At 41.0% G+C, this 144,179-nt stretch overlaps 2 protein-coding genes and 1 pseudogene across 2 annotated transcripts; 2 read left to right on the forward strand and 1 right to left on the reverse strand.

Annotated features, from left to right (window-relative positions):
• LOC102190105 lies at nucleotides 6,779–99,755 on the reverse strand (annotated as a pseudogene).
• Nucleotides 33,698–38,881, forward strand: LOC102177051 (tripartite motif-containing protein 64-like). The gene is made up of 6 exons (XM_005701423.2): nucleotides 33,698–34,108; nucleotides 34,606–34,701; nucleotides 35,367–35,610; nucleotides 36,411–36,420; nucleotides 37,704–37,801; nucleotides 38,382–38,881. The coding sequence occupies exons 1-6, from the start codon at nucleotides 33,698–33,700 to the stop codon at nucleotides 38,879–38,881; spliced, it is 1,359 nt and encodes a 452-aa protein (XP_005701480.2).
• Nucleotides 127,320–133,215, forward strand: LOC102190382 (tripartite motif-containing protein 64-like). Its single transcript, XM_018042867.1, has 5 exons — nucleotides 127,320–127,730; nucleotides 128,229–128,324; nucleotides 128,918–129,161; nucleotides 131,592–131,705; nucleotides 132,731–133,215. The coding sequence occupies exons 1-5, from the start codon at nucleotides 127,320–127,322 to the stop codon at nucleotides 133,213–133,215; spliced, it is 1,350 nt and encodes a 449-aa protein (XP_017898356.1).

Genomic DNA, 144,179 nt, shown 5'->3' on the forward strand with positions numbered 1-144,179 from the left:
ACTTAGCAGCAGCAGCAGCAGAGAAAATATTAATAAATACATTTAAGATGATAAGATCTTGACTCTAGTACAAGAAACTACATGTTACTCCTTGAGTAGAAAATAAACACCACATCACTGAATTCTACCTATTTTCTCACTTTGACTCAGTGGAAATTGTCCCTTATTAAAACACTGCTCAAATATAATCGAGATCAATAGGGAGGGGTCCTATGGCTGATTCATGTTGATGTTTACAGAAAACAACACAATTCTGTGAAGCAATTATCGTTCAATTAAAAAATAAACTTTAAAAATATATATAATTGAGAATTATGGGTACTACTTATAAAACTACTTTACCATGTGTTTTTATGTTTGCTGCTAAAGGGAAGTAAACTTCTGCTTATCTCTTTTGGAAATATAGAGTAGGTTATACTGCAAATTTATATTTCCATAGTTCTTCAGCAGAATTCTAAGTGAATTATATTAACCACAGAGTATGATCATTCATCTTTAACTTTTCTATCGTAGAAGGGAATATTTCAAAGGCATCCATTTTTTGAGACCTATATCACAGAATATTATTGATCAAATCAAATATTATGGGCAGTACTCAAATCTTTTCATAATCTTTGATACACACACACACACTTCACAGTCATACACATACACACTCATGTACACCAATAAAATACTGTAGAGAAGAACATTTCATTCTCTCTCACCCAGATGCTCTGCTGTCCTCGGTGCTATTAATAATACTGAGAAAATGAGATTTTGAAAAACAAAGAAAAATTAATAGTTGGGTATAATATTCAGTGATGGGTTAATATTTGTGGAGTGTGAATCTTTTCCTTCCCAGCAAATAATTTCTTTCTTTCTATGATTACCTTTAATTCCTGGGAGAAAATATTTGCTCTATCTTTGCATTTGGATCTGTTATAAATTAGTCTCATTGTTAGTATTTTTGATATTTAAATTTTAAGGACCAGCCTTGGTGCACTGGACACGGAAGACAGTGGATGTCAGAACTGCTGACTATCAGGAGAACTCTCCAGGCTCTGCTGGTCCTTTGCTGTTTGTTTCACTTTATGCCACAGCAAACCCCGCAAGACAGGACACAGTGCAGACATGTACTTGTTCCTTCAGCTACCCAGATATTAAAGGGAATCATTCTGCTTCTTAAGAAATAGAAATATTTGCCTCAAAATGCTCTCGGTAGACAGTGTCCAAAGTGCAGTGACCTCCCTAAAGTTTCTGCTAAATCTGTGGGACTCATCTCTTCTTGGACAGGAAAAGCTTCCCAAATGAATAGTTACTTCAGGTTCTGCAGTTTATTCTAGACATAACTTAGCTACAGCTGCTCAGAGTTGTAGCTCAGTCCCAACATGGTCCTTGGCTTTGCTCTGTTCAAATGCCCCCTCTGCCCTTTCCACACACACACACACACACAAAAAGCCAAAGAAAGAGAAATGTTTGCCTCATAATGCTCTGGGCAGACAATGTCCCAAGTGCCATGTATCCCTAGTGTTTTTGCTAAGTCTGATTCATCTTTTGTTGGACAGGAAAAGCCTGTCCAACTTACAGAATTACTTCAGGTTGTGGAGTTTTTCCTATCCCTAGTTAAGCTCTAGCTGTAGCTCAGCCCCTCCATGCTCCTTGGATTTCCTGTCTTTAATGCCCCCTCTGCCCTTTCCACCAACACCATTTCCCACTCTTTCTATTTCTGGGCAGTTGCTGTTGTCCTTATATCACAGATACTCAGATTCATGACTTAGAGAAACACAGTCTGGACTTTTACACACTGAGGACAATTCCACAGGAGCTATTAAACATCTTTTTTTCTGTATGAATAACTGACTGATTCTCAAATTCTATAAACAAGTCTAGTTTCCTTTTTAATGAATTTATGATATTGTGTGCTTTTTGTAAATAGATTTATAGTTTGTATACTTCTTTATCTGTGTAAATTAGAATTTAAAAAAACAATAAACATACCGTGTAAAAAAATGTAAGTTATGCTACAGAAAAACACTGAGTCAAAGATAGAATATAAAGGCTTCTGCTCTCCACATAGAACACTCAGAGCCGTAAGTCTGCGACCACTGGGGCCCAGTGAAAGCAGAGGGCTGCCCTCAAGACCCTCCGACCCCAGAGGACTGGAGACAGCTAGTCCCAGACGTGACTCAGGTTCAAGGTCATCACCTAGAAATGGCCCTTTTGGCATCCGAGGGAGCTGCTGCTGTGCTGTTCTGGCCTCTCTGGCCAGAGCCACCTTCTTCCAGAGACACCAGTCTTCTCTGAGAAGAGCGAGTCTCCAGGACAGCCTGCTCTGGAGGAGGCACTCAGCTCCGAGCCGGCAGAGGTCAGTAGGCTCTGCCCGCACCCGCGCGGGTCCCCGCCGAATCAGGAGCCTGTGGCCATGCTGGAGACCGCGGGTCCCAGGGGCTCCGCGCGGGAGGCCTAGGATCCTATGTGCCAGACTCCGCGGGGTTCCGGGAAGATCCTGGCTCTGCCCGGGTCAGCAGTGCCCAGGCTAAGTAGGGTGTTCGGAGGCCGTGACCCACCTGTGCAGAGCAGCCCCCAGTGTCACCCTCCTGGGTCACCGGCGGCTCCAACGAGCTCCCAGAATCTTCTGCTCAGCAACACCTTGAAGTGCCGCCGAGTCCTGGCCGTCCCTTTGGACGCTGTCTCAGGAGAGCGACCATCGGAAAAGGCAGGTTTGCAGGCACCACGTGCGGGTCTCGGTGGGAGTCAGTGCGGAAACCAGGGCGCAGGAGCAGGAAGCCTGAGAGGATTGTGGGGAGTTGGGGTCGGGCCTCCTCCTGAGCTCTCTGAAGCAGCTCTGAGGAACCTCAACCCTGAGGGCTCCCCGCCTCTGCAGACCTGCTCCTCTCCCCAGGCGAGGCCACAAGGGGGCTGCTTTGCTGAGGCTCCTTGTCTCCAGCCCTGCAGGGCAGAGAGGCCTGAGGACCTCTTTCTGCTCTCCCTCCCATTGCGGTGGCCTTGGAATTCTGGGCTGTAGGACTTCAAACTGTGGAGCTAAAGCCTTTATATACTATTTTTGATTCAATATTTTTCTGTAGCAACACTTACATTTTTTGCTAGATGTTTATTTTTTAACAGAAAAAATCAGTAATGGTGATTTCAAAACATCACACTTGTATCATCCTCTGAAAGGCTCACATTATGAACGGTAATTTTCTGACTGAGAATGTTATCCAAGGGAGAAAGAGAAAAACCAGGTCAGTTAATGGCATTTCCATGTCCTCAGAGAGAAAGTCTCTCTATTCAATGAGTTAGTTCATTTTCCCTTCTCTAAGGAAAGACAGAGCACAAACCCCAGAGAGTTCAGACTGACTTCTCTAGGATGAACAAAAGTTATTAGTATCACTACCACGTATAGAATCACCTCCAATCACATAGAGAGTAAAACAAAAGCAAGAGAGGTATATTATAAACTGTGAAGTCTGATTTAATGTCAGCCTCTTGATACTTTCGGGCTTCCCAGGAGGCTCAGTGGCAAAATATATATATATTATAATATATATATATATCCCTGCCAGTGTAGCTGACACAGGAGATAGGGTTTGATCTCTGGGTCAGGAAGATCCCCTGGAAAAGGAAATGGCAACCTCCTCCAGTATTCTTACCTGGGAAATCCCATGGACAGAGGAGCCTGGCAGGCTATAGTCCATGGAGTCACAGAGTCAGACACAACTGAGCACTCACAAGCTCTGTTATCTTGATACTTTATTTCAGGACTCATACAAAACGTTATTTTTATCTTTAGTAGAAAGTTTTTCTTGTGTCCCTTTTGTTAAACGCATGGCACCTGTAGATGGCACTTTGCTATCACGTGGATACTTACTGAGGGGATTTTCTCTACCTATTACATTTTCAAGGGTCCAAAAATTTGATAGCACTTCATCAATGAATACAGGAAACTTCAAAAAGGATGTTCCAGATAACCATGTTCACATAACTCTTGCTTTTCAGTTACTTGATATTGATCAAATATTTAGATTCCATATATGATCCTTACAACTATTTGACCTAAGACAATTTTAATCTTTTTTGTCAATTCTTCCTGATTTTACAAATAATAAATATTCTTTGTGTAATGAATAGTATATTCAGTTATAATACAGAGAAAAATAAAAACCAGCAATGGCACCTTTGGGAATATAAAATCTTACCATACTATGTTTTCAAAATATAAATTATACCCAATTTAAACTTTCCTCTTTTTCTCAGACATTATTTCAATTTTCAACTCATTGGACTTCATTCCCTTCCCCTATTCCATGTCAGGTAAGGCAAAGTTTGCTGCATTTTAGAGAACAAGCAGGCTTGCTGTGATGGAACAAGTTGAGTCACTGCTACTCCTAGAAGGAAAATCACAGTCCCTTTTCTCACTTGTGGGCTTCCCAGGTGGCGCTAATGGTAAAAGAACCTGCCAATGAAGGACACATAAGAGATGAGGGTTCAATCCCTTGGTTGGGAAGATCCTAACCTCCTAAAGGAGGATATGGCAATCCACTCCAGTATTCTTGCCTAGAGAATCCCACAGACAGAGGAGTCTGGTGGGCTACAGTCCCTGGGTTTTGCAGAGTCTGACTCAGCTGAAGAGACTTAGCACTCACGCATTCTCACTTGTTGCTGGTGAGATTACTGGTTGCTGCAATTAGGGCTATCATATAGTTTGTGAAATGAAGATATGAAATTCAATCCTGGGGAGTTCAGTTATTTCCAAACAACAAATTCTGGCTATCTTGGCCAGAGCAGTATGTGTATTTTGGGGAAGCTTGAGTAACCAGGTTGAAAAAAGGAAAGTGAGGGATTCATATTACCAAATGAATGCAGGCAAATTCAGAAAGGCAAGTAAATCTAGTGGGTGATAGGTCTAGATGGGTAGGTGCTATTAAAACTATAATATAGTTCATTAAATGGAGGTGTGAAATTCATACTTGGATAGTTTATTCCAAAACAAAAGCTTCATGAATTACAAAGGTAAATTCATGGTGAGACTTTTATCAGAGTTTGGATCGTGGCAATTGGATCAAGTAGGTTTCAAACATTTGAATTCAATCATTGGCATCCTGATATGAGTTTTATTACTATTATTTTTATTAGTGTGTATTTTCTGTGGAGATAGTAAGCTACTTTTGTTTCTGACAGTGAAGTTTTAATTAATTGCTAATTTCAAATGTTCCAGGGAAAATAATGACCAAAACATAGCAATAGGTCTCATAAACAGAAATTATGACTGCTCCCATTTGGTCTGGCTCAATTCTTCTTCTCATGAAGATAGACCTGTAGATCTTGGATTGCAAAAGATTCCTCAAGGTCTCTTGCTGTTCTGCCTCCAATTTCTAGTCATATGTTAGGAAACTCAGACACTCTACAGAGCTCATGTCCATCAGGAATTTATAACACTAGTTGCTAATGTAACTTTTCCTTCTTCCTGCTGCATACATTGTGTTGGATAATAAAAGAGTCACTCGTCATGTCCCTGTGTTTGAAGATCTGAGACGTGTTCAGGCTGGTCCTGATGGTCCTGGGGTCAACTACACTCCACCAAGATCTAAATATTTTCTTGCCTGGGGAGCTGAGTCATTCACTTCCGGTCAGTACTACTGGGAGATGGATGTGGCAGGCTGTTGCAACTGGGCCATTGGATTTTGTAATCATTCTTGGACAAGAGACAGTGACATGGTTCTTGACGCAGAGGGAATTTTCCTACTTCTTTGTATCAGAGAGAACAATCAATGCAATTTCTTTACCGCCTCCCCACTATCACTTCAATGTGTCAGAAAGACTCTAGGCCATGTTGGGGTGTTCCTGGATTATGACGGTGGTGTCATGAACTTTGTGAATGTGGGCCATAGTTCTCTCATTTGTAGTTTCCTCTCCTGCTCCTTCTCTTCTCCTCTCAAACCTTTTCTATGCTCTATACCCATGATCAAGGGCACTTTAGAAATTTGAAAACAGGTATCAGAAATGTCAACAAGTGGCATCACTAATTTGTGTCTGTATGATTTTCTGTAATTTCACCTTCGGTTATGAAATGTATTGATTTATTTTTAAAGGATTGATACGTTAACTGTATAAATTTGTATAAATATTTAAATAAAAATGATATATCCTGGATACTGTACTTATTCATACTGTACAGTATCTATCCATTGTACAATGTCTATAAGACATTCTGGAGAAGGTGATGGCACCCCACTCTAGTACTTTTGCCTGGAATATCCTATGGATGGAGGAGCCTGGTGGGCTGCAGTCCATGGGGTCACGAAGAGTCGAACACAATTGAGTGACTTCACTTTCACTTTTCACTTTCATGCATTGGAGAAGGAAATGGAAACCCACTCCAGTGTTCTTGGCTAGAGAATCTCAGGGACGGGGGAGCCTGGTGGGCTGCCGTCTACGGGGTCACACAGAGTCAGACACCACTGAAGTGACTTACCAGCAGCAGCAGCAGAAGACATTGAATCATGTGGTTTAAATGCAGTGATCTTTATGGTATATAACTTTTAGTTTAATAGAATTGTTACTTAAAAAGTAAGAAAGGCAAAGATTATATTCTATTAAATACTCCATAAAAAACTTTTATTAAAAGAAAATTAATAAATTAATGCATAGAGCATGGTTATGCCATTTTGTAAACATACAATCATTATGTTACATTAAGTAACAATGTGCAGGTATCCTGTGGCCTCACATGAGGTTAAGGACAGCAATATCCCCAGAGAAGTAGTTTCAATAAATGGTCCCAGAAATGGGCAATTCATGGAGACCTAAGGCAAAGGAAAAGCTTCAGAGGGGAGGAGAAGGGGGAAGGAAGGAAATTATATATGAGGGAACTCCTGAAAACGTCATAGAAGCTCACAGCTCCATTGTCATAATCCAGAAACACACCAATCCTACCCAGAGGCCTTTTCACATACTGAATTGAGGGTCAAGCATTGGTGAAGAGACTATAATGATCATTCACATTCATAGAAAAGAAAAGAAATATTTCTTCAGAATCAATGCTGTTAGTGGTATCACTTGTCAAGATGTTTTTACAGACCCCCGGATTCCAGCTGGAGGAGTGCATCACATCCGCCTCCCAGTAATGCCTGCCAGACGTGAAGGCCCAAGCTCCCCAGGCCATGAAACTCTCCCCATCCCAGGGCTGTCTGGACATGCCATGGTCATTATCTCCAAACATCAGACTTGTATTATCCTCAGAAAGGCTCACATTATGAAGGGTCATTTTCTGGCTCAGAACGTTATCCACTGCAGAGAGAACAAAATTCAGGTTAGCAACTGGGATTTCCATGTCATGAGAGAGAGAATCTCTCTACTCAATCAATTCTTTCATTTTCCTTCCTCCAAGGAAACAAAAAAACAAAGAGCAGATGAAGTTCAGACTGGTTTCTGTGAAGAATAATTATTAGTAGTATCTACAGCATATCCACACCCTAAAATCAACTAGCAAAAGAAAAAAGAAAAGACATATATGGAGAACTATGTGAAATCTGATTTAATGTCATTCTCCTGATACTTTGCCTCAGGACTAACCTAAATATTATTTTTTTCTTTTGTTTAGAAATCATTTCTTATTTCCTTTGTGTTTAATACCCTGAAACATGTGGATGACATGTTACTAGCATATAGACATTTATTGCGGTATATTCTGTACCAATTATTTTCAAAGGTCCAAAGTTTGATGAAAAGGCATAAATGAATACTTTGGGAGCTTCTGAAAGTATGTTCTGGCTAACCATGTTCACATATCCTTCAGTTGTTTTGAGATTGATCCAGTAGCAATACAATTATTCTAGCTAATCTTGTCGATTTTTCCTGATAATAAATATTATTTGACAATGCAGTTTTTTTATAAATGCAGTTATAAAATAGAGCACATTAGAACCCAGCAAGGACATATTTAACATTCAAGAGTAAAATAACTGAGTAAAGAAAATATTGATTGATATTTTGATTGATCGATATTCACAAAACTAAATTCTATTTCTTTATAACCACATGAGCAACCTGGTTGCTCTCTTCTTGCTCTGCTTATGACATATATATGTCTGGCTTTAAATTGTCAGTAAATTATAGGTTGCAAAGTTCAACTGCAATCTTATGAACATAGGCAGCAATATGTAGCAACTTTGTAAACTTATGTACTAACTTGATGTCAGAAAATGTAAAATAACAGAAGAAAGTTCCTTCCTAGGAAGCTCTCATGAAATGCAGTCCTGATCACAACAGGGCTGACCCTCACCTCTGAAGCTGTTCAGCGTGTCTAGAATTCCAGTGACAGGCCAGCAAGTGAGCTCTGGGTTCACTGACTGAGGGTTCTGAATCTCTACCAAGTCAGTCCTGTAACAAATGACATTGATACATGTCAAGACCAAAGGCTAATCATATGAACATTAAAAAAAAAAGATTTTATTCTAGGATATGTTTTCAGAATTCTATTTTTTGGTCAACTGCATATGTATTATATTTTACACACTTACATATAAAAGTGTTACTATATTCTTTTCTAAATGTAAGCTATATCAAATTGTAACTTCCTCATTCTTCCAAGACATGATTTCAGTTTGCAAATCATTGAACTTCATTCCCTTCCTCTATTCCATCTCAGATAATGCAAAGATCCTGGGCAGTTTACAGAGACCAGAAAATTCAGGAAATTCCTTTGAGACTTGAGATAGCAAGTAGTCATCAAGGATACATTCTATTAATACAAGGAAGAGTTCACTAAGTGAGACAGCTTTGCTCTCGTCAGCTCAGCAAGGGACTCCAATTCAAGCCTGGCTTCTCTGGTCCTGGAAACCTAATATCCCAGAGAACACCAGGAAGCCCTCCCTCTGAGGTCCTGCCTACAGGAGGACTTGCAATGATGGAGCAGGCTGAGTCACTGCTACTGCTCGGAACAAAATCACAGCCCTTTTTCCCATTCTTAGGGAATCTCCTCCTTTACTCTCTTATTCATCTTCCAACTCACTATGCCAGGTGCTTCCTTTTTGATAGCTTAGAAAATTCCCTTCACTAAAGTTTGTGAGCTTCCCAGACGGTGCTAGTGGTAAAGAACCCCCCTGCCAATGCAGGAGACCTGAAACACGGGTTTGGTCCCTGGTGTCACTGGGTCTTAGTTGTGGCACATGGGCTCCAGAGCAGGCAAGGTCAGCAGCTGCAGCATGCAGCTTTAGTTGCTCTGGGGCAAGTGGGATCCTATTTCCCTGACCAAACATTGAACTTGCCTTCACCTGCAGTGCAGGGCAGATTCTTAACCACTGAACCACCAGAGACATCCTAAAATAAAATTATACAGTAGATATTTTAAACCTCAATTGAATTTTTTATGAATCTATAAATCAATTTCCTCTCTTTTGTTGACATCATCCCTAGCATTTTATGTCTATTATGTTATATATTTATCTTTTATACTACTATGTTTCCACTATCCAATGCAGTATGCAGAATATAAGTATTAGGTGGATCAATGAAAAATGCCTGAACTAAAGAATTCATATAAACAAGTATTATTCCGCTATTGATAAAGTTTTCTAAAATGTAGCTAAACGAATAGACTGAGCTCAACACTTCACATTTAGTAAGGAAAGTAAATGGGCTTCACTGAATAACAAAGTAATTAGAAGAGACCATTTGAGCATAGGTTAGAAAATGCTGTTCAGTGGTGTAATCCTATCTCCTTTTGTAATGATATGGTGGAAAGAGTGCCCTTAGAAGTCACTGGGATCCAAATAGAACTGCCATACGACCCAGCAATCCCACTGCTGGGCATATACACGGAGGAAACCAGAATTGAAAGAGGCACGTGTACCCCGATGTTCATTGCAGCACTGTTTACAGTAGCCAGGACATGGAAGGAACCTAGATGTCCATCGACAGATGAATGGATGAGAAAGCTGTGGTACATATACACAATGGAATATTACTCAGCTATTAAAAAGAATGCATTTGAATCAGTTATAATGAGGTGGATGAAACTGGAGCTTATTATACAGTGTGAAGTAAGTCAGAAAGAAAAACACCAATACAGTATATTAAGGCATATATATGGAATTTAGAAAGATGGTAATGATGACCCTATATGTGAGACAGCAAAAGATACACAGATGTAAAGAACAGACTTTTGGACTCTGTGGGAGAAGGCAAGGGTGGGATGATTTGAGAGAATAACATTGAATCATGTATATTATCATATGTGAAATAGATTGCCAGTCCAAGTTTGATGCATGAGACAGGGCACTCAGGGCTGGTGCACTGGGATGACCCTTATGGATGGGATGGGGAGAGAAGTGGGAGGGGGGTTCAGGAGGGGGGTTCAGGATGGGGGACACATGTACACCCATGGCTGTTATTGTAAGGCAAAAACCACCACAATGTTATAAAGTCATTAGCCTCCAATTAAAATAAATCAATTAATTAAAAAAAAAGAAGTCACTGGAATCTAAAAAGCAGGAAACCATATCTGAATACCATATGTTTGGAAATGTAATAAAAATATACAGTTCTATATTGCTGACCGTAAAATATTCCTTCCTTGCATAGTAGTCTCTAAATATGATGGAGTAATGGTGAAGAAGTTGTCAAATGAATGTTCTGTTTCGTAACACCAACTAATCATATTCCCACTTCCAATAATCTATTGCCAATCCTGACCCAGTTCTAAGCTCCTCTCCCATAAAGCTAATCACACCTTGGTGATTAATATACCCTGAGGCTATCAATTTTTGAATTTTTTGTAAGTGAAATCACATATCATATACTCTTCTTTGTGTAGTTTCTTTTCTTTAAAATTATGTTGGTGAGATTCATACACTTGGTTGCATGCAGCATTTTTATTATTTTGTTTCATAATAGTTCATTCTATGAATATACCACAGTTGACTCTCTCTACTACTGAAGAACATGTTCATTTGCAATTGGGTGAGCATAAATACTGCTATCATGAAGACGTTATACATATCTTTTTATTGAAAGAGAAGTGATACCCGGTGTGTAACTAGGAGTGAAATAGTTGACTCGTAAAGCATATACTTAACATTTTTCCAAAGAGACTACATCAACTTTCATACTTTTAAGTAATCAGTGATTTCTTTGTTTCCTCTATTTTTTTGATAACACATGTCATTATCTGTCTTAATTTTTTGGTCATTTCATGTTTTTTGTGGTTTTATTAATTTTAAAAAATTTAAAAAATAACTTTATTTTTTGGCTTTGCTGGGTCTGTGTTGCTTCTGGGTCTTCCTTGCCGCAGGGCGCTTTTCTCTAATTGTGGTGGGGGGACAACTCTCAAATTGCAGTGCAGGGGCTTCTCATTTCTGTGGATCCTCTTGTTGTGGAGCATGGTCTCAAGGGCATGTGGGCTTCAGTAGTTGCAGCTCATGGGCTCTAGAGTGGGGGCTCAATAGTTGTTGCAAAAGGGCTTAGTTGCTCCACAGTATATGGAATCTTCCTGGATCAGGGAGCAAACGTTGTCTCTTGCATTGACAGACAGAAGTGGTTTTAGCTTGAAATGACCTGATGACAATTTCAGTGGAACAACTTTTCATAGGTTTATCAGACATGTGGATACCCCTTTTTGGTGAAACTCTTCCTCAAATCATCCTTCCTTGCATTTTTCTACCAAGTTGACTTTTTTTTTTCATTGACTTTTGGCTCTCTTTCTGTCTCCTTTATAGAGTCATTTATTGGATGGAGATGTGGCAAATGTCTACTCTCATTATTGCTTTGCATTTTCAATGGTGTCTTGATACAAAGGATTATGAATCTTAATGCATTCCAATTTATTTCTTTGTTTAGTGACTTGAGAAAATTTAGGAAAACTAGTAAGGAAAATTTTCTCTGAAAATATAAACTCCTATACTTTTCCGAGAACTTCATTTTTCTTTATTATTCTTTATTATTTTTTTTAATTCTTTTTACACAGTAATAATTGCAGGGAAGTGGAACTATTTTATGCCATGATATAAACTTTAAGATTTGTTTTTGTCTACATTTATAACCATTTACAACTCTCTTTTCCTCCTGTAACTTGCAAATTTTTAGATAACATTGATATAGAACAAATATTTACTCATATTGTTTGACACTACAAAGAAAATACAATACCAGTGATCAAAATTACCCTCAAAATGGATTGTTAAACTTGAGCTTGATGGTGAAGTAGGATGTAATTGGGAGAAAATAAAAAGAAAAACTTCCAGAAAACATAAATTTGTTTGGGAAGAAAAAATATGCCTTTTTTTGGTATTGGATATTAATCTGCATTAAACCATCAATGATTTTTTTAACTTATTTGTAGTTGAGAAATTAATATGAGAAGCACTGTGTATATTCTCTACCTTTATAGCATATGATCTTTCATAATTAATACATACATTTCAAATACATATCATTTACATTAACACTATACTTAATATTAAACTGTTTTCACTACATTAGAGAGAACCTAAAGGTAATCAGATATCATCTATTTGATTCATTCAAGAGTGCACAGGTGAAGGGGTTTCTCAGATTTGAGCAATCTCCTGACAGTCACCCTTACTCCTGAATTTGTTCCAGGTCAAATACGACTATAGCAGAAGAAAGGTCTGAGAGTTGGAGAAAAGAGTGAGAGGGTTGCTATGTATAAGGGATCTTTGGGCAACGTTAGCAAAGCTCACACTGCTGCTTTATAATCCATGAATGCTTCACTGAGGGAAATAGATCTTGTCACCTTTGAATTAAAGTGGGAGTGTTGGAAAAGGATTACAATGAATGTTCTCCTTAACACCAGGAAGGAGGAATCCACTCTTTTAACCTATCATGTCCGCTTCCAGGAGACTGCCCTGAACTCCTGATCCAGAATGTTCATGAACTGACATTTGTTCTGTGTCCTTAGCTTTGAACGTGTCATCCTAACCTGGAGGTACCAGAGGTGACACTGGAGCTGTTATGTGACTGACACCATGTGATTGTGAGAGTTATGAAGGTTTGGTTTACAGACCACAAATGAATCAACTTTTAGTAAAATATCACATTGATTCTATACTATAAAATATTGTTCTCATCATCATTTTGTTAGTGCTTAATTTGCTCTTAGCCATAATTACTTAACAAAATAAAAGAATTTAAATATGTTACAAATGATTTTCAAGCTAGAAACATAATTTTGGAAAATGATTGAAGGTGATGGTAGAGGGAAGATATTGATGTCTATATTAAATAAAATAGAAGTGAGCAGTCCTTATATAATTAGATGTGCTCTTTGTGGTTGATTGGACTTCCCTGGTGGCTCAGCTGGTAAAGAATCCGCCTGCAAAGCAGGAGACCTGGATTCGATCCCTGGGTCAGGAAGATCCCCTGAAGAAGGGAATGGCAACCCACTCCAGTATCTTTGCCTGGGAAATCCCATGGACAGAGGAGCCTGGCGGGCTACAGTCCATGGGATCACAGAGCCAGGCATGGCTGAGTGACGAACACTTCCACTTTTGTTGTTGTTTAGTCACTAAGCTGAGTCCAATTCTTTGTGACCCTATGGACTGTAGCCTGCCAGGCTCCTTTGTTCATGGGATTTCCCAGGCAAGCATCCACTGGAATGGGTTGCCATTTCTTTCTCCAGGTGATCTTCCCTACCCAGGGATTAAACTCCCAACTCCTGCATTGGCAGGTGGAATCTTTACCACTGAGCCACCAAGGAAGAAGATGTGCCCTACAGATATTTAAAAAATGCAAATTAGGACCATGAGGAATATCTTCTGTTTAGAGATGTGGGTTAGTGAATTACAATGTGATTCATAGGGATGCTGAGGTCATTTGAAGGAGCCATGCAAAACACACTTAGCATCACAACACACAGAGGGTGACTGATACAGGAGCCAAGATGAAGAAGTGAAAGCAATAATAAGAATGAGGCGGGAGAGGCAGAACAGTCAGTCACAGAAGTTAATGGGCCAGGACAGTGTACAGACTCCAGGTGCGCATCCTAGTCCTTCCCTTCCCTGGCTGTGAGCCAGTGTTCCCAATTTCTCTGTCCTGTCTCCCTGAAACTCTCACTGCCAGTTCCCAGAAAAATGACAGCTACCTTAATCCAGGGGCAGAAAATAAATCCCTGTTTGTATTTTTCCTTTCTGGATCAATAGGAGGAGACATCTGGTACCCTTACCCTGGAGACTGAAGCTATCCGTTACTATCCTTCTTAGTGTTAGCATGGGGTTTGAAAATGTCTAATCTGAGTGTTATATACAATATATAACCTACCACAGGGAATTGTTAAGTTTGATGACTCTGACAGGAGTAGACACGGTAGATCACTGGAAATACTTGTGGTCACAGACATATCTGGGTCCTTCGTATCACATATTCAACAGAAAAGTATTAAAGCCTAGTAAGAACTGGGTGTATGGTCCACAATAAGGAATAAGAAACCCTGGGCCCCCATGGAAGGGGACTAACACCCCAAAAAGATGTCCTTTTCATTAGAGGGGACTGGAATGCAAAAGTAGGAAGTCAAGAAACACCTGGAGTAACAGGCAAATTTGGCCTTGGAATGCAGAAAGAAGCAGGGCAAAGACTGAGTTTTGCCAAGAAAATGCACTGGTCATAGCAAACACCCTCTTCCAAAAACACAAGAGAAGACTCTACACATGGACATCAACAGATGGTCAACAACAAAATCAGATTGATTATATTCTTTGCAGCCAACGATGGAGAAGCTCTATACAGTCAACAAAAACAAGACCAGGAGCTGACTGTGGCTCAGAACATGAACTTCTTATTGCCAAATTCAGACTCAAATTGAAGAAAGCAGGGAAAACCGCTAGACCATTCAGGTATGACCTAAATCAAATCCCTTATGATTATACAGTGGAAGTGAGAAATAGATTTAAGGGCCTAGATCTGATAGATAGAGTGCCTGATGAACTATGGACTGAGGTTCGTGACATTGTACAGGAAACAGGGATCAAGACAATCCCCATGGAAAAGAAATGCAAAAAAGCAAAATGGCTGTCTGGGGAGGGCTTACAAATAGCTGTGAGAAGAAGAGAGGCAAAAAGCAAAGGAGAAAAGGAAAGATATAAGCATCTGAATGCAGACTTCCAGAGAATAGCAAGAAGAGATAAGAAAGCCTTCTTCAGTGATCAATGCAAAGAAATAGAGGAAAACAACAGAATGGGAAAGACTAGAGATCTCTTCAAGAAAATTAGAGATACCAAGGGAACATTTCATGCAATGATGGGCTCGATAAAGGACAGAAGTGGTCTAGACCTAACAGAAGCAGAAGATATTAAGAAGAGGTGGCAAGAATACACAGAAGAACTGTACAAAAAAATCTTCACGACCAAGATAATCACGATGGTGTGATCACTCACCTCGAGCCAGAATTCCTGGAATGTGAAGTCAAGTGGGCCTTGGAAAACATCGCTATGAACAAAGCTAGTGGAGGTGATGGAATTCCAGTAGAGCGATTTCAAATCCTGAAAGATGATACTGTCTAAGTGCTGCACTCAATATGCCAGCTAATTTGGAAAACTCAGCAGTGGCCACAGGACTGGAAAAGGTCAGTGTTCATTCCAATTCCAAAGGCAATGCCAAAGAATGCTCAAACTACCGCACAATTGCACTCATCTCACATGCTAGTAAAGTAATGCTCAAAATTCTCCAAGCCAGGCTTCAGCAATACGTGAACCATGAACTTCCTGATATTTAAGCTGGCTTTAGAAAAGGCAGAGGAACCAGAGATCAAATTGCCAACATCTGCTGGATCATGGAAAAAGCAAGAGAGTTCCAGAAAAACATCTATTTCTGCTTTAGTGACTATGCCAAAGCCTTTGAGTGCGTGGATCACAATAAACTGTGGAAAATTCTGAAAGAGATGGGAATACCAGACAACCTGACTTTCCTCTTGAGAAATCTATATGCAGGTCAGGAAGCAACAATTAGTACTGGAAATGAAACAACAGACTGGTTCCAAATAGGAAAAGGAGTACATCAAGGCTGTATATTGTCACCCTGCTTATTTAACTTATATGCAGAGTACATCATGAGAAACGCTGGACTGGGAGAAACACAAGCTGCAATCAAGATTGCGGGAGAAATATTAATAACCTCAGATATGCAGATGACACCACCCTTATGGCAGAAAATGAAGAGGAACTAAAAAGTCTCTTGATGAAAGTGAAAGTGGAGAGTGAAAAAGTTGGCCCAAAGATCAACATTCAGAAAACAAAGATCATGGCATCCGGTCCCATCACTCCATGGGAAATAGATGGCGAAACAGTGGAAACAGTGTCAGACTTTATTTTTTGGGCTCTAAAATCATTGCAGATGGTGACTGCAGCCATGAAATTAAAAGACGCTTACTCCTTGGAAGAAAAGTTATGATCAACCTAGATAGCATATTCATAAGCAGAGACATTACTCTGCTGACTAAGGTCCGTCTAGTCAAGGCTATGGTTTTTCCATTGGTCATGTATGGATGTGAGAGTTGGACTGTGAAGAAGGCTGAGCACCTAGGAATTGATGCTTTTGAACTGTGGTGTTGGAGAAGACTCTTGAGAGTCCCTTGGACTGCACGGAGATCCAATCAGTCCATTCTGAAGGAGATCAGCCCTGGGATTTCTTTGGAAGGAATGATGCTGAAGCTGAAACTCCAGTATTGTGGCCACCTCAAGCGAAGAGTTGACTCATTGGAAAAGACTCTGATGCTGGGAGGGATTGGGGGCAGGAGGAGAAGGGGATGACAGAGGAAAAGATGGCTGGATGGCATCATGGACTCGATGGACATGAGTTTGAGTGAACTCCAGGAGTTGGTGATGGACAGGGATCCCTGGTGTGCTGCGATTCATGGGGTCGCAAAGAGTTGGACACGACTGAGCGACCAAACTGAACTGAATATATATATTTATATATGCATTTTTTTTCTGTAATGATTTCTTAGAATAATTTGTTATTGCCAAGCCAGGACAAAGTGACTTATGGATGGTTCCTTAGAGGGAGTGACCTCAGGGACTGGAGACGGTGTGTGAAAGAGAGGAATATGAAACGCTACAGAACTGACCTTCAGGAACAGCTGGAGGTAGCCCCGCACATGGCAAAGAAGTATCTAAGGAGACGGGGCTGTGGGTCTGCAGGTTTCTGGGGCCGAGGAGCAGAGAAGGCCTCTCAGAGCCACATTCTCCCAAGATGGGAGGGCAAGGTGCAATCCTCACAGAGGTCTGGCCCGAGGACTCTGCTAGGAACTCTAGAGCCACTTCATGAACAATAAGTACCAAGTCCTATTATATTTTGAAAAGTACTTTCTTTCCTCTGGACACTTCCTAAATATGAAGTGGAAAACTTGCTCTTTTGATGGTATATGGTTGGGAAGATCCCCTGGAGGAGAGTATGGCATCTCACTCCAGTATCCTTGCCTGGAGAATCCTGTGGACAGAAGAGATTGGTGGGCTACAGTCCATGGGTCACAAAGATTCAGACACAACTGAGTGACTAAGCACACATGCTGTTAGTTTCCCTGGATTTTTATTTTCTACTTCTTTGTATCAGAGAGAATGATCAGTGCAGTTTCTTTACAGCCTCCCCACTATCACCTCAATATGTCAGAAAGACTCTAGGCCATGTGGGGCTGTTTCTGGTTTATGATGGTGGTGTCCTGAGATTTGTGAATGTGGCCAGATTGCCCTCATTTGTAGTTTTCTCTCCTGCTTCTTCTCTTCTCCTCTCAAACCTTTTCTGTGCTCTGGATACCCGTGATCAAGGGCACTTAAGAAATTTGAAAATAGGTATCAGAAATGTCGATAACTGGCATCACTAGTTTGTGTCTGTATGATTTTCTATAATTTCACCTTCCTTTATGAAATGCATTGATTTATGTTTTAAAGGGTGGATAAGTTGGCTTAAAGGTCAACATTCAGAAAACAAAGATCATGGCACCCAGTCCCATCACTTCATGGGAAATAGATGGGGAAACAGTGGAAACTGTGTCAAACTTTATGTTTTGGGCTCCAAAATCACTGCAGATGGTGACTGCAGCCATCAAATTAAGACACTCCTTGGAAGAAAATTTATGACCAACCTAGATAGCATATTCAAAAACAGAGACATTACTTTGCCAACTAAGGTCCATCTAGTAGAGGCTATGGTTTTTCCAGTAGTCATGTATGAATGTGAGAATTGGACCATGAAGAAGGCTGAGCACCGAAGAACTGATGCTTTTGAACTGTGGTGTTGGAGAAGACACTTGAGAACCCCTTGGACTGCAAGGAGATCCAACCAGTCCATTCTGAAGGAGATCAGCCCTGGGATTTTTTGGAAGGAATGATACTAAAGCTGAAACTCCAGTACTTTGGCCACTTCATGCAAAGAGTTGACTCATTGGAAAAGACTCTGATGCTGGGAGGGATTGGGGGCAGGAGGAGAAGGGGATGACAGAGGATGAGATGGCTGGATGGCATCACTGACTCGATGAACATGAATCTGAGTGAACTCCGGATGATGGTGATGGATAGAGACGCGTGGCATGCTGTGATTCATGGGGTCGCAGAGTCGGACACGACTGAGCGACTGAACTGACTGACTGATGTTAACTGTATAAACTTGTATAAATTTTTGAATAAAAATGATATATCTTGGATACTGTATGCTCATTACTCTACATCTTGTCTGCTCCTTTGATTTCTAAGGTAACCTGATGTCAAAAAACACCTTGCTCTGTTTACCCAGCTTAGTGGGATAAGGCAGAATTGAAGTTCTCTTTACCCTGCTGTACATATTACTTCATCAAGTCTCAGTTTGAAAATCTCTTTTTCATGATGTTATTTATAAAGCTTCTGAACTAGATGACAGCATCTTGTTGGGTTGACTCAGAGCATCTTACATATTTCTTTGTAAAATTCGCAACCTAATATTGGTCATCCCATCTAGTTTCCCCTCTGTTAGAAGGTTTGTGTCTGTAACATGTACAGATAAATCCTAAATAAGTAACATAAACCTACCTTCTTGAAATAAATCTGTTTTAAAAAGTTAATAGGTGTACAACCTCAAAACAAAAAGATGTTTCACTAATATTAAAATGCTTATTATTTGTGCAGTTCAGTCTCTCATTCGTGTCTGACTCTTTGCGATCCCGTGAACCGCATGCCAGGCCTCCCTGTCCATCACCAACTGCGGAGTCTAGCCAAACCCATGTCCATTGAGTAAGTGATGCCATCCAACTATCTCATCCTCTGTCATCCCCTTCTCCTCCTTCCCTCAATCTTTCCCAGCATCAGGGTCTTTTCAAATGTTTTCTGCATCAGGTGGCCGAGTATTGGAGTTTCAGCTTCAGCATCAGTCCTTCCAATGAACACCCAGGACTGATTTCCTTTAGGATGGACTGGCTGGATCTCCTTCCAGTCCATGGGACTCTCAAGAATCTTCTCCAACACCACAGTTCAAAAGCATCAGTTCTTTGATGCTAAGCTTTCTTTATAGTCCAACTCTCACATCCATACATGACTACTGGAAAAACCATAGCCTTGACTAGATGGGCCTGTGTTGACAAAGTAATGTCTCTGCTTTTTAATATGCTATCTAGGTTGGTCATAACTTTCCTTCCAAGGAGTAAGCATCTTTTAATTTCATGGTTGCAATCACCATCTGTAGTGATTTTGGAGCCGAGAAAAATAAAGTCTGACACTGTTTCCACTATGTTCCCCATCTATCTGCCATTAAGTGATGGGACCAGATGCCATGATCTTAGTTATCTGAATGTTGAGCTTTAAGCCAACTTTTTAACTCACCTCTTTCACTTTCATCAAGAGGCTCTTTAGTTCCTCTTCACTTTCTGCCATAAGGGTGGTGTCATCGGCATATCTGAGGTTATTGATATTTCTCCCAGCAATCTTGATTCCAGCTTGTGCTTCCTCCAGCCCAGCATTTCTCATGATGTACTCTGCATAGAAGTTAAATAAGCAGGGTGACAATATACAGCCTTGATGTACTCCTTTTCCTATTGGAACCAGTCTGTTGTTCCATGTCCACTTCTAACTGTTGCCTCCTGACCTGCATACAGGTTTCTCAAGAGACTGGTCAGGTGGTCTGGTATTCCCATCTCCTTCAGAATTTTCCACAGTTTTTTGTGATCCACTCAGTCAAAGGCTTTGGCATAATCAATAAAGCAGAAATGGATGTTTTTCTGGAACTCTCTTGCTTTTTCCATGATCCAACAGATGTTGGCAATTTGATCTCTGGTTCCTCTACTTTTTCTAAAACCAGCTTGAACATTCAGAAGTTCATGGTTCACATATTGCTGAAGCCTAACTTGAAGAATTTTGAGCATTACTTTTACTAGCATGTGAGATGAGGGCAATTGTGGGGCAGGCCTGGTGTGCTGCAGTCCATGGGGTTGAAAAGAGTTGGGCACAATGAGCGACTGAACTGAACTGATGCTGAAGTTGAAGCTCCAATACTTTGGCCATCTCATGCAAAGAGTCAACTCTGGAAAAGACCCTGATGCTGGGAAAGATTGAAGGCAAAAGGGGAATGAAGCAGGAGAGAACGAGATGGTTAGATAGCATCACTGACTCAACGGACATGAATTTGAGCAAATTCTGGGAGATAGTGGAGGACAGAGCAGCCTGGTGTGCTACAGTCCATGGGGTTGCCAAGAATTGGACACAACTTAGTGAATGAACAACAACAACATGTCATGGACAGTCTGGTAATCAGGCAGTTAACTTCTTCTGTCAAGTGGGAATTTTAGTTTCTACAAAACTGCTCAAAGCATATGGCTCAGAATATTGTTTATAGTCTTTGAAGAGGAACTAAAGGCCCTTGACTTTGCTTAATGACTAAACTATTATTATTTCATCTTGTTTCATTGTTTTTCCTGTTTCTAGATTTTCTCACTTCTTTGATTAAATTTATTTTTTGACTAAAGTTTCTCTAGAGACAAAAGGTGGGCTAAGGACATTGGAGGCAGAAGGAGAAAGGAGCCTAGGGTCCTGCTCTGTTTCAGTAGCAGATGAGAGAGGCTAGTACCTCTTAGAGTCAGGCCAGTGGAAGCAGACAAGAAAAAAATTAGAAAGATACTCTAAGAATGATGCAAATTTATCTGGTGTTTGTGCATGAAAAAAGGTTTGATGAAACATTTTCAGGTGAATATGACTTCATGACTTCATTCATAAACACTATGATGAAACATAAAGAGAAGCTCTTTTTAATTTTTTTAATTTCTTTATTTTGATTGGAGGCTAATGACTTTACAATATTGTAGTGGTGAATGAGTCAGTGCTGCTCTCCATGTACCAGTCTGTGAACCCAGAATTCAATCCAAGAGCCATCACTGGACTGAGGGACAGGCTCAACCATTTCCAAGATAATGTAGCCCATTGGCGGAACCACACATCCCTGTCCTTCGGGCATGGTTTTGCATTGGCAATCTTAACCACTGTGTTCCGTTCAGTTCAGTCACTCTGATGCGCTTCCCTGGTAGCTCAAATGGTAAAGAATCTGCCTGCAATTCTGGAGACCTGGGTTCGATTCCTGGGTTGGGAAGATCCCCTGGAGGAGAGCATGGCAACCCACTCCACTATTCTTGCCTGGAGAATCCACATGGATAGAGGAGCTTGGCAGGCTACAGTCCCATGGGGTCTCAAAGAGTGGGACACAACTGATCGACTTAGCACAACAAACAGTAACTTGGATAAGGTTCTTCACATTTAAAAAGATTTCCCCTAAACATTTCTCAGTAATTAAATTTGTTACAATGAACAGTACAATTGATATGCGAATAAAAATAACTAGTATGCATAGCAATTTTTATGAACAAGAAAATAATACAAGTTGGTGACTGAAGGAAAACTATGTAGAGCCAGACCTGGAGGACAACTGGAAGAGGGGGAAACCAGACCTCCTACGTGACAGGGAGTGAAAGGCAGAAAATCACTAGAAGGGAATCTCTTCTAAGGAGATGCCTTTAAGTTTTACTTTTCAGGGTAAATTTTTCCAACTGCCATCTCATAATAATCCTGACAATGTGATCACCAGTTATATTGGTCTAAGAATAGTCACTTTCTCCCCCAACCCAAAGACGCAGTGGAGGTAACTCATATTACTAAGGACTTGCAGCGATGCACTTGCAGTCAGGACCTTCCTTGTGGCCTGAAAAGTAACCAGAGAGAAGTAGCCATGATCCCCCTTCCCCTTTATAATCTCAGAGTTTTTAGGAATTGTCTAGTGGGGTTAGATACCATTTCTTCAGCAGATATGCTGGTAGTGCCTGAATCTGATATTTTTTCCAGTCAGAACTGTCCAGGAAGTCTTTGTCTGTTTTTTGGTTTTTACTGTTTGTTTTTTTTTTAATCTAGGAAAATTCTACATGGAGTCACTGTATTATGTCAAAGACAACTGCCACTTTAGAACTGAGTTTTACTGGATTCTTCTCTTGTTTTCACAGTGCTAAGTTTCCTAAAATAACAAACTCACCAACTCCGATCACAGGCTGTTTGACAATGTGAGAAGTTGAAGGTGTAGACGTGACCATCAAGATGCATCTTTGCATCTGAAAGGTCTAACTATTTTGCTGTGGGAGCTACCAAGGGGAAAGCTGTCTAGAAAACATCACTGGGTGCAGAACGTAGTGGGTTCCTGGGACTGAGGTCCAGGTGTGGCACACAGACATTCAGTTTCTTACAGTGTCAAGGATGGCATTCTTCATATTCTTTGAACCATCCTTCACATGTTTTCTCCTTACACAGAGAAACTTCTGGGCAGGATTGGTGTGTTCCTTGATACTGAAGGTAGAGGTTTCACTTTCTCCAGTGTTGCCAAGTGTCCCCTTATACTCAGCTCAGTCATCCAGTTTCTGTGTCAGGCCTTATTTTTAAACTGGACACAGACTTTGAGGAATAAAACAGGGAACAATGCAATTAAAAGCCATGCTACTAAATAAATCTCTTTCTCTATATCATTTTCTTGAGAAATTCTATGTGAAATACTATAGGATGTTTTTGTTGGCTTATTTTTGTGAATATAAGATTCTGATAGGCAGCACAGTACAGTGCAGTTACAGAGGGTGATGGTCCTTCCCTGGCTGGAGTGGTCTCAGACCCCTCTGATCCTGTGTCCTATCCCATCCCTTGAATCAGGAGTGCAGGGAGTGGGCATGGAGAATGGAATTACAGGACCAGAGGTTCAGCAGGCTTGCACAGTGAGGCATAGCCAAAAATTAGGTAGAATATCAACTGAAATGTGGGGGAAATACTGGGAGCAGCTTTAGCAAAGGAGTCAGAGCCCTGGGTGTGGTGGGCGGGAAAGGGAGGGCAGAGATTCCAATCAGTCTTTCCCAGTATTCCTGGTCTCACCAGATACACACACACACACACACACACACACACACACGCACACAAATATACATACACATGCACACGCACACAGATCCCACTTGTGGATTCTTCTCCTGGTTGCACCGGAATCATGGAACGATGTGGTCCAGAATTTCTGCAGAGTTTATGCTTCTTAGGCCAAGGGAACCACAGAAAATTCTTGTAACCTATCTTGTGGCCAGAACTCTCAGCCTTGTCATCTGCCATTTGTCTGGTATCTAAGGACCCCACAGCCCAAACCGGAAGTCAGAGTACGTGGGATTTATTGAAAAGCTGCTGGGAGGATGACTGGAGTCAGCATGGCTGTCAGCAGCATTTGCAGATACTATGTAAATTATCAACTAAAAAGGATGGTAATCTGTATTGTTCTATTGTTATTATTTAGGTCTTGTAGAATAAAGCTGGGCTTCTCACATAGCTCAGTTGGTAAAGAACCCACCTGCAGTGCAAGAGACTACAGTTCAATTCCTGGGTCAGGAAGATTGGATGGAGAAAGGATAGGCTGCCCACTCCAGCATTCTCGGGCTTCCCTTGTGGCTCAGCTGGTAAAGTTAACCATTTTTTCTAGATACAGAATGAATGTTAACACTTTAGCTTTTACTCGGCATAAAAATTTAACTCCCTCAAGATGGCTTTGAATTTACCTATGAGAAAATTGACATTTGGTTGCTAACACGAGTTAATTCTGCATCCAGTGTGAGGGTTGTTGTTTAAAGAAAGAAATAACGAACAAAAATATATCACTGGATATATAAATATATATCACAGTGTTTATTTGTTATATTTTAAAATACAAAACATTTTGTTTCATTTACCTTTCTATTTTCTTCAGAAAATATGTAGCTACATGTTTAAGTCCATCTATGGAAAGACATTGAGTGACTCAAGGTTAAGTGTCATCATGTAGATCCTGGGCAGGTGAAGATCAAGTTCAACAGAAAGGTAGGCACCGTTCCTGGTCCCCCAGCCAGGTACCTGAGAGACCCTGGTTCCAACAATTCCAGCTCTAGGCTCAGTGGTAATGAAGAATGTCACCTCTCCTGGAGAAAAGCATGGAGAGGCCCACTTCTCTGAAGCCCCCTGGACAGAACACGGTAACAAGTAAGAGGAGCCAGAGGACTAGGGGTGCAGCTCTTTCAGCTGCAGGGTCTCAGACACCTGCTTCCAGGGCCTGGTGGCAGGAGAGACTTCCCTTTCCCCAAGGACTGGATCTCAAGGGGGTCTGAGGAAAAGCCTTCTGCTCCATTAGCTCTGGAAAATCCCCAGGAGTAGCCAAGGCCCAGGGACCAGGAGGAAGTTTAGGGATTAAAAATCGTGGTTCTCCAGGAGCTCAAAAATATCCCCAGGGTGGAGAAATCCCTGTGGTACCGAGGAATCCTGGCAGCTTCTGAAGGGACTGAACCCAGGAGGGAGGTGATCTCCTGTCTGCCCAAGGCCAATCTGCCCACAGTGGTGCTGGGCCCCAGTAGACTCGGCCCTGGACTCAAGGGGTGGCTGCCCACTGGGACCTTCCTTCAGGGCAGGAAGGAACCCTGCAGGCCTTTGAGGGGCTGACACCGGACTCTGTGTTCTCGTCCCTGCCTCCATGGACCCTGAATCTCTGACAATCCAATGTGGTTTTGTCCAGAGAGGGAGATTTTCCCTGAGGCCCCAACCTGGTTCGTGTACCTGGCACATCTGGTAAAGCAGGGGTGAGGCTCTGCTCAGCCCAGAGTCCCCCCTGGAGGATGTGCAGAAGGGGGCAGTGGGCTGCAGGGGTCCCGTAGCTACTCTTTACATTGAGTCTATGCCCCTCACCTCCAGGGCCTGCACTCCCAGGGGAACTGGGGAGCTCCACCCCTGGAGAGAGGAGGCAGAAGAACTAGGAAGGGCTCCAGGACTGAGAGGTCAAGAACTCCTGCCCTTCTCAAGAGAGAAGCTGCAGACAAGGAAAGGGAGACTGAGAAGCCTGAGAGGTGAGCCCCTGAACCCTGCTTTCCTCCTGCTGCTGCCCCGCACCTGTCCTTCCACAGTGAAGGGGTCAGAAGTGCAGGCTGGGCAGGTTCTGAGAAGGAAGGTCTAATGACGTAGAGCAGCTGGCTCTGGCAGCCAAAGAGGCAGAAATATCTCTGGGGCTGAGTTGCTAGATCCTTGGATTCAGTTCTATTTCTAGAGGAAAAGGACGAAGCTGACTGGCAGTGTGAGCAGTGCCTCACACTCTTCTCCATGAGTTTTTTCAATCAGAAGATATGTTTAGATTTGCCAGGAGAAAAGAAATCCACTTAACATTTTGTGGGTATGAATGAACTGTAAGCCAGTCACTTTACAAACACTAAATCTAATCTTAAATTAGATCTTAAACTACTGGAGTTTTATTCCCAGTTCCTGAATGGATAGGTGAGGCAATAAATGTAGATTTATTATTTTAACCAATGCCTTCTTCTTCCTTTAGAAAATTCAGAATTTAAGCCTATATTCATTTAGCATTTATAGTTTTTAAAAAAGGAGCTTTTTATTTTGTACTGTAGTACCAGTCCATCCTAAGGGAGATCAGTCCTGGGTGTTCACTGGAAGGACTGATATTGAAACTGAAACTCCAATACTCTGGCCACCTGATGCAAAGAACTGACTCATTTGAAAAGACCCTGGTGCTGGGAAAGTTCGAGGGCAGGAGAAGGGGACGACAGAGGATGAGATGGTTAGATGGCATCACCGACTCAATGGACATGGGTTTGAGTGGACTCCGGGAGTTGGTGATGGACAGGGAGGCCTGGCATGTTGAGGTTAATGGGGTCGCAAAGAGTCAGACACGACTGAACAACTAATCTGAACTGAGCAACTAATTTACAATTTTGGAGTAAACGTACAATGTAGTGAACAATGTACAGTGGTTCCTTGATGGTCTGGTGGTTAATAGTCGCCCTGCCAAGCCGGGGACAGGGTTCCGTTCCTGCTCTGGGAATATCCCACATGCCTCGGAGCAACTAAGCTCATGTGCCACAACTGCTGAGCCAGCACTCCAGAGCCTGTGCGCTGAAATAAGAGGAGTCACTGTAGTGAGAAGCCCAAGCACCACAGCAAAGAATAGCCCCCATTCATTGCAACTAGAGAAAGCAGGTTCACAGCAATGAAGCCAAAATAAATAAACCTTTAGGAAAAATAAAAATGCTGTGATAGTTTCAGGTGAAAAGCAAAAGGACTCAGCCATGCATATATATGCATCCATTCTCCTCCAAACCTCCCTCCCATTCAGTCAGCCACATAACAATTAAGCAGAGTTCCATGTGCTATATAGTAGGTGCCCAACCTGTATATTTATAAAGAACAAAGTATTTCACTAAGGCATCAAAGAGTAAGATGAACCCTCAAAACTCTACTCTTTCCATATATATTAACACAACTTCATGCGGTAAAGAAATTGCCTGCCAATGCAGGATACCTCAGTTTTGATCCCTGGACTGGGAAGATCCCTTGGAGGAGGAAATGGCAACCTACTGTACTCCTACCTGGAAAATCCCATGGACAGAAGAGCCAGACAAGCTGTAGTCCATGGGGTCGCAAAGACTCAGACATGACTCAGCATGCACTCATGCACTTGTGTGATACTAATTTTCCATGAGAACCAAAAATGAAGCTAGCCAAGGATATTTAGAAAAGTTTAATGAGATGGCACTAGCTTTAAACACATTTTAAAATAAACTAAAGTTACAAAAGCAGTCCCACAATGGTACATGAATTCCCAAATAGTTTAGTAATCTCTGCACTAAGATACTTACCCAGATCATGGGCAAATGCATAGCATAGTACAAATAAATCAAATGTATGGCAAAAAGCATGATTCTCTCACAACCAGGAGCATACGAAATGGATTGGAACAGAAACCAGAGATATTTAAACGTAGCCAAGAAAATTAGTGCCACTGAGTCATAGGAGGCTAGTTTTAAGGAAGAGCTAATGCAGATCAAGGAGTTTTAAATTTTTAATTTCTAATGATTGAGATAAGAAAATCTCATTGACAGCTAAAAGTACAAAAATACATATAGAATTGTTACTGTGCACATGCCCATCTCCGTTCCAAAGATAAGGAAGGGCCAACTCCTCACTTCAGAGAGAAGGAAGAAAGATGTCAGAAGCTTGACAGTGTTGCTAAAGGAAACTTCTCTACATCCAGTCAATCATATCTTCCCCTCCGCAGTTCACTGCAGGAGTCCTGAGGGACAAGATCACTCACAGAGAAGCAAGGAGTCACAGACTCCTGGGACCTCCGTCACACCTATGGCAGGCAGAGAATCCAATGGAGGGAAGAGCCTGGTGGACTTCAGTCCAGAGGGTGGTAAAGAGTCAGACATGACTGAAGCAACTGAGCACGCACGCACATTTACTGCATACAAGTTAAATAACTGTACTCCTTTCCCAATTTGGAACTAGTCTGCTGTTCCATGTCTGGTTCTAACTCTTCCTTCTTGATTCGCATAGCAGGTGTTTCAGGAGACAAGTAAGGTGGTCTCATACTCCAGGCTCATTAAGAATTGTCCACGATTTGTTGTGATCCACACACTCAAAGCTTTAGTGTAGTCAGTGAAGCGCAAGTGGATGTTTTTCTAGAATTCCTTTGCTTTCTCCATGATCCAACAAATGTTGGCAATTGGATATCGGGTTCCTCTGCCTCTTTGAAATCTAGCTTGTACCTCTGGGAGTTCTTGGTCCATGTACTGCTGAAATCTAGCATGAAGGATTTTGAGCATAAACTTGCTAGCATGTAAAATGAGGGCAATTATAGGATAGTTTGAACCTTCTTTACCATTGCCCTTCATTGGAATGAAAAGTGACCTTTCCCAGTCCTGTGGCCTCTACTGAGCTTTCCAAACTTGATGAAATATGGAGTGCAACAGTTTAATGGCACTGTCTTTTAGAAATTAAATAGCTCAGCTGGAATTCCGTCACCTCCACTAGTTTGTTGTGATGCTTTCTAAAACCAACTTTACCTCATATTCCAGGATCTTTGGCTCTAGGTTAGTGACCACACCATCGTGGCTATCCAGGTCATTAAGAACCTTCTTATATAGTTCTTCTGTGTATTCTTGTCATGTCTTCTTAATCCCTTCTGCTTCTGTTCAGTCCTTAATGTTTGTGTTTATCATACCTACTCTTGCATGAAACAGTCCTTGATATCTCCAATTTTTGGAAGAGATTTCTAGTCTTTCCATTCCATTGCTTACCTCTATTTTTTGCATTGTTCATTTAAGAAGGCTGTCTTATTTCTCCTTGCTAGTCTCTGGAACTCTGTGTTCAGTTGAACATATCTTTCCTTTTCACCCTTGCTTTGATTTTTCTTCTTTCCTCAGCTATTTGTTAAACCTCCTCAGACAACCACTTTGCTTTCTGGCATTTACTTTTTCTTTGGGATGATTTTGGCCACGGCCTCCTGTGCTATGTTACTAACTTTCCTCCATGGTTCTTCAGGCATCCCATCTGTCAAATCTAATACATTGAGTCTACTCAGGACTTTCAGTGTATGATCATAAGGGATTTGATTTAGCTCACACCTGAAGGTCCTAGAGGTTTTCCCCACTTTCTTCAATTTAAGCCTGATTTTTGCAATAAGAACTCATGATCTGAGCAACAGTCAACTCTAGGTCTTATTTTTACTGACTGCTGTATACAGATTCTCCACCTTTGGTTGCAAAAAAATAATAATAATAATCAATTTGATTGTGGTATTGATCAAAATGCACTCTACGCATGGTGATGTCCACACCTAGAGTCATCTCTTGCGTCTTTGGCAAGGGTGTTTGCTATGACCAGTTTAGTCTCTTGACAAGACTCTGTTAGCCTTTGCCCTGCTTCATTTCATACTGCAAGGCCAAACTTGACTGATAGTGCAGGTTTCTTTTGACTTCATACGTTTGCAATCCAATATCTTATGATTAAAAAGACATCTTTCTTTTAATGTCAGTTCTAGAAGATGCTGTAAGTCTTCATAGAATTGGTCAGCTGCAGTTTCTTTCACATCAGTGGTTGGAGCACAGACTTGGATTTCTGCAGTGTTGAATTGTTTGCCTTGGAAAAAAAAACTGAAATAATATTGTCATTTTTGTGATTGCACACAAGTACTAAAGGAAATTAAGAGCCTCTTGATGAAAGTGAAATAGGAGAGTGAAAAAGCTGGCTTAAAACTCAACATGCAAAAAATTAAGATCATGGCATCTGGTCCCATCACTTAATGGCAGATAGATGGGGGAACAATGGAAACACGGAAAGACTTTATTTTGCAGGGCTCCAAAATCACTGCAGATGGTGACTGCAGCCATGAAATTAAAGAACACTGGCTCCTTGGAAGAAAAGTTATGGCTACCCTAGACAGCATATTAAAAAGCAGAGATATTACTTTGCCAACAAAGATCTGTCTAGTCAAAGCTATGGATTTTCCAGTAGTCATGTATGGATGTGAGAGTTGGACCATAAAGAAAGATGAGTGCCAAAGAATTGATGCTTTTGAACGATGGTGTTGCAGAGGATTCTTGAGAGCCCCTTGGACTGCAAGGAAATCCTACCAGTCCATTCTAAAGGAAATCAGTCCTGAATATTCCTTGGAAGGACTGATGCTGAAACTGAAACTCCAATACTTGGCCACCTGATGCAAAGAAATGATTCATTGGAAAAGACTCTGATGCTGGGAAAGATTGAAGGCAAGAAGAGAAGGGGAGGACAGAAGATGAGCTGTTTGGATGGCATCATTGACTCGATGGATATGAGTTTGAGCAAGTTCCAAGAGTTGGTGATGGACAGGAAGCATAGCATGCTGCCGTCCATGGGGTGGACTAACAAAGAGTTAGACATGACTGAGCCACTGAACTGAACTGCATTTCAGACTCTTGTTGACCATGAGAGCTACTCCATTTCTTCTAAGGGATTCTTGCCCAAAGTAATAGATACACTGGTCATCTGAAATTAGAACTATGATGCAGTTCATTAAATGGAGACATTCACATCTGGAGAGTTTATTTATTGTCCAAACAGCAACTTCATGGATTACAACTATAAATTCAAAATGTGACTTTTTAGCAGAGATTGGATTGTGACACTTGTATTAAGCAGGTTTCAAAGGACTTCAGTCATTGGCATCTGAAAATGTTTTCAACTCTGGGAAAATCTAATCATGTGCACCTATATCTTTTCACAGGGCTGATAACACTATCACTTGGAAGAGATGGGCGTGGTCTTCAAAGACTATATAAAGCTTCTCTTGAAGACCCACACTCACTTTTCTCCAGAGTCCAGAGCTGTCAGGACTGGAGTTGGCTGCATTGTGGAGACTTTGGGAAGTCTCTGCCAGGCAGAGGTGAACCCTTAAAGCTGAACTGAATCGTGCAGAGTTACTTACAGCATAGGAGTAGAACATTTCATCAACTGTACCCAGTGGTGAGTTCTAATCAAAGTCAATGAAATTCTGCTATGTTCACTTAGGAATGAAACTTTAATGGTGATTATGGACAGAAATGTATTTTTTTTCCTATGAGTAATATCTGTATGTATGCAATGCATCAAATATTTATTCCTTCTGAGATTTGCAAAAAAAGTAATGTCTTTCATCCATATGACGTCAAATAATTTCATTATAAAATGTGGGTAAAAATAGAGAATTAGTAAATATTGTTAAGAAGATTAAAAGAGTTAATCCATGTAAAAGGAGTTAATCTAATGGCAAGCTGATTCTTTATCATGGAGCCACCATGGAAGCTCATTTAGTTCTATTATTTTAATGCTATCATGATTCCCAGTGTCATTAGCATAAAAGTGATCTTATTCGTAAAGAATTCTTGGTCAGTTTCTAGCCCACTCTACACATGGCTTCTTTATACTTTCTTCCTGTTCATCAGCTATCTCCTCATTTGATGCACATATTTATAAATACGTATTTATAAAACACATAGTTCATAGTTCAGTCACTCAGTCGTGTCCGACTCTTTGCAACCCCATGAATCGCAGCATGCAATGCCTCCCTATTCATCACCAACTCCTGGAGTTCACTCAGACTCACGTCCATCTAGTCCGCGATGCCATCCAGCCATCTCATCCTCTGTCATCCCCTTCTCCTCATGCCCCCAATCCCTTCCAGCATCAGAGTCTTTTCCAATGAGTCAACTCTTTGCATGAGGTGGCCAAAGTACTGGAGTTTCAGTTTTAGCATCATTCCTTCCAAAGAAATCCCAGGGCTGATCTCCTTCAGAATGGACTGGTTGGATCTCCTTGCAGTCCAAGGGACTCTCAAGAGTCTTCTCCAACACCACAGTTCAAGAGCATCAATTCTTAGGCACTCAGCTTTATTCACAGTCCAATTCTCACATCCATACATGACCACAGGAAAAATCATAGCCTTGACTAGACAGACCTTAGTCGGCAAAGTAATGTCTCTGCTTTGGAATATGCTATCTAGATTGGTCATAACTTTTCTTCCAAGGAGTAAGCGTCTTTTAATTTCATGGCTGCAGTCACCATCTGCAGTGATTTTGGAGCCCCCCAAAATAAAGTTTGACACTGTTTCCACTGTTTCCCCATCTATTTACCATGAAGTGATGGGACCGGATGCCATGATCTTCGTTTTCTGAATGTTGAGCTTTAAGCCAACTTTTTCGCTCTCCTCTTTCACTTTCATCAGAGGCTTTTTAGCTCCTCTTCACTTTCTGCCATAAGGGTGGTGTCATAGTACTCCTAAAATATTCAACATAATGAATACATTTGATAGTCTTTACACAGATGAATATGAGTTAAATGGTTAAATTAATCAGAAAACCTTCTTGAAATGGTCACATTTGCTATCATTTTAAAGACATCACTTTGCAGTCCATAAATGAAAAGTGTTGAAAATAGATCCAATCAACCAATAGGGGCTCCAAAGAAATGGAATGGGCAAACAGGAAAACATCAAAAAACAAAAAATCTGATGTTGCTTCCATTAACCAGATATTTGGAATTTCCAGTGTAAAGCAGAAATCCTTGTGTATATTCAAACTTATTTCTGTGATTATAGTAAACAATGAATAGTCAAATTGGTTCAGACAGTAAAGTGTCTGCCTTCAATTCAGGAGACCCGGGTTCAATCTCTGGGCTGACACGATCTCCTGGAGAAGGAAATGGCAACCCACTCCAGTATTCTTGCCTGGGAAATCCCATGGACAGAGGAGCCTGGTAGGCTACAGTCTGTGGGGTTGCATAGAGTTGAGCACAACTGAGTGACTTCACTTTCACTTTCTTTAGTGAACAATTGATTCTTTTTTACAGATTACTGTTATAGTGGGAACATTCACCAGTTCAAAATATGAACTAGCAATGACATAGTTATTTTTTTTCTTTTTGTCTTGAAAGGAATAGTTTTGTTAATTTAAGTTGTAAGTAAACACTGACAAATTAACAGTTTCAGAATGTCAAAGTTAAAGAAAACATTAATTATATTAAGTTTAAAGTATTCATAAACAACTTTCTTTGGCTTTAGAAAAGCATATATGTCACTTCAAAGGCAGAAGGCACAGAGGACATTAATGAAGAGACAAAGTGTGCGTTAGTGTGGGTTGTAAGTAGGGGAAAATGGAGAGAGAGAGACAAATTAAGATTATATATATGCTCTTGTATCAATCAGCTGACAAAAGTTACTCTGGAGTCATCCTAATATTTATCCTCAGGTTAATAAACAAACAAAAAATAGTTGCAAGTGACTCTCTTATCTAATTTCATCCTTTTTATTATAGCAAGAATACAACCTGTCTGTGGTCACCATTTCCTGGTTTGTACTGTGTTTCTGCTTAGTCATTCAGTCATGTCCAACTCTTCACAACCCCATGGACTGTAGCCCATCAGGCTCCACTGTCCATGGGCATTCCCAGGCAAGAGTACTGGGACTGGTTGCCATTCCTTTCTCCAGGGGATCTTCCCAACCCAGGCCTCCAACCCACATTTCCTATTTCTCCTAAATTATAGGCAGATTCTTTACCACTGAGCCATTGAGGAAGTCTAGGTGCAATAATGGTAAAGAACCCACCTGGCAATCCAGGTCACTTAAGAGGCATGGGTTCAATCCATGGTAGCAAACATCCCCTGGAGGCGGGCACAGCAACCTACTCCAGTATTCTTGCCTTGAGAATCCCATGAACAGAGCCTGGTGGGCTACAGCCCATACAGTCACAAAGAGTTGGACACGACTGAGCGACGAAGCATGTAGGTTTGTGTTGGGGTTTAGCAAATATGGAAATTAGACAGAGTTCAAGACAGGACTATGCCAAAGGCTTTGTTTTCCCTGATCAAGGCAGAAGAAAGACTTTCTCTTACCATTTCTATTTCTATCTTTAATTTTCAGAAACATGGATTCAGACACACTGGAAGCCTTCCAGAGGGAACTCACCTGCTCCATCTGCATGAACTGCTTCCTGGACCCCGTCACCATAGACTGTGGGCACAGCTTCTGCCGTCCCTGTCTGAGCCTTTGCTGGGAGGAAGACTGGATTCCAAAGAGCTGCCCTGAGTGCAGGGGAATATCAGCAAAGACCCAGTTCACAACCAATATTGTCCTCAAGAGGCTGGCTTCCCTTGCCAGACAGGCCAGAGCTGACCACGACCACAGCTCTGAGGAGCAGATCTGCGTGACACACCAGGAAGCCAAAGGCCTCTTCTGTGAGGCTGACCAGACCCTGCTCTGTGGGCCCTGCTCTGAACGCCCCGAGCACGCAGCTCACAGCCACAGGCCAATACCCAGGGCTGCTGAGGAGACCCGGGTAGGTAACGCCTCTCGAGCAGTTTGGGATCTAGAGGCTCCTAAGTCAGAGAGGAAGATGAGGATGCGATGATGGTGATGGGGGTGGAGATAGTGGAGTTGGGAGTTCTGAATGTGGATCCTCACATATAATGTGTCCTTTCAGTGTTGTTGCCCAATTGTCCACACGTGTGGAAATGCAGCATCCTGGGGCGGGTGGCAGCACCAGGGACAGAGGCTTCTGATGGGAGCTTGAGGCTTTCCTAATCAAGCTATATAAGTATGTGAGTCTCAGTTTCTTAGGGATTGGATTTCATGATCTGTAACATTCCCCCAGTTCTGTAGCATGCACCTTTGTCACTATCATCTTGGTGTTAGATTCAGATTAATGCGGGAAAATATGACCACAGTATTCTAGCTCAAGTTTTCTGTGTAACCAACAAGCGCCTTTGTTCAGGAATAAGGGGATGAAATTTACAGTGTCATCTTCTGTGTCTAAATCCCCTGGGTACTTTGTAGGAGAAACTTCTAAAGAGAATGGGCTCTTTATGGAAAATCAGAGAAGAAATGCAAACTATTCTGAACCAGGAAGCTAAAAAAACTAGGTCATTTAAGGTAAGAATAAAAACGCTCCTATTTATTTCTATAGATAATGATATAATTCCAGCTTTTAGGCCTATTTACATTCCCATTAAAGAATATTGATCTCTTCCCTTGAAAAAGCATGGTTTCAAATGACCTATCAGTAATCACAATTGGAACAGGCCAATACATGCTAGCTAGTTCAAGGAATACTAGTACACGGGAAAACCTTGGCATGAAAAGTGTTCCTAGGCCAAATTTTGAGGATTTGAATAAAACTCAGAAATGAAGTATAAGACAACACTGCACTGTTACTCTGTAGTAGAGGAGAGGAGTATAGAAGTACCTAGATGGAAAAGAGAGCAACTTTTAAAACTATACAAAATGGAGTTTACCCCATTAAATATATTTAGAAAAATAAGGGCAAGGAACAAGAGAAAAACATGATCCAAATTAAAGAGGAAATAATTGATAGAGTAAGAACCCTGAAGAATCCTTCTTAGGGGAGAGCTTGGAACCCCTCAGATGTCTTGATTCAAACAGGGCCAGAGACTAGGAACTCAGAGAAACCATGGATAGGAAGATACTTGAGGCCAACAGTTTGTCAAGAACATTCTTGATGACATCAAGGAAATAATATTTGAAGTTTTCTTTTGAATGTGAGCATAAGCAATACTTTGAGTCCACTATCCCCACAGGACTATGTGGCCTTAAGGAAGGAGATGATTACAGCTGAATATCAGAGGATACCTCTGTCGCTCCGGGAGGAGGAGCAACTGCATCTGCAGGCCCTGGAGCGAGAAGCCAAGGAGATTTGTGAACAACTCGAGTACAGTGTGTTCAGAATGACTCAGTACAGAGCAAGTCTGAAAGAAATGTACAGAGAGCTGACTGGGATGTGCTGCAAGCCGGACGGGGAGCTGCTCCAGGTGAGAAAGGAGGGCCCGTCCTCAGAGAGAGAAACACTCTTTTAGATGAGTTGCTGTGACACTGGAATGTTCCCTGCTTAAACTCACTCTCAGCTGAGGGATGGTGCTCCTTGACGCCCGTTATTGTATTAGTCCAGTCCCCTGGTTCAACATATTCTGGTAATTTTTGGAAGATTTCTGTCCATGTCTTAGCTAAGGACTATATTTTTTCAGTGTGATCAGGAGTACTATCCAGACAGATGATCTAAAATCAGCAGAATTCTGTGACCAGCGGAAAGTTAACTTTCAGGGGGTAAATCTCAGTATGTGTTCCCCTAAACCTTTGTCACTCCCCGTTATCCCAAATTTTCCACAGACACTGACGCTTCACCTGTTCTCTAGGCAAGGTTGTTACAACCAGTCATCATTTTCACTCTGTAGTTAAATACGGTGCCCCGTTTTCGCTATTGCTTTGTTAAAAGGTAAGCTCTGTCCTTGAGAACAGCAGTGGCAGAGGGTGACACTGGAATCCTAGATGCTGCTGTATCATTACGCAGACCCTTCTGACCTCCTTCCTTCCATAATGTGCCCTGAGGAAGCCCCCCATGTTTTAGCTTAGGCTATGTTATTAGGATGCCTGCTGAGTATTCCTTAGAAGATAATTTAAAAAACAATATCTTATTGAACAAAGAATAGAGAAGAAGATGCAAAACGACAGAAGTCTCATGATTAACATGATCTTTGTTTTTCTTTGCAGGTCTTGGCAAATGTATTGGAAATGTGAGTATACACTAAATTTTCATTTCTGGAAAAGTTGTTACCTTTTTGATGAAGTAGATGCACGGTACCATGGGAGATTGTTTTCAAGTCCCTAAATTCTGGGATACAGGATTCTTTATACAAAATGCCTTAGTATTTGCAGTTAACTTAAAAGCATATTGCCATACACTTTGTCATCTCTAGATGACTTATAACAACTAACACATGCAATGTAAATTAAATGCATTGTAAATAGTTCCCTGGTATGTGGCATTTTCAAGTTTTACTTTCTGGAATTTTTTTCTGAATATTTTCCATTCAGAACCAGGACTAAGGATGGGGGAATGGATAGGCTGGGAATCCGAGGTTGACATATATACACAGCTGCATTTAAAATATATTTAAAATAGTTGGTCCAAGAAGTACCTCCCATGAAATAAATAAATGTATAAATAAACAAGTACATAAATAACAGAATTTATAAATCGAATCCATGTGTAAATCCATAGGTGCAGCACCCTCATATACAGATGACCAATATTGTCTTTTCGGCTGTTTTCTATTTTATTTCAAAAGAATTTCAGTCCTTGGCCTCAGAAGTTTCCTTTTCATTTGGCTGAAATACAATATACCTGAAAACATTCTGACATTCTGGGCTTTATTTTACCCACTCACCCCATCCTTTCCAACCTCATCACGTTGAACTTAGTGAAGGGATTTTCTAAGATATCACAGAGGAGGCACCTATGCTAAAGAGTTGGAAAGTGGAAAAGCCAAAGAGGCAAATTCCCAAAGAATGAGAAAAGAACTGTCCTTTTGTTTTGAGGAGTAGCAGTGACTCAGCTTGTTCCATCATTGCAAGGTCCCTTATAGGCAGAACCTCAGAGGGTGTGACTTTCTGCTCCCCACTGAGAATGTAGACTTTTTGGACCAAAATAACCAGGTTGGAATTGGAGTCCCTTGCTTCGCTGACAAGAGCAAACAGGTCTGGCTCTCTTCCTTGTAGACACTGAATGTATCCTTGATGACTACTTACTGACTGAAGTCTCAAAGGCTTAGCCCAAATTTTCTGTCTGTAAAATGCCCAGTATCTTTGCATTAGCTGATATGGAATAGAGGAAGGGAATGAGGTTCAATGAGTTGAAAACTAGAATAATATCTGATGGGGAAGTTGAAATTTGATATAATTTATATTTAGGAAAAAAATCTGGTAATTTCTTTATATTCCAAACTGTGTAGAATATATTGTATATGCAATTAACCAAAAACAGAATTCTAACAAAATTTCCTGGGTTAAAAACTGCTTTTTTTGTAATGGTCATGTGATTAGCCTTTGGCCTTGACTTGTATCTATGTCATTTGTTACAGGACTGACTTGGCAGAGACGCAGAAGCCTCAGCCAGTGAACCCAGAGCTCACTTGCTGGCCTGTCACTGGAATCCTAGACACACTGAACAGCTTCAGAGGTGAGGGTCAGCCCTATGGTGATCAGGACTACACTTCATTAGAGCTTCCTGGGAAGGAGCCTCCTTTTAATGTTATTTTCTTTTTATCTGAAATGATGATATTATATGACTCTCCCAAGTTGTTGCATCTTTTCTGCCTGTATATTTGGATTGCAAAGATCAAGACTGCACTTTCCAACCTATAGTTTAATGAAAATGAAAAGTCATTTACATATATTTAGTTACATCTGACATAGACCAAAAGAGAGCAATCACGTTGCTCATATGGTTTTAAAGAAATAGAATATTCAGTTTTCAGAGTGATCATCAAGAGACTGAGATTAAATCAAGACTTCATACAGTTCATGATATATCTGTCTTCTTTTTTGATATGATTTAAGGTGTTTCTATATGCCATATATAGTAGTAACTTTTCCTTTTTGTAGAAGAGCAATCTGAACTCACTGTGCTGTCTTTGTTTTGGGTTTCCTTGGAGGAGGGAAAATGAAAAAAAAATCTTAGTGGGTAGGGAACCTCTGCCTTCTGCCTCTCAGAGACATGGAAATCCCACTTGCTAACCTGATTTCTGCTCTTTCTGCAGTGGATAACATTCTGAGTCAGACAATGACCATTCACCACATGAGCCTTTCTGAGGATGGTGATGATGCAAGTTTGATGTTCAGAGATGAGCACCACGGAGCATGCAGACAGCCTCAGATTGTGGAGAGTGTCATGTCCTGGGGCTCTCGGGCCTTCACCTCCGGGAGGCATTACTGGGAGCTGGACGTGACGTACTCCTCCAGCTGGATTCTGGGCATCTGCAAAGATATCTTGATAACTGATACTAATATCAGTATTTATTCTGAAGAAGCATGTGTTCTGTTTTCCAAGAAGGTGAAAAATCATTATAGTCTCTTCACCAATGCCCCACCCTACATTCAGTATGTGAAAAGGCCTCTGGGGAGGATTGGGATGTTTCTGGATTATGACAATGGAATTGTGAGCTTCTATGATGTTTGCAGAGGATCCCTCATATACAGTTTCCTTTCTTCCCCCTTTTCCTTCCCTCTGAAGCCTTTCCTTTGTCTTAGGTCTCCATGATTTGTCAAATTCTGTGACCATTATTTTTACCTCCTCTGAGGTAATTATTCTGCAAAACCTCATGTGAGGCCACAGGATAATAATCCCTGACTATCTCTGAGCACACTATAATTTAATGAAGCATAGTGACTGTATGTTTGTATAAAATGGCATGACCATGCTGAATGTATAAGTTTGTTAATTAAATTTTCTTCTAATAAAAATTTATTATGGAGTATTTCATAAAATATAATCAATTGCTTTTCTTTTTTAAATAATAGTTCTATTAACATAAAAGTTACATACCATAACGATTACGCCATTAAAAGTACATAATTCAGTGTTTTTTTTTAGTAATATACAAAAATTTGTGAAACAAGAACTGTCTAATTTCAGAACATATCCATCACTCCAAAAAGAAATCAATGCACATATTTACTCCCCATATCCCTTCCCCGTCTTGTTAGCCCCTTAATCCAGTTTTATTTTTCATGAATTTTTCTATTATATAGCTTCAATTAAATGGGTTCACACAATTTATGACTTTTTATATCTGGTTACTTTCACTTAATGCTTTCAAGGCTCATCTATATTGTAAGCAATGTGCTTTACTTGCATAAATGAACCAGACTGGGGTGCAGGAATGAAGTGGTATACTTATTTATATCAGGTTAGTAAACAAAAGGAATGGTGCTTAGTGTATAGTTCAAATCATGGTGGAACTTGTGATATCCACTCAGTGGGGGCTTCTTGGGCTTTCCAAGGAATTATATAAATCTTTTGACCTAGCAACATTACCTCTAGCATTCTTTCCAATAGAAATTATTACAAACAAGGATACATGGACCAAAGACTGTATTACATAGCATTTTCAATAACTAAATCAGTAAATAGAAAATCAATCAGAGTTTCTGAAATATGGGATATCATTGAACAAAATATCTTACATATTAAACTATGTAAGTGACAATAGTTTGCACTTAGTCTCTGACCTTTTGTGTATTTTTTAACTAGTTAATATTCTAAAACAGTTGACTCCATATTACAGCAAAAAATACTGAAAAACAAGTCACCATACTGAATGTTATAAGGTTAAAAATAGAAATCCACTGAAATCAGTCAAGTTCGCAAACAGTAATCTTAGTGGACAAAATTTTAATTTCTTTCTCTTGCATTCAGAAATGTGTATGATCAGATATGATCAATTTATTGAGTTCTAGACTATCTACCTAGTACACTTACTCAGTGAGGTCTTCACAATAAACTTATAATAGAACAAGGAGGTATTTTTATATTTGTAAATTCTTTGGCATACAAACTCACAATGACTTTGTGACATGCCAACTTGGCAGGGCTACATGACAGAGGGGAAGTGAAGGCAGCAGCCAGGTTGAAACATGCCCACAGGGTCACCCGATCTATGATTATTCACACAAGCACTAAAGTAATCCAAGGGCTATCATGAAGGGAGTTTGCAGACATAAGTCTCTCATCCTGATTCTAAACTAGAGAGCTTACACTAATTTATCTTCCTAGCTGCTGTCTGAGCAGCTGACATTTTTAAAGTATATTTTTAATCAGAGGGTGTGTGTGTATATATATATATATATATATATATATATATATATATATATCTCCCCTCTCCCTTAAGCCTCATTCCCACCTGCCCCACAGCAGGGGCAGACTTTTCATTGAACATTCACTTACAGGCCTAATGTCATCCTCTTCTGAGAACTCTGGGATAACACTGTCACCAAACTCTTCCACTGAGGAGATCCAGAGTACCCGTGTGTTCCAAAGAGGAAACTGTATACTTGGGTCTGGTGCCCTGATTTTTGTGACTGCTGCAATTTGTAAATACAGAAAAACAGAGAAATAATATAAAGTTGCCTTTATGTTAGCATTCTTAAAAACACTTTATGACTAATTTGGAACACAAAATATTATTGTAGAAATTAACCTATACTGCCATACTTCACTTACCAAAGAAAGGTGCTAGGGAAATTGGTTAAGAATTGGAAAATAATGACCTGGGGATGCTTATAACAATTGTGGGCCCCCCTAAGACAGTGGTTGTGCTTTTGCAATTCAAGATCATTTTCATTTTTTTAAAACTTTTAATTTTGCATTAGAGTATAGCTGATTAACAAACAATGTCGTGATAGTCTCCAGTGAACAGCAAAAGGACTCAGCCATACATATACATGTATCCGTTGTCCCACAAACCCTCTTCCCATCCAGGCTGCCGCATATCATTGAGCAAGGTTCCATGTACTATATAGTAGGTCCTTGTTGGTTATCCATTTTAAATAGAGCAGTGTATACCTGTCCATCCCAAACTCCCAGACTTTCCCTCTTCCTCCCATTCTTCCCCCAACATCCATAAGTTCATTCTCTAAGTCTATGAATCTTCAAGATCATTTTTAAATGCACATTCATAAACATTTAGGAGCATCAACACCTTGCCTGCATGCATGCTCAGTCATTTCAGTTGTGTCCGACTCTTTGTGACCCTATGGGCTGTAGCCCTCCAAACTCCTCAGTCCATGGAATTTTCCTGGCAAGTATACTGGAGTGAGTTGCCATTTCCCTCTCCAGTGGATCTTCCTAACACAGGGGCCAAATCCATGTCTCCTGTGTGCCCTCCATTGCAGGTGGATTCTCTACCACTGAGCCACCTGGGAAGCCATCAGCTCCTTAAAATACGTATAAATAGTACAGATGTCTTGAAAGAGGTAAAAGCACGATCCTGATTCCCACTCTTCTCAAAAATTCTGCCCTCTCCAGCTGACTGTCCAATGGGAAATATATCAGGACAGAAAGGTGAGGATATGTGTTATTTCTTCAAAATATGTCTTTGTCCTAATTTTCCCACTGTGGTCACTAATGTTTCTGTTTTGTTCCAGAGCAACCTTTTAATGTCATTGGCCTGAAGGTGTGTCTGAGCTGGGGCCTTCCTCTACTGTCCTGCATGAGCTGGGTGGGGAGTACCAGGCAGAAACCCCTGTGCTGTTGTTGCTGGGGGGCACTGGAGTGCTCGATCTGGAGTGTGAGGGTGAGGAGCAAGAGATGTTTCCATTCTGCAGTAGTGAACACAGGAGTTCTTACATTACAGTGTTTCTTTAAAATGTGAAAATCAATGAATTGATAAAATAAAGCTCCTCCTGCATGACAGAACATATTTGAACGAACCTCAAGAAACAGATTTCCAAGTTTTCCAAGACATTAGCTAAACTCTCTAAGTGATGAAATAATCTTTCCAACTTTTTTGGTAAGTTAAAAATAAAAATGATTAATATTCAGAAAGTCGAATATTATTATATTTCAGGGTGGGTTTGTAGTACAGTCAGTGATTCTTGATGAGCAGATGTTTGCAGAGACATGTATGTAGATAAGCCAAGGTGTTAAAGCAATCTTATCTTGTTTCAGGGAATCTCATCATCCATATTAACCCCACTTGAAGACTGATGAAATTCAATCATTTGGAACAAATGGGTGGGGTTTAGAGATTCATTATAAGGAGACTCCAGGAGCCAAAGTTTTCTTCAGTACTGAGAGGGAGTGTTTGGAGCTCACCTGGATCTTGAGACTTTAGTAAGCTATCATGACCACATTGGAACTCTTGATCCCTAAGCCAACTTTACATTATTCTCCAGGATGAACGGTTTCTACATCTGCTTAGGCGAGTACACAGTTCATCACAGAGCAGCTCCTGGGACTCTCTTGAGGAAGGAGGGAAAAAAAAACCACAAAATTTATTGATTTTAACAGAAAGCTGAGGTTGTTTCATTGAAGTAACTGTGTGAGTCAACTTAGTACAATTATTGTATTTCTATATTGTCTGAATGGCATACACGTCGGAATTAATGGTGACTAATTTTAGTTCTCTAATTTCATTCGCCTTAGTTATTCCTATGCATTACAAGGACCCAGAAAGTGGTATAGATCCTAAAAATAATTTTTAGAGCTATTTATCTCCATGTGTAATATCTACAATGGTCTACTTTAAAAATGGAGTATGCCTGTATACACAGGAGAGATAATATTGTCCACTATTGTATTCTATTGAACTATGTAAGGAATGCAATAGTTTGAGGAAAAAATATTATTTTAAAGTGAAATAAATCATTTCTCTTCAGAAACGTGAGTTTTTATGGCTGAAATTTTAAAGAAACTAGGAAGTAATTTAGCCGGCAGAAAAGTGACACTTGAGATGTCTGAGGAATTTCTGTACTTAACTAGTACAGACACAAGGATCCAATATTTTAGCAAAGTCAATTTTAAAGAGTATGATTTATTTTTTGGTGCTGATTATCACCATTACATGCAAACTGCATCTTACTACAAGATGAAAGGAGTGTCTGACAGTAATTTTAAAGACTTGGAAGATGTAACCCTATGGTTTCATTTTTGGTTTGATTAGTGAGTATGATACTGATTAAACAGGAAGGGAAAGGCAGCCAATCAGTATATGTTACAATTCATGAAGGGCTTCCCTGGTGGCTCAGAGGTTAAGGATCCGCCTGTGCTGGGGTTCAGCCCCGGTTGATCCAGGGTAATTCGCAGTGAGGACGGAGTCAGAGTCCTAGGAAAGAACTTATTTAATTACAGATAAAAAGAGATTAGAAAAGAATAGTGTAGTAGGAAAATTTAGTGGAGAAAAAGAGGCTGAATAACTTGGTTTACATGGAAAACCAATAAAACTCCAAGACAAGGAATTTGCACCATCTACGTAGGCCACCAGTGCCTACTTCAATAGCGTAGGGTGCCCCGCCTTGGGCTCCCTCTCGCATGGGTCTTAGAAGCCAGGGCAAGTAAGTATATATGGTGAGCCTCCATGCTCCAGATGGGAGTTCAGCCAGAAAAGAAGAGAATAAGAAAAGACCACATGGGGGAAACCAGTCTTTCCAGGAACTGGTCTGATTTCTTTATTTTTCAGGTTCGCTTATATACTTTTTGTTATACATAGGGATGAATACAGAGTCACACGGGTCAGCAGACCTGAACTTTATCAAAATCAGGTGCTTCATATAAAAGGTCTTAGGGGTTTTACATCATCTTCTGGCCAGGGGGCCTACTAACATTTTATGACCCTTTCTTTCTGATAACAGTCAGTCAACCAGAAAACTTATTTTTTTCCAGGGGTGATTTTTTCTTAAACCAGGCACCACCCTCCGAAGGTACCAGATAAAGTTGCATTCCTATAGGGTGAGGGTGTAGTGGGTTACAATTAAGAAAGGAATTTACTTAGCCTAAGGTTTAACATGATTAATCTTAAAGGTTAATACTTATTTCTCCTATATGCTAGTTATATATTCAGTAACATGTATAACGGCGGGGGATTTAGCAGCAAACATTGGCCCAATAAATGAAAAACCCTTCACCAATATAATTCCTAGTCAACCCACTATACTAATAATTTCTAACTTCCCAAAAGAATCTGTCTTTGGAAAGTTTTAAAACATTTTGTGCCTCTCACAGTTGGGAGGCTGTGAATAACCACATGTGGCTGGACGAACCTATTCAGGCAGGCTAGATAACCTTCAGAGGAGTTTGTAAGTTGAAGCACTCTAGTCACTCCCAGGAATTTTTATTAACTGGAGCTGTAGGCTAACTCCTTCTCCGAGAGAGGTGGTGGGGGATAGCCCCCCATAAAGTCAGAGGTATAGGTGAGAGCATAAGGCAGTAAAGTAGGCAGACACTGGTTTTGGGGGGTAGATGCTCGGGAACAGGGGGTTTCCTGAGGCTCGATCCCGCCTTTGCGTATGCAGCGCCTCCTTCCTCATGACCTTTGCCATTGTCGGAGTTCCTCACACTGGCTCCCTGCATGCCTCCAACACAGGAGACCTGGGTTCAATCCCTAGTTCGGGTAGATTCCTTGGAGGAAGGTACAGCCATCCGCTGAAGTATTCTTGTCTGGAGAATCCTGGTGGGCTACAGTCCACAGGGACCCAAAGAGTCAGACACAATTGAAGCAACTGAGCATGCATGCACCCACAATTAAATACAGTGAGTTTATGTCAATACTTTCTGTTACATAGGATCCTATTTGACAAAATTTAGTTTCATCTTCATTAACTCTGAATGTATTCAGAAAGTGTTTTGGAGAGGAAAAAAAGTGATTGTGGATGTGAATTTAGATTGAGATAAAACAAAGGACATCCAATCACAGGAATACTGACAATCACAGGAAATAATAAAATACAAGCTTAGTCAAGTATTGTGTGCTAAATCAATGACTGGCACGGAGTATTGTGATTGATTGTTTAGGGCAATCGAGACCCATAACAAGAGCTGTAAATTACATCTAACTCCTAAAGCTCATGCTACTTAGAGGAAAATAAGACCTCAACAAAATTGAAGTTCTCCTCTAGGTAGAGGAAAAGGGGGCAGGAAGTAGATACTGTTTGTTTGGTGGTCGAGAAAATTTCCTGCAGCTCTTGAGAGATCTCTTTGTGTCTCAGTTTTCCATTTGTGTCAAAGCAAACTCCAGTCTCTTCTGTTCCCAACAGAGTTCCTCAGTTGAGTCATCCTCCAAGTCTAATTTGCTTGTTCCTTTGTGTCTTGGGGAAAGAGGAATAAACTCCTGATATTCTTCCCTCAGGAAAATGGACTCAGAAATCCAAGAAGCCTTCCAGAAGGAGCTCACCTGCCTCGTCTGCCTGAATTTCCTTCTAGACCCAGTCACCATAGTCTGTGGGCACAGCTTCTGTAGGTCCTGTCTTTGTCTTTTCTGGGAACAAGCTGAAGTCCCTGCCAGCTGTCCAGGTGTGGACAATGATCAGAACAGACAAACCTCAAAACCAGTGTTCTTCTGAAGACTCTGGTGTCCACTGTCAGAAAAGCCAATCTCAGGCAATTCCTGAAGTATGAGGAACATCTGTGTGGGACCCAGAAGCAGACAAAGATGATCTTCTGTGAAGCCAACAAGAGCTTGCTCTGTTTGGTTTGCTCTCAAGGTCAGGAGCACAAGATTCACAGACATTGTCCCGCAGAAGAGGCTGCTGAGGAATCCTGAGTGAGCAATGCCCCTGAGAGCACTTAGGAAGCTTGGGGGTGGTATACCTAAGAGACTAAAAGATATGATGATCATGATGATGACTGAAACTTCTCTTTACTGAGTGCCAGAACAAATCTAGTTAGCAGTGATACAGTTGTGAAGAAAATGCCATAGCGCACCTGCCTTTATGGAACTTGTATCCACTGGCTTGCTTATGAAGTCAATTTGTTGTAAAGTCATGTCTGACTTTGTGACTTCATGGACTGCAGCCCACCAGGCTCTTCAGTCCATGGCATTTCCTAGGCAAGAATACTGGAGTGGGTTGCCATTTCCTTCTCCAGGGGATCTTCCTGACCCAGGGGTTGAACCCACATCTCCTGCATTGGCATTTGGATTCCTTACTGCTGAGAAACCAGGAAGCCCCCGTGATTATTTGGATGACACATTATTATGCTCAACACTCTGTAAAGCCTTCATTTTGAGAAAAGTCTTTGACTCCAAAATCTACAAGCATAAAAAGTCTTTTTCATTGGGTCCTGGTTTCCTAACCCTGGACAAAGAAGGAAGATTCAGTACATGGTAATTAACAGGGGACAAACATCACTAGAATCAAACTCTGATACAAGATCCCACAGTATCTGAAAGTTAGCTATCTTCAAAAAAAAACCTTGTTCCTTTCCCTAAAATGATGATTCCCTGGGTGTGGTTCTGTTGTGTGGAATCTCCTGAAATTGTGAAATTAGTGAGGAAGAACAGGGAAATGAGGTGATCTGTTATGGCCTTGCTAATCTTCCTCCAGTTTCTGTATCTGACATTCCCTAGTACATGCCCTTGTTTGGGGTCTGAAACCTCAGTATTTTCTGGCACTAAAAGTCAATTATTTTACAGGAGAAGCTGGCAAACCAAATGAGATCTTTATGGGAAAAGATACACGATGTTGAAAGAAATCTCAAAAAATATGGTGAAGGAACTGACACTTGGGTGGTAAATAGGAGAATGCATTTCTCTTTGAAAAAGATCGAGGCAGACATGCTGGAAACTTGTCCCTTAATAGTTTGAGGTGAAATAATCATGTGCTAAAAAATTCAGAGAATGGGTTGAACACTATTTAGAATAATATTCCATGTACCATTTCAACCTACATTTCCAAGCCTCCTGGGCTTTTTGGAATCTAATGGATCAGGAACTACAGCAAAAGATCCACGAGAAGAATGCGGCACAAGGGCTGAGATGGGGGCACTTGATGGGACGAGGACGACTCCACACCAGGGATTCAGGATCTCAGGGGAAACTTCCCAGGCTTAAGACCAGTTCTCATTCTGAAGATCAAGGGGGCATTTAAAAATTCATGGGTTATTTCAGGCACAGATGTCTGTATAAGTCATACATTCTAGAAAGTAAGGGACATATTATTGAGAAACACAGGTGTTTTCAAACTGATTAGTACCTGAGCTCAGGTGGATACAAAGGAAATTGAACAGTAATTTAAGAGGTGTGAGTATCATGGTGAAGAGTAACAGCTCATTATCTAGAGAGTAAGCAGAAAATGTGACATGTTAAAGAAAAACCTCAGGAGGGAAAGGAATAAAGAGACACAGATAAAGAGTGAGAGATTGAATTCAATACTGGGAAGGAATATGCAATGGAATGAGAATGAAAGACCTTCTAAACATTGCGGGTAGGAGCCTGTGACCTTACAGAACCTGTTTGTAGAGAAAAGGAATGAAAGAAATGACTGGGAGGATGAGCATCTGTTTGAGGGCAGTAGATGAAAATCTGAAGATCGTTCCTTAGGATACCCACCCTGAGGATAAAATGGAGCATAGCTACTCAGAGAGAAGTCAGGCTATGGTGTTTGGGAGGTTTGAGATGAGACATCAGTTTACTTCCTAACGTTGAAATCAGGATCCTGCACATGATGCATGAATCACCCATAGATTTCAATTGCTTACATGGGTCTTTCAGATTTGATAGGAGGCATATGAAAGAAATGACCCATGAAAAGATTTTCTCCAGATGTGTCAGAAACATGTATGAAATGGATGGAAGTTATTTGAGAAAAGGGTGGGTTTGAATCTTGACCTAGTCAAAAACCATGAAAAATAAGTGAAGGAAAGAGGAATAAGTTTGATTTCTGAGAAGAAGGAAGACATGAGTTTAAGATGAGTGTAGCTTCTTGGGAGACAGAATGAGTCAGCACAAACTAAATGCTGTTGAAACCCCTCTCCCACCAGTTTTACGTGAATGGATACGAAGACATGATTAGGAAAACCTATCAGATGGTAACTCCAATTATTCAGGAGGGAGAAAATTACTAAAAAGGGTTTATTACAAAAGAAGGCCAAAAGATTTGTAAGCCAACCAGAAAAAAACAAAAGGAACTGAGTGGAAAGAAGATGGGAGCTCGTATACACCCGTAGTGGATTCATGTCAATGTATGACAAAACCAATACAGTATTGTAAAGTAAAATAAAGCAAAAATAAAATTTAAAAAAAAGCAACAACAACAAAAATAAAAAAGAAGATAGATCTCGAAGTAATATACAAAGAATTCAAGAAAATGTCCTATAAACCAAATGTGGAGCTGCTCCAGGTAAGGATCGAGGACTGAAAAACGTATTATCTGAAGCTTACACCTTTGATGCCCATTAGATGGTACCAGGGGTCTATTTTTTCATCTCCTGCATCCTAAGGTGGGAGTCTCTCCTAGTGGGAAATATAATAGAGAAAGTGAAACTCATGTAAATCATGATTGAGCAACCTTTGCAGAATTGTGATGATGGCGACTCCTCAGGGAATATTCCCTTCTCAAAATCTCCTTTTGTAATTTTATTGTGTAAAAACCAGAAAGGAACAACTTTTGTACTGCCATTCAATGTTTTGATCTCCAGTTGGGCAATGGGAGAAATTTTAGATATATTCATAAATTTTCACCTCCTGTTGGAATATTCCAGGTCTGAGTTGCCTTTAGTTTGGGGCATATTAAACTTTTAGGACAAGCCCTAGGAAACATGAATTTACAGAGAGCTGAGGGTTGTCCAATCACTACCCTTGTGCTTTTTCTCTCTTCTTCTCCCTTGAAATTTCTTAATTTATCAAGAATTTGGATTCTCTCAACAAGCTGTGCTAATTTCCTTTGGGGAGAAAAAAGACAATAGGTGTCCTGACTGTTTTCTCATGGTGATGATAAGAACTTTTCTAGTGTTTTCCCCAACCCAAATACTGGTTGGCTATTTATGAAGAAGGCTAGTCTTATGTTTCCTTATTTTATTTTTGACAGGAATTGGGAGACAAACTGAAATGGTAAATCTGATCTTGCGATGCTGCTGATGGCACTGTGAGGGCTGTGTAAGAGATCAAGCTGCATTTAACAAAGGGAACACATAATGTGCCAGACAATACTGCATTGCTTGTGTGTATATGGATCTATGTGGCTTCCCAGGTGGCGCTAGTGGTAAAGAACCCTCCTGCCAATGCAGAAGACACAAGAGATGCAGGTTCGATTTCTGAGTTGGGAAGATCCCCTGGAGCAAGGCATGGCAACCCACTCCAGTATTCTTGCCTGGAGAATCCCATGGACAGAGAAACCTGGAGGGCTACAGTCCATAGGGTCACACAGAATTGGACACAACTTAAAACGCACATATCTGTGTCTGTTTTGTTGAATAGGATTTCCTGTTACACTTGAATCGAAGTAATTAATAGCATATTTTGCTCCTGTGGCTGAGGGAGGTATGTGTTGCCATGCCCAATGCAAACTTTTCCAAAAGTCCAGTTTTTACTAATTTAAATTCCAAGATCATAAACATGTTGAAGCTCAAGGACTAGTATTTCCAGGCTTTAGGTGAGAAAGATAAGTACCTCTGGGAAATGGAGCTGAAAACGGATCATGAGAAATATGAGAAAAAAATTTTCCTAAGAATAGCCTGATCCTATACCATGCTTGTGGAGAAAAGGATTTAGATGAAGAATGTTGAGCTGAAAGATGCTGTCTTATTGTAAAGGCTTTGTTTATGAAGCCCTGGGCAGCAGAAGGATGAACCGCATCTTCCTCTTACAGGAGTGAGTCAGCACAGCTGCACGTGCCTCAGCCTCTGCTCCCAGAACTCCCTGCGCGCCCCGTGGCCGGGCTGATGCACTGGCCCAGCCGCTTCTGGGGTGAGCGCCACCCCAGCGGTGTGTCTGCCCTGCAGGGCCCTCAGTGTTGGTTGCTGTAGACAGTCTTTCCCTTTTCATCTCTCAGCTTGTGCGGAGCAGCCCGCAAACAGGCGCGCACAGACATGTGCGGTCACAGAGCCACCAAAACCCTCTGCAGAACACACACAGGCTGGTGCAGGCACTGCTGCGATTCATGCCTCATCAATTACTTATAGATTTGAATAGTCTGTATAATGAAGAAATGGACATACTCCAAAATGGATCCTGGATCCCTAGAAATATCATCACCTACCATGTCGGTTGTTCACTGAAACCTGGTTATTAATCGAGGATATTCCAGTTTGAGTTTAAGTGAATTTACATAGAGAAAGTTTCTTAGCAATTGAATGTATGATATGTTTTCACATTGATATAACCTGAAAAAACATATAAGTCTCAAAAAAAAGTATGGAAACCGCAAGGAAGCAAATAGTTGGTGGACGGACCCCACAGAGCTCCATGATAAACCTCAGCCTGGAGGGCGTCTTGTCAGGAAGTGGAAGACTAGACCTTAGGCTGGAACCGCAGATCAAAAGCAGAAAAAAGCCTACAAGGAAATCACTTTTAAGAAGCCATCCTTAGGTTTCCTCAATGTCCATTCGCTAATTTAGCTGAAATGGAAGAATGATCACCAATTCTCTATTCTACTACGTATTTTTTTCCCCCTTGAGCAGGAGTAATGGAGGTGGAGGTAAGATAGATTGTCATGGTCTTGGAGATGATCAATGCTTATTGTCCAGTCTTTTAGATGGAATAAAAAGTACCCAGCCAGAAGCAGACATGACCTCCCTATTGTTTATAATCTCTGAGTTTTTAAGCAGTTTTTTCCATGGTAACTAATGATCTATTTCCTTGGCAGATTTCCTGGCCATGTTTGAATCCAATGTTTTCCAGTTAAAACTATGTTTCTAATAACCTTAAGACTTTTCACCCAGTGAGACCCTAGATAAACCCTCCTCTCTCATAGATCATTTTATTTTAACACTAATTTTGACTGGCATATTCTCTCATCTCTCCACAGTCAACTTTTTATTCAGTAATGAAGTAAGCAGTCAGCACATCAGGCTGTTCGATGATGCAAGAAGTCTGAAGTATGAACATGACAGCCTCCGTGCGTCTTTGGATGGTGGAACATGGAAGTATTTTGCTGCTTGGGGAGCCCAGAGCTCTGTCTCCGGCAAACAGTACTGGGAGATGCTCGTGGACAGCTCTTGGGACTGGGCTATAGGCGTCTGTAAGGATTCCTGGATAAGGAAGGATGCCAGCATACTGGACGAGTCCAACAGGGACAACTTTCTCCTTGTGTGTGTGGGAAGCAGGATGAACATCACCAACTCTGGACCACAGCCCCCACCACGCCTCTGTACATAGAGAGACCTCTGGGCAGGGTTGGGGTGTTCCTTGATTGTGACCATGGGAGTGTAAGTTTTGTGGATGTTGCCAAGCACTCCCACCTTTGGAGTACGGTGATGGCGTGTGCACTTTCCCTGTCAGGCCCTTCATCTGCACTGGCCACAGGTGAAGGGGCTGACTCACGGCCCAGATGGGATACTCAGGACTTCTCTGGCAGGGACTTTGTCCAGTGCTTCAAAAGAATACTTCATTGTCTTTAGGCTCTTTCTGCTGTAATGGACTCTCCTTTTCATATTATAAAGCAGGTGTTAACTGCCAACTTTTCTTGGTTTCTACTATCATCTTGACAGTGAAATCTTCCCTTATAGCTATTTGTCTGGAGTATATGAGATGGTTATTCACCTGCACTGTGAGCTTGCTGGACTCAACAAAATATGACCATGTGCTTCCCATTTCCTGCCCCCCCAGGGCTTAAACAGCATGGAGAGACTTGGTCTCTAATCAGATCCAGGTCAGCCCCCAACCTACTCCTCCTCCCTCGAAAACTACTTGGTCCCACACATCTATTCACACTCTGGGCGAAAACTGATTCACAGGGAAATCTCCACTGACCCTGGAGACTGGGATAAGCATTTCTTTCAAAGAATCCAGAATTAGCAGGTCCTTTTTTTCTACAATAATAAAAATAGTGTTTCATGGGGGGCACTGGACAAATCTTGGCCTGAATAAAAAAATAAATAATTAACTAATAAATAAATAAAACTCCTTATTTGGAAAGGAGTTTTACAGTGAAAGTTAGGGACTAGAGTCTAAAAGCTTAAGTTTTCAAGATTTGAAAGTGGATGTCAAAACCAAATTAGATTACACACATTGAGCTTAAGTGTATTTGTATATTGGAGGCTCTGTTAAGCATAGATGTTGTAAGTATGGGGGTGATTGTGTGCATTGCAATCATATTGGTAGTATGTTACTCTTTTCTATTATTTTAATTTAGAATTATCACCTGGGCATGAAGGATGGGATTGTATGGCAAGGAGCATGTCTGTTCCCATTTTCCAATCATACAATAGAGCATTTCTTTTAATTTAAATATTTTTGCCCCACACTGAATTACATATTCAACCATTGTATTTCTAACACTAAAGATACTTTCTAAATATGTATTGATAAGTGTTTCAATACTGGTTAGTTGACCTTACTCTCTAGCTCATGTTGAAATGTTGCTGAAACCAGTACCCAAGAAACCAAGCACCACACTCGGAGAGTTGGAGAACTCAGATTTATTACACCAGCGGGTGCAGAGTTAACACTCCAAGCTCTGAGCCCCAGACAAAGGGATTACAGAGTTTTTATAGACAGACTGTAGTGGGCAACACTAGCTGCTAATAGGCTAGTTTTAAAGAAGGGTTTCACACGCGGGAAAAATGGTCAACATGGGGAGGGGGATGTCTGACCTGGACAGCCATGATTAAGCAGGATTGCAGGGGCTGGGTGATTGCAAGGAGCAGGACAAGGGTGATTGGGATAAACTCCAGTTCCTAGTATTGAAGTCCCCACTTTCTGAGACTATGTGACCTATGTGATCTAGACTTTGCAAGGGGCAAGCTGAGTTACAGAGGCAGAAGGAGAAGGAGGTCAGGTAAAATTTTAACTTTTCAACTTCAATAAATCTTACTCCATCTTAGTAGCAAGAGTCTCCTATATTACCTGCTATTTGAAATAAAAAGAATCATGTCTTTGGTGCTAATTTTACAATTTCGTATTGAGCAGAGAAGCAAATTATATAATTTGCAGCATGGTTTTCCAAATACATTCAGCATTTCAACCATTTAGAATTCATTTAAGTACAGATATTTCCTCATAGTCATGAGAATGAAAGTGTGTTTTTATATTTACCGCAATACCAAAAGCACCTGCAAGAATCTAGAAGGTTAAAAAAAAAAAGGACTTAATTTTATTTTTTCAATGGCTGTTTCAAGTTATTTCACTTGGAATACACAGAAAAAAAATCCACAAGTGAGTAGTTGTGTTCTATGGTTATGTCTTTTAAAAATGTTTTTTTTTTAAATTTTTATTTCTACTTTATTTTACTTTACAATAATGTGTTGGTTTTGCCATACATATTTACAATTTTCTTTCCTAATTAAAAGCATCAGCTGCAGATACAAGCTGCTAAAAGCATGAGACATTACAAACCCATTAAAAGACAGCTTTCCAAACATGATTCAATGGACACGAGTTTAAGCAAACTCCAGAAGACAGTGAAGGATGGGAAAGCCTGGCATGCTGCAGTCCACGGGGTCGAGTCCGACATCACAGGTGAACAAAACAATAATGCCAAACATATCGGGTTGGCCAAAAAATTCGTTCAAGCTTTTCCACAAGCTGTCGTGAAAAAACCCAAATGAACTTTTTGGCCAACCCAATCCTTATTTAAAAGAAAGAAAAAAAAAAAAACCTTTAAGGAAACAAAAACAATGCAGCGAACAGACTTACCCACTGTGCCAGGCAGCCCTTTCCAATTTCCCCGTCTGTATTCCCAGTACGTTGGACAAGGAGTGCTGACCCCAGAGGGGGGACCTTGGCCTCACTCATGGTAACTGTCAGGACCCAACAAGGGGGGGAGGCAGCTATGGGTCTGTGACGGAGCATGACATCTCCTGGACCGGCACCTCCAGAACTGCAGGCCCTGAGGGCCACCCCAACCAGTCGGAAGAAGTGGGAGGCACGCACAAAATGTCCGACTAGCTTTCAATGGTTCACCTCCTCACAGGAATCTTTCTGCCACTTCCTCACATTCCTGTAAAGTTTTGGAGTTTTATTATCTGTTTTTCCTAAGCACTTAATGCAGGGAACGGCTACCCACTCCAGTATCCTGGCCTGGAGAATTCCATGGGCAGAGGAGCCTGGTGAGCTACAATCCATGGGATTACAAAGAGTCGGACATGACTGAGCAACTTTCATTTCACTTTAGCTGTATGAGACTAGCTGCAACGGCTCCCTGGGGGCTTGCTTGCTGTCTGTCTTAAATTCTTATGATTAAAAAAATGTGAGGCACTGAATTTGGACTCACCAGGTGGTATTTACGACAGCTTTACATAACTGAAAGGTGAAGGGGAGGCTCAAAGTTCACACAAATGCACGCATGCAGGTACACTTGGGTTGGTCTCTGTGAAGCTAGAGTGGAATATTAAATAACAAGTACTGAATTTGGGGCCCCCAGGTGGCTCAGTGGTAAAGAATCCATTTGCCAATGCAGGACACATGGCTTGATCTCTGGATCAGGAAGATCACCTGGAGGAGGAAGCAGCAACCCACTCCAGTATTCTTCCTGAAAAATTCCACAGGAGGGCTACAGTCCATAGGGTCACAAAAAGTTGGACACAACTGAGTGGCTGAGCACACAGGCAACACACTGAATTTCTAACTGTAGACTTAAGAGCTTGTCCCTAACTTTACATGTAACAGATAACAGAAACACCTTAATATCAAGACAGATGTTAAATGTTAAGGTTCTTATTTAAACTGTTCTACATACAAAATGCCCTAGAAGCAAAGGCTTAAATATAGAGAGATAAACATGATGTGGAGCATGTCTGACCTCCTTGTACTGGCTCTGGAAGAAGGAGAAGAGCACACACAGGTAAAAAAGCCACACACTCAGAGGCAGTAGGAGCTGAGAGCAAGGTGTGCTCTGGACTGACCCTCTCCAGTGAACTGTTCAGTTCCCTATAGGTGTCTGTTTCCTTCCTTTATATACCCACTCACCAGGTTGGTGACGATGAAGGCCCACAGCTCCCAGTCATTCAGTTCAGTTCAGTTCAGTTCACTCGCTCAGTCGTGTCCGACTCTTTGTGACCTTATGAATCGCAGCACGGCCAGGCCTCCCTGTCCATCACCAACTCCCGGAGTTCACTCAGATTCATGTGCATCGAGTCGGTGATGTCATCCAGCCATCTCATCTTCTGTCCTCATCATCTCCTCCTGCCCCCAATCCCTCCCAGCATCAGAGTCTTTTCCAATGAGTCAGCTCTTTGCATGAGGTGGCCAAACTATTGGAGTTTCATCCTCAGCATCAGTCCTTCCAGGACTTCCCAAGACTGGTCTCCTTTAGGATGGACTGGTTGGATCTCCCTGAAGACCAAGGGACTTGCAAGAGTCTTCACCAACACCACAGTTCAAAAGCATCCATTCTTTGGTGCTCAGCTTTCTTTACAGTCCAACTCTCACATCCCTACATGACTACTGGAAAAGCCATAGCCTTGACTAGTTGGAAGTTTGTTGGCAAATATCTCTGCTTTTTAATATGCTATCTAGGTTGGTCATAACTTTCCTTTCAAGGAGTAAGCGTCTTTTAATTTCATGGCTGCAATCACCATCTGCAGTGATTTTAGAGCCCAGAAAAATAAAGTCTGACACTATTCCCACCATTTCCTCCTCTATTTGCCATGAAGTGATGGGACCAGATGCCATGATCTTCGTTTTCTGAACGTTGAGCTTTAAGCCAGCTTTTTCCCTCTCCTCTCTCACTTTCATCAAGAGGCTTTTGAGATCCTCTTCACTTTCTGCCATAAGGGTGGTGTCATCTGCATATCTGAGGTTATTGATATTTCTCCCAGCAATCTTGATTGCAGCTTATGTTTCTTCCAGTCCAGCCTTTCTCATGATGCACTCTGCATAGAAGTTAAATAAGCAGGATGACAATATACAGCCTTGACGTACTCCTTTTCCTACTTGGAACCAGTCTGTTGTTCCATGTCCTGTTCTAACTGTTGTTTCCTGACCTGCATATAGGTTTCTCAAGAGGCAGGTCAGGTGGTCTGGTATTCCCATCTCTTTCAGAATTTTCCACAGTTTTTTGTGATCCACACAGTCAAAGGCTTTGGCATAATCAATAAAGCAGAAGTAGATATTTTTCTGGAACTCTCTTGCTTTTTCCATGACCCAGCAGATGTTGGCAATTTGATCTTTGGTTCCTCTGCCTTTCCTAAAACCAGCTTGAACATCTGGAAGTTCATGGTTCACATATTGCTGAAGCTTGGCTTGGAAAATTTTGAGCATTACTTTACTAGGTAAACAGAAACCCAAGTGAGACAGTAGGTGTTGCACGAGGGCATCAGAGGACAGACACACTGAAACCATAATCACAGAAAACTAGCCAATATGATCACATGGACCACAGCCTTGTCTAGCTCAGTGAAACTAAGCCATGCCATGTGGGGCCACACAAGACAGACAGATCGTGGTGGAGAGGTCTGACAGAATGTGGTCCACTGGAGAAGGTAATGGCAAACCACTTCAGTATTCTTGCCTTGAGAACTCCATGAATAGTATGAAAAGGTAAAATGGTATGATCCTGAAAGAGGAACTCCCCAGGTTGGTAGGTGCCCAATATACTACTGGAGATCAGTGGAGAAATAGCTCCAGAAAGAATAAAGGGAAGGAGCCAAAGCAAAAGCAATACCCAGCCATGGATGTGGCTGGTGATAGAAGCGAAGTCCAATGCTGCAAAGAGCAATATTGCATAGGAACCTGGAATGTTAGGTCCATGAATCATGGCAAATAAGTGTTCAGACAGGAGATGGCAAGAGTGAACATCTACATTCTAGGAATCAGTGAACTGAAATGGACTGGAATGGGTGAATTTAACTCAGATGACCATTATATCTACTACTGTGGGCAAGAATCCCTTAGAAGAAATGGAGTAGCCATTATGGTCAACAAAAAAGATTGCAGTACTTGGATGCAATCTCAAAAATGACAGAATGATCTCTGTTCATTTCCAAGGCAAACTATTCAGTATCACAGTGATCCAAGCCTATGCCCCAACCAGTAACACTGAAGAAGCTGAAGCTGAAATGTTCTATGAAGACCTGCAAGACCTTTTAGAACTAACACCCAAAAAAGATATCCTTTTCGTTATAGGGGACTGGAATGCAAAAGTAGAAAGTCAAGAAACACCTGGAGTAACAGGCAAATTAGGCCTTGGAGTACTGAATGAAGCAGGGCAAAGACTAATAGAGTTTTGCCAAGAAAATGCAAACACCCTCTTCCAAAAACACAAGAGAAGACTCTATGCATGGACATCACCAGATGGTCAACACTGAAATCAGATGGATTATATTCTTTACAGCCCAAGATGGAGAAGCTCTATAAGACCAGGAGCTGACTGCGGCTCAGATCATGAACACCTTATTGCCAAATTCATACTTAAATTGAAGAAAGCAGGGAAAACCTCTAGACCATTCAGGTATGACCTAAATCAAATCCCTTATGATTATACAGTGGAAGCGAGAAATAGATTTAACAGACTAGATCTGATAGACAGAGTACCTGATGAACTATGGACAGAGGTTTGTGACATTGTATAGGAGACAGGAATCAAGACTATCCCCGTGGAAAAGAAATGTAAAATAGCAAAATGGCTGTCTGAGGAGGCCTTACAAATAGCTTTGAAAAGAAGAAGAGAAGTGAAAAACAGAGGAGAAAAGGAAAGATATTCCCATTTGAATGCAGAGTTCCAAAGAACAGCAAGGAGAAATGAGAAAGCCTTCCTCAGCAATCAACGCAAAGAAATAGAGGAAAACAACACAATGGAAAAGACTAGAGAAAGACTTTGGGAAAATGGGAAAGACTTCAAGAAAATTAGAGATACCTAGGGAACATTTCAGGCAAAGATGGGCTCGATAAAGGAGAGAAATTATATGGTCCTAACAGAAGCAGAAGATATTAAGAAGTGGCTAGAATACATGGAAGAACTGTACAAAAAAGATCTTCATGACCCAGATAATCACAATGGTGTGATCACTCACCTAGAGCCACACATCCTGGAATGTGAAGTCAAGTGGGCCTTAGAAAACATCACTGAGAACGAATCTAGTGGAGGTGATGGAATATCAGTGGAGCTGTTTCAAATCCTGAAAGATGATGCTGTGCAAGTGCTGCACTCAACATGCCAGCAAATTTGGAAAACTCAGCAGTGGCCACAGGACTGGAAAAGGTCTTTTCATTCCAATCCCAAAGAAAGGCAATGCCAAAGAATGCTCAAACTACCGCACAATTGTACTCACCTCACACGCTAGTAAAGTAATGCTCAAAATTCTCCCAGTCACTGATGAGCCTCAAAGATTTGGTGAACTGGGCTTCAGCGCTGTCCATGCCATTGGCAGAGACACAGGCCAGGCCTGGCAGGGTACGCAGCTGAGCTGTGTGGCTAGGAGGGTGGGAAGGTGGGGGTGGTGTTGCCGACGCAGCCAACAGACCTGGGAGATCTCCTGCAGCCCAGTGGCCCGTATCCTCTGCCCAGCCTGCACGTACAGATGTAGTCATGCACAATTATTTGGAAGGAGGACAGGATGGGCTGCAATAGAGCATTTTAAGCTCCAGTAGCATTTTAAGCATTTTAAACTCCAGCCGCATGAAGACAAGTCTGTGTGCTTCTGTGCCTTCTCTCAGTAGCTGGCTCCCGTGGAATGCATCACAGTCTTCACGTTGACAAGCGCACACGCGTGCTCCTTGGGTAACGGGTGGAAGAGGTCAGCGGGTTTGCTGGATCGGCAGGATCGGCAGGATCTCTCCAGCGCAGTGTGGAGATGGTCTAGATGCACTGCTGTTGCTGCTTCATGCTCTTTACCTGCCTGGCATCAGGAGCACCTACCTGGAGCACCAGAGAGAAGATACACAGAGACTTTCTGAGTGGGGTTCCCTTGAGGATCTTCTACTATCTGTCCATGGAGGGTCAGTGGGTGGACTTCCTGCAACAGCAGCTGCATCCCTTGCTGAGCGGGAACAGTGCTATTTGCATAAATCACTGTTGCCCCTCAAAAGGAGTTCCTGCCTCAGTGATTCTCTTATCTACTTTTTCTCATGTGTCCTTGTGAATACACTGTAACTCATGCTAATGTCTGGGCTGCACACCACATTCCTCAGTTTATTTCTTATCTTTCTAAGTCTTGTTTGCCCCTAGTATCCTAAGCTCACTATCTCTTAAAAAAGCTTCTAGCTATAGTTTCTCTAAAAATTCCTAACTTCTATAAGCTAAGTAAAATACGCTAACTTTACAACATTCCTTAAATCTTTAACTTCTAACTATTTTAATTATTTCTAAGCCCTAAATTCAGTAAACTCCTTTGCCATAAACATTTTCTTCACAAAAGGCTTCAGATAGCAATCCCTCCCATGGCCTCAAGCTGCGGCCTATGTGCTCATCATAGAACACTCTTTTGTAAAAGTTCTTAAACAAATTTCAATGGTTAACTTTATGAATTATTCTCTGAGCACAGCTGCAGAAGGCTTTGTGCCTTCTCATGCTCCTCTCAAGAACAATAAGCACCTTAATATTCCTTTTCAGTCAACTCAGCCGAAGAGAGGAAAAAACAAGTCAGAATTACAAGGCCTACCTCCTTCATCCCGGGTCCATGCCTGCAGAATGAGGAGAGGGGTCTGGAGCCATGCCTCCATTTTGTCAGTAATGCCTAATGTGGCTCCCGACAGGCAACACACTCCAGTATTCTTGCCTGGAGAACTTCATGGAAGAGGAGCCTGGTGGGTTACAGTCCATGGGGTCACAAAGGGTTGGACACCACTGAACAACTCACACTTTCTGAAAAACAAAATGGCGGTTTGGTACAAAATTAAATATCTTGCTACTGTGAAATTCCATAATCATGTTCTTTTATGTTTGCCAAAATCAGGTGAATCCACTTAGAAAAACTGGAGTCCCTTACTTATAGCAGCTTTGCTCATGACTACAAAACTGGAAAGCAACCAAGATGCCTTTAGGTAGATGAACGGATAAAGAAACTCTGGTACATCCAGACCATGGAACAGTATTCACTGCTAAAAGGACATGAGTGAGCAAGCTAGTAAGAGACATGGAATACAGTTGAATGCATATCACTAAGTGAAAGACGTTAATCTGAAAAGGATACATACTTCATGAGTGCAACTATAAGACGTTTAGAAAAAGAAAATATAGAGAGAGTGAAATGATCTTTCATTAACAGCAGTTAAGGTTGGAGGACTGATGAATAGGTGATCACAAAAGATTTCTAGGGCATATAGCAATTTCATATGTTATACAGGTGGGTACCTGTCACTATCAGTTCAGTTCAGTCTCAGTCATGTCTGATTCTTTGTGACCCCATGAACCGCAGTACACCAGGACTCCCTGTCCATCACCAACTTCCGGAGTCCACACAAACCCATGTCCATTGAGTCGGTGATGCCATCCAACCATCTCACCCTCTGTCATCCCTTTCTCCTCCTGCCCCCAATCCTTCCCAGCATCAGAGTCTTTTCCAATGAGTCAACTCTTCCCATGAGGTGGCCAAAGTACTGGAGTTTCAGCTTTAGCATCATTACTTCCAAAGAAATCCCAGGGCTGATCCCCTTTAGGATGGACTGGTTGGATCTCCTTGCAGTCCAAGGTACTCTCAAGAGTCTTCTCCAACACCACAGTTCAAAAGCATCAATTCTTTGGCACTCAGCTTTCTTTACAGTCCAACTGTCACATCCACACATGACCACTGGAAAAACCATAGCCTTGGCTAGACAGACCTTTGTTGGCAAAGTAATGTCTCTGCTTTTAATGTGTTATCTAGGTTAGTCATAACTTTTCTTCCAAGGAGTAAGCGTCTTTTAATTTCATGGCTGCAATCACAATCTGCAGTGATTTTGGAGCCCAGAAAAATAAAGTCTGACACTATTTCCACTGTTTCCCCTTCTATTTCCCATGAAGCGATGCAACCAGATGCCATGATCTTAGTTTTCGGAATGTTGAGCTTTAAACCAACTTTTTCACTCTCCACTTTCACTTTCATCAAAAGGCTTTTGAGTTCCTCTTCACTTTCTGCCATAAGGGTGGTGTCATCTACATATCTGAGGTTATTGATATTTCTTCTGGCAATCTTGATTCCAGCTTGTGCTTCTTCCAGCCCAGCATTTCTCATTATGTACTCTGCATAAAAGTTAAAATGGCAGGGTGACAATATACAGCCTTGACGTACTCCATTTCCTATTTGGAACCAGTCTGTTATTCCATGTCCAGTTCTAGCTGTTGCTTCCTGACCTGCATATAGGTTTCTCAAGAGGCAGGTCAGGTGGTCTGGTATTCCCATCTCTTTCAGAATTTTCCAGTTTATTGTGATCCACACAACATGTCACTATACATCAGTGTAAAATTAGTTGAATCAACAACACCAAGAGTGAACACTAATGTAAAATCATGAACTTTGTGTGACAATGAAGTATCAGTGTAGGTTCCTCAATTGTATTAAATACAGCACTCTGATACATTATGTGACAATGGGGGAAACTGTATGTGTGCTTTTGTTTTGAGGAAGCAGAATATATATAGGAACTCTCTGTACTCTGCTCAGATTTAATGTGAACATAATCTTATTTCAAATAGTAACACTCCACTGGACTCCAGGGAATAGCTATCTTCTTCTTTTTTATTAATTTATTTTTAATTGGAGGATGATTGCTTTACAGATTATATTGGTTTCCTCTGTACAACAATGTGAGTCAGCTATAAGTATATAGAGAAGCATCCAGGGGCCATGGACTGAATGTGCAGTTGAGATGATAGTTGATATGATGCATTTAACAACAGAGGTGCCATTGAAGATGAAGACAAGTGTAACATGTGAATGTAAGGGTCAAAGACTTGAAGGGGTCAATATTTCTTTTCAGATAACATCAATAGACAGGCACTTACTCCTTGGAAGGAAAGTTATGACCTACCTGGATAGCATATCAAAAAGCAGAGACATTACTTGGTCAACAAAGGTCCATCTAGTCAAGGCTATGGTTTTTCCAGTAGTCATGTATGGTTGTGAGAGATAGAAAGCTGAGCACAGAAGAATTGATGCTTTTGAACTGTGGTATTGGAGAAGACTCTTGAGAGTCCCTTGGACTGCACGGAGATCCAACCAGTCCATCCTAAAGGAGATCAGTCCTGGGTGTTCATTGGAAGGACTTGTTGAAGCTGAAACTCCATACTTTGGCCACCTGATGTGAAGAGCTAACTCATTTGAAAAGACCGTGATGCAGGGTAGGATTAGGGGCAGGAGGAGAAGGGGAAGACAGAGTATGAGATGGCTGGATGACATCACCAACTCGATGCACATGAGTTTGGGTTAACTCCAGGAGTTGGTGATGGACAGGTAAGCCTGGCATGCTGTGATTCATGGGGTTGCAAAGAGTCGGACATGACTGAGTGACTGGACTGAACTGAAATACAATTTTTTTTTTTTTGGCTCCAAAATCACTGTGGATGGTGGCAGCAGCCACAAAATTAAAAGAAGTTTGCTCCTTGGAAGAACAGCTATGACAAATCTAGACAGCATATTAAAAAGCAGAGATATCACTTTGTTGACAAAACTTCATATAGTCAAAGCCGTGGTTTTTCCAGTGGACATGTATGGATGTGAGAGTTGGACCATAAAGAAGGCTGAGCACTGAAAAATTGATGCTTTCAAAGTTTAGTGCTGAAGAAGACTCTTGAGAGTCCCTTGGAGAGCAAGGGGATCAAATCAGTCAATCCTAAAGGAAATCAGTCCTGAATATTCATTGGAAGGACTAATGCTGAAGTTTCAATACTCTGGCCACCTGATGGCAACAGCCAACTCATTGGAAAAGACCCTGATGCTCGGAAAGATTGAGGGCAAGAGGAGAAGGGGGCATCAGAGTGTGAGGTGGTTGGATGGCATCACCAACTCAATGGGCATGGGTTTGAGAAAACTCCAGGAGATAGTGCAGGACAGGGAAGCCTGGATTGCTGCAGTCAAGGAGTTCCAGAGAGTCAGACACAACTGGGTAACTGAACAACAACAAAATACAATTGTATGAAATAAGACAGGGACTCTTTGGTTTGGTAGAGATATAAAGACAAAAATATATATTTCATCAGAGACTCATAGATATATGAACAGATAAGTTATCAATAGAAAACTGCCCTTATGGAGAAGTATGAAGGTACTTTAGGAGCTGGCAAGGCAACCACTTCTCTGCATGTGTCTCTTGCACTCATATACAAATTAGGCTTCTTACCACCCTCTCATGGAGCAAGTGGAGAAAAAAATGACGACACACACAGTGTATCTACCCCCCAAAAAAGGTTGTTATGTTCAGCGTTCTATGTTTTTCTATTAAAACTCAGTCCCATTCATCCCTAATAAAATAATTCATTACCTTTAGATTAATCTTTGCTTAAATACAAATTTCCTTTCTGAGAATTCGAATAATTGCCTTTTGTCTTCTCTTTTACATGAACATCTTTGACCTTAATTAAGTGACCTTAATGTAAAGGGACGGAGAAGGCAATGGCAACCTACTCCAGTACTCTTGCCTGGAAAATCCCATGGATGGAGGAGTCTGGTGGGCTGCAGTCCATGGGGTCGCGAAGAGTTGGACAGGACTGAGCAACTTCACTTTCAATTTTCACTTTCATGCATTGGAGAAGGAAATGGCAACCCACTCCAGTATTCTTGCCTGGAGAATCCCAGTGATGGGGGAGCGTGATGGGCTCCCGTCTATGGGTCGCACAGAGTCGGACACGACTGAAGAGACTTAGCAGCAGCAGCAGCAATGTAAAAGGAATCCATTTTTTCACGAGCAGATCAATATATAACCAACCATATCAGATTGACTATACTACCAATGTATGGCTATATTACCATGTATGGATGTGAGAGTTGGAGTATAAAGAAAGTTGGAATATAAAGAAACCTGATTGCCAAAGAATTGATGCTTTTGAACTGTGGTATTGGAGAAGACTCTAGAGAGTCTGTTGGACTGCAAAAAGATCCAACCAGTCCATCGTAAAGGAAATCAGCCCTGAATATTCATTGGAAGGACTGATGCTGAAGCTGAAATTCCAATACTTTGGCCACCTGATGCGAAGAACCGACTCATTGGAAAAGACCACAAATCTGGGAAAGATTGAGGGAGGGAGGAGAAGGGGACGATGGAGGATGAGATGGTTGGATGGCATCACTGATGCGAAGGACATGAATTTGAGTAGGCTCCGGGAGTTGGTGATGGACAGGCAAGCCTGGTGTGCTGTGGTCCATGGGGTCACAGAGAGTTGGACATGACTGAGCAACTGAACTGAACTGATACTACTGAAGTTTTTCACATTTGGAAACATGTAGATTCCAAGTTAAAATGAAAACCAGTGCTGGCCCTTCGCTGGTGGTCCAGTGTCTAAGACTCCGTACTCCCAGTGCAGGGTGTCAGGGTTCAATCCCCCTCAGGGAACTAGATCCCACAGGCCACAGCAAAGTGCTCACATGCCAGGACTAGTAGTTCATGGATGGTGACTAAGTGCTTGCATGCCTCAACTAAGTATCCCACACATCTCCAACTAAGAAGCAGAGCATACAAATAAATAAATGAAATTCAAAAATAAATACTTAAAAATAATAGTGCTGTCTAATATAGTGTGCTTCAAAATAAACTACTGAAATTAATCAAGATTCCCATTTCATATCAGACTGAGTGAAGAATTTCCTTTGCTTTTTTGTATTTGGTGTCACCAATATTATGTTTTGAGAGTCATCATCAGTATCTGGGTTATTATTGGACAATTCAGAGACCTAGCCCCATCATTTCCTGAAGAAATATTACACTTCACATTCAACAACAGTTTCTCAATCAAGTTTTAGGCATCATGCCAAATGTAAAAACTATCGGTATAGGATTTCCCATCCCAAAATTCATATTTTAGTTTTACACCATGGAAATCATAATAGCAGAATCATTCATTTTCATTTACAAATTTCAAACACTGGAAGATGTAATTCTCTAGCTCCACAGTGAGCTGAAAGCAATTACAATTTTTTTATTAACTGGGAGTACTTCATCTGCTTCAGAAATTCTGAAGTTTGCTGAGTGTTAATACATATGTAAAGAAACAAGAATTCCAGTACTCAGGACTCTTTACTCACGGTAAGACTAAAGAATTGTTCTCATCCATTCTGGTAGGAAAATCCATCCTATCAAGTCAGGAGTCCTATGCTGTCTGGATGGGTCAGCACCTGTAACTTTCAGAGTTTCTCAGGGTTCAGACAACTCAGAATATCTCTGAACAGGAAAAACAAAAACAAAAACAAAAACAAAAACATTGCTTTTGAAATGACTGGCTATTAGGATCCTTGAAGTCTCTCCTTTGATTAGGTTACTACAGTTCCCTCAGATAAACCCAATTCAAGCCCTTCCTCATCTCCATTAACATCCACTGCCAAAGTCCTCCAGGGCTGGTTCATTCTCACCATTGATTTTTATAATAAATATCCATTCTGTTCTCATATTGAGTGTCTCACATTCTACTCCAATTCCCTCCATATTTTATCATACTTTAATAAGGTAGTTGAATATGCATCTTTCCATGTTGTGATAGTTTCTGTCACATGATCTAGGATCTACTAACAGGTCATGTTTAGAATAGACTTTTTAATCCCTTCAGTTCTAATCATTTCCTACCACTGTATAGCATACATCAAAATATGAAAAATTATTGAGGATAATTTGAGAACTAGAGAAACAGAGTATCCAAATTCTGTCATCCTAGGTTAATTTAATTCTGATTATATGGTGAGTAAAAATGAGTAATTCATTTTTAAAAATCCATGGGAATTGTTGAAAGCAATTGGATTAAACCTGAGGTGGTCTAGCATGATGTGATTACTTATTAGATCAAAGAATGCTTGATAATATCAGACTTCATGATTTTTTGAAACTGGCTCTACCTATTTTCAAATGTAATTATACATATACTTCCCATCTAATGATTAAGTGACAAACAATAGAATATGACTGGAAAAATGAAATCAATGAAATATTTACTTTTAAAAACAGTGAAAAGATATTGCTTAATATTTAATATATATTTTTACTTATTGGTGCACACAGCCAAAACTGAAATCATGTACAGAAATATATGTGGGAAGTTTTAAAAATCTTGGATATGTTTTTTAAAAATTTCATCTGTCTATATATATTTTTAATATAAATTTATTTATTTTAATTGCAGGCTAATTACTTTACAATATTGTATTGGTTTTGCCATACATCAACATGAATCTGCCACGGGTGTACACGTATTCCCCATCCTGAACCCCCCTCCCACCTCCCTCCCCAGACCATCCCTCTGGGTCATCCCAGTGCACCAGCCCCAAGCATCCAGTATCATGCATCGAACCTGGACTGGCGATTCGTGTCATATATGATATTATACATGTTTCAATGCCATTCTCCCAAACCATCGCACCCTCTCCCTTTCCCACAGAGTCCAAAAGACTGTTCTATACATCTGTGTCTCTTTTGCCTCTATATATTTTATAATATTTTGGTAATGAGAATGAACTGCTCCTGAAAACACCACTATTTTTATTAGAATAACCCATCACATTCATAACCTTCATATAAATATTGTTCAGAGGTCTATAGTTCTAATTAGTTTTAATATGCTATTATAAAAATTAATTAAGGAAATCAATAAATGTTGCATTTTTATGCTTATAATATCAAATTCAGACTGCATTTTAGCAGATTCAGTATTATTGAAAATAAATAACTTCCAATATATTAATGAAGATTATAAATTTCTTTAGAAAGCAAATAAATTAATAATTAACCTATTATTATGAAGTATTAAACATTATTAAACTATTAATTTGGAAAATCTTTAAGAAAGATAATATCCAGTTTTAATGACAGTAAAAATGTATACCCTCACATACTTTGGTATGTTTTTGTGAGTTTAACAAAGGAAGTTTTCATTATATGCATTAAAATTCTTAAAAAAATATGTTTGCCTCCAACCCGATAATCATAGCCCTCGAAAAAAATTTTTAAGGAATTCATTGGACCAAACTAGTCAAATCTGAAATCTTACTTAAACAGTTTCTCTCCCTACTGCATATAACTACCTACAAAGCAAAGTAAAGAAAAAAATAAATAAACACACACACACGAGGTTTTTGTTTCCCCCAGCAAAACAGGAGACCTCAGATTTGAGGGCAATAACTTTTCATTGTGTTAGATGAGGTAATGAGATCAATGTCCCCCTTACCGCCTCCCAAATTCATGTCCGAATCCCAATAGCCAGTACCTCTAAAAATAACCTGTTTTAGAAATAAAGTCTTTGCTGATGTCAGGATGAGACCAGGGTAGAGAGTGGATCCGGAATCTGCTGACTGGTGTCCTGATAAGAGAAAAAAGAAGGATGTTTTAGATGCAGCGAGAAAGGTCATATGAAGAGGCAGAATTTAAGTTAGTTTGCCATAATTTAAGAATTCCAGGAGCCACCAGACACTGAAAGGGACAGACAAATCCCTTTAGAGCCTTTGGAAGGAGTATCCAGGACTGTCAGAGAATACACTGATTTTAAGCCACCCCATGTGGGTTCATGTGCTGTGGGAGCCCTAGGAAACTGATAAACATGGTGACCTCCATGGACAGTGGCTAGCCCTTCATTTTTGCTACCCTCTCTTCTGTGCCTTCAAGTACAGCACTCAGCACCCAAACATGAGGCAGCAGGGCTGTGAGACTCTGGCCTCTAACAGTCATATGAAACGTCTGTGTGTGTATGTGTGTGTGTTAGTCACTCAGTTGTGTCCAACTCTTTGTGGCCCCATGGATTGTAGCCCATCAGCGTCCTCTGTCCATGGGATTCTCCAGGCAAGAATACTGTAGTGGGTTGCCATTTCCTTGTGCAGGGGATCTTCCCGTCCCAGGGATCAAACCCAGGCCTCCTGCATCAAAGGCAAATGCTTTACCCTCTGAACTACTAGGGAAGCCCAACTGCCAATTTAATCATTTAGCTCTATCCTAACTTCTTTCATGCACTGATACCTGTACTATGAAGTTCTTAACCTAGTATGGAAAATATTGGCCTTCCCAGGTGGTGCTAGCAGTGCTAAAGAGCCCACCTGCCAATGCAGATGGTGTCAGGGACTCAGGTTCCATTCCTGGGTCAGGAAGATCCCCTGCAGGAGGGCATGGAAATCCACTCCAGTGTTCTGGCCTGGAGAATCCCATGAGAGAGGAGCCTGGCGGGCTAGGGTCCTGAGGTCCCAAAGAGTCAGAGGAATGAGGCAAATCAGCATGCAGGCATGTGCACAGACAGAATATTAATCAATCTGTCTAAAATGATAAGATCTTGACTCTAGTCCAAGGATGTGCATGTCACTCTTTTTGAGTAACATACAGACACTACAGCACTGAATTCTAGCTCTTCTCCCTTCTCGCCTGACTTTACGGAAATTATGGGTACTACTTATACAATACTTTTCCCTATGTTTTATCATTTCATGCTAAGGGGAAATAAACTTCTGCCTATCCCTTCTGAAACACAGAAGAAGTTTTGGTGTAAATTTATATATCCATCATTTCATCAGCATAATTCAATTGCATATACTATAAATGGATTACAGGAACCACAAAGGAGAATCATTCATCTTTAACATTTTTCTTGCAGATGGAAATATTTAAAAGGCATCATTTTTTGAGACGCACGTCACAAAATATTATTGATTCAATCAAATATTACGGGCAGTAGTTAACCCGTTTCTTATTTTCTTCCGCACACACACACTCAGAGTCATACACATACACACCCATGTACGCCAATAACATATTGTAGAGAAAATCTTTTCATTCAGTCTCATCCAAATACTTCTGCTTTCCTGGGTGCTAATACTAAGAAAGTGAGATTTTTCAAAACAAAGAAAAGTCATTAGTTGGGTGTTACGTTCACCGACGGAATAATTTGTGTGGTGTGTCTCTCTTACTCTTCCTAGCTAATGATTTCTTTCTTTCTGTCAGTACCTTTAATTCTTGGGAGAAAATGTTGGCTGTATGTTGGTCTGTTACAAATTAAAGACCCATTGTTGGTGTTCTTAATATTTAATTTGTAAGGACTGGCCTTAGTTCACAGGACACAGGAGGCACTGGACATGGGAACTGCTGCTTCTCAGGAGGACTCTCCAGGCTCAGCTGTTCCTTTGCTGTCTGTTTCACTTTATGCCACAGGACAGGACCCAGGGCAGACATGCGATCGTTATCCAGATATTAAAGGGAGTCGCTGCTTTCTAAGAAATAGAAATAATTGACTCAGAATGCTCTGGGCAGACGATGTTCCAAGTCCAGTGATCTCCCTGCCATATCTGCTAAATCTGTGGGACTCATCTTTTCTTGGACAAGAAAATTCTCCCAACTTCACAGAATCCATTCAGGTTCTGGAACAGATTCTAGACCTAAGTTAGCCGCAATTATTTTGAGCTTACCTAAATTCAGATAAAAAAGAAATCTTTCTTTAATTTCAGTTATTTAAAAGAACAAAAATGTCTTCTAAGCACATAAAATTAAAAGTATTGGCTATTACAATTTTCATCTTGTCCCTTTACTGCTTTTCCAGAATCTTGGTTCTCACTCCGAGATGGTCCTTGGCTCTCTCCCAAAGTCCCATCTGCTCTTTCCACAAACACAGATTCCCATTCTTTTTTTTTTTTTTTCCATTCTTTTAAGGCCTAAAAACATCTAGGAATATATAAGGTAATGAAGTAAGAATGATTAAACTACTTAATATTATAAATCAATAAGAGAAAAAAATTAATGTTTGTGTCCATGATTACCATTAAAGTTTCATTTTCAACTGAACATAGCACAAATTCATCGTACCTGGATCAGAACTCACCTCAGTACTGTTACAGAAATCTCTGTCTTGTTCAGTAAGTAACTTTGTTAAATTCAGTTCAGGGTTTAGGTGGTCATCTCCTGGTGGCACAAACTTTCCAAAGTCTCCACAGTGCAGTCAATTCCAAACTCTACAGCTCTGGGCTCTGGAGAAGAAAAAGCTTGGCTCCTTGCTGTATGCTTTATATGATCTCCAAAGGTCATGCCCAACTCCTCCAAGCGATAGGGTGATCAACCCTGCAAAAAGGTATAGGTGCACATGATTCAATATTTCAAGAGTTGTAAATGCAGCCAGAGGACAACAATTGAACTCAAACCTTTTGAAACCTGCTTAATCCAACTGTCATAATCCAGTCTAAGGTAAAAAGTCAGAGGTTGACTGCACATTCTTAATTCTTGAATTTGCTGTTTGGAAAATAATTGAACTCTGCAATTATGAATTCATATCTCCATTTATAAAGTTGTATTATAGTCCTGATTACTGTGACACATGACCACTCAATGTTTTTGGTAACCTGTCTGAATTTGCCTGCATTACTTTCTTGATATTTTGTCAGAAAGAGTTCTTCACATTCCATTCTTCAACCTGGAGCAGTCAAGCTCCCCAGTAATACCACTTACTACTCTTGCTTTCTGCTGTTTCATGGATGTTCACAAACTCTTGAGAACTAAAATTCTCTTAAATTTCATGCTTTTCATTCAGTTTTCCAAGAAATTCTTCCCCCTGAGGATTTAATATTTGCTCTTTTGTTGTTCTGTTTTGGTTTTTATTACACACCATTGCTTTCTCTATGTCTATAACTGCACACACAGCATACACAATAGCCGTTAGTGGTTATTCTCTTAGACTTTGGCCTTTTAGTCATTCCCTGCACGTCATCTCATACTTTATCATCCTATTATTCAATATGTATGCATATTTGAAATATTGATATTAGGTTGTGAAGTTAATGATTATGGCATAATCGTACACTACAGGGTAGACTAAAAGAATCAAAGACAATCTGTTAAACAAATGTGATATTGTCTGTGACGTTTGGGCAATTATCTCTTAAGAGCTTCTTTATTTAGACTCTGCTTACATTCTATTCCTGAAAGCATTTTCCAGTTTATCAAAGAGGGCCATGATGCTCTACTCAGGGAAAGATATTAGACAGGAAATTTTATTTAGCCATTTTTAAATATTTTTGAAGTATCATTGATTTACAATGTGTTAGTTTCAGTTGTACAACATAGTGATATATATATATATATGTTTCAGTTGATATATATATATATATCACTATGTATTTCATATATAGTAATGTATATATGTCAATCCCAGTCTCCTAATTAATCCCTCCCCCTTCCTAGCTCTTAAGATATTTTTTAGTAAGTTATCTTTTCCTACATCTGTGACTCTATTTTGTAAATAATTTTATTTGCACCATTTTCTTAGATTCCAATACCATGACTCTGGCCTTTCTTTTTCTGACTTACTTCACTCAGTATGCCAGTCTCCAGGCATGTTGCTGCAAGTGGCATTTTGGATCTTTTTAATGGTGAACTAGTAGTATCTCATTGCATAGATATCTTTTTTATCCATTCATCTGTCCATGGACATTTAGGTTCCTTCCAGGTCTTGACAGTTGTAAACAGCTTGTCAGTGAAGGTTTAGGTTCATGTATCCTTTTGAGCCACACTTTTCTCTGGATATATGCCCAGGAATGGGATTGCTGGATCATATGGTAGCTCTACTTTAGTTTCTTAAGGAATTTTAAGTGTTTTTCACAGTGGCCTTACCAATATATATCCCCCTTAGCAGTGTAGGCAGATTCCCTTTCCTCCATATCCTCTCCAGAATTTACTGCTTGTTGTAACTTTGATGACCACCATTCTGATTGGTACGAGGTTATATCTCATTGTAGTTGTGATCTGTTTTTCTCCTGTAATTATTTGGTGTTGAGAGACTTTTCATGTGCTGCTTGGCTGTTTGTATGTCTTCTTTGAAGAAATGTCTATTTAAGTTATCTGCCTATGTTTTAATTATTGTTTTCATATTGAACCACTTAAGCTCTTTGTAAAGTTTTGGAGACAAATCCCTTGTTGGTTCCATCATTTTCAAATATTTTCTTCCATTCTGTGGGTTTTCTATTTGTTTGGTTTACAGTTTCCTTTTCTGTGGAAAATCTTTTGAGTTTAATTATGTTCCATGTGTTTATTTTCTTTAAATTTCCTTTATTCTAGAAGAAGGGCAATCCACTTCAGGACTACTGCCTGGAAAATCCCATGGACAGAGGAGCCTGGTAGGCTACAGTCCATGCGGTCGCAAAGAGTCGGACACAACTGAGCGACTTCACTTTCACTTTCTTTCTATACAATTTCTGGCAAAGAGAGTTCTGCCTATGTTTTCACCTAAGAGTTTTATAATATCTTACTTTTAGGTCTTTAATACCTTACTTTCAGGTCTTTAATCCATTTCAGTTTATTCATGTGTATCAAACCAGTCAATCCAAAGGGAATAAACCCTGAATATTCATTCAAGGATTGATGCTGAAGATAAAGGTCCAATACTTTGGTCACCTGATGTAAAGAGCCAAATCATTTGAAAACACTTTGATGCTGGGAAAGGTTGAAGGCCAAAGGACAAGACAGCAGAAGAAAAGATAGTTAGATAGCATCACCAACTCAATGGACATGAATATGAACAAACTCTGGGAGATAGCAAACTCTGAAGGAGAGCGGAGCCTGCCACGCTACAGTTTATGGGATAGACCCCATTTAGTGCCTGAAGAACAACAATGTTGTTAAAGAATGTTCTATTTCAGGTTTTCGCATGAAGCTATCCTGTTCTCCCAGAACCATTTTCTGAACAGACTGTCTTTCCTCCCTTGTAAATAAAGGAAGGTACTTTTTCCCTGGTGGCTCAGAGGGTAAAGTGTCTGCCTGCAATACAGGAGACCCAGGTTCGATTCCTGGGTCGGGAAGATCCCCTGGAGAAGGAAATGGCAACCCACTCCAGTATTCTTGCCTGGAGAATCCCAAGAACAGAGGAGCCTGGTGGGCTACAGTCCATGGGGTTGCAAAGAGTTGGACATGACTGAGCAACTTCATTTTCACTTCCACTTTTTAAATAATGGTTTAGGCTAATAAATATTTCTTTGTGTGTGTGTATGTAAGCTAACTGGTTTACTAACATTTTGAGGCCAATATGTCTAATTGAGAACAAGGATCAGCTGGAAAAAAATAAGCTTCACACACTGAAGAATATAAAGGTAAAGATTAAAAGACCTTGATGTCAGTCAAGTTTACACAAGGTGATATGATACCAAGATTTAAGGTACCAAGATTTCAGTTATTATCATTGTTACTACTAAGTCGCTTCAGTTGTGTCCAACTCTGTGCGACCCCATAGATGGCAGCCCACCAGGCTCCCCCGTCCCTGGGATTCTCCAGGCAAGAATACAGGAGTGGTTTGCCATTTCCTTCTCCAATGTATGAAAGTGAAAAGTCAAAGTGAAGTCACTCAGTCGTGTCCAACTCTTAGCGACCTCATGGACTGCAGCCTACCAGGTTCCTCCATCCATGGGATTTTCCAGGCAAGAGTTAGCATTCCCATATTATTATTTATTGCAAAATTAAAAATGTCTACTAAAATGCCTCATTTATTGAGAAACAGACTGCATATTCAGGTTATTTTCTGGGTAGGCAATCATTTGTAGTACACCAAAACTAAGAGAATATTTGTTTTTATACTTTTTATGCTAAATAGCATGTGACCTTGCCATAGATTTGTGGTGTATCAGACTGGCTAGGTAAATTGCAGGGATTTCAGAACACACTAACCACTTCCAGACACACACATCTCTTACAGCTATTCAAGCAAATATTAGACAAGGTGCTGCTGTGAAGGGATTTTGTAGGTGTAAATTCAACTAGGGTGACTATCCAGGTAAATCTGATGTAATCAATAGGCCTTTAAAGGAAGGTTGGAGACTCCTTGAAGAAAATTCCAAACAGGAAGTGAATCTACATGACTCCCATTGCCACAGCAGCCTGTGGATAACACCTTTGTTGTGAACAAGTTAGCTTCCAGCTTGCTTTCAGTCTCACTCCTTGAGTAATTGCTCACTGTTCTTAGACTTGCTCAGCCAGTTTCCACAATCATCACATGAAGCTATTCTTTATAAATGCGAATTCTCTCCCTTGTTTTCTGTTTTTCCTTTTCTAGTGGCCACTGACTGATAGAAATCTGATAGATTGATCATCACTATTTGGGTAAATGTGACCATAAAAAATATAGTCCAGTGACTAACAATCCTTCTCTCACAAATATCAGGATAATCATTCCCCAAATATCCTTCTCCCATATGAGTTTTCTTATGAAAAGACAAATATTTGGTATACCACAAAAAATAGGTGTTATATATATATTGGAATATATATATGTATTAAAATATATATGTTCATTATATATATGTATATAAGGAATTTGTATATGAACGAAACTCAATGGAATCTGAAAATATGCTGGAACTTCTCCGTCTTCCAACAATCCCATTGTGTTATCCAGCTTCCTGCATGTCCCATTCCCAACATCAGCCTGAGCACGGTGTCCAGGAAGTGACAGCACCTTAATGGAAAAATTTAAGAGATTTTTCTCTTGAGTCCCAGATTTTATTTCACTTAGTATCTTCCCATTTTGACTTCCCTGGTGGCTCAGCTGGTAAAGAATCTGCCTGCAATGTGGGAGACATGGAGACCTGAGCTCAATATCTGGGTTGGGAAGATCCCCTGGAGAAGGGAATGGCTGCCCACTCCAGTATTCTGACCTGGAGAATCCCATGGACTATGTTATATAGTCCATGGGGTCGAAAAGTCGGACATGACTGCACGACCTTCACTTTCATCTTCCTATTTTAGCACAAACTCTGCAGAGTTAGAGTGTTGTGAGTGAATGGGATATATTGGGGTTCAATGATTATTGCCTTGGAAGAGCTCAGGAAATTTTAGAACGTTTCTTAAAAAAAGAGTTTACAGTTTGGTATGAAGTGTAGTAAGAAAGAAAAACGTAAATAACCTAGTCAAGAGACCAGGAGAGGGCCCTGTCAAGTCCTGGTAACAGAGTGGAACCCAACTAGAAGAAAGCCTACTTTCCTGACAAGCCAATGAAAACACAAAGAATCTTTCCTTACCATAGCCTTTCCACTTCTTTTTCCTCTCTAAAGGAGAGCTTTTCTTAAACAATAGCAAAATATTATTTTTTGCTATAGCTAATGAGGACGACCTCATGTATGGAGTTTCCAGGAAACCAGTCAGATTCCTTATTAATCCCTTATCATTTGTGTCCAGTATAAAAGAAAGGCCTGGCAGGGACATTGAGGAACTCATCTGAATAGAAGGAATTCTTGGCGGCATCCAAGAAATCAACATCTCTCCTTCAACATCCAGGAATACACCAACCCTGCCTGCTCACAAGTTTTGTATGGAATGAAAAACATTGAATGGGGGCAGCGAGGGGGAGTCAAAAGACTGTGGGCAATGTTCTTTCTCACACGTAAGATATGTGTCTGGATTCAGTGTTCCATCTTTCTTACCTCTGAGTCCTTACCCAGGGCTGAAGCTCGGTCCCAGAAACACACTACATCCTGCTCCCGCTGATGTTGTAGAGGTGAAGGTCTGGGCTCCTCCTGGAGCTACTAGTTAGAGCACTGAGAATTCAGAAATGCATCCTGATGGTCATGTCTACACCAGTAACTTCTCATATTGTCAGATAGCCTGTGAGTGTAGTTGGTTACTTTATTTTAGGAACTTTACACAGTTGAAACCGAGTAAGTGTCCAATAAAAGACAATTTTAAATGTCAAATTGTCTTTGACATAAGAGCTTCTTCCTAGAATCTACCTGGATAAGAAAAGCAGGCTTAGACTCATAGACAGTTTTTGCTGGAAAATGTCAGACTCAAGCCCTACAAGCAAAACTGCAGAAGAAGCTACATCTAACCCCAGAGACCAAACTTGCTAACATTTAGAGATTATCAAGGACAGTTTGTTTGTCTTTTGTTTGGTTTGATTACACACTATTGCCTTTGCTCTGGCTGTTACTGCACACACAATAGCGGATGGCGGTGATTCCCCAAGACTCTGTTCCTTTTAGTCATTTCCTAGATATTGTGCATATTTTTCTTTATTGGCATACACAATCTCATTCTCTCTTTGAAAAAAATTAACATTGAATAATTAATTCAAAATGCACAGTGTTTTGAAGTCATTAAAACACTTCTTACTTTTCATTTTTTTAATAAAGCTAATTTTTTAGAACAGTTAAACTCTACAGCAAAACTGAGCAAAGAAAGGGGATTTTGATATCCCTCCTTCCTCACACGCGCATAGCAACCCCCAACAAGCAAAATCCTGAAGCAAAGTGGAAACTTTGTGGCCTTTCAGTTCAATCCAGTTCAGTTCAGTCACTCAGTCGTGTCCAACTCTTTGCGACCCCATGAATTGCAGCACACCAGGCCTCCCTGTTCATCACCATCTCCCGGAGCTCACTCAGACTCATGTCCATTGAGTCAGTGATGTCATCCAGTCATCTCATCCTCTGTCGTCCCCTTCTCCTCCTGCCCCCAATCCCTCCCAGCATCAGAGTTTCTTCCAATGAGTCAACTCTTCTCATGAGGTGGCCAAAGTACTGGAGTTTCAGCTTTAGCATTATTCCTTCCAAAGAAATCCCAGGGTTGATCTCTTTCAGAGTGGACTGGTTGGATCTCCTTGCAGTCCAAGGGACTCTCAAGAGTCTTCTCCAACACCACAGTACAAAAGCATCGATTCTTTGGCACTCAGCCTTCTTCACAGTCCAATTCTCACATCCATACATGACCACAGGAAAAACCATAGACTTGACTAGATGGACCTTAGTCGGCAAAGTAATGTCTCTGCTTTTGAATATGCTATCTAGGTTGGTCATAACTTTTCTTCCAAGGAGTAAGCGTCTTTTACTTTCATGGCTGCAGTCACCATCTGCAGTAATTCTGGAGCCAAAAAAATAAAGTCTGACACTGTTTCCAGTGTTTCCCCATCTATCTCCCATGAAGTGATAGGACCGGATGCCATGATCTTCGTTTTCTGAAAATTGAGCTTTAGGCCAACTTTTTCGCTCTCCTCTTTCACTTTCATCAAGAGGCTTTTTAGCTTCTCTTCACTTTCTGCCATAAGGGTGGTGTCATCTGCATATCTGAGGTTATTGATATTTCTCCCGGCATCTTTTTTTTTCTCCCAGCATCTTGATTCCAGCTTGTGCTTCTTCCAGCCCAGCATTTCTCATGATGTACTCTGCATAGAAGTTAAATAAGCAGGGTGACAAATACAGCCTTGACGTACTCCTTTTCCTATTTGGAACCAGTCTGTTGTTCCATGTCCAGTTCTAACTGTTGCTTCCTGACTTGCATACAGATTTCTCAAGAGGCAGGTCAGGTGGTCTGGTATTCCCATCTCTTTTAGAATTTTCCACAGCTTATTGTTATCCACACAGTCAAAGGCTTTGGCATAGTCAGTAAAGCAGAAAGAGATGTTTGTAGCCTTTGCAGACTGGCTTTGCTTACTTCAGTTCAGTTCAGTCACTCAGTCCTGCCCGACTCTTTGCGACCCCATGAATCGCAGCACGCCAGGCCTCCCTGTCCATCACCAACTCCTGGAGTTGACCCAAACTCATGTCCGTCGAGTCGGTGATGCCATCCAGCCATCTCATCCTCTGTCGTCCCCTTCTCCTCCTGCCTCCACTCCTTCCCTGCATCAGTCTTTTCCAATGAGTTAAATGTTTGCATGAGGTGGCCAAAATATTGGAGTTTCAGCTTCAGCATCATTCCTTCCAAAGAAGACCCAGGGCTGATCTTCTTTAGAATGGACTGGTTGGATTTGCTTACTTACTTATAAAAAATTAGGCTTCCTTCCTGTCTTCCTGTGGTTTGATAGGTCCTTTCTTTTGAGCACTGAATAACATTCCGTGGTCTGGAGGTGCCATGGTTTACTCAGCCCTGAACATCCCCTGGATCATGGAAAAAGCAAGAGAGTTCCAGAAAAACATCTATTTCTGCTTTATTGATTATGCCAAAGCCTTTGACTGTGTGGATCACAATAAACTGTGGAAAATTCTCAAAGAGATGGGAATACCAGACCACTTGACCTGCCTCGTGAGAAACCTGTATGCAGGTCAGGAGGCAACAGTTAGAACTGGACGTGGAACAACAGACTGGTTCCAAATAGGAAAAGTGTTACGTCAAGGCTGTATATTGTCACCCTGCTTATTTAACTTATATGCAGAGTACATCAGGAGAAACGCTGGGCTGGAAGAGGCACAAGCTGGAATCAAGATTGCAGGGAGAAATATCAATAACCTCAGATATGCAGATGACACCACCCTTATGGCAGAAAGTGAAGAGGAACTAAAAAGTCTCCTGATGAAAGTGAAAGTGGAGAGTGAAAAAGTTGGCTTAAAGCTCAACATTCAGAAAACGAAGATCATGGCATCTGGTCCCATCACTTCATGGGAAATAGATGGGGAAACAGTGGAAATAGTGTCAGACTTTATTATTTTGGGCTCCAAAATCACTGCAGATGGTGACTGCAGCCATGAAATTAAAAGACACTTACTCCTTGGAAGAAAAGTTATGACCAACCTAGCAGAGACATTACTTTGCCAACAAAGGTCCGTCTAGTCAAGGCTGTAGTTTTTCCAGTGGTCATGTATGGATGTGAGAATTGGACAGTGAAGAAGGCTGAGTGCCAAAGAATTGATGCTTTTGAACTGTGGTGTTGGAGAAGACTCTTGAGAGTCCCTTGGACTGCAAGGAGATCCAACCAATCCATTCTGAAAGGGATCAGCCCTGGGATTTCTTTGGAAGGAATGATGCTAAAGCTGAAGCTCCAGTACTTTGGCCACCTCATGCGAAGAGTTGACTCATTGGAAAAGACTCTGATGCTGGGAGGGATGAGGGGCAGGAGGAGAAAGGGACGACCGAGGATGAGATGGCTGGATGGCATCACTGACTGGATGGATGTGAGTCTGAGTAAACTCTGGCATTTGGTGATGGACAGGGAGGCCTGGCGTGCTGCGATTCATGGGGTCACAAAGAGTCGGACACAACTGAGCGACTGAACTGAACTGAACTCACCTAGTGAGAGACGTCTTGGTTGCTCCCATGTTTCCACAATTATGAATAAAGTTGCTACAGATGTCTGTGTACAGGTTTTGGGTAAGCAGACATTTTCTAAGCCCTTGTGCAAATAAGAAAGAGTGAGATTGCTGGACAAACACATGTTTAGATTTGGAAGAACTGCCAAAGTTTATTCCTTAGTGTTGGTGCCATTTTGCATTGCCAACAGCAATAAAGACTTTCTGTTACTCCACGTCTTTGTTGGCATTTGACATGTTTTCTACTCCTTTATATTTTGCATGGCGGTCAGCACTTGTTGGTACCTGTTTATTTGAAGAAATAAATTTAAAAAGCATGATATTCCGAGTTGAAAGCAAACAAATAAGCAGGAAATCGTAGCTGTATTTATCTCAGAGGAAAATGGCCAGTGCTAGGAGCGCACTAGGGCTTCCCAGGAGGCTCAGTAGTAAAGACACGCCGGTAGGACGCGTGGTAGATGCTTGACCAGGGACGACCTGCTGGAGGAGGAAATGGCAGTCCCCTCCGGATTCTTGCGTGGAAGATTCCATGGACAAAGGAGCCCGGCGAGTTGCAGTCGTCCTCGGCGTCCCCTGGAGGAGGAGAAACTGAGCGCAGACAGGAGCCCCGGGCTTCCCTGTCCATGGCCGGCTGCGCCTGGGCTGGGAGGTCCTGCAGCCCCGGGGAGCCTCCCCTCAGGTCGCCCTGGACACAGAAGTCCCCCGCGGCCTCGCTCCGCACACGGGGCCCGCGGCGTCCTTGCCCGCGGAGCCGGAGGTGAGGTCGCGGCCACAAAAGTCCGCGGATCTCCTCTAGAGCTTAGTGGCCCGGCGCGCCCCGTTTCCAGCACAGGGCGGGCAGATCCCGGGCTTCCGACGTGCGAACCGCCTCCCTCCCGCGACAGCATCCCCGGGGACGCAGGCCTCCTCGGCGCCGCCAGGCTCCCGGGGACAGAAGGAGCCCGGGCCCCGTGATGGAGCCGCCGTCAACCATCCAGGGCTCGCTCTGCTCTCCGTCGGCCTCCGCGCCTCCTCACTCCCTGCGCGGCTTCGGCGGGACGGAGCCGCACTCCTCCCGCGGACCGGCCGGGGACCGGCTCCCCGCGCGCCCTCACGTGTCCTCCGGGCTCCGGAGCCGCGCGCCCCGCGCTCCGCCTCGGCGCTCCTCCCGGCGGCGGGCGCGCTCGGCGGGGCGCGGAGAGGAGCCCCCCGCCGCCCCGCGAAGGCTCGGAGCTCAGATCCGCGGCCGCAGAGATTCTGGAGACGCGCCTCTCTCTGAGAAAGAGGAGGCTCCTTCCAGAAAGGATGCGAGAACCAGGGACAGACTAAGCTCACAAGAGCTCTGTCCCCAGCAGTGACACGGAACCAGAGGCGGGGCTGAGGCCGGGGTTTCCAGACCTGCAGGGTCAGAGAGTCCCCAGGGCCGCCCCTGCTCTTGCTCCCGCCCCTAGGGCCGCCGAAATCTGCGCTGTAGGGCTTCAGTCTAGGACCCTGAGGCCTTTGTATACTATCTTTGATTCAATATTTTTCTGTAGCACCGCTTACATTTTTTTTTCTAGATAACGTTTGTATTTTTTATTCCTATTGTTTTTGTTCAAAGCCGAATCCCTTGATATTTTAAAAGATAATACAAAAAATACAGTGAAAACGTTGTTTCTAAATTAAACAGATAAAAATAAATGCAAATTATACTTCTAATTAATGTACAAAAAGCCTACAGTATCACAAATTCATGAAAGAGGAAACTGGAGTTGTTTATAGTAAGAGAGAAATGAATTTACTCATTTTTATATATTCTAAAAATAATAATACTACATAATGAAAAAAAACTCCTGCGGAAATGCCCTCAACTTTTATATAACTCAAATTCATTTAATCCAATTACCGACTGTCATTTTTAAGTCATTTCACGCAAAACTTCTACTTGCCTTTAGCTTTCCATGCACTCTCTCATCAAGTCATGTATAGCAAAGTGCTCTGGAGTTGTTGGTCTGTTAGAGAGACATAAACAGGCCACAACTTCATCCAAACAACTGTTTTCCCATCAATAGAATTCCTGAAACAATCAGCTGATTTAAATTCCCTGTCTTAGATTGTATATTGTAGGTGATACCCAGATTAAATATTTTCAAGCTGTGTGCAAACACGAAAGAGGACAGTAACTAGTAGTTTCAGTCTCCAGAGTAAGTGTTGCCAGATCTCTCCTGCTATCTGCCCCTACACTAAGGTGGTTGTCAGTTTTCTGGGAACTGGCAGTGAGAATTTCAAGGAGACAGGACAGAGAAATTGGGGACACTGGGTCACAGCTGGGGAAGGAAAGGACTGGGACACACATCTGGAGTCTGTACACTTCCCTGGCGCATTAACTTCAACTGTTCCGCCTCTCCTGCCTCATTCTCATTACTACTTTCACTTCATCTTGGCTCCTGTATCAGCTGCCCTTTGCATATTGTTACCCTATATATGCTTTGTATGGCTCTCTCAATGATAACACTTTCTATTACTGATTACACTTACTGTTCAATCTTCAATCTCAAGAATGAAATACTATAAAGTCAAGAACTATAATTTTTAGGTTTGTATACTATGCAATTAGATATGCTTCAGTTCAGTTCAATTGCTCAGTCATGTCCGACTTTTTGCGACCTCATGAATCGCAGCATGCCAGGCCTCCCTGTCCATCACCAACTCCTGGAGTTCACTCAGACCCATGTCCATCAAGTCAGTGATGCCATCCAGCCATCTCATCCTCGGTCGTCCCTTTCTCCTCCTGCCCCTAATCCCTCCCAGCATCAGAGTCTTTTCCAATGAGTCAACTCTTCGCATGAGGTGGCCAAAGTACTGGAGCTTCAGCTTTAGCATCATTCCTTCCAAAGAAATCCCAGGGTTGATCTCCTTCAGAATGGACTAGTTGGATCTCCTTGCAATCTAAGGGACTCTCAAGAGTCTTCTCCAACACCACAGTTCAAAAGCATCAATTCTTTGGCACTCAGCCTTCTTCACAGTCCAACTCTCACATCTATACATGACCACTGTTAAAAACATAGCCTTGACTAGATAGACCTTAGTCAGCAAAGTAATGTCTCTGCTTTTGAATATACTATCTAGGTTGCTCATAACTTTTCTTCCAAGGAGTAAGCGTCTTTTAATTTCATGGCTGCAGTCACAATCTGCAGTGATTTTGGAGCCCCCAAAAATAAAGTCTGACACTGTTTCCACTGTTTCCCCGTCTATCTCCCATCAAGTGATGGGACCGGATGCCATGATCTTCGTTTTCTGAATATTGAGCTTTAAGCCAACTTTTTCACTCTCCTCTTTCACTTTCATCAAGAGGCTTTTTAGTTCCTCTTCACTTTCTGCCATAAGGGTGGTGTCATCTGTATATCTGAGGTTATTGATATTTCTCCCGGCAATCTTGATTCCAGCTTGTGCTTCTTCCAATCCAGCATTTCTCATGATGTACTCTGCATAGAAGTTAAATAAGCAGGGTGACAAGATACAGCCATGACAGACTCTTTTTCCTATTTGGAACCAGTCTTTTTTACCATGTCCAGTTCTAACTGTTGCTTCCTGACGTGCATACAGGTTTCTCAAGAGGCAGATCAGGTGGTCTGGTATTCCCATCTCTTTGAGAATTTTCCACAGTTTATTGTGATCCACACAGTCAAAGGCTTTGGCATAGTCAATAAAGCAGAAATAGATGTTTTTCTGGAACTTTCTTGGTTTTTTTGATGATCCAGCGGATGTTGGCAATATGCTTAGAACAGTAAATGCTGAATGAATTAGAAAATATGTGCTTTAAATTCACAAGAAGAGCCCCACTTGACTGAATATCTAACTATCTATGTTGGGTTATAAGACTTATTAGCACTGAATGGCAAAAAAAAACTTATGAGAAATTCTCCTTATTTTAGGTAAAAAGAATTGTAACTTTTAAAACCAAGTAGGAAAGTAAGTGATAGAAACTGATAAGAAATTTTCCAAACAAATTCAATGTTTTAGTCATCTATTAATAAACGATATACTCTATATTTTATATGAATTGAAAATTTATATAAACCGTAGCCTTGACTAGACGGACCTTGATTTTCTGCCTTTTTTTAAATTTTATTTTTAATTTTTTTTAATGTGTGTTCATGTTCAATATTTATTTAGAGGGAAAACTGGTTTACTAATAGTAAAATTTCACCCTTCCTCCCTCTCTTCCCTTCCATTTTTTTTAATTTTATTTTTTTGTGTTATTATTTTTACTGTACAATGTTGTATTGGTTTTGCCATACCTCAACATGAATCTGCCACAGGTGTACACGTGCTTTGAAACTTGAACCCCCCCCCCCACCTCCCTCCCCATACCATCCCTCTGGGTCATCCAAGTGCACCAGCCCAGAGCATCCTGTATCCTGCATTGAACCTAGACTGGCGATTTGTTTCTTATGATATTATACATGTTTCAATGCCATTCTTCCAAATCATCCCACCCTCACCCTCTCCCAGAGTCCACAAGACTGTTCTATACATCTGTGTCTCTTTTGCTGTCTCACATACAGGGTTATCATTACCATCTTTCTAAAATCCATGTGTTAGTATACTGTATTGGTGTTTTTCTTTCTGGCTTACTTCACTCTGTATAATAGGCTCCAGTTTCATCCACCTCATTAGAACTGATTGAAATGGATTCTTTTTAATGGCTGAGTAATATTCCATTGTGTATATGTACAACAGCTTTCCTATCCATTCATCTGCTGATGGACATCTAGGTTGCTTCCATGACCTGGCTATTATAAAGAGTGCCTGCGATGAACATTGGGGTACACGTGTCTCTTTCATTCTGGTTTCCTCGGTGTGTATGCCCAGCAGTGGGATGGCTGGGGCATAAGGAAGTTCTATTTCCAGTTTTTTAAGGAATCTCCACACTGTTTTCCATAGTGGCTGTACTAGTTTGCATTCCCACCAACAGTGTAAGAGGGTTCCCTTTTCTCCATACCCTCTCCAGCCTTTACTGCTTGTAGACTTTTGGATCGCAGCCATCCTGACTGGCATGAAATGGTACCTCATTGTGGTTTTGATTTGCATTTCTCTGATAATGAGTGATGTTGAGCATCTTTTCATGTGTTTGTTAGCCATCCGTATGTCTTCTTTGGAGAAATGTCTATTTAGTTCTTTGGCCCATTTTTTGATTGGGTCGTTTATTTTTCTGAAATTGAGCTGCATAAGTAGCCTGTATATTTTTGAGATTAGTTGTTTTTCAGTTGCTTCATTTGCTATTATTTTCTCCCATTCAGAAGACTGTCTTTTCACCTTGCTTATGGTTTCCTTTGTTGTGCAGAAGCTTTTAATTTTAATTAGATCCATTTGTTTATTTTTGCTTTTATTTCCAGTATTCTGGGAAGTGGGTGAGAGAGGATGCTGCTGTAACTTATATCAGAGAGTGTTTTGCCTATATTATCCTCTAGGAGTTTTATAGTTTCTGGTCTTACATTTAGATCTTTAATCTATTTTGAGTTTATTTTTGTGTATGGCGTTAGAAAGCGATCTAGTTTCATTCTTTCACAAGTGGTTGACCAGTTTTCCCAGCACCACTTGTTAAAGAGATTGTCTTTTCTCCATTGTATACTCTTGCCTCCTTTGTCAAAGATAAGGTGTCCATAGGTGTGTGGATTTATCTCTGGGCTTTCTATTTTGTTCCATTGATCTATATTTCTGTCTTTGTGCCAGTACCATACTGTCTTGATGACTGTGGCTTTGTAGTAGAGCCTGATGTCAGGCAGGTTGATTCCTCCAGTTCCATTCTTCTTTCTCAAGATTGCGTTGGCTATTTGAGGTTTTTTATATTTCCATACAAATTGTAAAATTATTTGTTCTAGCTCTGTGAAAATATTGTTGGTAGCTTGATACGGATTGCATGGAATCTATAGATTGCTATGGGCAGTATAATCATTTTCACTATATTGATTCTTCTGATCCATGAACACGGTATATTTCTCCATCTATTAGTGTCCTCTTTGATTTCTTTCACCAGTGTCTTATAGTTTTCTATATATAGGTCTTTAGTTTCTTTAGGCAGACATATTCCTAAGTATTTTATTCTTTTCATTGAATGGTGAATGGAATTGTTTCCTTAATTTATTTTTCTACTTTCTCATTATCAGTGTATAGGAATGCAAGGGATTTCTGTGTGTTGATTATATATCCTGCAACTTTACTATATTCATTGGTTAGCTCTAGTAATTTTCTGGTGGAGTCTTTAGGGTTTTCTATGTAGGGGATCATGTGATCTGCAAACAGTGAGAGTTTTACTTCTTTTCCAATTTGGATTCCTTTTATTTCTTTTTCTGCTCTGATTGTGTAGCCAAAACTTCCAAAACTATGTTTAATAGTAGTTGTGAGAGTGGGCACGCTTGTCTTGTTCCTGTTAGGGGAAATGCTTTCAATTTTTCACCATTGAATTGTGGATGTGATAGGTGATAGAAGTAAGATCCAATGCTGTAAAGAGCAATATTGCATAGGAACCTGGAGTCTCAGGTCCATGAATCAAGGCAAATTTGAAGTGGTCAAACAAGAGATGGTAAGGATGAACGTCGACATTCTAGGAATCAGCTAATTAAAATGGACTGGAATGGGTGAATTTAACTCAGATGACCATTATATCTACTACTGTGGGCAGGAATCCCTCAGAAGAAATGGAGTAGCCATCATGGTCAGCAAAAGAGTCCAAAATGCAGTACATGGATGTAATCTCAAAATTGACAGAATGATCTCTGTTCGTCTCCAAGGCAAATGATTCAATATCACAGTTATCTAAGTCTATGCCCCAACCAGTAATGCTGAAGAAACTGAAGTTGAATGGTTTTATGAAGACCTACATGACCTTTTAGAACTAACACCCAAAAAAGATGTCCTTTTCATTATAGGGGACTGGAATGCAAAAATAGGAAGTCAGGAAACACCTGGAGTAACAGGCAAATTTGTCCTTGGAATGTGGAATGAAGCAGGGCAAAGACTAATAGAGTTTTGCCAAGAAAATGCACTGGATACAGCAAACACCCTCTTCCAACAACACAAGAGAAGACTCTACACATAGACCTCACCAGATAGTCAACACCGAAATCAGATTGATTATATTCTTTGCAGCCAAATATGGAGAAGCTCTATACAGTCAACAAAAACAAGACCAGGAGCTGACTGTGGCTCAGATCATGAACTCCTTATTACCAAATTCAGACTTAAATTGAAGAAAGTAGGGAAAACTGCTAGATCATTCAGGTATGACCTAAATCAAACCCCTTATGATTATACAGTGGAAGTGAGAAATAGATTTAAGGGCCTAGATCTGATAGATAGAGTGCCTGATGAACTATGGATTGAGGTTCATGACATTGTACAGGAGACAGGGATCAAGACCATCTCCATGGAAAAGAAATGCAAAAAAGCAAAATGGCTGTCTGAGGAGGCCTTACAAATAGCTGAAAAAAGAAGAGAGGCAAAAAGCAAAGGAGAAAAGGAAAGATATAAGCATTTGAATGCAGAGTTCCAAAGAATAGCAAGAAGAAATAAGAAAGCCTTCTTCAGTGATCAACGCAAAGAAATAGAGGAAAAGAACAGAATGGGAAAGACTAGAGATCTCTTCAAGAAAATTAGAGATACCAAGGGAACATTTCATGCAAAGATGGGCTCAATAAAGAACAGAAATGGTATGGACCTCACAGAAGCAGAAGATATTAAGAAGAGGTGGCAAGAATACACAGAAGAACTGTACAAAAAAGACCTTCACGACCCAGATAATCATGACGATGTGATCTCTAATCTAGAGCCAGACATCTTGGAATGTGAAGTCAAGTGGGCCTTAGAAAGCATCACTGCATACAAAGCTAGTGGAGGTGATGGAATTCCAGTTGAGCTGTTTCAAATCCTGAGAGATGATGTTGTGAAAGTGCTGCACTCAATATGCCAGCAAATTTGGAAAACTCAGCAGTGGCCACAGGACTGGAAAATGTCAGTATTCATTCCAATTCCAAAGAAAGGCAATGCCAAAGACGCTCAAACTACCACACAATAGCACTTATCTCACATGCTAGTAAAGTAATCCTTAAAATTCTCCAAGCCAGGCTTCAGCAATACATGAACCATGAACTCCCTGATGTTCAAGCTGGTTTTAGAAAAGGCAGAGGAACCAGAGATCAAATTGCCAACATCCGCTGGATCATGGAAAAAACAAGAGAGTTCCAGAAAAACATCTATTTCTGCTTTAGTCACTATGCCAAAGCCTTTGACTGTGTGGATCACAGTAAAGTGTGGAAAATTCTCAAAGAGATTGGAATACCAGACCACCTGACCTGCCTCTTGAGAAATCTGTATGCAAGTCAGGAAGCAGCAATTAGAACTGGACATGGAACAGACTGGTTCCAAATAGGAAAAGGAGTACGTCAAGGCTGTATATTGTCACCCTGCTTATTTAACTTCTATGCAGAGTACATCATGAGAAACGCTGGATTGGAAGAAGCACAAGCTGGAATCAAGATTGCCGGGAGAAATATCAGTAACCTCAGATATGCAGATGACACCACCCTTATGGCAGAAAGTGAAGAGGAACTAAAAAGCCTCTTGATGAAAGTGAAAGAGGAGTGAAAAAGTTGGCTTAAAGCTCAACATTCAGAAAATGAAGATCATGGCATCTGGTCCCATCACTTCATGGGAAATAGATGGGGAAACAGTGGAAACAGTGTCAGACTTTATTTTGGGGGGCTCCAATATCACTGCAGATGGTGACTGCAGCCATGAAATTAAAAGACGCTTACTCCTTGGAAGAAAAGTTATGACCAACCTAGATAGCATATTCAAACGCAGAGACATTACTTTGTCAACTAAGGTCCGTCTAGTCGAGGCTATGGTTTTTCCAGTGGTCATGTATGGATGTGAGAGTTGGACTGTGAAGAAAGCTGAGTGCCACAGAATTGATGCTTTTGAACTGTGGTGTTGGAGAAGACTCTTGAGAGTCCCTTGGACTGCAAGGAGATCCAACTAGTCCATTCTGAAGGAGATCAGCCCTGGGATTTCTTTGGAAGGAATGATGCTAAAGCTGAAGCTGCAGTACTTTGGCCACCTTATGCGAAGAGTTGACTCATTGGAAAAGACTCTGATGCTGGGAGGGATTGAGGGCAGGAGGAGAAGGGGACAACAGACGATGAGATGGCTGGATCGCACCATGGACTCGATGGACGCGAATCTGAGTGAACTCCGGGAGTTGGTGATGGACAGGGAGGCCTGGCATGCTGTGATTCATTGGGTCGCAAAGAGTCGGACACAACTGAGCGAGTGAACTGAACTGATGTTTTGTAAGCCTGGAATTTTCATCTTTATCTTTGCTGATAATAACTACAGTATGTTGATTAAAACACCTTTGCTCCATCAGAGCTCTGGTCCCTGTGTCTTTCTTTCTCTTTCTCTCTCTCTCTCTTTCAGACTATTTCTTTGGAGCACAGAGGCCCTCTGAGTTCCTGCCTGGGCTTCTAAGACCCTTTCAAGAAGGTGCTCTGCACCTTCACCCCATCGAGAGGGCTCCTGAGGCCTTGTGACAGAGCAAGCCCTGTGCCAGGGGCTTTATTGGCTTTCTGCGTAAACCAAGGAATATCAGCCTCTTTCTCTCCTTTACTTTCTTATCGTCGACTCTGGACCACCAGGTTCTGGTCCATTAAAGGACCACAACAAACATTAAAGATTAAAAGGCTCAGATATCAGCCTAGATCACATAAGGTGATTTAAGGTACCAAAATTTCAATATTATTAGCATTACCATATTATTATCACTGCAATCAGTAGTGTTTTCTAAATTGTTGCATTTATTGAGAAATAGAGTGTATATTCAGGTCATTCTGTAGGTGGGCAGTTCCGTGTACAAAGCTTAAATTGAATAAGTTTGCATGAGATTTATAATTAATTATGCTTAATGGCATATGATCTTGTAATGGGTTTCTGTTGTTTCAACCTGACTAGGCTGTAATATAAGGATTTAAGGTAATCCACCAGCCACTTTGTGGAACACTCACATCTACTGCAATTATTCAAGCAGATACTAATCTAGGTGATGCTGTGAAGAGGTTTTGAGGATGTAAATCCATGATATAGACTCTAATCTAAGGAGATTATGCAGATGCACTGATTTAATCAACAGGAGGTCTTTAAAAGATGCATAGTAACTCCTGGAACAAAATTCCAGACAATAAGTGGATCAGTATTACTCTCAATGCCTCAGTCTCCTGTGGGCAACAGCTTTGTCCTGAATAACTTGGATTCCAGCCTGCTTGTGTTTACCCTTCCTGAGGAAGCACCCTCCTGTCCTCACACTTTTCTGTAACCATCACAGGAGCAAATTCCCTGTGAACATGAGCTCTGTCTTTCTCTCTCTCTCTCCTATAATTGAACCCTAACTGATACAAACCTGATACACTTATGATAACTATTAGCTTAACTTTAACTATAAATCTTATGTATAGTCCATTGACTGACAACACAACTCAAGTATATTAAGGTAGATGTACCCAAAATTTTCACGGAAAATGGTGATTTTTTATTGCTGCAAATTCTTGGGAATAAAACTTACTTGCATTGCATCTTCTTGGGTCAAGGAAAAAGAGGACCACTCTTACGCCTAATTAAAGACCTTGCCTGGCTTAGTAGGAGATGCCAGTTTGGAAAATTTACATTTAGGAAGAAAATATAAATGCACCTTCTTAGAAGAAATGTATCATCAGTAATTTTCTGCTCTTTACTCCTGACTGCATGTGAGGTGTGGTTTCCGCTGCTTGCTAGTTGCCCTCCAGACTATCATCTATGTATACCTTCAACAATCACCAACTTGCATGATTTTGTTCATAAAATTTGCTTTCTATGCTTATTTTATTTTCATTCATGTATTTTTATGATTTTTCTCATTGCAACAAATTTAATTACCAAGGAGTTTATAAAGGAAACATTTTACAAAGTAAAGCCCCAATCATAATTACCAACTGCAATGTTCTCATCATTGGTCTATGATCTATTCCTTTTCTATGGATTTCTCCTCATGGGCTCCTGTACTGGAACTACAGTGGGGAAATTTTAATGAGAGATGGGCTAGGTGACATTAAGAAAGTTTCCAAAATCTTGGTATCTCGCTTCCTTACTTCCTTAATATAGAAGTAGGCCACTCTCCTACTGGGAGTGAATGGATTGGGGCAGAACCATGTCCGTATGTATATTTAAGCTCTGATCTGCCACTAAAATGTTTCTTTCTGACTTAGAAAAGTAAAAATAGAAAAAAATTCATGTTTCATTTGAATGAGGTACTCCACTTGTTTTCCAGCCAGCTTCTGCATTTATTCTTAGCAGAAATCCTGACTCTTTGTCACTAATACATATCCCACTGATGTATGAATGATATTGGAAATCTGTTTAACATTAAGGCTCTCTCATTATTTGTTCTTTTCTCCCCCTCTAGGTTCCTGGCCTTTTTGTTTGTTTGTTTGTTTTCATGAACAATTGTATCTTTTATAAGTGAAAGTGAAGTCTCTCAGTCGTGTCCAACTCTTTGTGACCCTGTGGACTGTAGCCCACCAGGCTCCTCCATCCCTGGGATTCTCCAGGCAAGAATACTGGAGTGGGTTGCCATTTCCTTCTCCAGGGGATCTTTCCAACCCAGGGATCAAACCCAGGTCTCCCGCATTGCAGGCAGATGCTTTAACTTCTGAGCCACCAGGGAAGCCCTATAAGTTATTGTATCTTTTATATATGAAAAAATTGAGTTTGAATATTAATCTTGTTTTCAGAAGTAATCTTAGTGATTTATTTATTTTATTTTTTGTATACTCTTATTTTTTTTTTACTTTATTGTTTATTAGTGTGTTTCTGGTGAACATTTCTTACATCAGAAATAATGATCATATTTGACTTTTTATACCTAAAGTTTATTTCTTACTGTGTTTTGCCAGTTTTCTAAAAAACACATTAATAGTGATGATGTATTATTGTCTGGATTGTGACCATTAAAGACACTCCAAAGCTTTAAGACAGAATTTGCAACTACTAATATGATTTAAATTTATGTTTAAATTAACATGTTTAAATTATTCTTAAGCATCTATTTATTAACTTATTTAGTTTTAGTTTTTTTAATCTCAGTTGGTAAAAAATCCACTTGCATACAGGAGACCCTGGTTTGATTCCTGGGTTGGGAAAATCCCCTGGGGAAGGGATAAGCTACCCACTACAGTGTTCTTGGGCTTCCCTTGTGTCTCAGCTGGTAAAGAATCTGCCTGCAATGTGGGAAGATCCCCTGGAGAAGGGAAAGGTGACCCAATCCAGTATTCTTGCCTGAGAATACCGTGGACTGTATTCCATGGGTTGCAAAGAGTTGGACACGACTGAGCAACTTTCACTTTCATTTCAGTTCATGATGTGTGCTAGTATGTTCATGGCGTGCTTTCTTTCAACTATCAGTCTGATTTTTCCTCAGACACATTAATATAAGGCAACTGTATTAATTGGTTACTTTCAAAAATACTGTTGTTTTCCAGAAATAACCCACATTTAATGCTCTACTGAGAATATGACAAATTCAGACAGATTCTCTCAACCTTTGTTAGAGTGGAAATTCATATTTATGCAAGGCCCCATGGTATGCAAGATTCATCACATGCTATGTTTTTTCTTTCTTTTTTGATGACCTAGATGTTAATACTGTGTTCATGTAACAGTAACATGACCCACAGGAAAACTTGGAAATTATTCAAAGTCCAAACAATTCTCTAACTCCTTTCTCTAGATTGTTATTTTGTAATACACAGTAAACCACCCATCTGCAGATTTGCTTTTCTTGATTTCAGTTACTCAGGTGGTTAAAACCTTGTTCAGGAAATATTAAATGGAAAATCTCAGAAATCAATAATTCAAATGTATTTTATTGTGAGCCATTCTATGTAGTGCAATGAAATTCCACACCATCCAGCTTTATCCTAACGAAAACATGTATTGTCACTTTGTCCTGCTTATCCCACCCTCATTGACTTAACTTTCTGGGCTATCATATCCATGGTCCTAAAAATCACACTAGGTGTCTTCAAGTAGCCCTTATTTAATAATGGCCCTAAAGTATGGTGATAATAATGGTGGTATTTCAGATATGCCAAAGGGAAGCCATAAGGTCCATCCTTTAGGAGATTCTTTCTGTCTTTGTTTTTTCCCTTATACTAATGTAATAGAAAAAGACATGCAAATTCTGAGTTCTCTAAAAGAAATGCTTTTCCCAGTTTCCAGGGCAATGGCGATTTCCCTGCAAATCAGATTTCATCCTGAGGTTGAATAGATGTACATAGGGCAGAGTAGATTATGAGGAAGCAGGAGAAGTTTGCAGGCTGACGTAGACCTGGTTGGTGACCAGGTCTGCCTATGCTGTACAGGTTCTGGGTTCCTGTATTGAAGTCCAGGAAGTGGGAAGCACATCATCAAATTGTGGTGAATTTAGGAAGCTCATGAAGGAAGTGAAAAACCACAACATATATTCTGGACACATGATAACAAAAGAATTTATTGTCAGCAATATGGAGGACAACCAAGTGAAGTTTGCATTTGACACTATCTTCACATCAAATAACAATAAAGGAAGTTCCATTACAGTAGAAAGAGCCTAAAGATCAGGAAGTCTCCTTGATATGCTGCAGTGGACAAGGGCTCCTTCAAGAGAAGGAGTCCTGAGTATCCCATCTGGGCCATGACTCAGATTCTCACCTGTGGCCAGTGCAGATGAAGGGCCTGACAGGGAAAGTGCACACGCCATCATCGTACCGCCAAAGGAGGGTGCGCTTGGCAACATCCACAAAACTAATACTCCCACTGTCACAATCAAGGAACACCCCAACCCTTTCCAGAGGTCTCTCTATGTACAGAGGTGTGGCGGGGGCAGTGGTCCAAAGTTGGTAATGGTCATCCTGCTTCACACACACAAGGAGAAAGTTATCCCTGTTGGACTCGTCCAGTATGCTGTCATCCTTCCTTATCCAGGAATCCTTACAGACGCCTACAGCCCAATCCCAAGAGCTGTCCACAAGCATCTCCCAGTACTGTTTGCCAGAGGTGAAGCTCTGGTCTCCCCATGAGGCAAAATACTTTGCTGTTCCACCATCCGAAGATGTATGGAGGCTGTCATGTTCATATGTCAGACGTCTTGCATCATCAAACAGCCTGATGTGATGACTGCTTACTTCATTACTGAATAAAAAGTTGACTGTGGAGAGATGAGAGAAAATGCCAGTCAAAACCAATGTTAAAATTCAAATTATCTACCAGAGAAGGTGGTCCACCTGGAGTCTCACTGGAAATATATTGTAAGATAGGAAGGGCAGTTCTGATTGAAAAGTATTGGGTTTAACTATTGCTCACATATCTGCTGAAGAAAGAACTAATTAAAATGGAGATAACTTCCTACAAGTTCAGCAATTATAAGTTAGAGGGAGGTCAAGGTGACTTCTGGCTGGGTATAATATTGTGTATTTATTACATCTAAAAGACTGGACTCCTGGGCATCGATCACCTCCAAGACCATGACAGCATATCTTATCCTCACCTTCACCACCACAGTGCAAGGGAAAAAGCTGCATTGTAGAACGGAAAATTGGTGATCACTCTACAATTACAGATAAGTTAGCAAATGGACACTGAAGAAATACAACCTAAGGATGGCATCTTCAAAGTAGTTTATTTGTAGGGCTTTTCTGTCTTTGATCTGTGGTTCCAAACTGAGGCCTAGTGTTCCACTTCCTGCTAAGTCACCCTCGAGGGTGAGGTTTATCATGGACCTCATTGTGGCCTCATCATCCAACCATTTTCTTACTTGTGATTTCTGCATTTGATTTTTGAGGCTTATGTATTTTATCAAATAATGTGAATGGAAAAATCACTTTATGCTTTCAATTCTTAAGAACTTTTTAAGCAAAAATGTTTTTTTAGGACTTTCCCGGTGGCACAGTGGATAAGATGCTTCCTGAAAATTTAGGGAACATTCCTAACCTGGAAAGATTCCACATGCTGTGGAGCAACTGAACCTGTGGATTATGACTACCGAGCCTGTGCTCTTGAGCCCAGGACCCACCACTACTGAGTCCACATGCTACAATTATTGAAGCTCACTCATCAAGAGTCTCCTGTGCTCTGCAGCAAGAGAAGCCACTGCAATGAGAAGCAACCACAGTAGTGAAGAGTAACCTGGCTCACCCCAGCAAGAGAAACCTGGGCAAAGCAACAAAGACACAGTGTGGCTAAAACTAAAGAAAGAAATATTTTAAAAATAATACACAAAAAAAGAAAAGAAAATGTATTCTTAAAAAATGTTTTAAAACTCTAACTGCACTTAAACTCTGAAATTTATTTATTTATTTTACTTGTGGTTAATTACTTTAATATCCTGTTTTAATTACCAGTTTTCTAGAAGTCAGTGAACAGCTGACATTGTATGTCATGATATTTCTAGGGCTCAAGATGTCATTTTGGGAGCATGTTACTTTTTTCATTATACAAATTTTTATGAAATTTAAAAATATTTGATGAGGCCTGAATCAAATCAGCATCTGCACCAGCCTGCATGTATTCTGTAAGGACTTTAGTGACTCTGTGACCATATATGTCTTCACCTGTCTATTTGCAGGCTGTTTCCCTGCACAAGGTGAACGCTAAGCAGGAAAAGAGTCTCTGTGGACACCATCACTGAAGGACCCTGCAGGGCAGACACACCAATGGGGTGACACTCACCTCGGAAGAGGTTGAGCCAGTCCATCAGTCCAGACATGGGGCGTGCAGGGAGTTCTGGGAGCAGAGGCTGAGGCACGTGCAGCTGTGCTGACTCACTCCTGTAAGAGAAAGATGGGGTTCATCCTTCTGCTGCCCAGGGCTTCTTAAACACAGCCTTTGCTATAAGACAGCATGCTTCAGCTGAACATTCTTCATCTAAATAACTTCTCCACCCTCATAGAATTGAGCTGGTTTTGGAAATTAATTCTCACTCTCCTTCTTGCCCTGATTCCAGCCCATATCTCAGGGGAAATTGCCTCTCTAACCTCAAACTTGGAAAAAAGCAGTCTTTGCACCTCTACGTGCTTGTGATTTTAATATCTAAATCAGAAATTACTGACCTTTAAGAAATTTTTGCACTGAGCTGGATAATACCTCCCTCTGCCACAGCAACAAAAAGGCTAACTTCCTTTTGAGCAAGAAATCATACTCAGCAAAACAGGTGCAGACACACGTACACAAGCGATCTAGCATTATCTAGGCAAGTTAAGTCATTGCTTTGTTAAGTGCTGCTGTATCTCTTTCAGAGCCCCCAGGTGCCCTCATCAGTATCAAAAAGCTTACCGTTTCAGCTTGTCTTCCAATTCCTGGCAAGGAAAAAAAAAAAAAAAAAGACAAGTTAGACCTTATATATAGGCAACCAGGATTTGGCTTGGCAAAACTTCAGTAGAGTCCTAATCACCACCACCAGAAAACAGTCTGAGAAATCTGTTTTCCTTTTCTTTCTGAAAAAAAAAAACAAACCCTCTGAGACAACATATTTTACATGGATAGAATGTGTTCTTGATAAGTTAATAGAATGGAAGATGCAACGGAAAGGACAAGAGTTCTGATGACTCACCCTCTGCTTTCTGCATAATGATCTTTCCTGGGGCTTTTACCCAAAGTGCAGTAAGCTCCAAAGTAATGTCAGATGAAACCTGGTACATCCCAACAGGAATTGGAAATATACATATGCACATATATATGTATATCTATACACATATACATGTATTTGTGTGGTTGTATGTATGTATATACATACACATATGAGCTTTGCCCAAATGTCTCCCATTATTACACATTTGGAGACCAAAAAATGGAATCAGTACATAAGCTGTTCCTTTCTGGCTTTAATAGAAGCAAGTTACACAAGGAGATTTTGAAAAGGGAATATTCCCTGGGGAACATCTAGGATCAAAATACTGTAAAGCTTGCTCAGGCATAATTCTAATGCTGCTAAGTCGCTTCAGTCATGTCCAACTCTGTGCGACCCCATAGATGGTGGCCCATCAGGCTCCACCGTCCCCGGGATTCTTCAGGCAAGAACACTGGAGTGGGTTGCCATTTCCTTCTCCAATGCACGAAAGAGAAAAGTGAAAGTGAAGTTGCTCAGTCATGTCCGGCTCTTAGCCATAGCGACCCCATGGATTGCAGCCTACCAGGCTTCTCTGGAGTGGGGTACCATTGCCTTCTCTGAAATTATTCCTGAGTAAACTATAAATGGAAAATAACTACAATGTACAACACTTTATAATGACTTAAAAGTACTATTTACATTTAGAGTATGTATTTTAAATATTATTAAAACAGAACTTAATATATCAACTTTATTAATTATATGTACATAATTTATACAAAAATGTTAAGGATTTTTTCCCCCATGGTTATAAGGACACCTCTAATCAAATTTTATCTATAATATTTCCAAGTAGGAGAGAATCCCACCTTAGTCACAGAGAGTGAAGAAATATACCATGTCAGGGACGTCAAAGGTGTGAACTTCAAGTAATGTATTTTCAAACACATCCTCAGTTCTTACCTGGAGCAGCTCCACGTCTAGTTTATAGCACATTTGAATGAGCTCCTTGTGTATTTCTCGGAGCTCTCTCTTCTTTCCGATTATTTCCTCTTGCCTTCTTATGAGTTGATCGTATATGTTTTGGCCTTCTTTTATAACACTCTCTACATAGTCATCTTCTTCCTCTGGGAGAAATGGGGGTGCCATCTGATAAGTTCTCCTAATCATGTCTCCATGTCGATACACATAAAACTGTTGAGAAATGAATTTCAACATCATTTAGTTTGCTCTGATTCATGTTCTCTCCCAAGAAGCTACATCCATCCTAAATGCATGCCCTCCCTCATCTCAGAAGCCAAGTTCATTCCTCTTTCCTTCACTTTGTTTTTATTCTTTTTAATTGATCAGAAACCAAACCTACCCTTTCCTCAAACAACTGTCATCTAATTCAGGAGTTCCTGAAACACTTGGAGAAAATCTTTTCATGAATCATTTCTTTCATATGCCTCTTGTTAAATGTGAAAGAGCCCATATAAGCAATTGAAATTTATGGGTGATTCATATGTCATATGCAATATCCTCATTTCAATGCTAATACGTAAGCTTGTGCTTCACCTAATATCTCCTGGCCTTCTCTTAGTGCCATGAAACATCTTTCTAAAAATGATTGCCTGTCCTCGAAGAGTTGTCCAGCCTCAATCATTTCTTTCTAGTGTTCTTTTCTCTATGAATCAGTTTTCTTCCTCCCCATAAGTTCACAGTCTTCTTCCCATATTGTTTGGAAGATCATTTCTCTTCACTCCATTTTACATTCCTCCTGGTATTGAATGATTCACTCTCTCATGGGCCAACTCTTTCTCCTTGTTCCTTTCCCCCTGAGTTGTTTAACATGTCACGTTTTCTCCAACTTGAACCAATATCACCCTCTAGCCAGAGAGCAATCACTCTTCACCAGGATGGGCACACTCCTTAAAGTGCTGTCCGTGTTTGCTTTGTATCACCTGGGCTCATGTACTAATCAGATTGAAGTACTTTGTAGTTCCCAATGACATGATTTTACTTTCTGGAATGTATGACTGACAGATATCTGTGCCTGAAATAACCCCTGGCTTTTTAAACATTTACTTGAACTTCAAAACTGGAATTGATCTTAAACTTGAGAAGCTTTCCATGAGATCCTGAATCACATCTATGTAATCATTCATATCACACCATAAACCTCCACCTTAGAACTTTCTTCTAACGGGTTTTTTGTTTTAGTTATTGATCCATTGGATTCTAAAGAGCTCGAGAGGCATGAAAAAGTTGGTTGAATGGTGCTTAGAAGATTTTTTTCTGACGGTGTTCAACTCACTCTCTGAATTTCACTATACATGTTGATTTCAGCTCACTTTATTAATGGTAAGTTTCTCGCTATCTGCCTTAACCTGTTTTTTCAGAGAAATATGTTCTTCTACTTACCATCCAAGGGTCAGTTCCTCTGCCATGTTTCTTGCGATTTCTTTCAGTTTCTTGAATCTTTTCCCATAAAGATCTTATTTGGTTTGCCAACTTTTCCTGTAAAAGAGTTATCAATTTCAGTACAAGAAAAGCAAATACACTGGAGTTTCAGAGCCCAAAGATTGGGGTGTACCAATGATTATTAGACAAAGGCCCTAGAGAGAGACACTAATAGACCAGGACAGGTCATCAGGTGTCCCTATTTTTCCTCACTCATGATCTCTTGTATGAAATTCTACACTAAAAATCCACACACCATTAGGTAATTATCTGCCTGAGGTATGACTAATTTTCATCTGCTGTGGCAACTTATATCAAAATTTGGATATAGGTACGTTTATCTTCTGTAAAATCCAATGTACTATATCTTCCTTCTTGTCCAGGATTAGAAAACCTGTATTCAATGAAAAGTATTTTTGCACTTGTAGATTTTACAGTTTCTTTCTTAAAATGAAGGTCCAACATGTCACTAGCATAATAATATATCACCCAAATAATTTCAGTTAGTTTCATCAGCCAACCGTTGGATACAAGTTCCATAAAGCAGGTATACTGCTCTATATTCTTCACCCTTTATTATTGTTCACTAGATCTGTACGTGGCACTCAGTAAAAGTGAAAGTCGCTCAGTCGTGTCCAACTCTTTGTGACTCCATGGACTATATAGTCTGTGGAATTCTCTAGGCCAGAATACTGGAGTGGGCAGCTTTTCCCTTCTCCAGGGGATCTTCCCAACCCAGGGATTAAACCCAGGTATCCAGCATTGCAGGTGGATTCTTTACCAGCTGAGCCACAAGGAAAGCCCAAGAATACTGGAGTGGGTAGCCTACCACTTCTCCATGGGATCTTCCCAAACCAGAATCAAACCGGGGTCTCCTGCATTGCAGGTGAATTCTTTACCAACTCAATAAAGAGAGGGTTTAAGCATCACCATTTTAATCTCTTAGGTGTACCATCCCCAAGCTTCCTAAGTGCTCTCAGAGGCATCACTCACCCAGGATTCCTCAGCAGCCTCTTCTGCGGGACAATGTCTGTGAGTCTTGTGCTCCTGACCTTGAGAGCAGACCAAACAGAGCAAGCTCTTGTCGGCTTCACAGAAGATGGTCTTTGTCTGCTTGTGGGCCCCACACAGGTGTTCCTCACACTTCAGGAATTGCCTGAGATTGGCTTTTCTGACAGTGGACACCAGAGTCTTCAGAAGAAAATTGGTTTTGAAGTTTGTCTGTTCTGATCGTTGTCTGCACACTGGACAACTGGCAGGAACTATGGCTTGTTCCCAGAAAAGACAAAGACAGGACCTACAGAAGCTGTGCCCACAGCCTATGGTGACTGGGTCTAGAAGGAAATTCAGGCAGACGAGGCAGGCGAGCTCCTTCTGGAAGGCTTCTGGGATTTCTGAGTCCATTTTCCTGAGGGAAGAACATCAGTTTATTCCTCTTTCCCCGAGCCAAAAAAGGAACAAAAAAAAAATAGACTTGGGTTGTGACTAAATAATACACGGCTTTAGGAGCAGAAGCCAAAATCACTGCAGATGGTGACTGCAGCCATGAAATTAAAAGATGCTTACTCCTTGGAAGAAAAGTTATGAGCAACCTAGATAGCATATTCAAAAGCAGAGACATTACTTTGCCAACAAAGGTCCGTCTAGTCAAGGCTATGGTTTTTCCTGTGGTCATGTATGGATGTGAGAGTTGGACTGTGAAGAATGCTGAGCACCGAAGAATTGATGCTTTTGAACTGTGGTGTTGGAGAAGACTCTTAAGAGTCCCTTGGACTGCAAGGAGATCCAACCAGTCCATTCTGAAGGAGATCAGCCCTGGGATTTCTTTGGAAGGAATGATGCTAAAGCTGAAACTCCAGTACTTTGGCTACCTCCTGTGAAGGGTTGACTCATTGGAAAAGACTCTGATGCTGGGAGGGATTGAGGGCAGGAGGAGAAGGGGACGACAGAGGATGAAATAGCTGGATGGCATCACGGACTCGATGGACTTGAGTCTGAGTGAACTCCGGGAGATGGTGATGACAGGGAGGCCTGGCATGCTGCGATTCATGGGGATGCAAAGAGTCGGACACGACAGAGCAAAAGAACTGAACTGAACTGAACTTAGGAGCAGAAGAATCTGGATTTTTCACTGGATACAAGTGGAAAACAGAAACACAAAGAGAGCTTTCAAGAGCTGCAGAAAAGTTTCTCAGTGTCCTAACCAACACTATCTTCTGACCTCTTTCCCCTCTACCTACTGGAGAAGCTCAGTTTTGAAGAGGTCTTGTTTTCCTCTAGATAGCATGACTTCAGGAGCTTGACCTAATTGACAGCTCTACATGGTGGGTCCTAATTTCTACAAATAGCCATGATTCTCTATGCCAGCCATTGATCTGGTGTGAGATAGTTGATTACGCTTGTATTTTTATTATTTCATGTAATTATCATGCATTTTCTTTAGATGTCCTTTTTTTATCTCAATCTGCATTTTTTTCCAAAAATATTTTTTTTCTTCTTAAAGCACTTTGAGTACATTCAGAGTCTATAAAGAGAAAATTCAGAGTCAATAAAGAGAAAATTAAACGTTGGAAAATTGTAACTTATTCCAACCAGAGTTTATTTACATGAATATACTAAGTGGTTGATTTTTTCTTTCTATCCATACTCATCCGATGCATTTTATATGTTATAGTAATAGTCATCATCAAAAAAATATCATGTAATTAAAATTTTACATTGTAAAAAATTTAGGTCCTTTTGCCTGTACTTGTTAAGCATAGAGCATCTTAAGTTTCTCATATCTTTGTATACTCAGTAGTGTCACCTTTCTGACTTCTCAATCATTCCCTAGCTGCTTTAAGATTTCAGTAAAAAATGTATATTTGGGGAGGGATGATAGTTACCTCCCTTCACTTTCACTTTCTTTTATAGTTACCTCACTTTAGCAATATTTTCAGCAACTCATTGTGTGCATTAGCTAGCTCTAGTGTAGAGTATTATCTCTCTGGTATTTACAGACACATTCCACTTTTCGGGTAAGTGATGATAGGTACTACATATTAAATCAAATAGTCTTAAGAAATATTTTTAGAAGTTACATCAAACACAAAACATATCAGTCAGCCGCTTTCTGAGTCCTTAAAATGCATGGGGACAAGTAAGAAAGAAACGCAATCACAGAAATAAAATGAATCCCCCTAATCATTCCACAGTGCATGTCAAGACAAGCTAACAAAACTGGAACAGAGTCATTTCACTAAGTTGGTAAACAGAGCTGTTACACTGAAAAAAATCTCATTTTACCAATAAATTAAAATTAGGAAACTTAGTTTGTTTTCCCTCAGAAGAGTCACAGAAGCTGCTCTGTGGTGAATTATGTACTCACCTAAGGAGTTGTAGAAACAGTCTACCCTGGAGAATAATATGAAGTTGGCTCAGGGGTCAAGAGTTCCAAGTGTGGCTTTCAGAAGTCTCAAGATGCAGGTGAACTCCAAACACTCCCTCTCAGTTCTGGAGAAGACTGACTTTGCCTCCTGGAGTCTCCTTATATTGTGTCTCTGAACCCCACCCATTTGTTCAAGTGATTACGTTTCACCAGTCTTCCAATGGGGTTAATATGGATGATTAGATTTCCTGAAACAAGACAAGACTGCTTTAACAAATTGGCTTATCTTCACAAACATATCAGCCAACATCTTCTCCTCCAGAGTCACTGATTGTACCACAAACCCAACCTGTGACTCTCTGAATGTCATTAATTTTTATTTTTAATTTACCAAACAAGTTGGAAAGATTCTTTCATCTCTATAGAGTTTAGCAAATGTCTTGAAAAACTTGGAAATTTATTTTCTGAGGTTTTATTAAATATGTTCTGTCATGCAAGAAGAGCTTTATTGTATTGATTCATTGAATTTTGAATTGTGAAAAAGCACTTCAACATTAAGAACGCCTGTGGTCACCAGTCTAGAATGGAAATTTCTCTGCCCCATATCCTCACAGAGATCAAGCCCCTCAGTACCCCCCAGCAACAACAAGCCAGGAAATTCTCTTCCTGGTGCTCCCCACCCAGCTCATGGGAGACAGTAGAGAAAGGCCCCAGCTCAGACACCTCTTTGGGTCAGTTTCATGAATAGGTTACTCTCAAACAAAACAGAAACAACAGTGACCACTTTGGAAAAATTAAGCCAAAAAATATTTTGAAGAAGTCACACATATCCTTACCTTTCTCCTCTGACATATTTTCCACTGAACAATTAGTTTGAGAATGCAGACTTGACCCTGTCTTTAAGTCTTTTAAGACACACGTACCATTGTGTACATTTCAAGTGGCTGATGCTCCTAAGTGCTTATGAACAAGCATTTGTAAGCAAAAAATAAAAATAAAAAATAAAATGACAGTAAGTTGCAAAGCACAGCCATTCTTTGCTGGGGCAGGTTCTTGTTAACATCAACCCGAAGGGATTTATATTCCAAGTCTTTACCAATTTCCTTACCATTCTCTTTTCCTAAGTGAAATATGCCAATATACGATAATTACTACAATAGTATGATTTGTCATAGTCATGAAGTCTTTTTAGGAATGCTGGCATGATAGTGATTTTATTTCTCTATGTTTCCGTATTTTACAAAATAATGACAAAAATGAGATCACCAGACCCAAGTATAATGTTTCCTCTTATGGAGACACTGGTGCACTGCATCACCTCAGAGGAAGAGCTTGAAGATGGGACTAGCCCAGAGCTCACTGTAGAGGACGACACTGGGCCTGTAAGTGTGTGTTTATTAAAAGTCTGCCCTTCAAGCAACAGTGAGAAGATGAATTAGCGTAAGCTCTCTAGTTTAAACTCAGGGTAAGATTCTTGCATGCAAACTTCCTTCATGATAGCCCTAGCTTAGTGCAGTGCCTGAGTGAATACTCACAGAAGGTGTGTGCATGGTGCCATATGGCTGCTACTCTCACTTCCCCCTTTGTTGTTTAGCCCTGCCCACCAGCATGTCACAGAGCCACTGTGAGGTTATGTGCCGCAAAACTTATCAAATACAAAAGTAAATCTACTTGCTTCATTGTAAGTTTATTATGCAAGACCACTCACAAAGTAAATGTTCTAGATATACATTCTGAAACTCAATAAAATGATCATGTTACTGATGAAAAGTTTCCTGATTGAAAAGTTAAGAAGGCAAAATTTTGGCTTCTAAGCTTACTCTCTGTGAGCTTGAGAGATGTCAAGGAATTTCTGTATTTAATTTTACATCAGTCAGTATTGTGACTTGTCTTGCAGTGTTTTTGTTTTGTTTTAATGTGGAATCAGTTGTTTGAGAATATTAATAAAATTTATTATTTTTAAAGAATAATATTAGTTCTGCTTCATTGACTATGCTAAAATGTTTGACTGTGTGGATCACAAAACAACGTGGAAAATTCTTAAAGAGATGAGAATACCAGACCACTTTACCTGCCTCCTGAGAAATGTGTATGCAGGTCAAGAAGCAACAGTTAGAACTGGACATAGAACAATGGACTTGTACCAAATTGGGAAAGGGTTATGTAAAAGCTGTATGTTGTCACTCTGTTTATTGAACTTATATGCAGGGTACATCACAGAGAAGGCAATGACACCCCACTCCAGCACTCTTGCCTGGAAAATCCCATGGACGGAGGAGCCTGGAAGGCTGCAGTCCATGGGGTCGCTGAGGTTTGGACACGACTGAGCGACTTCATTTTCACTTTTCACTTTCATGTATTGGAGAAGGAAATGGCAACCCACTCCAGTGTTCTTGCCTGGAGAATCCCAGGGACAGGGGAGCCTGGTGGGCTGCCGTCCATGGGGTCGCACAGAGTCAGACACGACTGAAGCGACTTAGCAGCAGTAGCAGCAGGGTACATCATGTGAAATGCTGGGTTGGATGAAGCACAAGCTGGAATCAGGATTGCTGGGAGAAATATCAATAACCTCAGATATGCAGGTGATAGCATCCTTATGGCAGAAAGTGAAGAAGAACTAAAGAGCCTCTTGATGAAAGTGCAAGAGGAGAGTGAAAAGCTGGCTTGAAACTCAACATTCAGAAAACAAAGGTCATGGTATCCCATTACTTCATGGCAGATAGGCGGGGAAAATATGGAAACAGTGATGGAGTATTTTCCTGGGCTCCAAAATCACTGCAGATGGTGACTGCAGCCATGAAATAAAAAGAGGCTTGCTCCTTGGAAGAAAAGCTATAAAACCCTAGACATTGTATTAAAAAGCAGAGATATCACGTTGCTGACAAAGATCTGTATAGTCAAAGCTATGGTTTTTCCAGTAGTCGTGTGCAGATGTGAGAGTTTAACCACAAAGGCTGAGCGCCAAAGAATTGATGCCATCAAACTGCAGTGCTGGAGAAGTCTCTTAGAGTCCCTTGGACTGCAAGGAGACCAAACCAGTCCCTCCTAAAGGAAATCAACCCTGAATATTCACTGGAAGGACAGATGCTGAAGCTGAAGTTCCAGTACTTTGGCCACCTTGGAAAAGACTGATGCTGGGACAAATTGAAGTCCAAAGCAGTAGGCTGTGCCAGAGGATGAGTTGGTTAGCTAACATCTCTGATTTAGTGGACATAAATTTAAGTAAACCCTGGGAAATAGTGGAGGACAAATAAGCCTGATGTGCTGCAGTCCATGAGGCTCAAAGAGTTGGAAATGATTTAGTGACTGAACAGCAACCACAAATGTACTGGAAGAAATCAATAGGAGTAATTGGAAAAGATATAAGCACCCCAATATTCATTGTAGTAAATATGATCTCTTGTGTCTCTTTCTCGGGATTTAGGCTGGTTTTTTTTTTTTTTTCCCAATCTACAGAGGTATGTAGGAGGCCTTACAAAAAGCTGAGAAACAAAGACAAACTAAAGGCAAAGGCAAAAAGATATGGCAGTAAAAGATGAACTCACCAGGTCAGTAGGTGCCCAATACGCTACTGGAGAAAAGTGCAGAAATAACCCCAGAAAGAATGAAGATATGGAGCCAAAGCAAAAAACAGTGTTCAGTTGTGGACGTGACTGGTGATGGAAGTGAAGTCCAATGCTGTAAGAACAATATTGCATAGGAACCTGCAATGTTAGGTCCAAGAATCAAGGTAAATTAGAAGTGGTCAAACAGGAGATGGCAAGAGTGAACATCAACATTTTAGGAATCAGTGAAATAAAATGGAATGAAATGGGTGAATTTAACTCAGATGACCATTATATCTACTACTATGGGCAAAAATCCCTTAGAAGAAATGGAGTAGCCCTCCTAGTCAACAAAAGAGTCTGAAATGCAGGTTTTGGGTGCAATCTCAAAAATAACAGTATGATCTCTGCCCATTTGCAAGGCAAACTATTCAATGCCACAGTAATCCAAGTCTATGCCCCAACCAGTTATGATGAAGAAGCTGAAGTTGAATGGTTCTATGAAGACCTATAAGACCCTCTAGAACTAAAACCCCAAAACCATGTCCTTTTCACTATAGGAGACTGAAATGCAAAAGTAGGAAGTCAAGAGATACCTGGAGTAACAAGCAAGTTTGATGTTGCAGTACAAAATGAAGCAGAGCAAGGGCTAACAGAATTCTGCCAAGAGAATGCACTGGTCATAGCAAACACCCTCTTCCAACAACAAAAGAGGAGACTCTACACATGGGCATCATCAGACGGTCAGCACTGGAATCAGATAAATATATTGTTTGCAGCCAAAGATGGAGAAGCTCTCTATAGTCAGCAAAAACAAGACAAGGAGCTGACTGTGGCTCAGAGCATGAACTTCTTATTGCCAAATTCAGACTTAAATTGAAGAAAGTAGGGAAACCACTAGCCACTCAGGTATGACCTAAATCAAATCTCTTATTATATAGTGGAAGTGATGCATAAATTCAAGGGATTAGATCTGATAGATGAGAGTGCTTGAAGAACTATGGATGGAAGTTTTTGACATCGTACAGGAGGCAGTGATCAAGACCATCCTCAAGGAAAAGAAATGCAAAAAGGCAAAATGACTGTCTGACTGTCTGAGGAGGCCTTACAAACAGCTGAGTAAAAAAAAGTGAAATGAAAAGGAGAAAAGGAAAGATATACCCTTTTGAATGCAGAGTTTCAAAGAACAGCAAGGAGAGATAAGAAAGCCTTCCTCAGTGATCAATGCAAAGAAATAGAGGAAAACAATAGAATAGAAAAGACTAGAGATCTCCTCAAGAAAATTGGAGATACCAAGGGAATACTTCATGCAAAAATGGGGCGTAATAAAGGACGGAAATGATATGGACCTAAGAGAAGCAGAAGATATTAAGAAGATGTGGCAATAATACCCAGAAGAACTATACAAAAAAGATCTTGATGAACCAGATAACCACGATGTGTGTGATCATGATGTTGTGATCACGCACCTAGAGCCAGACATCCTGGAATGTGAAACCAAGTGGGTCTTAGGAAACATCACTACAAACAAAGCTAGTGGAGGTGATGGAATTCCAGTAGAGCTATTTCAAATTCTAAAAGATGATGCTGTGAAAGTGCTGCTCTCAATATGCCAGGAAATTTGGGAAACTCGGCAGTGGCCACAGGACTGCAAAGGGTCTGTTTTCATTCCAATCTTAAAGAAAGGCAATGGCAAAGAGTGCTCAAACTACTGCGCAATTGCATTCATCTCACACACTAGCAAAGTGATGCTCAAAATTCTCCAAGCCAGGCTTCAGCAGTATGTGAACTGTGAATAACTTCTAGATCTTCAAGCTGCATTTAGAAAAGGCAGAGGAGCCAGAGATCAAATTTCCAACATCCATTGGATCATTGAAATAGCAACAAAACTCCAGAAAAACATCTACTTCTGCTTTATTGACTACGCCAAAGCTTTTGACTGTGTGGATCACAACAAACTGTGGAATATTCTTAGAGATGGGAATTCCAGATTGTCTTACTGGCCTCCTGAGAAATCTGTATGCAGGTCAAGAAGCAACAGTTAGAACTGTACATGGAACAATAGACTGGTTTCAAATCAGGAAAGGAGTATGTGAAGGCTCTATATTATCACCCTGCTTATGTAACTTACATGTAGAGTACATCATGCAAAATGCTGAGCTGAATGAAGAGCATGCTTGAATCAAGATTGCTAGAGGAAATATTAATAACCTCAGATATGCGGATGACACCACCCTTATGGCAGAAACTGAAGAAGAACTAAAGAGCTTCTTGATGAAAGTGAAAGAAGAGAGTGAAAAAGTTGGTTTAAAACTAAACATTCAGAAAACTAAGATCATGGCATCTGGTCTCATCACTTCATGCCAAATAGACAGGGAAATAATTTTTAAGCCATGTCTTGTTGCATAGGATACTAACATAAAAGTTACAATTCTTGCCTTTATAATATTTCATCCTATCATTAAAGACTGACCACTATAATCAGTACTAGAAAGCATTGTTTGGTCAAAAAACTACAAGTATTGGAAGTGGGCAAAAAATAGATCAAATTAAGAATTTGCTATTAACATAAGATGACACTGTTTAAACTACTGAATTCTTTATCCGTTTCCTCATCTGTACTTTCATCAAAGAGAATAAAATCATAGTTGAATATGGTATAATTGAAGCTTAATATGGCTGAGTCCCTTCACTGTTCACCTGAAAACACATCGTTAACCGGCTATATCACAATACAAAATAAAAAGTTCAAAAAAATGTAACGTCTGTACAATGTCTAATTAATAGCAGATTCATAGAACATGTTAGGTGAAGCCCAGTGGGGCTGCTATAACAAAAACATCAGAAACTGAACACACAGAAATTGCTTTCTCACAGCTCTGGAGACTGGAAGTCTCAGATCAGGGTGCCACAATGGTTGGCTGATGGCTCTGTTTCGGGGGCCAGACTTCTTGTATCCTCACTTGGTAGAAGAGACTCAGGATCTCTCTGTAGCCTCTTTCATAATGCAGTGATCCCATTCATGTGGACTCCAGTCTCATGCCTTTAAGCAACTCTCAAAAACCTCCCCTCCTAATGCCATCAGACATTAGGGTTTAATATATGAATTTGAGGGTGACATGGACATTTAGATCATAGCACTTAGCTTCCTTTATTTCTTTGTTTCATCCATCTATCATACTTCTCATGTACTGAATTCTAACTAACAAGAAGTCATTAATACATTCTTGATATCAAAATAAATTACATTAAGACATTAAATACATTTAATCTAATATATATATATATATATATAACACTAACCCTAACCCTAATCCTCTAACCCTAACCCTAACCCTAACCCTAACCCATATATATATGATGACCTACAATCTTGCTAGAATGTGGTTCTAATGCTGGCCCAAAGCATCATTCTAGAAATTTTTTAACCAGTGCTGTTGCTACATAGACATATTTACACAAAATAAAAGTAGAGGATCTGTTGTGCAATGGAAATTGATAGAAGTGTGGGACACTTTTTGAAATGTAAAACTCTTCTGACAGGAAATTATCCCCAAATTTGTCCTTGAATAAACAGGGATAAAGTAGAAAAGGAGCGGGGCTTCCCAGGTGGCCCTAGTGGTGAAGAACCAGCCTGTCAAGGCACGAGACATAAGGAGCTCAGGTTCGATCCCTGGGTCAGGAAGATCCCCTGGAGGAAGGCATGGCAACCCAGTCCAGTGTTCTTACCTGGAGAATCCCATGGACAGAGGAGCCTAGCAGGCTACAGTCCATGGGATCACACAGAGTCGGACATGACTGAAGTGACAACACACAGCCTCAGGAAAAGGGGTGGCAGAAGTAATGTCCAGAGAGAGCAGAGTCTGCTCAAATATTCAGAGTAAAGCAGAGCATGTGCCTTGGAAGACTGTCTCCAGAACAACTCCTTTGTGCTCGTTCTCTCTTACATACAGCTTATGGAAACTACAAAAACAGGGAAATTCAGATCGGAGTCATTTTTTGTTTATTTGTATAATGGATTTCTCAAAATTATACTGGGTGGGTGGAGACTGAAACCTGCCAGGAGTTCACAACATGTGAAGTGACTGGTACCATCTGGTTCCTGCAAGTCTCAGACATAACCAGCTACAACTCTCTTCCAGGGCCAAGCTCTGCACTGAGAAAAAAGTACTGGGAATAAAATTTGTGGGGGGAAAAGACTGAGGCAGTGGGAGCAGAGAAAAAGAATGTCTCAGGGAAAGAAATGGAAAGAGAATCAGGAGATGACACAAAGTGAAGAGTTCACATTATTGAACACCTTATCAACATAACAGAGAACCGTAGACTGGTGAAGTGAAGAAACCATGTTCACCCTTATAAAAGTCCAGGAAGACTAACTGCATGTAAATACCATTAAAAGAGCACATTTTCACTTAATATTTAGGAAGCATTCAGAGAGAAGAAAGTAACTTTTCAGATATAATAGAACTGGTAAGACTGTTCATGAAGCGGCTCTAGAGAGACAGCCCCTAGCAGAGTCCTCGGGCCAGACCTCCATGAGGACTGCGCCTTGTTCTCCCATCTCGGGAGAACGTGGCTCTGAGAGGCCCTCTCTGCTCCTCAGCCCCAGAAACCTGCAGCCCCACAGCCCTGTCTCCCCAGATCCTTCTCCACCACATGCGGGGCCGCCTCCAGCTGTTCCTGAAGGTCAGTTCTGCAGCGTTTCATATTCCTCTCTTTCACACACCGTCTCTAGTCCCTGAGGTCACTCCTTCTAAGGAACCATCTGTAAGTCATTTTGTCCTGGTTTGGCAACAGCAAACTATTCTAAGAAATCATTACAGAAAAAAAAGTATATAAAAAATATATGTATATATATGCATATATATATACACATATGTAAAACCTCCTCTGTGGGCCCAGGCTTTCTTATTCCTAATTGTAGACCACACACCCAGCTCTCACTAGGCTTTAATAATTTTCTAGTGAATATGTAATACAAAGGACTAGATATGTCTGGGACCACAAGGTATTTCCAGTTATCTACTAATTTTTGTCTTGGAAAATGACTCAATTAAGCCAGCCACCTTCAAAGGATGGAGGGAGGAAACCAAAGGCCATAAGATTTGATCCTGAGTATTCATTAGGACCAGTGACAAGACCCTTGTGAGGGGCTGCTGGGGGCAGCTGGGTCTCTGTATTGGGTGTAGGGGGAGTGGTATGGAGGGTGAATCCTCCCCTGTTCCTCCAGGGCTAATATGGTGAACTTTGGTCGCTGGGACAGGGCCCATGTGAGTGGAGAAATCCCGACACCTGAAGGTCAGGAGGGACGAGTCTGGGCTTAAACCTTTCATGGAGCAGAGGCTGCTTCCCTAGTCCATCCCAGCTCCAGGATTAAAGGGAACGCTACATTCTTTCTAGGGGCTTCCCTGTAGCTCAGCTGGTAAAGAACCTGCCTGAAGTGCGGGAGACTCCAGTTCAATTCCTGGGTTGGGAAGATCCCTGGAGAAGGGATAGGCTACCCAGTCCAGCATTCCTGGGCTTCCCTGGTGGCTGCTCTGGTAAAGAATCCACCTGCAATGTGGGAGACCTGGGTTCTATCCCTGGGCTGAGAAGATCCCCCGGAGACTGGAAAGGCTATCCACTCCAGTATTCTGGCCTGGAGAATTCCATGGACTGTATAGTCCACGGGGTCGCAAAGAGTGGGACATGAGTAAGTGACTCATTTTTTCTGTGCACTTCTTTTTGTGTTTGTTAAAGTGTGATAAAGACTGCATGGGTGATGAATGATCCCAAGAAAACTATGTCATTTTCAATAAAATCCACTGAACCACCACCAAGACCTACAGAAGAAACCAGGGTTGGTGAAGATGACCAGAGGCCTACTTGGCCTGGAGGGGCCCCTTGTTCCCAGAGCTAAGACTTCCTTGTGTGTCTTGGAAGCACAGCGGCTCTGTGGAGGGTATGGTTCTACTTCTCTCCAGGCTGAGAAGAGCCTAGGAGGCCTCCATCCCTGGAGCAATGTCTCCTTCTCCAGTTCGCAGGTGTTCAGACTGGGGATCTCTAGGCAGGGGCACGCACCGCCGCCTCCTTCAGCTGAGGAAGGAGGCAGGCAGAGCCCAGAAGCCCACTGTTACAGCCGCAGCTCCTCTGGTGTTCAAGGTTCATCAAGGCTCATGTGGACAAGGACTCTCCAGTGCTTGCCTGTGACCAGGGTTGCAGGTCGAGAATGTGGAGAGAGGGTAGAAGGGTGCAGGGGTGGAGCAGTTTACCAGGCGTGGAGTTGCTCCAGACTCCCTGCCCCTGGCAGCTCTGCAAGTGATGCCTAAGGTCTACACAACAGGTGAGATCCCAGGATTGTCTGGGAAAGACCTGAGGTTCTGTCTGGTCAGGAGCTGTTGAGGCTGAGTAGGGAGTTAGGAGGATGTGAGCTGTGATGGGAGAACAGCCAGATACCCGGGGGTAAACAGGCTACTCTTAAGGAACTCAGGAATCTTGTCCACAACTCCCTGGCAGTGTCAAGGAGTCCTGACCGTATCCCTTAGAATATTGCTGAGGGATGGAGGTGGTGCAAGTTTCAGAAAGAAGCTGGATGGGGAAATTTGGTGGGAAAATAAAACATGCGGGAATATTAAGCCATCAGAGATTCTTGGGACTTTTGTGACTGCAACCTCATCTCCAGCTCACTTACGTAGCTCTGCAGGCACCTAAACCCACTGTGCGTCTGCACATCCCTCTCTTCTTCCTGGGTGAGGCCCCGGGGGAGTTCTTTGACCAGAACAAAATGAGACGAGAAACCCTATAGTTGTCCACACCTCCCAGGCCAGATACAGCCTCAGGGGCAGGCGAGCAGCACTAAGGTATTCCCAGCACCAGTCTCCTTCCTTGGGGATAAACAGAGCTGGGATGTCCTGATTCCTTGGCTTGTTTGTTTTCAACTCTGAATATCATGCTATTTGTCTCAATCTGTTTCTCTTTTAATAAAAGTTTATTAAGAAGTGCTGACTGTCATATAAAATGTGAAGGAGCAGGAAACATCTCCAACACTGGCAAGCATGTGGAGTAACAAACTTTCATTGCTGCTTGGAATTTGAATAATGAAACAATCCAATGAATTATGAGTATGAGATTCAAACAGATGATTCGCCACAGAAGATACCTAGGTGGTGAATATTTATAATGAATGATATTCAACATCATTAATCATTAGGGAAATGCAAATGAAATCAAAATAATATACCACTTTTAAAACTTTAAAAACTGTACTTACTAAGTATTATCAAAAACATGCAGGAACTTAAATACTCATATTCTGCTACTGGAAATATGAAATAGTGCAGCTATGTTGTCATTTATTAAAAAGTTAGATATATGATCTATTCATCTAAGTCCTAAGTATTTACCTAAGAAAAATGAAAGCATATATCTATACAAGTACATATATATATATATATATATATATATGTTCATAACATCTCTTTTGTTGTTGTTTGTATGCAAGAGGGGAAGATGTCTGAATTCTACTGAATTCAACTCTCCCATGGTGGAGGGGTGGGGGGTGGGAATCTAGGAAACAAACAGAAAAGGGAGTGACTGTCCCCAGACCCCAGAAGGGACCCAGAACTGTCTCAGCTGCATTCTGTGCTAAATCAGCCTTTTATGTCATCTTTCCTTTGCTAAGTGTGTTCATGAGTTCCATGTGATACCAAGCCTTGGGTTTTACAGGCACTCTAGGTGTTTAAAGGTGCATACACCTGATGGCTTCCCTAGGAAGCAGATGCCAGAGTGATGCCCACTGTGCAGGTGGGGTTCTGGGGAGACGCTGAGAGGCACATGGCTTGTCTCCAGTCACATGAGGAGGAGGAGGAGCCAGGTCTGAACCCAGCTGCTTTCACAGGGCTGGGGCCCTGGCCACACCCAGGCTTCCCAGGGACTGTGGAGTAGGCTGTGTTGCTGTCACTGTGATGGATGTGGCATGAGGTGGACAGAGCAGTCAGCAGCTCACAGATGCCCTGGGGGAGTTTTGAGTAAGGGGGAAGCCAGGGCGAGCAGATTCCAGAACGCGACCTCACTTCCGGGCAAGAGAGCCCCCAGACTTGGAATGTGGGTAACCAGGCCCCCTTTTCTAGAGAAGTCCCCTACACAGCTCACTGGGTGGGAGAGAAGGAAGGGATTTGTTGGGTTGTGTCCCGACACCCCAAGGCCCTGGTCTGGGGAAAGTTCCCAGTGAGAGTGCTTTCTGACCTTGCAGGCGCTGGGTCAGATCTCCCCTTGGAGCCTTTGGCCATTTCCCCAGCGACCCAAAAGTAACCCCAGGAAGTGTAGGGCAGGCCAGCTCAGGACAGGCCACCCATCTGATCCCAGCCAGGTAGCCTTATGTCCCCTCCCTGTACGTGTGGAGGTGCAGGATTTATGTGGGTTGGATCAGCCTCCAGCAAGAGCAGACTGATGGGGTGTCAGAATCCTGGCGGGCCAGTCACATGCACACCCAGGTCGGAGCTGGTGGGATGAGATGTGGAAAAGCAGGACAGCACTCTTCCATCCAAGGTTTATCCCAAGCCCTCTAGACAGATCTCTTCCTACCGGGTGGACATCTGTGCAGACTCAGGTGTGGGCCTGCTCTGGGTGCAGAAAGTCAAGTGGGCAGAAGAGGCAGGGATAAGATAATGGCCACACCAGGCTCTGATACCTCCAGGCTGTCTGCTGGTCACTGTCGTTGCAGAGAGACACCTTAGAGAAGCAAGGAGCCAATGAATTGGGATACCCCGTCCATCTCCCCGAGTGAGAGGCCGGTGCCACACTGCCAGTAAGGGCCAACTCAAGCTCCTGGTGAGGGTAGGCACTGAGGGTTCTCCAGAAGCAAGGCCCAGAGGTGAAGAGGGAAGGCCTTCTCTCCATACCACCCCTCGCAGGCCACCCCTGAGGACCAGTCTTGGGTCCATGCACCCTCAGCACACCTGCTCAGACCTGAAGCATCATGTGCACATTCCCCTGAGTCAGCTGGAGGACCTGGAGCCCGTCACGGCAGAGCCTAAATGTGAGAAGGCCATGATGAGTACTTGTGAGTATGTGAGGGGTGATCAAATAGCCAACATGTGCTGGATCATTGAAAAAGCAAGAGAGATCCAGAAAAACATCTACTTTTTCTTTATTGACAATGCTAAAGCCTTTGACTGTGGGGATCACACAAACTGTAGACAGTTCTTCAAGAGATGGGAATACCAGACCACCTGACCTGCCTCTTGAGAAATCTGTATGCAGGTCAGGAAGCAACAGTTAGAACTAGATATGGAACAACAGACTGGTTCCAAATTGGGAAAGTAGTATGTCAAGGCTGTATATTGTCACCCTGCTTATTTAACTTATATGCAGAGAACATAATGAGAAATGCTAGACTGGATGAAGCACAAGCTAGAATCAAGATTGCTGAGAGAAATATCAATAACCTCAGATACCCAGATGACACCACACTTATGGCAAAAAGTGAAGAAGAACTAAAGAGCTTCTTGATGAAAGTGAAAGAGGAGAGAGAAAAAGTTGGCTTAAAACTCAACATTTGGGAAACTAAGATCATGGCATCTGATCCTGTCACTTTATGGCAAATAGATGGGGAAACAGTGGAAACAGTGAGAGACTTTATTTTTGGGGGCTCCAAAATCACTGCAGATGGTGACTGCAGCCATGAAATTAAAAGATGCTTGCTCCTTGGAAGAAAAGTTATGACCAATCTAGACAGCATATTAAAAAGCAGAGACATTACTTTGCCAACAAAGGTCCCTCTAGTCGAAGCTATGGTTTTTCCAGTAGTCAGGTATGGATGTGAGAGTTGGACTATAAAGAAAATTGAGTGCCAACGAATTGATGCTTTTGAACTGTGGTATTGGAGAAGACTCTTGAGAGTCCCTTGGACTGGGAGGTGATGGAACCAGTCCATCCTAAAGGAAATCAGTCTTGAATATTCATTGGAAGGACTGATGCTGAAGCTGAAACTCTAATAGCTTGGCCACCTGATGCAAAGAACTGACTCCTTTGAAAAGATCCTGATGCCGGAAAAGATTGAAGACAGGAGGAGAGTGGGATGACAGAAGATGAGAGGGGTTGGATGGCATCACCAACTCAATGGACATGAGTTTGATTAACTTCAGGAATTGGTGATGGACAGGGAGGCCTGGCGTGCTGCAGTCCATGGGGTCGCAAAGAGTCGGACATGACCAATCAACTGAACTGACTATGAAGGGTGAGTTCTGGGCCACACAGGGAGGAGACCCACGAGCAAAGACTGGCCTCAGACCACCCATCTGGTGGACTGCAGTTTGAGAAGACTTCCTATTGTGAATTCCTGAGCTAAGCCGTCTCTGGAGAGCTCTGTGAAGATTTCTCTTCTTTAGAAACACACATTCAAAGGCAGACACATAGGTAATCTTTTCTTCTCTCACAGTTCCACACTTCCACAAGTGACTCCATAACCAACATCTGTGTGACTAGGTGTGTGCTGAATTGTGTCTGTCTCTCTGTGACCCCATGGACTGTGACAACCCAGCGTCTCTGACCATGGGATTCTTGAGGCAAGAACACTGGAGTTTGTTGCATTTCCTCCTCCAGGGGGTCTTCCTGGCCCAGGGATCACACCTGTGTCTCCTATGTCTTCTTCATTGGCGGGTTGATCCTTTACCACTGAGTCACCTATAAGCCTGTCCAATATCTGCACATTCTGAGGTTTTAGGTGCAGGTGGTAACTAAGCCCACAGGCAGACAGCTTCCAGCAGGGCTGTTCTTGGAGCTCAATGATGTCAGCAGGAATCAAGGAATCATCTCTCCTGACCTCCCAGCTCTCCTTAGTGAGGCTCATGGGCTTGCAAAACCTCAGACATGACTGTAATGACTTAACACACACACCCCTCTCTCAGTTGGCTCTGCTTCATGAGAGCAAGATGGCAGCAACTGCTACAGGGTGAGACCGTGTGCCCACCACTCCCAACAGGAGGAGAGCTTCTCTTCTCCAGGATTTCAGCACAAGACCCATAGCAGCTTTACAGGACATATCGATAAACCATAGTAAAACGGCAGTAAAGTAGGAATAACCCAAGTATCTACTAGACAGGTGAATGGATACATGAATTGTGGTATATCCATAAACTGAAGCACTACTTTGCAATACATGAAATGACATTTATATTAAAACACACTACAAAAAGATGAATCTCAAAATAATCATTCTGAGCAAAAGAAAGTGAGATTAAAAAAGAAGAGGATGTAGTGTATAATTCTATTTATATAATGTTCTAGAAAGCACATCTAATCAATAGCAACAGAATACAGATCAGTGATGCCTGGGGACGGAACTGGGGTGACTTGGAGTCTTGTGTGGGCAGAGTTTGGTGAGAAAGACTATAAATGGGCAGGAGAATGTTTTACATTCGGTGGGTATGCTCATTATCTCAATCTAAAGGATACAAAATAATCATATATCACAGTCTTTGATTTTGTTATTTTAATGTTTTATAGGGAAGAGGATGGCAGAAAGGACTCTAGTGTTGTTTTCATTCATTTCCTAGATTTCCTCCACCCAACTTATTTATAACAACATATTTCTAGATTTTATTGTTAGACTCTAAAAATAAGTTTCCTCCTCTTACCAAGTAGGTGAACATACAGTACAGCCCAATGCAAAACTCTGCGTATTCTATGTAGACAGTTTATTCATAGCACATGGTGTGTTCAAGTTTTCATATATCCATCTGTCAGCTGATGTAGTCCAAACTCACCTTTCAGTTTACATAAGTAATACTGTTGGTAGCAAAGTCCAGGGAGAGCATATTTACAACTCTCCTCTTTTGGATAAATTCTCCCTTGAATTACGGTGCATTCCGATTTGTGAACAGAAATGAGAGGAGCTAAAGAAGTGAGGAAAGTAAAGTAACTGGAGCTAAGATCTTGAAGCCTTCAGCGAGGTCAAAATGAAACTTGTTACAAAGTCAACGCTGCCTCTAGTCAGGGTATTTCTCACAATGAGGTATAATTTTTTGTGGGGAGAGAGGGTTGGGAAGTTGGGCAATGAACAGAATTTCATATCCCACTGAAGACCTGAGGATATCTTATACAATGAAATTGCAAGATAATACACTATGATCTTTCAAAAAAAAAACATACATCGAATTTGAAATCATAAATTTATTGTTGTATGACCAGAGGAACACAAAATAAAGCAATATCAGGGATAAACATATTATTATTAATCTGCAAATTCCAAGAGAAAACAGTATTAAAGATTGATTCGAAGACTTTCTTGGTGGTCCAGTTGTTAAGAATCCACCTGCCAATGGAGGAGACGCGGATTCAGTCCTGGTCTGGAAAGATCTTGTGTGCCACAGAGCAACCAAACACATGCACTGCAACAACGGAGCCTGCGTGCTCCTGCGTGCTGCAACTGCTGAAGCTGTGAGCCTAGACCCTGTCCTCTGCAGCAAGAGAAGTGGCAACGAGAGAAGCCACTGCAATGAGAAGCCCCTGCACCACAGCACAGTGTAGACCCTCTCACTGTAAGCAGAGAAAGCCCATGCATAGCAACCAAGACGCAGAAGAGCTGTATATCAACAGATAAATTTTAAAATATTAACATCGTAAGAATAGGCTTCACTTTTTTAGACATGGCTTTATGAGAAGAGCAGATCTGTGATGAGTGATCATCTCATGTAGTTGAAAGAGAGTGTTTTAATATTCATGTCAAGTATCCTTCCTGAGTGAAGGTCCATGCCCAATCATTGACTGAACAGGAAAATGTCTTATGGAACAGGAAGAGGATGCAAACCGAGCCAAGATAAAGAAAACCTTTGGAGATATTTGATGAAACTTAGCACATAATCTCATATTTCTTTCAGAAAAACTATGATTCCTTTCAGTCACTCATGTGGTATACAACTATGATGTGATCATTTAGTCTACAACATAGCATCAGTATTTCAATTGTGTTTATATATCGAATAATAGATTGAGAGGGCTTGAGTACCTAGGGTATTAGGACAAGGGATAGACACTTAGAGAAGAACCAGCAATAGCTACTGTGTGTGCAGTTATAGATGGAAACCAAAAAAAAGCACTAGTGTGCTACCAAAAACAAGAAACACAGAGGGAAGAAATTCGTGGAGAACCCAATGAACAGTATAAAATTTCAGAGAATGCTAGTTCAGATGAAGTTAACAAGACCCATCTAACAGTAGAGGGCTATTTCTGCCAGTGCTATAAGTGGTATTGGGGCTTGACTGAGCTGAGTTGAACAATGAAATGAGACTGAGTCTTATTTCTGAAAAAAAAAAAAAAAAGTCAAGGAAATAATAGAGGCAGATTCAGATAAGTAATCAATCGATCACGTGGGTGGTAATGGGTTACTGATTAGGATTGAAATATATTTTGTTAAGAGCTTCCCCAGTAGCTCAGTGGTAAAGAATCTGCCTGCAATGCAGCAGCCTCAGGAGATGTGGGTTCCATACCTGGGTTGGGAAGATCCCCTAGAGGAGGATGTCGCAACCCACTCCAGCATTCTTGCCTGGAGAATCCCAGGGACAGAGGAGCCTGGTGGGCTACAGTCCATGAGGTCGCAAAGAGCTGGGCACGATTGAAGTGACTGAGCAGGAGCATAATCTATTAAACGCATATACAAAATTCATATTTTGGAAATCCGTTTATTTTAAAAACAACACTTCCAGGGGTTAAAAATGTGAATTTAGGATATAGCTATTTTACTATAGATTGGATTGTGGCAATTGGATTAAGTACGTTTCAGAGGTTTCACTACAGTCAATGGTGTTAGGGTGTGTTTTCAACTCTTCCAAAAGCTAATCATGTGCAACTTTCCACAGGTTTGATAACCCTGTCACTGAGAGGAAGTGAGCATGGTCTTTGGGCAACCATGGGCGACCTCCTCCAAGAGGGCTTATGCCATATCCAGTTCTGTGGCACCCAGAGCCTGTGCCCCTGCGCAGGCCACTGTAGACCCACACCTCCACAGGAGACACTCAAACACAGTTCTGTCTCAGTCTCTGTGGGGTCCCTGGGTCCTGGTGTGCACAAGGTTTGTTTGAGCCCTCTGAGCATCTCAGGCTGGAATACTGTAAATATTGACTCAATATTGTCAAGATGACAGTTCTTCCCAACTTGATATTTAGATTTAATTCAATTTCCTATCAAATCCCAGAAAGTCTGCTGTCATGGGGGCCAATGCGCCCAGCTGTTTGCTCCTGGCCGCTCATCTCTGTAGCAACCAGCATAGAAACAAGGACTGCGGTCCACAGTGGGGCCGCTGGTAGAGCTGCTGAGTGTGGAGAGTTTATGTGCAGAAGCAGGGGTGACAGATAGAAAGGTCTGATGGAGTTTCCACTCTTTCCTCAACAAGAGCTTCATCCTTCCCTAAGACTATGGGGGTCCATCCTCCTGTATCTTGCTGGGTAGGCTTTCACTGTCCTGCCTGCTGTGTCTCTGGTCACTAGAACTCCATCCTCAAGATCCTCTGCTTTATATGGACACTCTTCTCAAATTTATCCCGGATCTTTAAAAAGACAAATGTCTCACAGGCAGTACTGTCCTGGCTAAGAGTCCTGGGAACCTGGCAGGAGGCCTGCAATCCTTCTGTCCCTGGTTGTAACCTGTTCATCCCACCACACTTCTCATTCAGTGGAAAGTTGAAGAAACCTACTCACAATCCTTCATCCATCCAATCAGAGCAGAACCATCCAAGTCTGAATCAGGACAGTCTGGTGGCAATTATCAGAAGCTTATGTGCACATATCCTTTTTAACCAGCCATCCACCTTACCTATCTTTCCAAGGAATTATCAAAAACAAGGATACATGCACAGAAGGATTTATTATGTAGCACTTTCAATAGGAAAATTACAAATATAAAATCACTCAAAATTTCTGAAATGTGAACTATCATTTTAAAGTGTACTTAGTTCAGTTCACTTCAGCCACTCAGTTGTGTCCAACTTTTTGTGACCCCATGAATTGCAGCACGCCAGGCCTCCCTGTCCATCACCAACTCCCGGAGTTCACTCAGACTCACATCAATCGAGTCAGTAATGCCATCCAGCCATCTCATCTTCTGTCATCCCCTTCTCCTCCTGCCACCAATCCCTCCCAGCGTCAACTCTTCACATGAGGTGGCCAAAGTACTGGAGTTTCAGCTTTAGCATCATTCCTTCCAAAGAAAGCCCAGGGTTGATCTCCTTCAGAATAGACTGTTTGGATCTCCTTGCAGTCCAAGGGACTCTCAAGAGTCTTCCCCAACACCACAGTTCAAAAGCATCAATTCTTCAGCACTCAGCTTTCTTCACAGCCCAACTCTCACATCCATACATGACCACTGGAAAAACCATAGCCTTGACTAGATGGACATTTGTTGGCAAAGTAATGTCTCTGCTTTTGAATATGCTATCTAGGTTGGTCATAACTTTTCTTCCAAGAACTAAACGTCTTTTAATTTCATGGTTGCAGTCACCATCTGCAGTGATTTTGGAGCCCCAAAAAATAAAGTCTGAAACTTTTCCCATCTATTTCCCATGAGGTGATGGCACCAGAGGCCATGATCTTCATTTTCTGAAAGTTGAGCTTTAAGCCAAATTTTTCACTCTCCTCACTCTCCTCTTTCACTTTCTTCAAGAGGCTTTTTAGTTCCTCTTCAGTTTCTACCATAAGGGTGGTGTCATCTGTATATTTGAGGTTATTGTTATTTCTCCTGGCAATCTTGATTCCAGCTTGTGCTTCTTCCAGCCCAGGGTTTCTCATGATGTAATCTGCATATAAGTTAAATAAGCAGGGTGACAATATACAGCTTTGACGTACTCCTTTCCCTATTTTGAACCAGTCTGTTGTTCCATGTATAGTTCTAACTGTTGCTTCCTTATCTGCATATAGGTTTCTCAAGAGGCAGGAGGTGGTCTGGTATTCCCATCTCTTTCAGAATTTCCCACAGTTTATTGTGAGCCACACAGTCAAAGGCTTTGGCATAGTCAATAAAGCAGAAATAGATGTTTTTTCTGGAACTCTCTTACTTTTTCAATGATCCAGTGGATGTTGGCAATTTGATCTCTGGTTCCTCTGGTTCCTTTTCTAAAACCCGCTTGAACATCTGGAAGTTCATGGTTCACGTATTCCTGAAGCCTGGCTTGGAGAATTTTGAGCATTACTTTACTAGCATGTGAGATGAGTGCAACTGTATGATAGTTTGAGCATTCTTTGGCATTGCCTTTCTTTGGGATTGGAATGAAAATTGACCTTTTCCAGTCCTATGGCCACTGCTGAGTTTTCCAAATTAGTTGGCATATTGAGCACAGCACTTTCACAGCATTATCTTTCAGGATTTGAAATAGCTCAACTGGAATTCCATCACCTCCACTAGCTTTGTTCGTAGTGATGCTTTCTAAGGCCCACTTGACTTCACATTCCAGGACGTCTGGCTCTAGGTGAGTGATCACACCATTGTGATTATCTTGGTCTTGAAGATCTTTTTTGTATAGTTCTTCTGTGTATTCTTGCCACCTCTTCTTAATATTTTCTGCTTCTGTTAGGTCTATACGATTTCTGTCCTTTATCAAGCCCATCTTTGCATGAAATGTTCCCTTGGTATCTCTAATTTTCTTGAAGAGTTCTTTCATCTTTAAACTGTTATGTAAGTGATGATATTTTGTGCTTAGCCCATGATTTCTTACATATGTTCAAATAATAGATGTAATTAACATTCTAAAACCACTGGTTCTATATGAAAATAAAAAATATGAAGGAACATTCACAAAACTGACTGATGCAAAATGAAAAATAGAAATTCCCTCATTTCTGTCTAACTCAGAGATAGTAGTAAGCTTAGAACCCAAAATTTTACTTTCTTACCTTTTCAATCACAAGAGCGTAATAATGCAATCAATTTATTGAGTTCTAAATGTCCATCTAGGACATTTACTCTGTCAGTGGTCTTCATCACACACTTATAAAAGAATAAGTAGATTTAATTTTATATTTGACAGATTTTCTGGTGTATAGACTCATGATGGCTTCACGACATGCCAATTTGGAAGAGCTAGATGACAAAGGCGGGGGGGGGGGGGTGAGGACAGCAGCTATGTTGTAACATGGACACATCTTCTGTGATTATTCATTCAGGCACTAAGGCAATCCAAGGACCACCATGATGGAGGTTGCAGAAATAAGTAATATCATTATCCTAATTTTAAACTAGAGAGTTTACACTAATTGATCTTCCTAGCTGCTGCCTGAGGGACAGACTATTAATTAGACAGGGTCTGACAAGACCAACTTCATCCTCTACAGGAAGCTCTGGGCTAAGTCCTGTCTTCAAGCTCTTCCTCTGAGGAGATCCAGTACAGTGTTTCCACAAGAGGAAACCTTATACTTGAGTTTGGTGACCTCACTTGTGTCTACCATCATTTTGTAAAATACAGAAACATAGAGAAATAAAATTGCTTTCATGTCAGCATCCATAAGAAGACTTTATGACTAATTTATAACAGGTTGTATTATTGTCATAATTACCTACATTGCCATACTTCATTTAGGAAAGGAGGGTGGTAAAAAAAAAAACAAAACTTGGTTAAGACTTGGAAATTAAGGCCCCTGGGGTTACTGTTAACAAGAGTCACCTCTCATTAAAGAGTGGTTGTGCTTTTGCAATACAAGGTCATTTTCAAAAGTTTGCTCATAAACTCTAAGAACCATCAGCCACTTGAAATGTGTATAAAAGGTACACGTGTTTTGAAAAACTTAAAGATAGGGTCATGATTCCTACCCCTTTCCAAAACTCTGAATTCTCCATGTGATTGTTCAGTGGGAAATATGTCAGAAAAGAAAGATGAGGATATGGGCTATCCCTTCAAAATATTTTTTATTCTAATTTTTCAATGCAGTGACTGTTGTTTCTATTTTGTTCTAAAGTAGCCTATTAATGACATTGGCCTAAAGTGTTGTCTGAGCTGGGGTCTCTCTCTACTGACCCTTTCCTTTGGAGTTGGCTTGGAGAGCACCAAACAGAGAGCCCCCCATCCTGTCATTGCTCAGAGGCACTGGGGGGCTTGATCCAGAGCATGAGGGTGAAGGACAAGAGAAATTTCCATTCTGAAGTGGTGGCCACAGGTGTTTCTACCTTAAAGAGTTACTTTAAAATTTAAAAATCAATCAATAAAATCAAACTATTTCTCCATGATAGAACATGTTTAAACAAACCTCACCATATAGTGTTAAAATAATCTTTTCAAATTCTTTGGTTAAAAATAAAAATTGTTGAAATTCAGAAACTCACATATCAACGTACATTTGAGATTGGGTCTATGGTACAATCAGTAGCTCTTGATGATAGAGTGTTCGTGGAGATTGTTTATGAAGATAAGCCAAGATGTTAGAGCAATCTTATCTTGTTTCAGGAAATCTCATCATCCACATTAACACCATCAGAAGACTGATGAACAAATGGGTGGGATTCAGAGACTCAGTATAAGGAAACTCCAGGAGCCAAAGTCAGTCTTTTCCAAAACCGAGAGGGAGCTCAACTAGATCAGGAGATGGCCACACTTGGAACAGTTAATCCCTGAGCCAACTTCATATTATTGCCCAGGGTAGACTGTTTCTACAACTCCTTCGGTGAGTACACAGTTCACCACAGAGCAGCTCTTGGGACTCTTCTGAGGGGAAACAAACTAAATTTCCTATTTTTGATTTATCAATAATATGAGGGTTGTTAAAATGAAACAACATTCTTTACCGACTTAGTGAAATGATTCTGTTCTGGTTTTGTTAGCTTGTCTTGACATGCACTGTGGAATGGTTAAGAGGATTCATTTTACTTCTGTGATTGTATTTCTTTCTTAGTTGTCCTCATGCACTTTAAGGACCACATGGGCTGCAGCAGGCCAGGCTTCTCTCTCTTCTTAGGATTACTTGATTCTATAAGTAGTACCTAATCATTTACCCTAAAAGTGGAGTGTGTCTGTAAATACAGTAGAGATAATAGTTTACATTATAGAAGTAGATGGGCTTAGATGGGCTTCCCAGGTGGCTCAGATGGTAAAAAATATGCTTGCAATGCAGAAGACCTGGGTTCTAATCTTGAGTTGGAAAAATTCCCTGGAGAAGGAAATGGCAACCCATTCCTGTATTCTTGCCTTAAGAATTCTATCGACAGAGGAGTCTGGTGGGATATAGTCCATGGGGTTGCAAAAAGTCATTCATGACTGAGTGACTAACACTTTCACTCTCACTTTCACAGAAGTAGATGATACATACAAAGATTTGCAGAAAATATTGTTAAAATTAGGTACCAGTTGACCCTTCAAAAATATGCATTTTTGACTGAAATTTTTAGTCATGTATCGGTGTGAGAGTTGGACTATATAAGAAAGCTGAACACAGAAGAATTGATGCTTTTAAGCTGTGGTGTTGGAGAAGACTCTTGAGAGTCCCTTGGACTGCAAGGAGATCCAACCAGTCCACTTTGAAGGAGATCAGCCCTGGGATTTCTTTGGAAGAAATGATGCTAAAGCTGAAACTCCAGTACTTTGGCCACCTCATGTGAAGAGTTGACTCATTGGAAAAGACTCTGATGCTGGGAGGGATTGAGGGCAGGAGGAGAAGGGGATGACAGAGGATGAGATGGCTGGATGGCATCACAGGCTGGATGGATGTAAGTCTGAGTGAACTCTGGGAGTTGGTGATGGACAGGGAGGCCTGGCATGCTGCGATTCATGGGGTCGCAAAGAGTCAGACATGACTGAGCAACTGAACAGAACTGAAACAACAACTTCATGGATTGCAACTGTAAATGTAAGATATGACTTTTTAGCAGAGATTGCAGTGTAGCAATTGAATTAAGTAGAGCACATAAAAATGCTTTCAACTCTGCAAAAATCTAATCATGTTCACCTATACCTTTTCATAGGGCTGATAACCATATCACTTGGAGGAAATGGGTGTGGTCTTCAGACAATATATAGAGCATTCCCTGAAGATGCAATTGCATTCTTCTCCAGCATCCAGAGCTGTCCGGATTCGAGTTTGTTGCACTGAGGAGAATTTTTAAAGTTCCTGCCAGAAGGAGGTGAGCACCTAAGTGCTGACCTGAATTTAATAGTTACTTACCAAACAGGAATAGAATTTCATCAACTACATTTCATCAAGTGTACCCAAAGGTGAGTTCTTATCAAGGTACAATGAAATTCTGCTATGCTCACTTAAAAATGAAACTTTAATGGTAGTTGCAGACAGAAATGTAATTGTTTTCTATCAGTGCTATCTATATGTGAACACTGCATCAAGCATTTATTCCCTGTTGAATTTGTAAACAAGTAACTTCTTTTACCCACACTATGTCAAGTAGCTTCCCTATAACATGTGGGTAAAAATAGAAAATTAGTAAATGTTGTTGAGAAAATTGAAATAGTTAATTCATATAAAAAGAGTTAATCTAATACCTAGAAATATTTATAAACAATAAACAAAACAGCAGTCTTCTCCTGTTGTTGAGTCACTAAGTCATGTCATTATTTCATGACTTTATGTTACTAGAGGTTCTTAAGTCTTAAAAGAGTTTCCTAGAGACCCAAGTACTTATAAAACAGCTAGTACTCCTAAAATGTTCAACATAATGTATATATTTCATATCCTTCACACAGATGAACATGAGTTAAATGGGTGAATTAATCAGAAAACCTCCTGAAATGGTCACATTTGCTATCATTTTAGAACCCTCACTTTGCAGTGCACAAGTGAAAAGTGTTCAGGATAGATCTAATCAGCCAGTAAGGACTCCAAAAGCATGAAGGGGAAAGAGAGGGAAGTCTCAGAAAACAAAGAACCTGATGTTGCTTCCGTTAACCAAATGTCTGGAATTTCCAGGGTAGAGAGGAAATCCTTGGGTATGTTCAAACTAATTTCTTTGCTTTTATTAAACAACTGATTCTTTTTACTAACTATTGTTATAGTGGAAATATTCATCAGTTCAAAATATGACATGCTCTGGTCATCTGAACTGACTCCAGGTAAAACTGTTTTCCTGAACTAGCAATGACAAGTTTTGTTTGTTTTTATTTTTTCTTTTTGCTTTGAAAGGAGTAGTTTTGTTATTTAAGTCATAAGGAAACACTGACCTATTTACATATTTAACACATCAAAGTCAAAACCAACACTGATTACATTAAGTTTACATTATTCATAAACATTTTTCTTTGTCTTTAGAAAAGCACATATGTCACTTCAAAGGCAGAAGGAATAGGGAACATTAGCACAGAGAAAGTGAGTGCTAGTGGGGGTTCCAAGCAGGAAGAGATGGAGAGAGAGAGACAGACTGAGGTTATATATGTTCTTTTGTTCCAGTCACCTGACCAAATTAACTCTGGAGTCATCCTAACATTTACACTCATGTTTCCTTTAAACAAAAAAAGTTGCTAGTGACTCTCTTATCTAATTTCATCTTTTTTATTATAGCATGAACACAACCGGTCTGTAGCCACCATTTCTAGGTTTCTATTGTGATTGTGCTTAGTCACTCAGTCATGTCCAACTCGACTGTAGGACACCAGGCTCCTAGGTCTATGGGATTTCCCAGACAAGCGTGCTGGAGTGGATTGCCATTTCCTTCTTCAGGGGATCTTCCTGACCCAGGGCTCGAACCCATGTCTCCTATGTCTCCTGCACTCCTGGCAGATTCTTTACCCACTGAGCCATCAGGGAAGTCCAGGTGGTGATAGTGGTAAAGAACCCACCTGCAAATGCAGGACGTGTAAGAGACATGGGTTCAATCCCTGGGTAGGAAAGATGTCCTGCAGAAAGACCAGACAACCCACTCTGGTTTTCTTGGTTGGAGAACCCAATGGATAGAGGACCCCAGGGAGCTCCAGCCCATAGGTTCTCAGAGTTGACCATGACTGAGCGACTCAGCACACAGGTTTATACTGGGGGTAAGCAAGTGTGGAAATGAGATAGAGTTCAAAACAGGACTGTGCCAAAGGCTTTATTTTCCCTGATCACAGCATAAGAATAGCTTTTTCTCTTACCCTCTCATTTGTCTCTAATTTTCAGAAACATGGATTCAGACACACTGCAGGCCTTCCAGAGGGAACTCACCTGCTCCATCTGCATGAACTGCTTCCTGGACCCCGTCACCATAGACTGTGGGCACAGCTTCTGCCGTCCCTGTCTGAGCCTTTGCTGGGAAGAAGGCCAGACTCCAACGAGCTGCCCTGAGTGCAGGAGAATAGCAGAGAGGCCCGATTTCCAAACCAACATTGTCCTCAAGAGGCTGGCTTCCCTTGCCAGACAGGCCAGAGCTGACCACGACCACAGCTCAGAGGAGCAGATCTGCGTGACACACCAGGAAGCCAAAGGCCTCTTCTGTGAGGCTGACCAGACCCTGCTCTGTGGGCCCTGCTCTGAACGCCCCGAGCACGCAGCTCACAGCCACAGGCCAATACCCAGGGCTGCTGAGGAGACCCGGGTAGGTGATGCCTCTTGAGCAGTTTGGGATCTAGAGGCTCCTAAGTCAGAGAGGAAGATGAGGATGCTGTGATGGTGATGGGGGTGGAGATAGTGGAGGGGGGAGTTCCGAATGTGGATCCTCACATATAATGTGTCCTTTCAGTGTTGTTTCCCAATTGTCCACGTGTGTGGAAATGCAGCATCCCGGGGTGGGTGGCACCAGGGCCACAGGCTTCTGATGGGAGCTTGAGGCTTTCTTAATCAAACTATATAAATGTGTAAGTCTCAATTTATTAGGGTATGGATTTTGTTATCTGTAAGTTTTCCCCTGTTCTCTACTATACACTTCTGTTACTATCACATTCAAGTGTTAGATTCAGATTAATCAGGGAAAATCTGACCACAGCATTCTAACTCAAGGTTTCTGTGTAACCAACAACTACCTTTGCTCATGAATAAGGGTATGAAATTTATGGTGTCATCTTCCATGTCACTAAATCCCATGACTATTTTGCAGGGAAAATTTCTGAAAAGAATGAGCTCTTTATGGAAAATGAGAGAAGAAATACAACTGACTCTGAATCAGGAAGCTAAAAAAACTCGGTCATTTAAGGTAAGAATAAAAAGGTTACTATTTATTTGTATAGATATTGATATAATTCTTGCTGTTTGGTCCATTTAAGTTCCCATTGGTCTCTTCCCTGGAAATTGTGAGGTTTCAAATGACCTATCAGTGATCACAATTGAAACAGGCCAAAACATGCTAGTTCAAGGATGCTAGTACAAGGGAAAACCACAGCATGAAAAGTGTTCCTAGGCCAGATTTTGAAGATTTGAATACAAGTTTTCAGAAACGAAGTATAAGACACATTTCACTAAGTGTGACTAGTGAAGTAGAAGAGATGAATAGAGTAATAGTATATAGAGGCAAGATTCATGTCAGAGAGGAAATAATGGATAGAGCAAGAACCTTAGAGAATCCTCCTAGAGAGAGAGCTTGGGACCCCTCAGATGGCTTGATTCAAGCAAAGAAAGATACTAGGAACTCAGAGAATGCATGGACAGGAAGGACCAGCAGATACAGGACCTTCGATGTGGGAGGCAAAAAGTTTGCCAAGAGCTTTCCTGATTACATCAAAGAAATGTTATTTGAGTTTTGTTTTCAATGTGAGAATAAGCAATACTTTGAATCCACTATGCCCTCAGAAATATGTGACCCTAAGGAAGGTGATGATTAAATTTGAATGTCAGAGGAGGCATCCATTAGTCCAGGAGGAGGAGAAACTGCATCTGGAGGCCCTGAAGAAAGAAGCCAAGGAGATTTGTCTACAACTCAAGGAGAGTGTGTTCAGAATGACTCAGTACAAAGAAAGACTGAAAGAAATGTACAGAGAGCTGACTGAGATGTGCCAAAAGCCGGACATGGAGCTGCTCCAGGTGAGAGAGGAGGGTTTATTCTCAGAGAAAAAAGCACTCTTCTAGACGAGCTGCCGTGACACTGAAATGTTCCCTGCATATACTATTACTTTCAGCTAAGAAAGGTTTTTCCTTGACCCCCATTATTGTATTTGTCCAATCCCCTATTTTATCATATCCTGGTAACATTTAGAAGATTTTTTTGCCCATTTCCTAGCTAAAATACCTTTTTTTTTAGTGTGATCAGGGGTACTATCCAGATAAGTTTCCAAAGTCAGCAAAATTCTATGACCAGGAGAATGTTAACTTTCATGGAGTAAATCTAAATATGCATTCCCCTAAACCCTTGAAACTCCCTGCTATCCCAAATTTTCTGAAGATACTGAGCTTTTGCTTTATGTCTCAGCAAGATTGTTAGAACTAGTCATCAATTTCCATGCACTCTATAATTCATTTTATATGGTTCCCTGTTTTGGTTTATTGCTTTCATAGATGGTGAGCTCTGTCCTAGGGAATAGCACTGGGCAATGAGTGACATTGGAATCCTGGATGTTGCTACATCATTATATACTCTTCATGGCTCCCTTCCTTCCTTAATGTGCCCTGAGGAAGCCCATCATATTTTAGTTTAAGCTCAGTTATGATGCCTTCTGACTGTTCCTTAGAAGAGAATTAGCAAAACAGTATCTTATTGAATAAAAAATAGAGACTGCTACTGCTAGGTCGCTTCAGTCATGTCCGACTCTGTGAGACCCCATAGATGGCAGCCCACCAGGCTCCCCCATCCTTGGGATTCTCCAGGCAAGAATACTAGAGTGGGTTGCCATTTCCTTTTCCAATGCATGAAAGTGAAAAGTCAAAGTGAAGTCGCTCAGTCATGTCTGACTCTTAGCGACTCCATGGACTGTGGCCTACCAGGCTCCTCTGTCCATGGGATTTTCCAGGCAAGAGTACTGGAGTGGGGTGCCATTGCATTCTCCAAAAGAAAAAAAAAAGAGAGAGAGAGAGAGAGAGAAGAAGATGCAAAAAGACAGAAGTATCATGATTAACATGATCTCTTTTTTTCTCTTTACAGGCCATGGGAAATGTATTGGAAAAGTGAGTATACACTAATGAGTTTTTTATTTCCGGAAAAGTTGTTCTCTTTTTGATGAAATGGATACCCAGTCATTCCTTGGTACCATGGAAGATTGTTTTCAGGTCCTCCCCAATATCTAAATTCCAGGATGCAGGATGCCTTATACAAAATGCCTTAGTATTTGCATTTAACTTACAAGCATTCTCCCTTACACTTTGTCATCTCTAGACTACTTATAACAGCAAACATACACTAGGAAAATTGAATATTATTCAAAAAGTTCCCTGGTATGTGGAATTGTTAAGTTTTACTTTCTGGAATTTTTTTCTCCAATTTTTTCATTCAAAACCAGGAGTAAGGATGGAGGAATAGGTAGACTGGGAATTTGGGATTGACATGTACACACTGCTATATTTAAAATTATATGTAAAATAGCAGGTCCAACAAGGACTTCTCATAAAATACATAAATATATAAGTAAATAAGTACATAAGTAAGCAACCAAGAATTTACAAGTTGAATCCACATGTGAATCCATAGGTGCAGAACCTTCATATATGGATTATCAATATCATCTTTTTGGCTAGTTTCTATTTTATTTCAAATAATTTCCAGGCCTTCTGATTCTTGATTTCAGAAGTTTCCTTTTCATTTGGCTGAAATCAAATATACCTGAAAACATTCTGACATGCTGGACTTGGTTTTACCCACTCACCCCATCCTCTCCAACCTCACCACAATAAGACTTTGGAAGGAATTTGCCAAACTATCACAGAGGAAACACCTATGCTAGTGAGTTGGAAGGTGAAAAAGGCCTGAAAGAGGCAAATTCCCTAAGAATGAGAAGAAGATGCGTGCTTTTGTTCGGAGGAGTAGCAGTGACTCAGCCTGTTCCATCATTGTAAGCTCCCTTGTAGGCAGGTCCTCAGAGGAAGTGGCTTTCTGCTGTGCACTAAGTTAGACTTTCAGACCAAGGTAACCAGGTTGGAACTGGAATACCTTGCTGGTCTGACAAGAGCAAACAGGTCTGGATCAACGAACTCTTCCTTGTAGACACTGAATGCATCCTTGATGACTACTTGCTTGACTAATCTCAAAGGCTTAGGCTGAATTTTTTCCTTCTGTAAAATGCCCAGGATCTTTCATTATCTGAGATGGAATAGAGAAAGGGAATGAGGTTCGATGAGTGGAAAACAGGACTAATATTTGAGAACAATGGGGAAGTTTAAATTTTATACAATTTATATTTAGTAAAAAATATGGTATTGTTTTTATATTCCCAACTGTGTAGAATATATTGTATATGTAACTAACAAAATGTCCTGGGTTAAAATTTGCTTTTATACAATGGTCATGTGATTAGACTTTGGCCTTGAAATGTATTAGATGTCATTTGTTTCAGGGCCAACTTGGCACAGATGCAGAAGCCTCAGCCAGTGAACCCAGAGCTCACTTGCTGGCCTGTTGCTGGAATCCTAGACATGCTGAACAAATTCAGAGGTAAGGGTCAGCCCTGTGGTGATCAGGACTATGCTTCATTAGAGCTTCCCAAGAAGGAACCTTCTTCTATTGTTATTTTATTTTTTCTGAAATGATGGTAGTGGTAGTTACCCAAAGTGGTAACATCTTTTCTGCCCGTGTCGTCAGATTACAAAAGTCAAAGTTGAACTTAGCCACCTGTAGTTTATTGAAAATACAAAGCCAGATGCATACATTAAGTTACAACTGACATAAGTGAAGCAATAGTAGAACAACCAGGATGCTCATGTTGTTATAAAGAGAATATTTAGTTTCATGAGTAGCCATCAACATTGTGTTTATTCTGGTTATTTCACTCTTGAAAGGTTAATTGTGGCATTTCTGGTTTTTAACATGTTCTGCATTTCATATGCATTTGTTATGTATTGTACAGAGAATATTTATTATTCCTAAAATAAGGACTAATTGACAAAACAGATTAAAATTGGCTTATGCTGAATAACTGTGATGCTCTTAGAGCAATCTCAGGACAACTGAAAGGCAAGAGATATGTGAACATGGTTAGCCAGAACATCCTTTCAGAAGCTTCCAAACTATTCATTTATGGATTTCTTTCAAATGTTTGGACCTTTGAGAATGTAATAGGTACAGAATACACCCCAATAAATTTTCACTTGACAGCAAAGTGTCATCTATCTATTAAATAATATTAAAGACAAAGAACACAAGAAAAGTTTTCTAAACAAAAGATAAAACATTTTAGGTGAGCCCTGATATAAACTGTCAAGAGATAGACGTTAGAGACTTCACACAGTTTATGATGCATCTTGTTTTTTTTTTTTTTTCTGTATGATTTGAGGCGTTATATATGCTGTAGAGATAGTGATAACTATTGTTCTTCATCGTAGAGCCAGTCTGAACTCCCTTTGCTTTGTTTTGTGTTTCCTTGGAGGAGGAAAAATGAAAAAAGGCAGGGAGTAGAGAGCCTCTGCCTCTCAGAGACACAGAAATCCCACTTGCTAACCCAGTTTTTTCTCTTTCTACAGTGGATAATGTTCTGACTCAGACCACCATTCACCATGTGAGCCTTGATGATGCAAGTGTGATGTCAGGAGATGACCCCCACGGCATGTCCAGACAGCTCGATGGTGGGGCGAGCTTTGTGGCCTGGGGAGCTCAGGCTTTCAGCTCCGGGAGGCACTACTGGGAGCTGGAAGTGACACACTTCTCCAGCTGGATTCTGGGGGTCAGTAAAGATATCTTGACAAGTGATACTATTATCCATATTAATTATGAAGAAGCATTTCTTCTGTTTTCTGAAAAGGTGAATGACGAGTATAGTCTCTTCACCAACTCCCCACCCTTAGTTCAGTTTGTAAAAAGGCCTCTGGGTAAGATTGGAGTTTTTCTGGATTATGACAATGGAGCTGTGAGCTTCTATGATGTTTCTAGAGGATCCCTCATATACAGTTTCCTTCCTTCCTCCATCTCCTCCCCTCTGAAGCCTTTCCTTTGCCTTAGGTCTCCATGAATTATCTAGTTCCCTGACCATAGTTTTGAAATTCTTCCCTGAGGAAGTTGCTATCTTAAGCCTCATGCAAGGTCACAGAATGATACCTGACTTTATCCGAGCACACTGCAATTTAATGAAACATAATGATTGTATGTTTATAAAATGGCTTAATCATGTTGAATGTATAAATTTGTTAATAAAGTTTAACACAAAAATTTATTATGGAGTATCTCATAGAATAAAATAGATTGCTTTCCTTTCTTAAATGATGGTTTTATTAAAATAAATGTTACATTTCATAAAGATTAGCCTATTTAAAGTATGTAACCCAGTTACTTTTTTAATATACAAAAATTTATGGAACCAGAGCTTTGTAATTCAAGGATATATCCATCACCCCAGAGAGAAATCAATGCCAATCAACATTTATTCCCCATTGCCCTCCCTCTTCTGATGTCACCTCAATCTAGTTTTATTCCTCATGGATTTTTTTTTAGCATGTATATATATATTATTGAAGTATAGTTGACTTGCAGTCTTTCAGGTGCATACCAACATGATTCAGTTATACATATATACAAATATTATTTTTCAGACTATTTTCCATTAGAGATTATTATAAGACATTGACTACAATGTCTCTGTGCTATACACTAAGCCTTTGTTGCTTGTTGGATATCCATATTTTAAATTAGAAATACAAAATTCTATTCATATTGTCACATAAATGGAATCAAAATGCCATAAATTTTTTAGTTAAGCAAAAATTTATGTTTTCTAAAATATATATATATATTATGCATACTATATATATATGAATCCAAAAGCTTTTTGACTGTACTTGATAAAGTCTTCAGAAAGAATATAAAAAAAAAAAGGAAGAAGAGATGGAGAAACTGGAAAATGTAAACCAAATGAAAAGGGAGCACTGAACATGAAATAGAAAAAGTGAAACAAACTAGATAAAAGTAAAATATTATTGTACAGTCTAGCCTTGCCCACCAGGCTCCTTTACCATGGGATTTTTCAGGCAAGAATATAGCAGTGGGTTGACGTTTCCTCCTCCAGAGAATCTTCCCAACCCAGGGATCAAACCCGCATCTCCTGTGTCTACTGCTTTCCAGAAGGATTCTTTACCACTGAGTCACCTGGGAAGCCTATTGAAATGTACCTCAAGTTAATCAAATTAATCTAGAAGTAACTTTGAGAAACACCATCTTGGGTATTTGCAGTTCATGTTGGCATATCACAGGACATGTTAGATTAAAAAAAAAAATCTGAGAAACTTTGTGCAACTCATTATTTACCAAAAATGTGTGTCCATGGAACCCTCTTTCCTAAAATTGTTTATCAAAAGCTCAGGCCTCCAGTGGATTGAGGGACATACTGTGAACAAAGTCTATTTAAAATGCACATTAAATGGGGGTGGGAAAATCCTAAGCCAAAACATTGGATTAATTTTTGAGTGTTTTCTGTCTTGCAAAATATAATCAAATCCCACTTTTAACATTGCATCAGCTTCTTTTGTTCTATTAAGAAAAGTGAAGCACACAGCTACAGCTTTCTTATTCTCAAAAGACTGGATTCCCAGCAAAGGGGAAATCTGTGCTATACTCGGTGTTATTCAAAGGAAATATGACCTATTACGTTCCTGGTAGGGCTTGATCTTTTTTATTTAATGCTTTTCTTATATCTTCCCTTTTGACTAGCTGGTAAATAATCCGCCTGCAATGTGATAGACATGGGTTCGATCCCTGGGTTGGGAAGATCCCCTGGAGAATGGAATGGCTACCCACTCCAGTATTCTGGCCTGGAAAACTCCATGAACTGTATAGTAAATGGGGTCACAAAGAGTCAGACACAACTGAGCGACTTTCATTTTTATTATGGATGATATCTACCGGCAGAGTATAGGTGACCATTCAACCTTGCCTTGCCTTATAAACTAAACAAGAGTGTTAGAACTAGAATGGCTTGTTTCTCTATGTAAAATAATTACAAAGAGAAAGGGTTTCCCTGGTGGCTCAGTTGGTAAAGAATCCACCTGCAATGCAGGAGACTGCCTGCAGCACAGTAGACCTGGGCTTGATCCCTGGATCAGGAAGATCCCCTGGAGAAGGAAATGGCAACCCACTCCAGTATTCTTACCTGGGAAATCCCATGGGCAGAGGAGGCTGACAGGCTACTGTCCATGGGCTCGCAAGACTCAAACATGACTTACCAACTAAATCAACACCAAAATAACTACATGCAATTTGGGGGGGTCAAGCACAGTAATATGGTAAGCGGAAGTGCATACATGCACATATTTTCATCCGCCTAGCCAGTCTATGTCTTTCTGTTGGTGCATTTAATCCATTTACATTTAAGATAATTAATGGTATGTATGATCTTATTATCATTTTCTTCATTGTTTTTGGTTTATTTTCTGTAGGTCTTTTACTTCTCTTATGTTTCCTGCCTAGAGAAGTCCTTTTGCAATTTATTGTAAAGCTGGTTTGGTGGTGCTGAATTTTCTTAACTTTTGCTTGTCTGGGAAGATTTTGATTTCTCCATCAAATATGAATGAGTCTTACTGGATAGAGTGTCCTTGATTGTAGGTTCTTTCCTTTCATCACTTTAGATATGTGATGCCACTCCCTTCTGGCTTGTACAGTTTCTGTTGAGAAATCAGCTGATAACCTGATGGGAGTTCCCTTGTATGTTATTTGTCATTTTCCCCTGGTTGCTTTTGATATTTTATCTTTGCCTTTAATTTTTGTCAGCTCAAGCATTATGCATCTTGTTGTATTTCTCCTTGGATTTATCCTGCCTGGGACTCTCTGTGCTTCCTGGACTTGGTTGACTATTTCCTTTCCCAGGTTATGGAAGTTTTCAAATATTATCTCTTTAAGTATTTTCTCAGGTCCTTTCTCTCCTTATTCTCCTTCTGGGACCCCTATAATGTGAATGTTGATGTGTTTAATGTTGTCCCAGAGGTGTCGTCATTTTTTTTTCATTCTTTTTTTCTAAATTCTGTCTGTGGCAGGGATTTCCACCATTCTGTCCACCAGGTCATTTATCCATTCTTTTGCTTCAGTTATTCTGCTATTTCTTTGGAGGGAATGATGCTAAAGCTGAAGCTCCAGTACTTTGGCCACCTCATGCGAAGAGTTGACTCATTGGAAAAGACTTTGATGCTGGGAGGGATTGGGGGCAGGAGGAGAAGGGGACGACAGAGGATGAGATGGCTGGATGGCATCATGGACTCAATGGATGTGAGTCTGAGTGAACTCTGGGAGTTGGTGATGGACAGGGAGGCCTGGCGTGCTGTGATTCATGGGGTCACAAAGAGTCAGACACGACTGAGCGACTGAACTGAACTGAACTGGACTGAACTGAACTGAACTGAATTCTGCTACTGATTTTCTTCTAGTATATTATTCATCTCTGTTGGCTTGTTCTTTAGTTCTTTAGGTCTTTGATTAACATTTCTTACATCTTCTCCATTGTTTCCTGAGATGCTGAATTATCTTCATTATCTGAATTCTTTTTCTGAAAGGTTGCCTATCTCCAATTCATTTAGTTATTTTTCTTGTCTTTTATTTTTCCCTTCATCTGGAATATAACCTTCTGCTTTTTCATCATAATGAACTTTCTGTAATGTTCTTCTAGCCTTTGTGGGATTATGGCTTCTTCTCTCTACCCTCTGATGGAGAAGCTAAGAGGCTTATAGAAGCTAAGAGGCTTGGGTAAGCTTGTGATAAAGGACTGGTGGTGGGAAAAACTGGGTGTTGCTTTGATGGGCAGGGCCTTGTTCAGTAAATCTTTGATCCAATTATATGCTGATGGGTGGGATTGCTCTCACTCCCTATTAGTTGTTTGGTCTAAGGTGATCCAGCCCTGATGTCTACCGGCTCTGCTGTTACTGTTCAGTCTGACTCTTCGGGACCAGAAAGAAGAGGGTGTTTGCTATGACCAGTGCATTTTCTTGGCAAAACTTTATTAGCCTTTGCCATGCTTCATTTCATATTCCAAAGCCGAATTTGCCTGTTACTCCAGGTGTTTCTTGACTTCCTACTTTTGCATTCCAGTCCCCTATAATGAAAAGGACATCTTTTTGGGGTATTAGTTCTAAAAAGTCTTGCAGGTCTTCATAGAACCATTTAACTTCAGCTTCTTCAGTGTTGCTGGTGAGTCATAGACTTGGATTACTGTGATATTGAATGGTTTGCCTTGGAGATGAACAGAGATCATTCTGTCGTTTCTGAGATTGCATCCAAGTATTGCCTTTTGGACTCTTTTGTTGACCATTATGGCTACTCCATTTCTTCTGAGCGATTCCTGCCCACAGTAGTAGATATAATGGTCATCTGAGTTAAATTCACCCGTTCCAGTCCATTTTAGTTTCCTGATTTCTAGAATGTTGATGTTCACCCTTGCCATCTCCTGTTTGACCACTTTCAATTTGCCTTGATTCATGGACCTAACATTCCAGATTCCTATGCAATATTGCTCTTTACAACATCAGCCCTTGCTTCTATCACCAGTCACATCCACAGCTGGGTATTGTTTTTTTTTGGCTCCATCCCTTCATCCTTTCTGGAGTTATTTCTCCACTGATCTCCAGTAGCATATTGGGCAGCTCTGACCTGGGCATTTCCTCTTTCAGTATCCTATCATTTTGCCTTTTCATACTGTTCATGCAGTTCTCAAGGCAAGAATACTGAAGTGGTTTGCCATCCCTTTTCCAGTGGACCACATTCTGTCAGACCTCTCCACCGTGACCCACCCATCTTGGGTGGCCCCACAGGGCATGGCTTAGTTTCATTGAGTTAGACAAGGCTGTGGAACTGGTGTGATCAGATTGACTAATTTTCTGTGATTATGGTTTCAGTGTGCTGCCTTCTGATGACTTCTTGCAACACCTACCATCTTACTTGGGTTTCTCTTAGCTTGGACGAGGGGTATCTCCTCACGGACACCCCTCCTGACCTTGAACGTGGAGTAACTCCTCTAGACCCTCCTGTGCCCGCACAGCCACTGCTCCTTGGATGTGGGGTTGCTCCTCTCAGCCGCCGCCCCTGACCTCGGCCGTGGGGTACCTCCTCTTGGCTGCTCCTGCACTGTCGCAGCCTGGCACTCTTGGCCACTGCCCCTGACCTCGGACATGGAGTAGCTCCTCTTGGCCACCACCCCTCAGGCATGGGGTCCTCCTGGCTTCTGCCCCTGACCTCGGACTTGGGGTAGCTCCTCTCTGCCGTGCTTGTGTGCCGTCACAGCTGACCGCGCTTGCGCGCCTTTGCAGCCACCCATGCTTGCAACAAAGACATACAGAAGGCCAATAAACACAGGAAAAGCTGTTTATTATAACTATTGCTGCTAAGTCACTTCAGTCGTGTCCGACTCTGTGCAACCCCATAGACGGCAGCCCACCAGGCTCCCTCGTTCCTGGGATTCTCCAGGCAAGAACACTGGAGTGAGTTGCCATTTCCTTCTCCAATGCGTGAAAGTGAAAGTGAAGTCGCTTAGCCGTGTCCTACTCCTAGCGACCCCATGGACTGCAGCCTACCAGGCTCCTCTGTCCATGGGATTTTCCAGGCAAGAACTATTAGAGAAATGCAAATCAAAACTACAATGAAGTATCATGTCACACCCCTCAGAATGGCCATCATTAAAAATCTACAAACAATAAATGCCAGAGAGAATGTGAAGAAAAGGAAGCCTCCTGCACTGTTTGTGCGAATGTAAATTGGTACAGTCACTATGGAGAATAGTATGAAGATTCCTTAAAAAAACTAGCAATCAAACTGCCATATCACCCAGCAATCCCACTATTGGGAGTATACCCTGAGAAAACCATAATTCAAAAACACAAATGTATCCCCAGGGTTCACTGAAGCACTTTTTATAACATGGAGACAACCTAGATGTCCACTGACTGATGAAAGGATAAAGAAGTCTTTTGGTACTTATATACAATGGAATATTACTCAACAGTAAAGAGAATTGAATTTGAGTCAGTTGTAATGAGACAGATGACCTAGAGCCTGTGATACAGAGTAAGTCAGAAAGCGAAAAACAAATGTCATATATTGACACTTATATATGGGATCTAGAAAAATGTTAGGGATGAACCAGTTGCAGGGCAGAAATGGAGACACAGACATAAAGAACCGAATTGTGGATACATCTGGGGATGCAGAGGGTAGGATGGGTTGACACAGTATCATTGAAACATAAACATTACCTAGTATCTAGTAAAAACAAACAAACAAAGAAAGCTAGCTAGCAGGAAGTTGCTGTTTAACACAGAGAGAAGGTGCTCTGTGATGACCTAGAAGGGGTGGGACAGGGAGGTTCAAGAGAGAAGAGATATATGTATATTTATGACTGGTTTGTTTTGTTGCAATTATCCTCCAATTAAAAATAATTTTTTAAAAACCGTGAAAAGCTGTGTTTTTTAAAACACACACACACAATACAAATTGTTTGTTTTGGATCTGTACTGGATCTTCCTTGCATTTTGCAGACTTTCTCTAGTTGCTGCAAGCAGAGCTCAGTAGTGGTGGCGCACAGGTCTTGTTCCTCCATGGCAAGCGGCATCTTCCCAGACCAGGGATCAAACCTGCATCCCCTGCACTGGCAAACAGATTCTTATCCACAGTGCCATCAGGGAAGTCCCTGAACTACATCCCTTATCCTAAACCTCTCGATTGAATGACACATTTTTGGTTAAATTCCATGTAGGATAAGCTTTATAAAACTGGATGAAATGCAGGCTAGCGAGGCAAGAGGGATGATAAAGAGGACAGATGATGCACTGCAAAGCAAACATAAATTTCACACTAGATTTTGATACAGGTTTCATTTTATTTTTAAGGGTAAATTAGCTTCTAGAATTGACATACAACAGATGAGGTGTGATTATTCCATTTAGGTCATAGAAGGAAAGGAACATTCCTTCCCTTTCCCAGCAGAAACAACATCATAAGCACATCACCCAGAGCTTCAAGAAATAATTCACCTAATGAGTCTTGTGTATGATGGAGCTGGAGCTCTTATTGCGGTGAAAATCGATCAATTTAGGGAGTACTAGTCTGATCTGGTGAAGAAGGCAATGGCAACCCACTCCAGTACTCTTGCCTGGAGAATCCCATGGACAGAGGAGCCTGGTAGGCTGCAGTCCATGGAGTTGTTACGAGTTGGACACGACTGAGAGACTTCACTTTCACTTTTCACTTTCATGCATTGGAGAAGGAAATGGCAACCCACTCCAGTGTTCTTGCCTGGAGAATCCCAGGGACGAGGGAGCCTGGTGGGCTGCCATCCATGGGGTCACACAGAGTCGGACATGACTGAAGCGACACAGCAGCAGCAGCAGTCTGATCCAGTCCAATATTCCAAGAAATTGAGTGTCTCCAAAGGAATCTATACCAAAGCCCAAAAGAAATTTCAGGAAAATATGAAGGAAGTGAAGTTTTTCCCCCAGAAAACTTTTTTTTTTTTTTCATGAAGATTAAATTCCATGAAGAATCTATAAAACCCTCCAAGGGCAGATCTCATTGTTCCACCAGGACTTGTAGTCAGTCCAAGAGTTGCAAGATGTGCTCCTAAAAGATAATGTAGTAGAGACTGGCAGATCCTGGCAAGACCTCTGAAGAGTCAGAAGGAGGTTTACCTGAAATGAACTGAGCAGGTGCAGAAACAGTACAAGGTGGACCCGGATCACTGACTCAAGTCTGTTTCCTGAAGAATATGTTGCTGATGGGGACTGGGATCTGCTTGTTTGATCTGAGGGTTCAGGGATTCCCGCATGTTCATGTTATTAAGCTTAGTACAGGTAGTCTCTCTGTATGTACCATTTATTTTTGACAACTGATGAATACACATTGACACATCATTGTCACCAAAGTCCATAGCTTTTATTATTGGTATATGAAAATATTTTTAAGACATAAAATCTATGAAGTAGGTAGATAAACAGATAGATAGTGCAGGTACTTAATTTTTTTATTTTATGAAAGCCAATATTTATTAAAGCTGATTTTGAGTTTTCATTGAAAAAACACAAATGAATAGTGCACAAGTCATTGGGCATTCAAAAAATGACTAATACATGTATTCCCCATAGAATCTTGGGTATGCAATTATATACACAGGCAAGCTCTGTAAATATGTGCTTTCAGTCTCTTAAAGTTTCTGGTAATTTATCAGTTTTACATGCCTTCTAGATGGTTCTGTGTTAGTTGCTCAGTTGTGTTCAACTCTCTGCAACTTCCTGGACTGTGACCCACCAGACTCCTCTGTCCACGGAATTCTCCAGGCAAGAATAATGGAATGGGTTGCCATTTATCTCTCCAGGGGATCTTCTCAACTCAGGGATTGAACCACATTGCAGGCAGATTCTTTTTCATCTGAGCCACCAGGGGAGCCCTCTCTAGATGGTTAACATGTTGAATTTCTTTGGAAAATCCTTTAGCAGTTTGTGTCACTTGTTTCCCTTAATTTTACATCTGCAAAATTAGTCCTAAGATATGATTCTTTTTACCTGAAAATTAGGAGATTTTCTCATAAGTCATTTTTGCAATGAAGTGTTGTGCTGTTCTTAGTTGGTCAGTCATGTCTGATTCTTCGCAACCCCATGGATTGTACTTCGCCAGGCTCCTCTGTCCATGGGGATTCTTCTGGCAAGAATACTGGAATGGGTAGCTTGCTTCTCCAGGAGAGCTTCCCAATCCAGGAATTGAACCAGGGTCTCCTGCATTGCAGGCAGGTTCTTTGCCAACTGAGCTACCAGGGAAGCCCCAATGACATACTAGTAATTGCTTATAACCCAGGATAGTGAGATATCCAGTCAAGTGGGGGCTCTTCTTGTGAATTTGAAGCACATATTATCTAATAAATTCAGCTCCTAATGTTTTTGAAGCCATGTCTTATTGCACGTGATACAAAGATACAAGTTATAATTCTTGATTTTAAAATATTTCATTCTATCTTTGAAAACTGAACAGTAAGTGTAATAGAAAGGACTATTTGGTCAAAAAATTCTGGAATTGGACAAATAGAAATTAAAACTGTGAATTTGCTATTAAAGTAAGATGACACGGCTTAAAATATTTAATACTTTGCTTGGCTGTGTCCTCCTCTATTCTTTCATTAAGTGAGAATAAAATCACAGTGAAATATGATATTATTGAAAGTTAAATTTAATGCCTATACAATGCCTGGCTCACAGTAGATTCATAGAACATGTTAGGTTAAGCCCATTGGGGCTGCTATAACAAAGATATTATAAACTTTAAAAACAACAGAAATTGACAGTTCTGGAGGCTGGAAGTGTCAGATCAGGGTGCCACAATGGTTGACTGATGGCTCTGTTTTGGAGGCAGACTTCTTGTATCCTCACTTGGTGGAAGAGACTTGGGATCTCTCCGGAGCCTCTTTTATAATGCACTAATCCTATTTATCTGAAGGATGAATTCATCCATCATTCTGAAGGAGATCAACCCTGGGATTTTTTTGGAAGGAATGATGCTAAAGCTGAAGCTCCAGTACTTTGGCCACCTCATGCGAAGAGTTGACTCATTGGAAAAGACTTTGATGCTGGGAGGGATTGGGGGCAGGAGGAGAAGGGGACGACCGAGGATGAGATGGCTGGATGGCATCACGGACTCGATGGACGTGAGTCTGAGTGAACTTTGGGAGATGGTGATGGACAGGGAGGCCTGGCATGCTGCGATTCATGGGGTCACAGAGTTGGACACGACTGAGCGACTGAACTGAACTGAATCCTATTCATCAGAACTCCACCCTCATGACTTAAGCAGCTTTCAAAGACCTCCCCTCCTAAAGCCATCACTTCAGGCATTAGGGATATATGAGTTTGGGGGTTACCTAGATATTTAGATTGTAGCACTTATCTTCCTGTTTTGCCTTATTTCATCCATCTACCATACTTCTCATTTACTGAATTCCAATAAGAAACCATTAACACATACCTGATAGCAAAACAAATTATGTTAAAAAGTTAAATACATTTAATGAAATTGTTGTAAATATTTATGTAATGATGACCTACAATCTTGCTAGAATGTGGTTTTTACTCTGGCTCAAAGCATCTTTCTAGAAATTTTTATAACAGTGCTGATGCTATATAGACATATTTACACAAAATAATAATACGGGATGTGATGAAAGTGAAAGAGGAGAGTGAAAAAGTTGGCTTAAAGCTCAACATTCAGAAAACAAAGATCATGGCATCTGGTCCCATCACTTCATGGGAAATAGATGGGGAAACAGTGGAAACAGTGTCAGACTTTATTTTTCTGGACTCCAAAATCACTGCAAATGGTGATTGCAGCCATGTAATTAAAAGACACTTACTCCTTGGGAGGAAAGTTGTGACCAACCTAGATAGCATATTGAAAAGCAGAGACATTACTTTGCCAACAAAGGTCCGTCTAGTCAAGGCTATGGTTTTTCCGGTGGTCATGTATGGATGTGAGTTGGACTGTGAAGAAAGCTGAGCACCAAAGAATTGATGCTTTTGAACTGTGGTGTTGGAGAAGACTCTTGAGAGTCCCTTGGACTGCAAGGAGATCCAACCAGTCCATTCTAAAGGAGATCAGTCCTGGGTGTTCACTGGAAGGACTGATGCTCAAACTGAAACTCCAATACTTTGGCCACCTCATGAAGAGAGTTGACTCACTGGAAAAGACTCTGATGCTGGGAGGGGCTGGGGGCAGGAGGAGAAGGTGATAACAGAGGATGAGATGGCTGGATGGCATCACGGACTCGATGGACATGAGTTTGAGTAAACTCCAGGAGTTGGTGATGGGCAGGGAGGCCTGACGTGCTGCGATTCATGGGACTGCAAAGAGTCGGACGTGACTGAGCGTGAACTGAACTGATCATAACAGCACGATGCCTTGGCGAACTCCTTCTACAGGTCCTTTGTCTTCTTTCTGTCTTATATACAATGTACAGAAACTACGGACAGA

This window comes from Capra hircus, chromosome 29 (assembly GCF_001704415.2).
Source record: "Capra hircus breed San Clemente chromosome 29, ASM170441v1, whole genome shotgun sequence".
Lineage (NCBI taxonomy): Eukaryota > Metazoa > Chordata > Mammalia > Artiodactyla > Bovidae > Capra > Capra hircus.

What these genes read in the sequence shown, in the direction of transcription:
- LOC102190382 (XM_018042867.1), top strand. Translation starts at nt 127,320, where the DNA reads ATGGATTCAGACACACTGCAGGCCTTCCAGAGGGAACTCACCTGCTCC. An exon ending in AAAAAACTCGGTCATTTAAG is followed by an intron (nt 128,325 to 128,917) that starts GTAAGAATAAAA and finishes CTATGCCCTCAG; the next exon opens with AAATATGTGACCCTAAGGAA. An exon ending in GCTCCAGGTGAGAGAGGAGG is followed by an intron (nt 129,162 to 131,591) that starts GTTTATTCTCAG and finishes GAAATGTATTAG; the next exon opens with ATGTCATTTGTTTCAGGGCC.
- LOC102177051 (XM_005701423.2), top strand. Translation starts at nt 33,698, where the DNA reads ATGGATTCAGACACACTGGAAGCCTTCCAGAGGGAACTCACCTGCTCC. An exon ending in GGGCTGCTGAGGAGACCCGG is followed by an intron (nt 34,109 to 34,605) that starts GTAGGTAACGCC and finishes GGTACTTTGTAG; the next exon opens with GAGAAACTTCTAAAGAGAAT. An exon ending in AAAAAACTAGGTCATTTAAG is followed by an intron (nt 34,702 to 35,366) that starts GTAAGAATAAAA and finishes CTATCCCCACAG; the next exon opens with GACTATGTGGCCTTAAGGAA.